The sequence below is a fragment of the Zalophus californianus genome, chromosome X, assembly GCF_009762305.2.
Source record: "Zalophus californianus isolate mZalCal1 chromosome X, mZalCal1.pri.v2, whole genome shotgun sequence".
NCBI lineage: Eukaryota > Metazoa > Chordata > Mammalia > Carnivora > Otariidae > Zalophus > Zalophus californianus.
Genome location: NC_045612.1, coordinates 16,446,215 through 16,589,988, shown reverse-complemented (window position 1 = coordinate 16,589,988; position 143,774 = coordinate 16,446,215). Strand labels below are relative to the sequence as shown.

Sequence of the window (143,774 nt, the reverse complement as noted above, 5' to 3'; positions counted from 1 at the left end):
CTGCAAGAACAGCTTGCTCCCCTGGCCCAAGGCTGGGAAAAGGGTGGCCTAACAATAGGATATCGTTTGTGTTTTGTTTTGTTTTGTTTTTAAGGATTTTATTTATTTATTTGAGAGAGAGAGAGACAGAGAGAGAGAGAGCACACAAATGGAGGGGGCAGGGGGAAGAAGACTCTCCATTGAGCGGGGAGCCTGATGCGGGGCTCCATCCCAGGATGCCAAGATCGTGACCTGAGCCAAAGGCAGATGCTTCACCAACTGAGCCACCCAGCCACCCCCATGGGACACCTTTTGGACAATACCCACCTTACTCTTCGCAGTTTCAGCAGGGTGGGTGGGGAGCCGACCTTCAATCCCCCCACCACGACCCCCTCCTGACAACAGGCAGGACTAGGCTTCCGTTTTCCCACCCACCGTCAACCACCAATTCTATATTCAGCAACTATATCCTTCAGGAATGAGGCGAGCCGAGGACAGTCTCAGACGAAGGAAATTTAAGAGAATCGGTTGCCAGCAGACCTACCCTTAAAGGATGGCTACAGGGAGTCCCCTAAAATCAGAAAAGGAAATGATAAGGCAAGGAGGATGGCACTCCACGCAGGAAGACAGACGGATGGAGGGAGAAAACGTAGCTATAAACAGAATAGAATCACCATCACCTTGTGAGTTTTTAAGGTCCTGTTTTACGGTTAAAGCAAAAGCTATAACATCATCTGATGTGGATTCAGTGTACATAGAGGAAATAGCTAAGCTATTTCTATTTAAGGGCGAGGAGGATAAAGGGACCTAAATGGAAGTAAATTTTTTCTACGTCACTCCATGGGTGTGAGTGCTGATACCAGTAAACTGTGATAGGTACACAGGTATATTGCATTGAAAAACTATAAAATAAATACTAAAACTATAAAATAAAGAAAACAAAATGATACAAAGATATACAGAGAGATATACTAAAAAAACACTATAAATAAATAAAAATGGGATTCCTAAAACATGCTCAAGTATCCTACAGGAAGACAAGAGAAAGAGGAATGAGAAACAAAATGAACAAACAGAAAACAGTAAAATGACAGACTTAAGCTCTAACATATTAGTAATTACTTTAAATGTAACTGGCGTAAGAAGGATAAAAGGTATTAGCAGAGGGCGCCTGGGTGGCTCAGTTGGTTAAGTGACTGCCTTCGGCTCAGGTCATGATCCTGGAGTCCCGGGATCGGGTCCCGCATCGGGCTCCCTGCTCGGCGGGGAGTCTGCTTCTCCCTCTGACCCTCTTCCCTCTTGTGTGCTCTGTCTCTCATTCTCTCTCTCTCAAATAAATAAAATCTTTAAAAAAAAATAAAAATAAAAAAAGGTATTAGCAGAGTAGTTTTTTTTCTTACAAACATCACCTAACTCTATGCTGTCTACAAGAACGTCACTTCAAATTTTACATTAAAAATTTATTCACTTTTAACTATAGTTTTATGCTTCTTATACAAAAAATTATGTTTCCAAATAAATTACAAAATAAAATTACTTAATTTTATGATGAACATAAACTTGAGTGAACTTGGAAGCAAAAGAGCCTGGAATTGTCCAGGATTGTTCAGGCCACTGAAGTTTAATGGCTCCATCATAGAAAACTTAATTTAACAATATCCCTGACCAATAATTAATTTTCAGGTGGTTCTAGGACACTTAAGGTGATGGGAGCCTCATTACTTCTCAGGGCTATCCATTTCTTAATGTTGGCCAAGAAGTTTCAGCTGTTTGGCCTAAATTCTAAACCATGGAAGAGAGATAGCAAGAGCGAGAACAAACAGGGAGGAGAGAGAGAAGCAGACTGTCCCTGACATCTGTGATTTTTAAAAAAGATTTTATTTATTTTATTTGAGAGAGAAAGAGAGAAGAAGCAGGGGAAGAGGCAGAAGCCTCTGAGCCTCCTGAGCCACCCAGGAACCCCAAATTTCAAGTATTTAAAAGAGCTGTCACATCTCCTTTATAAGTCTTTGTTCTCCAAACTATGAACATTTCTTTCAATCGTTCATCACAAGACATGGATCCAGTTCTTTTATCACCCACACTGGCTTCCTCTGGAGACATGGCAGAGTAATGCTCTTCTTAAAATCATAAAATAAATCTAAAAATATTTAAGAGAGTTGAAAGCATACAGAGCTCGATTTCTGATCACAATGGGATCAAACTAGAAATTAATAGCAGAAAATTAATCAGAAAATATGCAAACATGGGGCGCCTGGGTGGCTCAGTTGGTTAAGCAATGGCCTTCAGCTCAGGTCATGATCCCAGGGTCCTGGGATCAAGTCCCACATCGGGCTCCTTGCTCAGCAGGGAGCCTGCTTCTCCCTCTCCCACTGCCCCTGCTTATGTTCCCTCTCATGCTGTCTCTCTCTCTCTGTCAATTAAATAAATAAATAAAATCTTTAAAAAAAAAAAAAAAAAAAAAAAAGAAAATATGCAAACATGTGGAAAATAAACAACACACTTCTAATGAATTCTACAAAATTTCTACATAGTAACCATAAGCATGTAGAAACTGAAATTAAAAAAGTATCATTTATAATTGCTTCAAAGAAAAGGAATACTTAGGAATATATTTATTAAACATGTATAGGATCGAATGCAGAAAACTACAAATTTTGATGAAAGGAATCAAAGATCTAAATAAATAAAGAGACACACTGTGTTCATGGATTGGAAGACTCAAAACAAAAATGATGTCAATTCTCCCTGTAAGTGGTCTGTAAGTTTAACACTATTTCTAGCGTAGGTTAGGTTTTCTAAACACATAAACGTATACGGACAAAAACAAGCCCTAGAATTGTTAAAGAAATGTCGAAAAAGAAAAAGAATGTGGGAAGAATCACTCCACCTGATATTAACACAAACTAGATAGCGACAGTAATCCAGACAGTATGGTATTAAAGAAAGGGTAGACACATAAGCCAGTGTACCAGAGTATGGTGCAATCCACGGAAATATGCTCAACTGATTTTTGACAAAGACGGGAAAGAAATTCAATGAAGGAAGAATAGTCTTCCTGACAAACTGTGCTCTAGCAATTGGACATTCTTGTTTAATATCGAACCTAGACCTCAACCTCCAAACCTTACACAAAAATTAACTCAAAATGGGGGCGCCTGGTTGGGCTCAGTCGGTTAAGCGTCTGCCTTTGGCAGGACCCCGGGATCATGACATGGAGCCCCGCATCGGGGTCCCTGCTGGGCGGGAGGCCTGCTTCTCTCTCTCCCACTCCCCCTGCTTGTGTTGCCTCTCTCGCTGTCTCTGTCAAATAAATAAATAAAATCTTTAAAAAAATTAACTCCATATGGACCACAGATTTAAATGTGAAATAAAACTTTAAAATTTTAAAAAGAAAACATAGGAGAAAATCACTGAGACCTAAAGCCTGGTAAAAAAATGTTCTTACATCTGATCCCAAACCACAATGCATAAATCAATTGGACCTCATCAAAATTTAAAAATTTAGCCCCAAGAAAGCAGAATGAAAAGACAACCTGCAGACTGGGAGGAAAATATTTGCAAACCATGTGTTTGACAAAGGACTCGTATGTAGAATATATAAAGAACTCACAAAACTTAATAATAAAAAACAAATGGCTCAATTAGAAAATGACAAAAGACATCTCACTGAAGAGGAAATACAGATGGAAAATAAGCACATGAAGAGATTTTTGCCATCATTAGCCATTAGGGAAATACAGATTAAAGCCACAATGAAAGATCGCTCCATCAGAATGTCAAAAGTAAAAAAACAATGATAACACCCAGTGCTGACGAGGACACAGAGAAACTGGATATATTCATAAATTGCTGATGGCAATGTAAAATGTTACAGACACTCCGGAAAAACAGTTTGGCAGAGTCACAAAACTAAACATGTCCCTACCATACAACCCAGCAATTGAATTTTGGAGCATTTATCCAGATAAAAAATTTTGTTCACAAACCTATAAACAAATACTCATGGTAGCTTTATTCCTAATGGCAAAAACTGGAAACAACCCCGATGGCCTTCATGGGTGAATGACACACAAACTATGAGTAACCATACCAAAGAACACTACTTGGCAATAAAAAAAGAAAAAAAAAAAGAACTATAGGGGCGTCTGGGTGGCTCAGTTGGTTGAGCACCGGACTCTTGGTTTTGGCTCAGATCACGATTTCATGGGTTGTGAGATGGAGCCCACAGAGGGGCTTTGCACTCAGCTGAGAGTCTGCCTGAGATTCTCTCCCTCTGCCCCTCTCTCTGTGCATGCTCTCTCTCTCTCCCTCCCTCTCAAATCAATCAATCAATCAATCAATCAATCAATCCTGTAACTATAGCTTTTTATTAAAAAGAAGAAATGAACTATATGTTATATATATACTGTATCTCCGCTGTGGAGAGATACAAGAGAGATAGATGTGTCAATATCCTGATTTTATCAGATCTGATAAAGGTGCATAGAACTAAACCCACATGCACACACTCCAACAAGTAAATTGGGGGAAATCTGAACAAGAGAGATAGATGTGTCAATATCCTGATTTTGATACTGTACCAGTTTTGAGAGATGTTATGACTGTGTGAAACTAGGTAAAAATACATGGGATCTCTCTGTACTTTGTTTTACAACCGCATGTAAGTCTATGATTATCTCAAAATAAAACTAAAAATTCAATTGCATTTCTATATACTAACAATGAACATGTGGAAACCAAAATTAAACACATAGTACCACTTATAGTCACTCCAAATAAAATGAAATAGATATGACTCTAACAAAATATGTACAGGTGGCTGAGTGAGTATGAAGAGGTAGCACAAAGGAGTTCTTTTGTGCTAAAGGAATATTTTTGTATCTTGATTGTAGTGGTGATTACAGGAATCCCGACATGGGATGCAATGGCTAGAGTGATACACACACACACATTAATGCAGGTTAGGAAAATGGTGAAAGCTGAATGAGGCCTATAGTCTACTTAAAAGTAAGGTACCAATGTAAATTTCCTGGTTTTGATATTATACTGCAACTAAAGAAATTGTAACCACTGAGGAAGCTGGGTGAAGGCACAAGGTTCTTTTGTACTATTTTTGCAATTTCCTGTGAGTCTATAATTATTTCAAAATAAAATGTTAAAAATAAATGAGATGAGGCCAAGGAAGGGTTTCAGAAATGATTAGAGGAAACAAGCGATGCAAATGAATGAGGCTGGATCCAGTCTGGAACAAAGGGTTTCTGTGTGGCTTAAGCCCGTATTTCTGTGGCCCCTTCTTTTTCAAATGATTAATTTTTTCATGGCATTACACAAATGTAGATATACAAATGGAAATACATATATAGAGAGTAAAAAGTGCATCTTCCTTCCTACTGCCTTAACCAGATGTAAACAATGTTGAGTAATTTGATATATCTGCCCTGGCATTTTTTATGCATTCACACACATGCATGGTTATATTGTGGATAAAGTCATGATGCCACACAATAACATAATGTTTATGAAATTCTCTTTTTTGGGGCACCTGAGTGGCTCAGTCGGTTAAGTATCCAACTGTTGATTTTGGCTCAGATTATGATCTCAGGGTTCAGGGACCCAGCCCCTCAGCAGGGAGTCTGCTTCTCCTTCTCCCTCTGCTCCTCCCCTGCTCATGCTCTCTGTCTCTCTCTAAAATAAATAAATAAATCTTTTTAAAAAAAGAAATTTTTTTTTTCCCCATGACCATGTAGGTGTGACAATTGCTCAACCAGGGTATATAACTCTGCTGAGTTCCTCCGTTATAGAGATACCACACGTTTCAAGCGCGGTGGTGAACAGGCATTTTAGAGAGCCTAAATACTCAGGCCAGCCCTCCTTGTGAAAACAGGGATGAGGTCATGGTGAATCTACTTCTTGCAGACAGCTTTTAAGAAGTCATGACTATAATGAAGCTTGATCATTTCAATCATCTTGAAAACGTGGTCAAGTTTGGGTTGGATTTGGTTTGGAATAAAGATAAGATGAAACCACGAAAGGGCTTTTAAGCCCACCAGCAAGGAAAACAGCCATGAACAAGGGCAAATGAAAACCTGAGAAGACCTTGTGCAGTATCCAGGGCAAAGATACACTTAAGAGGAGTACTTAGAAATCACTATGGGGTGAAAGGTTAAGACAATGCGGGTAACGGGGCAATTCACCAATAAAGAAATACACATGACCAGCAAATATACCAAAAAGAAAAAAAAAACGCGCCTGTGCGTTTGGTGAAACTCTACAGGGCTGCCGAGTTAGCAGAGAAATGCGAATTAAAGAAAGGTACAGTGGGTCGCCTGGCCGGGTTTTCTGTGGAGACTGTGGGGAAGGGAGATAAGGTAAACAGACGGAGCCTTCCCGGTAGGCCGTCTGCACGGAATCCGGAGAGCGGTCCAGACACTCGGGCCGCCCGCTCCGCTCAAGGACACGCCCCCAAAGCGATCCCTGGGGATACCGCCTTCCAATCCCTTCTTCCCTCGGGCTCTGCCCTTGGGCGCCCCGGAGGAGGCGGGGCTTGCTGGCGAGGCGGTCCCGTGGGCGGTCCCGTGTCGGCGGGGCCGCTCCGTGGCGCCCGGGAGGGGGCGTGGCCACACTCGGGGCGGGGTTACGCTAGCGGCGGCCGCCCCGGCAGCCGGCGAGGGGCGGAGCTCTCCATAGGCTGCTCCGGAGGGGCGGGGGCGGTGGCGGTGGCGGCGGCCGCGGAGGCTGCGTCCCCGGCCCGGCCAGGGAAGGGGTGACCGGGGGCGGGGCGGGGCGGAGGGCACCGGCGGCCGGCGGGTCGCCTCAAGCCTCGCGTCCACCTGCCCGGCCGCTCGCGCTCCCCTGGGTCGGCGGGGCCTGCGCCGGCCCGCGCCCATGGCGGCGTCGGCGGCTCTGTCGGCGGCGGCGGCGGCGGCGGCCCTGTCGGGCCTGGTGGTGCGGCTGTCGCGCTCGGCGGCGGCCCGCGGCTCGTACGGCGCCTTCTGCAAGGGGCTCACGCGCACGCTGATCACCTTCTTCGACCTGGCCTGGCGGCTGCGCATGAACTTCCCCTACTTCTACGTGGTGGCCTCGGTGATGCTCAACGTCCGCCTGCAGGTGCGGATCGAGTGAGCGGGCGCCGCCGCAGCCCCGGCCGGAGGGTCCCGCGCGCCGGGCCGCGACGGGCAGGGTCGTCGGCATGGAGGACGGCCGGCGGGACGCGGCGGGGGCAGGAGGCGGGGCGGCCCGGGCCTCCGGGCCCTAGACCTGCGCGGGAGGACGCCGGCCACCCGGCCGCCGAGTCACCCGGCCCGGCCCCGGCCACGAGCCGCCCGCCCGCGGCGCGCCCGGTGACCTATTGCACGGAAACTCTGCCAACGGGCCCTTTCCGTGGGGCTCGAGAAGAAAGAAAAAAGAAAAAAACCCGATTCGAGTGCGGCCGACCTGTTGCCTCACGTCAGCCAGAGCCCGGGAAGCCGCAAGGAAAAATTCCGCAGCAGGGACTTGACTGGCCCGGGTCCGCAAGGTAAGAGGCCGGAGGCTGGACCTGCGTGCGGGCTGGCGGCGGCGCTTGCCAGGACATCTCGGTGACAGGGGGAACTGTGGACGGGACCCCTGGCGGGCTGGCGGCGGCGCTTGCCAGGACATCTCGGTGACAGGGGGAACTGTGGACGGGACCCCTGGAAGCCAGCCCCTGAGCTGCCCAGGCGGGGGGCCGCAGGCGCCCCAGACTCCCCGGTCCTCATTCCCAGACGGGGGTGAGGGGCGGCGGCGGCCCGGGCATCTCGGAGGGTCAGCCGGTCCCCGCCCCGCTTTCCCCAGAGGCCCTGGTGCTGCCACCTGAACCCCAGGGAGTGGAGGGGAATGGGCTGGCGGAGGCGCCGGGGAAGGCTCTAGAAGGAAAAGATGCTGCCACCCTTCACCCCTTTGGGGGGCCAGACAGGGAGGGTGGTTGTGTTCTTGGCCAAAGCCCTGGTCGGGCCCCTCCTAAGCCCTCGGGCCCCTCCTAAGCCCTCAGGCCCCTGGGCTCTGGGCAGCTCCCTCCCGGCCCGTGGCAGAACTGCCTCCCGCCCTGTGTCGGGGGCCGCGGGACTGCTCTGGACCTGCTCCGGCTGTGCCCACTGCCCCCCTCCGGCTCTGGGGGCGCCCTCTGGCGCTGGGCGCTTGGACGTTTGGAGACCCCGGGGAGGGGGAAGGCCGCTCGGCCCTGTCCCTGCCCCGCACAGTCTCGCTGTTGCGCCATCGCAGCCACCCTCCCTCCGGACCCTACGTCTGCCCTGCCGGTGCCACTGAATGTCGCCTGCGGCAGCCCCTGTGCATCCAGAGGAGCCGGGGAAATGGGGATCTCCTGGAGCCCAGGGCAGCTCTCAGGCTGGGGTGGGGAGAGCGGGTGGAGAAGCGGCTTGCGAGGAGGCAGCCCTTGGGCAAAGGGGCCCCACTCTCCGTGGGGAGGCCACTGTGAAGTCCCCATCTCTTTCTGTCTTTCAGGAACCGGAGTTTGTAGGTGGTGACCCACCCCTTCCGTGGCCTTGTCAAGAGACTCAAATCCGTGCCCAGGGGCCGCCCCTGGCCCGGGGGCTGCCTGGGGAGCAGCTGGGCAAAGGGCCTGGCCGAGGAGGAGAGAAAGGACCTTCCAGGCAGAGGCCCCGAGGGCTGGGGTAGCCAGTGGTCCCCTTCTGGCATGGGGAAGGACGCCACCCTGTCACCTCAGCTCTGCATCTCCTAGCAACACTTTGAGGGCCTTCTGTTCTCCCCACCTGGTGTTTGGAAAAGCTGGCTCCAGGACAGGGAGAGATGTGTCCTTGTCCTACAGATAAGAAGGGGTGGGGCTGAATCTGAGAAAACCTGGCACAGGTGGGGTGGGGAAGGGGAGCTCAAGGCCCCCCCTGGGGGATCTAGGAGGAGGAGGAGGAGAGAGAGAGAGAGAGAGAGAGAGGAGAGAGAGAGAGAGGAGAGAGAGAGAGAGGGAGGTGCAGGGTAGGGAACGTGGGGAACTGGCTTTTCTTGGAGTGGTGTGGGAGGTCACAGGGAAGACTGTGAGCACTGAGATGGACACAGGAGAGAGTCCTAGAACGCCTTGCGGAGTGGAGGTCTTTACCCACAGAGCCTGGCCTCCCCTGCCGCCCCACCCCAGGCTGGACCAAGGGCTCCTCGGCAGTTGAGTGGCACGAGCCTCTCAGTTTGGGTGGCGGGGTGGGGGTGGGGTGGTGGCGTGGCTGCTGGGGACAAGACGGACCCAGGAGGGTGAAGGCATAAACCTGGGACGGGGCTGGGACCCATGCACGACCCCATCTGTCGGTCCCCGGGCTTGCCCCCCGCCCCGGCCCCGAGCCCAGGATCCCACAGGAGAACCTCCTCTGCATGGGCTTGAATCGGCCCTGGAGGCCCAGGTGTGCGGCTGCCTGGCGCACCAGGATGGCCAGGCGTGGTTCCCGAGGGGGGCCAGGAAGGACCCCGGTCCCACAGCCGCTCTGTCACTGGTTGCTCTCGGCTCCCAGGCTCTGAATTCCTGGGACTGAAAACCCAAGCAGGCTGGCCAGCCTCAGGGACACGGTGGCCCAGTGTCATACCTCCTGCCCTCCTCAGCCACCACGCTGGAGGCCGAGTCCTGAGTGAAGAGTTCTGCCCGCCTCACCCCGGGGACCGAGGCCAGATGAGGCCGCATGTGTCCCCTGCAGCTTCCCACAGACAGGGTGTGATGGCTTCCTGCCTTGTGCCAAGTGTCCTGGGATCCCCGGTCCCGGTGGCGCCTCCTGTACCCCAACCCTTTCCACCCAGGACCACTTCTGGGAGCCTGCCAGCCTGCCGACTCCATCCACAGATGTCCGGGGACAGCGTGTGAGAGCCACGCGGGGCCTCCTTGGGGCTGATCCACAGATGTGCCCCTTGCAAGGCCCCGTCTCACCCTCGGGGTGACCTGCTCCCCAGCTGCGGCCTTGTGGCTCAGCTGGAGCTGCCTGGGGCCTGTGACACCTCTTGCCCACAGGGAGAGGGGTGGGGGGAGCCTCAGGGCCCTGGCCCGAGACCCCTGCCCTGCGGGGCACCCCAGCCGGTGCCTGCCCTGCCCCGGGGGCCCGGAAGTCTCCGCACAGCCCCCGAGGGACTGGGCAGGGGCTGCCCTTCTTCGGCCTGTGGTCCTGCCACTGCTTTTCTGACCGGTTTGGCCTTGAGTAGTTAGCGAGCTTCTCCCCACCCCCCACCTTCCCTCTGCCCGCACTGGGCCCTGGCTGCCTGACAGGCTCTCGATGCACTTTATTTAATTTGCAGTCTGTTTTCCAGGCAGCAGAGCTTCTACAGAATCTGAGACACGGGCTGGAGATGACTGTCACTTTCCCGTGTGTGATTAACTGTACTGGTCAGCACCGGCTGCTCAGAGAAATGGTCTCGTTCCTGGTGTTGTCAAATCTTGTCACTCTAAGTTAAAAAAACAAACCCTCCCTGAGTTCAATAAAGTAAAAGAAAACTGGAGGCCTCCTCTTCTGGTGTGGCGCCTTAGAGGAGGGGGCCGGCGGTGAAGTCACCTGGGAGGGCCGCGGAGGGCTGCAGGGGTGGAGGCCTGCGGGGCCAGGGCCCCTGGAGAAGAAGGCGGCGGCACGGGCCTGGCCAGAGAGGTGGCAATTTGTCCCATTCACAACCTTTATTTGGACGACCTGATACCTGGGTCTTCTCTATTGAGGGTGGGCTGTGTGTGGGGGGGCGGTGAAAGAGGCTCCCCGCACATCATTTTGGGTCACCTGGAGGCCCGTCTGCAACAGCAGGTGGCGAGGTCGCCCTTGCTTCCCCGCCAGCCAGGTGGGCACCCAGTTTTAGAAGAGAGAAAACCATGGGGGCAGGAAGCCTGCTGCCCTTCCCCCACCCCAGACCCGAACTGTCCCTTCAGAGCCCCAGCCTAGTGACTCCCCGCAGAAGCCTGGCCATGGGCTCCAAGGGCTGTAGGGCTGAGGGCGGGCAGGCAGGCAGAGGGGGGGTGGAGGGCACCTGGGGACCTCAGTGGCTGGGGTAGAAGAAGAAAGGCCCACAGTCCGCTGGGAGGAGGCTCCTGAGGATGCAGGGTCATGGTCCCCCTGAGGAGCACAGCCTGGGGTAAGGGCCTTGGGTGTGCTCCACCCACTGGGAACTTCCAGGGGTCAAAGCACCCTGACAAGACAGACCCTTCGGGCACCTGCCACCACAGAGGGATGGACCCCCGTCCCTGCCAGCACCCTGAGCTTCCCTCTGCTTTGTCCAGATGGTCCCGTTCAGTCCCTGTTGGTCCCAAACCCAGCCCAGGGATCACGCAGCCTGGTGCCACCAAGAGGGGAGGGGTGAGACCGGAGCTCGGGGCCCCAGGCACGTTGGGGAGGGAGGACCACCCTTCCGTGCCACCGAGGAAGGCAGGCAGCTTCTGCTCTGGCTCAGGGCGGCCTCCTGAGCCCAGCTCTTCCACGGACCACCGTGTGGCCCCAGGCCGGCCACGGGCACTCTCGTGTCGCCAGGAGGGAGCCTTCAGTGTGGCCCGTGTCCTCCTACCAGCGACAGACCCAGGACTTGGCCACTTGGCTTCAGATACACGCGTGTTTGGGAAACGCAGTCAAATGCACCCTCAAATCAGGGAGATCCAGCAAACGGGAGCTCAGGGAGGAATCGGGGGGCGCTGCTGGGGAAACGCAGGGGAGGGGAAGCCCCCCACCCCCCCAGGGTTCTCTGCCGGCATTGTCACCACTGCGGTGGGTGAGGAGAATTTGGGGCTTAGCTGGATGCAGACCCAGCTGTGGGGGACTTGGGAACACGGCCTCCCATGCCCACGAGATGGAGCCACCCTTGCAGCCTGGAGCAGGGGTGGGGGAGCCCCTCTGGAGAGGATCCTTGCGCGGGAGACAGAGGGACGGAGACACCCCTGGCAGGGCACCGAGCTGCCTCAGGCAGTCCCCCTCTGCAGAGTCCACCTTCCTCTGGAAGACGGCCACAGCCCTGGTCCCAAGGCTGAGCAAGGTCCCGAAGTCACCACCACCTGGGTGGCCCACCACACAAAACAAAGCAAAGGGCCTGCCTGTCTCATCCTTGGCCTCGTGGATGCTCTGTGGTCACAGCAGCCTCTCAGGGCCCGCACCTCCCGCTTCTGTGCCTCGGCCCCGTACCCTCCGAGGATCGTTGCTGCCATCGCAGCAGCCGGCAGGAGCCCCAGGCCCAGGACCTCCGAGCGCGGGCCATGTAGGGCCCGCCCCTGCCACCTTCGAGCCAACGGGGAGGCAGTGGATAGGCTCGTGCGGCCCCGAAGAGGTGGAGGCAAGGAGGTCCGGTCTCCTCCCACCGTGGGCGAGATAGCCAATATGGTGGCCATAGAGCAATGGGCCGGGGCGGGTGCCCCCGTGTGTGCTTTAGGGGGACAGCAGGCTCCTCGGTGAGGTCCTTGGGAAGATAAGAGCCTGTCGTGGACGGCTTTTGAGCAAGGTTCCAGCCCTAGAACATGCTGGCGGCTCCTCGCCCCCAACAATGCCATTCTCTTTTCTCTGCCTCAGGGACCACAGCCTGGGTGAGGGCTAAGTGGGGAGACCAGGTAGGGCCTGGTCAGAACACCCCAGAGATACATACCAGCAGCAAGTGGGATTTCTCTCTGGAATGCAACGTTGGTTTCACATCTTGAAGTCAATGTTTTACTCCATATTAACATAAGCAGGGGGAAACCTGACCATTACAGTAGGTGCGGGAGAGAGATTTGACAAAATCCAACACCCGTCCATGATAAACATTTTCAACAAAATTGGTATATGGAAAGGAATTTTCTCAACTTAATAAGGAGTGTCTACATAACCTTATAGTGTGCATAACACTCAATGGTGAAAGAATGAAGATTTTCTCTGCACATCGGGAACAATGCAGGATGTGCACTTTTGCCCTTTCTATTAGAGGAGATCCTCGACTGTGGAATAAGCTCCTCATCCCCCCAAATAAAAACATTCTGATTGGAAAGGCAGAACTAAAACTATCTTTATTCACCGATGATCCTATATGGAGAAAATCCCAAGAAATACACATAGACAAAAAGGCACTAGACCTATAAGTATATCTGGCACAGGCCACAGGACACAAGATCAATATTAAAATAGCAACTGCATTTCTATGTACTAGCAACAAAAATTCAAAAATGAAATAAAATAATTTGAAAAACACTGCTGGGAAGGTTTAAAGAAGCTCTGGATAGAGGGGCGCCTGGGTGGCTCAGTTGGTTTAGCGGCAGGCTCTTGATTTCGGCTCGGATCATGATCTCAGGGTCCCGGGATGAGCCCTGCGTGGGAGTCTGCGCTCAGCAGGGAGTCTGCTTGAGGACTCTCTCTCTCCCTCTGCCTCTGCCCCTCCCCCTGCTCGTGCTCACTTGGTCTCTCTCTCTCGATTATATAAATATATATATATTTAAAAAGAGGGTATAGATAGAGACATTTCATGGTTTGGAAGACTGAATGTTGTCAAGATGGCAATCTTCCCCAAGTTTATCTGGAGATTGAACACAAAGTCTATCCAAATCTCAGCTTAGTCTCCTGTCGAAATTGACGAGCTGATCCCAAAATGTATGTGGAAATGTAGATGACTTTAAATATCTAAAACATTTTGAAAAAGAAAAACAAAGTTGAGGATTTACCATACCTATCTCAAAACTTAGTATAAACCACGGTAATGAAGACAGTGTGGTATTGGTGCGAAGATAAGTGTATAAAGCAGTGGAACGGACCGAGAGATTATAAACAAATCCCTACATATATGATCGATTGATTTTTATTGTGCCACAATACACAGAACATGACATTTACCATTTTAACCACTTAAGGGTTACAATGCAGTGGCATGGAAGACATTCACGATATTGTGCAACTGTCTCCAGTATCAAGTTCCAGATCATTTTCTTTACCTCAAAGTGGAAACACCATACCCATTAAGCTCTCGCTCCCCATTCCTTCCCTACCCCTACCCCTGGCAACCAAAAATGTGCTTTCTGTCTCTATGCCTCTTCTGGATGTTTCATAAAAACGGAATCATACAATATGTGACCTTTCATGTCCGGTTTCTTTAGTTTAGCAAAAGGTTTTGGAGGTTCGGAGAGATTGTTGCCTGTGTCAGTACTTTGTTCCTTGTTGGGTGAATTCTATTCCATCATCTGGATAGACGACTTTTGTTCAGCCATTCACACGTTGATGGACATTTGGGTGGTTTCTACCTTTTGGATCTTATGAATAGTGCTGCTACGGTAAACATTCATGAACAAGTTTTGTTTGAACACCTGCTTTCAAGTTTTGGGACCCATATCTAGGAGTGGAATTCCTGGGTCCCATGGTTATCCTCTGTTTAACATACTGAGGACGCGCCAACACTGTTCCACACGGAGGCCGCACCAGTATCTTTCGCACTAGTGATGTATGATGCCCCTGACTTTTCCACATTCTCTCCGATACGTGTTATCTGCCTGTTTTTTTTTAAAGATTTTATTTATTTATTTGAGAGAGAGAGAAACAGCATGAAAGGGGAAAGGGTCAGAGGGAGAAGCAGGCTCCCCGCTGAGCCGGGAGCCCGATGTGGGACTCGATCTCGGGACTCCAGGATCATGACCTGAGCCGAAGGCAGTCGCTTAACCAACTGAGCCACCCAGGCGCCCTATCTGCCTGTTTTTAAATGATGGTCCTCCTAGTGGGTGTGAAGTAGCGTCTCAGTGGAATTTTAATTTGCATTTCCCTAATGACTAAGGATGTTGAGCCTCTTTCCATTTGCTTGTTGGCCATTTGTAGGCCTTTGTAGAAAGAGCCGTACTTGGGGATACGTTTGACCAAAGATGTGCAAGACCCGCACCGTGAAAACCTCAAAAGAAATTAAAGAACAAATGTAAACGCGCAGCTATAGCACGCTCATAGATTTGAAGACTCGGTATTGCTATGGGTCAACTCCACAAAACCGACCTATGGATTCAGTGCACTCCCAATAAGCTCACAGCAGGACTTCTTAAGGAGATTACCAAGGTGATTCCAACGCTTACACATAAATGCAGGAGGCTGAGGACAGCCCAACACTTTTGAAAATGAACCGAGTTTCAGGACTTGGACGACCTAGTTTCAGGACTTACAGCCATCATCCGGGCCTTGTGCTCTTGCAGAAAGATAGAGATCAATGGACAGAACGGAGGGTTCAGAATATACTCAGAACTACACGGAGGATGGACTTTGGACAGAAGCGTCAAGGCAATCCAGTAGAGAAAGGATAATATTTTCAAGAAATAGTCCTGGGAAAAAAAAAGAAAGAAAGAAACAGTACTGGAAACATCGGAAAAGCATGCCCATAAAAATGCAACCTGACCCCAAGCTCACATCATATACAAAAATTAACTCAAAACCATGACATACCTGTCAGAGACGAAACCACATTCTATGCCCCTGCGGGGACTGCAGTTCTCTGCTCAGGGGCTCGGCGGGCTTCTCCCCGATGTCAGATTTGAGAAAAAGTCAGACCCTGTCACAGCGAAACGGCTAACGCAGATGCCCTGCACGCTCACCTTGACACCCACACCCCCCACCACCTTTTTGTGCCCCAAGACCTCCTTCCCTCCCCCTTATCAAAAACTGCCCTGCGGGGCCGACTGGCCCTCCAGCTGAAGGCCCGAGCTACGCCCCCGCCGGCCTTTCTGGTGTAGTTCAAGGGATTTGCCAGCAGGTGGCGCTGCTCCCACAGCCCAGGCCAGGCTGGGGCGGAGCAAAGAGCCTTCCATCCAGCTTGGACGGAACTAGCTTCCTGTAAAGGGGTCGACCACGAGGATCAGACATTCAGGTTTTCGAGGTACCCGAGGTGCAAGATCTTGAGCAAAGAAGACCCGTGAACGGATGATGTGCTTCGGCTGACACGCATGCTCCAACCGTGATGCTCAAACACAGCGGGGGGAAGCGGGGCGCCCCCGTGTCCCCGGGGTCTGTTCCGAACAGCATTAGCACCGGGACATGGTCAGTCCCTTCTTGGATCGAGGCGCCGTGCGGTTGCAGCAGGCTTGGGGGGGGGGCGGGAAGCAGCTGGGTTGGAACCCTGGCTGTTCGGGCTAGGAGTGGGTGCCAGGCCCCTCATCCTTGCTGTCTGCCCTTCACTTTCTTCGTGTGCACAGGGATTTAGTAATTCCGAGGTCCCGCGAGCAGTCGGGGAAGCCACGCACGTCTAGGACTGGACGCTGAGCCCGGAGCCCGACACGTGGCAGCCGCCGGTAAAGGAGGACTCGTCTTTATTGGCTACGAGCCTTCCTTCGTAGCTCATCATTCAGGCTGCTCGTCTCCCCGACGGCGCCAAAAGGCAGCCCCGTGTCAGTGTCAAGGCCACGGACTTTGTCGATGGGTCCAGCAGCCGCACCACTCCCCAGGGGCCGTGGGAATAGCCCCGGGCCTCCCTGAGTCCCAGCTTCGTGGCCGCTACAAGCGACATGTGCCGCACGCCCCCGGCAGGCTGTCCCGGGGACCAGACGCCGCCGCGCTGCGGGACTGCCGGGCACCGAGCAAGGGCCGCGTACGTCACAGCTGCCGGGGCGGCCTGCATCCCGGGAGCACCGTCCACCGCGCGCCGGGCCCCGGAGACGACTCCTTCCCTCGGCCGTGTCCGCGCCTTGTCCGGTCCCTCTCCTCCGCCAGGGCTCGGGGGCCGCGGGGCGGGGGTGGGGCGGGGCGCGGCAGGGATGGAAAAGGAGGGAAAGGAGAACCTGAAACGGAGGGGGTTCCATCCGTCCGCGTGTGTCCAGCTTCGAAAAAGACAGCCGCCTGTGACTCCGAGGGCTGGCCTGCAGCTCCGGGCCGCAGGGACGTCCCCGACGCTCCCGGGTCTCCTCTGTGCCCGGCTTTGCTGGAATCGGCGTGCGTCCTCGCGTGCCTCGCCGTGTGGCCCCCAGTAGCCACAGCAGCAAGCCTCTTGGTGCTGTCTGTCTGTCTGTCTCGCCAGCGCCCCTGGGAGACCCGAAGCACAAGAGCCTGGCCACATCCCTGCCCCGACTCTGTTCATTCCTGTGACTTCGCCTGCCGGGGAGAAGCACGCCTTGTCCTGCATCGCAGTTTCTGGTCCCTGCTTCCTGAGAGCTCCCCGCGCAGGGCCCACTTACTCCCCACTTGTGTGTCCGGACCCACCAGGCGCTCGAGTTGGCCTTGTTTGTAGTGGGAAGAATTGGGAATCCCAGCGTTTCGGAAACCAAGGATAATCTTTATGTTTCTTTGCTGTTGCTTTTCATTTGGTTTGGTTTGGTTTGATCATCATCACTAATAATATTTATTGGACACTGAAGAGGGACAAGGCCCTGAAGGCAAATGCTTAACCCACTGAGCCACCCAGCCCTTTTGTTTTTAATTTTGAAAGCTTTTTTTCTTCCATCTTTTTTTAAAATAAATATTTATTTATGGGTGCCTGGGTGGCTCAGTTGGGTAAGCAACTGCCTTCGGCTCAGGTCATGATCCTGGAGTTCCGGGATCGAGTCCCGCATCGGACTCCCTGCTCAGCGAGGAGCCTGCTTCTCCCTCTGACCCTCTTCCCTCTCGTGCTCTCTATCTCTCATTCTCTCTCTCTCAAATAAATAAATAAAATCTTTAAAAAAAAGATTTAAAAAGAATAAAATAAATATTTATTTATTTATTTTAGGGAGAGAGAGAGAGAGAGAGAGACAAAGAGCGAGCAAGAGCATATGAGTGGGGGGAGGGGCAGAGAGAGACTCTCAAGCTGACTCCCCGTGGAGCGTCGTGCCCAACTTGGGGCTCCATCTCACAGCCCAAGATCGTTACCTGAGCCGAAATCAAGAGTCCAATGCTTAACCAACTGAGCCACCCAGGCACCCCCTCCCCTCAATCTTTCAAATCTGGCTTTAAGCAAAGCAATGGAGTAAATGCGGTTAAAATTATGCCAGAGAGATGGTCAGAAAGCATAGAGGGGAGGAAATGGGGCAGGCAAGGAAAGGCATTTTACAGGCATCTCCTAGAGCATTTTCTGAGTCCAAGTTGCCCTCATGTCTTGCCTGGGGACAGCGACAGCCTCCAACCTGGAAGCCTGCTTGCTTCTACGCTTGCCCCTCTCTCCTATATGCAGCGGCAAGGCTGAGTTTTTTAAAACAGAAAGCAGTAATGAGCATTGGGTATTATATAAGACTGATGAATCATTGCCCTCTACCTCTGAAACCAATAATACATTATATGTTAATTAGTTGAATCAAACAAACAAAACAAAAAACCAGAAAGCACGTTTCTTCCCTTGCCTTCAGCCCTAGGATTTGGCACTTAGACCACGCAGCAGGTCCCTTCCTTCTGCTCTTCTCTTGTGCGCTGCCGGTGACCCTCCCATTTGTGCCTTGGGAGGAGCTGTCCCTTTTGGAGGGAGAAGCTCACCCTGATCATCTCATGGGTCCTCCCTCTTGACATTTGGACTTCCACCTAACATGACATCTCAAAGAGGTGTTGCTGACCACCCTGTGCCCCGCCTGCTTCTTGGTTGTCTCTCAACAAGAGAATGTTTACCCCAGGAGGGCAGTGTCTTTGTCTGTCCTGCCTCCCTCTTATTCCCAACACTTTAAAACAGTGCCTGGCACGTAACCAGTGACTGATAAATATTGGTTTAATGATGATCAAGATAATCCCACTGGGGTTTCTTCCCCTTTTCCTTAAGCATATACAGTGATTCTTCACCTGGTTTTGTGCTACTTCCTGGTGCCTTTAAGCTTGATGGAAAGGGGAACCAGATATGGATTCCTGTCCTTGAGGAACGGTGGTTAAGTGCTTCAGTGATTCTAAACTTCAGCTCCACTCAAGCCTACTTACCTCCTGGGCTGTGAGTTTGGATAATAAATGGGAACGCTCTTATGAACTGTGGAGCCCTGTCCTAGACCACAAGAGTGGACTGATGAGGAAAAGGAAGCCCAGAAAAACTAGGTGGTAGTAAGTGAACCGAGATTTGTCCACCACACCAAGCTGTAAAGCACAAATCCTAAACAATATGTAAGTGAATTCATTTTAAGCAGGTAAAAGACCAATTCAACGGGCGCCTGGGTGGCTCAGTTGGTGAGACGTCTGGCTTCGGCTCAGGTCCTGATCCCAGGGTCCTGGGATAGAGCCCCGCATCGGGCTCCCTGCTCAGCGGGGAGTCTGCTTCTCCCTCGCCCTCTGCCCCCGCCCCCCTCCCCGTGCTCTCTCTCGCATTCTCTCTCTCTCAAATACATAAAAAGCTTTTTTAAAAAAATTTAAAAAATCATACCAATTAGACACTTTCAGAAGAGGGAATAGATGTTGGACAACAGTAGGAAACTTCGTTTTAATGCTTTTTTTTCTTTTCAAAAATTTTCTCATCTATTTCTCAAAATGTTTGGCCTTGAGGATTTTACATAAGCTCATAGCACCCTTGTCGACATGGTTTTCAGACCACACCACATGCACTGCCTTTCAACATACAATGGTATTGCTCAGAATCTTTTGTCTTCTGCTTTTTTTTCTAACCTGGGAAAGAATTTTCTGAAATTCTAGTCAGATAATTACCCCAATTATGTGAAAGCTCAATAGTAACTACAGAATCATATTATAATGTAGTGCAAATGTCTTGACTCTTCTAGGCTTTGGGGGCTTTTCATAGAGAGAGCACAGTGTTCCAGCATTATAAGCTCTGGAGTTAGGTGCCCTAGGTTGGAATTCCAACCCTCACTTACTAATAGTGATGCTGCCCAATTACTCAACTACTTGGGACTCATTGAAATGAGTACCCCATTTAATGGCGTGCCTGGCTGTCTCAGTCAGTGGAGCATGGGACTCTTGATCTCGGGGTTGTGAGTTGGAGCCCCACATTGGGGGTTAGATTGTACTTAAATTTAAAAAGAATCTTTTTTAAAAAGAAATAAATGAGTCCCCCATTTAAAAATATGGAGCTAATTGGGGCGCCTGGGTGGCTCAGTGGGTTAAGCATCTGCCTTCGGTTCAGGTCATGATCTCAGGGTCCTGGGATCGAGCCCCTCATTGGGCTCCCTGCTCGGCAGGGACCCTGCTTCTCCCTCTCCCTCTGCTGCTCCCCCTGCTCATGCTCACTCTCTCTCTCTATCTCAAATAAATAAATAAAATCTTTAAAAAAATAAAAAAATTAAACATAGAGCTAATAAAAATCTATCTTACAAAGTTGTCAGGAGGAGTCAGTGAAAATCATCTATGTGCAATACCTTATGCATGGTAAATGTTCAGTATTGTGCTGCTTCTTAGAATCTTAGATCAAGGGGTGCCTGGGTGGCTCAGTTAGTTAAGCATCTGCCTTTGGCTCAGGTCATGATCCTGGAGTCCTGGGATCGAGCCCCACATCAGGCTCCCTGCTCGTGCTCTCTCTCTCTCTGTCTCTGTCAAATAAATAAATAAAATCTTTAAAAAAAGAATCTTAGATCAATAAAATGTTGAATACTTTTTCAGATACATTCTATATTTATCATTCAGTAGTTCAAACATCTGACTTATTAGAAGCATGAAAAAAACAAAGGCACAACCAGTTTTCACTGCACAATAATGTGAAAGTGTACTTAAAAGTTTTTGAAGGACATTCTCCCACATATGTGAAAAATCAATTTTACCATGAAATCTGAATTATATGAAGTTGAAAACCTGAAAAAAAAGACTATCCCCAATGACCACTCATTTGTTTAACTTGCCATTATATTCCATTTGAGTCAGAATTATCTTTATTTCAAAATGCCATTTTCATTATATAAAAATAAAAAAATCCAGCAAAACCAGAAATATGGATATATTTTCCTGGGCTTTCAGATTTGTTGATTTTTATTTACAATCTCTCTCTCTCTCCTTTTTTTTTTTTTAGAGAGAGAGAGAATGTGCACACGTGCACAAGCAGGGTGAGGGGAGGAGGGGCAGAGAGAGAGGGAAAGGGAGAATCTTTCAAGCAGACTCCCAGCTCAGCACGGAGCCCAACGTGGGGCTCCATCTCATGACCCTGAGATCATGACCTGAGTTGAAAGCAAGAGTCAGATGCTCAACTGAGGCGCCCCTGCAATCTCTTTTTCAGTACAACTTACAACCTCACCTCCATTTCCAGTCTCATTATACAAGTGTTAAGTGGCTGAAAGATCTGCAATAAATACATTTTTTAAGATGGCAAAGTTGAGAGTTGTAAGTTTCATTCAACAGGTTCTATGAGAGTGGAGGTAAGCCTCTGGAAAACAAAAGAAAGTAAGACACAGTAATTGGAAGTTTTTATCTGAAGTTCTTTCAATGATCTTTGTCCATTGCTTCATAGTTAAAGATGCACATGAACTCAATATTATTGAAATTTCCCTTTTTGTCAATAGTCTCTGTACAGCTCACGCACTTCCTTGTCTGGAATCCAATCTCCCGTTGTTGTCAGCAGCTCTCTCAGATAATGTTCCTGAGTCGTGACTTTTGCTTCTTCATGAAAGCAAGCAAAAGAATTTCTGATGACATCTTCTGGATCTGTGCCATTCAACTTCTCACCAGACATCATGAGGGGCAAGGTGAAATTTACAGGCCCTACGGTGTCCTTCACTGTGGCACTGAGATATGTATCAGTTGGATTCATCCCTAGAGAAGTGAGCACAACATGCATGTTATCCTTGTCGATGAAAGAATCTCTGTTCTGATCAGTCATGTTGAAGACCTCTTTGAATTCCTAAATCTGTGGCTGGTCAAACATGGCAAACACATTGGATGTTGTGTTCTCAGTCTTTGCGTTTTTGCTTGGTGGCTGTCTCATTTTCTGGAGACGTGTCCTTTAGCAGCTACAGTTCATGTTGTCTAAACTCAGTCTCATTATAGCATAAATGAGGATCCAGTCAGCCATCATCATGGAAGTTGTTTCATTCTGGCCCCCAGACGCCAGACTGGGGCTGCCCTGTGCCCTGGTTTTTAGAGTTCCTGTCAGCCGGATGTGGAGCAAGATTGACAAAATGGCGGTACTCGTTGAGGCTGGGTAGTGGGTACACCCGAGTTTGTTAGACTTCTCTTTTGAATTTGGTGTGTGTTTGGAAATTCCCATAATTGGGGCACCTGGGTGGCTCAGTCGATTGAGCATCTGCCTTCAGCTCAGGTCATGATCCTGGGGTCCTGGGATCGAGCCCTGCCTCAGGCTCTGTGCTCAGCAGGGAGTCTGCTTCTCCCTCTCTCTCTGCCCTGCCTCCTCGTGCTCTCTCTCTCTCAAATGAATAAATAAAATGTTAAAAAAAAAGAAAATTTCCATAATAAAAGTAGGTTCAAATATCCCTTACCTCAAGGGCTATAATCCAGTGGTTTTCAAGTTCTTTTAAAAAATAAACAAAAGGACCCCCCCTTTTTTCAAATAAGATCTTAGGTGGAACCCTAATATGTAAAACACATCAAAGGCAAGCTGCTCTGGCTGAAGCTTGGGGGGTTGGCCCCTAGAGTTTTGCCTCTGGCCTTCCACCCGCACCAGCCCATGAGCCACCCGCACTGGGCAGTCCTCTAGGCTTGCTCACTGCTCAAGTGTGCTTTGGGGACCAGTAGCAACAGCATCACCTGGGAGCTTGTGACTCTGAGGCCCCCACATTCGAATTTGAAAAGCATAGCTCTGTGGTTAACTGGAGGCTCCAGGAGTTCCACAAGTCAGTTTCCTGGTTTTACAAATGACCTAAAGCAGGCTCACGGTGACAGGCACAGAGCCAGACAATGGGGAGCAGAAGGGAGGGCCCAGGTGGGGGGCCACGTTGCCTGACCTTCAGCCCAGGCGGTTCTGCACTGCTCTTGTCCATTGTGCCCTGAGGCAGGTTTCTCCTCTGGTCCCAGAGGCCAGGCTCATGCTTTGTTTCTGTGACCAAGCCCCCGCCTTCTGCCTGGTGCTACTAACAGGGCCCCTGTCCCATGTCCTCGCATCTACATCTATGACTTCCTTACCTAGTACCAAGTTCCTCCAGAACTGGGGTCAAAAAGGTCCCCACTGCTCCCCCCCTCCCAACACTTTCCTCACCCCAGTTCTTGCTAAAAACTGTCTTTGAAGAGTCGGGCATCCTCATGGGAAAAATCCTAGGAGGGCAGACATTTGGCATCAGGGTGTCCCCAGGCGGGTTGGAGTTCGAGACTAGGGTTCCAGGTTCTGGCAGATTCTGGGATGAACAATGTGGAGACTGCTGTCCACTTCCTTGGCCGTGCGATCAATTGCTTCTGCCTCCGCCAAAGCTGTCTGTCTGTCAGGCAGGGTCCCTGCCACCGACAACAGACATTTCAGCCCCGTTTTACTAAAGACCATTTTAAACCATAATGGATACACCAGAATATTCTTAAACAGAAAGCTTGAGATTTTTGATTCCTGATCCCACAAGCACTCCCACGAGGCTGGGAATGCTTCATGTAGCCCTTGTCTTGGGCCACACCGGCCTGGGTAAAACCAGGAGTAGGGGTTCCTGGCGGTTGTGGTGTGTCCTGACCCAGGACTGCGGGACTGGATCCCTTTGTAAAGTCCTGGTACCCTGGGGCCAGCGACAGCCCGGCGCTATATATTCAATCGGACTCTCCATACACACCTGAAATGCAACAGTCTGCCAGGAGATGGGGGTGAGGAGGGAAGGATACAAAGCCCAGACCTTCTTCCTTCCTCCTGGGCTTGGTCTGAGTCCCCTCAGGACTCTTAGAAGCCATGGAGCAGAAAGGGCAGGAATGAGATGTGTGGGAATGGAGCAGGGAGGAGCCCACGACCTCTTGAAATGAAGCGTTTGGGGGCATGATTTGCTGGAGATGAATGACTTATGTTAAGAAGCTGTTACGAACATTTCCAAACTCAAGTCCATGCACCTCTCCAACTGTGGAAGTAAGAAAGAGGGCTGGCAAGGTCTGAACGTTCATGGGGTTCTTTCCATACCTTTCACGGCCAAGATGAGAGGTCTCACGTGCAGCATCCCCAAATGCAAGATGCACACCTTTGCCGCGGTCCTTCTGCTTGTGTGATTAGATGGCTTTATTAGTAGCCACCTAAGGCTGTTGATCAGCAGAAGCCTTCATCTGTCCAGTGAGGTTTTAAGAATTTGAGATAAGTCTCGGGATCTCAGGTGTTCCTGTTTGAGAGCAGAGTGTGTCTGGGGACAGGGACCGCTTAGAGTTGTCTGTGTCAGGTTATTGGAATAACACGAAGTAGCTGCTGAGTGAAGCTGACAAACAATGATCTCTTGACTGGAGTAATTTCTCCAGGCCTCTGTAAATTATGTGGGGCTATTAGTACCCTGGGGGGCATAATAAGCGTGACTTTGAAAAAACAATTCTTTCCTTGCCACCTGGCCACCTCCCAAGAACGACCAAGAATGAAAGACTTCCAGTTTCCATGGGTCCTAGAAGATATTTGTGCAAACTAGCTCCATTATTACAAAGCCCCCTTCAATATTCTGGATTAAGGACATCGGTTCTGAATTGGGGCCTTGACGGGAGAAGGGGCGGGTCAAGGATGAAAAGGGCAAAGGGCAGGAGTCTGGGAACAGGTTAGCTGGGTCCTCTGCTTTGGGTCTAAACCAGGCTGCGATTTTCATTTGCAGCTCAGGATCTTTTTGCAAAGCTCACTGGTTGTTACCAGAACCCTTTTCCTTGTGGGTTTAGGACATTCTTGCTAGCTGTTAGCTGGGAGTCACTCTCAGCCTCTAGAGGCTGTCCGTAGTTCCTTGCCAAGTGGCCTCCATATTTTCGAACAATTGAGAAATACAAAAGGCTTGTATAACAGTGAGAGGAAGTCTGGAATAGCAGCATGAGGACCTTCATAAACTGGCTCCTCCAGAAAAGCAATGAACACACTGGCAGAAATGGTCAAAGTCAACGTGTTCAGAACTCTGGATGTTCACCCAAGGCTTGCAACAACCCAAGGAGCTTTTATTCGAGAAAAAGTGCTGAATCACAGTAAGCACAGAGGGTTTGTGGCTTTTTAACTTGGACTATTCTTAGCCCCTTCTGCCCAGCTTCACGGGAGTCTTCAAATCCAGCCTCGTAATCTCTGTAGCTATAAAAACCATGCATCTAAAACATAAGCCTAAAAAAAAAAAAAAAAAAAGCCAAAATGGAAAGCAGTCCAAATATCCTTCCGTTAATAGTGATGATCTGAATGGGGAGTGAGATTTGAGTGACTTTTGCTTTTCACTTTATAACATTTCTATACGATTAAATTGTTAGTATTAGTTTTTTTTTTATTAAGTAAACTCTACCCCAACGTGTGGCTTGAACTCACAACCCCGAGATCAAGAGTTGCATGCTCTACTGATTGAGCTAGCCAGGTGCCCCACAAGAGTGTTATTTGAAAAATAAATAGTACAACTAAAGATCAAATGGGGGAGGAGTTCCTGAAAATGGTCTAGTGATTAAGGGATGGTAGATAGAAATTGCACAGAACTATTTATGACTGTTTCTAGTTTAAGACCTCTGTAAAACAGGGGCGCCTGGGTGGCTCAGTCGTTAAGTGTCTGCCTTCGGCTCAGGTCATGATCCCAGGGTCCTGGGATCGAGCCCCACATCAGGCTCCCTGTACCACGGGAAGCCTGCTTCTCCCTCTCCCACTCCCCCTGCTTGTGTTCCCTCTCTCGCTGTCTCTCTCTCTGTCAAACAAATAAATAAAATCTTTAAAAAAAAAACCTCTGTAAAACACTGATGTTCCTTTTATTTGACATGCCATCTTTTACATTTCATTTTAGTGAAATCCAAAAAACGTGTCTATGAGCTTTTATAGACTCACAATTTGACCTTTGGTTCCTGACTCTACTTTCCCTATAAGGTTCTTTTTTTTTATTATGTTATGTTAGTCACCATACAGTACATCATTAGTTTTTGATGTAGTGTTCCGTGACTCATTTGTGTATAACACCCAGTGCTCCATGCAGTACGTGCCCTCCTTAATACCCATCACCGGGCTAACCCATCCCTCCACCCCCCTCCCCTCTAGAACCTCAATTTGTTTCTCGGAGTCCATAGTCTCTCACGGTTCATCTCTCCCTCCGATTTCCCCCCCTTCATTTTCCCTTCCTTCTCCTAATGTCCTCCATGCTGTTCCTTATGTTCCACAAATAAGTGAAACCACATGATAATTGACTTTCTCTGCTTGACTTATTTCACTTAGCATCATCTCTTCCAGTCCCATCCATGTGGATGGGAAAAGTGGGTATTCATCCTTTCCGATGGATGGCTGAGTCATATTCCATTGTATATATGGACCACATCTTCTTTATCCATTCAGCTGTTGAAGGGCGTCTCGGCTATTTCCACAGTTTGGCTCTTGTGGACATTGCTGCTCTGAACATTGGGGTGCATGTGGCCCTTCTTGTCACTACATCTGTGTCTTTGGGGTTAATACCCAGGAGTTTAGTTGCTGGGTCATAGGGTAGTTCTATTTTTAATTTTCTGAGGCACCTCCACACTGTTTTCCAAAGTGGCTGTACCAACTTGCACTCCCACCAACAGTGTAAGAGGGGTCCCTATAAGGTTCTAAGTTTGTCAGGTGTAAATTCTCTTCCCATGATGGTTTTCAGGGACATAACCGTAGCAAGTGGAGATACACTGGGGCACGGAGTTTATCACGCGGGCTGGCTCTACGACTCTTTGCAAAAATACCTGTGAGTTAACTCGTCTTTAATCCTAACAGCTAACCAGAAGCTTCTGGTTAACAGTTTAACCAGAAGCCATTATAAGCAGATTTTTGAGCCCACTGTTATAGGCCAATCTGGAGCCGGAAACTACTTTTGACGGTGCAGAATAATGCATCCTAGGCCCAAGAGGTACATTAAACAGGAAGGCTTTAGGTAGCCACCTGCTGTGATAACATCCCCGCAATTATTTAGAAGGCCATCTGTGTGAATGAGCTGAGGAAAAAACCTGCCATGAATAAAATTCCCCACCTCCCACTCCAGACACAACAATTATTCATGTTTTGTTTGAGACCAGGAAGTAACCTGCAGGGTTCAAATTCTCCCATAATTATTGGAAAGTATTTCTGCTTAAGACCAGGAAGTAACCACTGTGATCAAATCCCCCACAATTATCTGTTGACCATGGATAGGATTCAGATCGTCTTTGATGGCCCTAAACTTGTAGGTACAATTTTGTGCTAATGGGAATTGGGAGAGGGTCCACTGCTTTCATCAGTTTCCTGAAGTGGCTTGTGGCCAAAAGAAATATAAAATCCACTGATCTAAGGGTTTGCTGGATTGAAACTAGGAAGTATCAGACCGATGAAAGGCATTCCTTTTCCCCCACCTCCCCCTGAGATTCTTCAAAGACAGCTCCGAGTTCTGGGGTAATCCCTGTACCTGCAGTTTTTTGGACACTATATCCAGGCAGAGGATGTGCGGGGGCCAAGGGCAGGCCGCCCCAAAATGTTCCACTTTGGCTCTTGATCATTTTAAAAATAAAAGTTACTGAAGAGACAGCCTGTGTGAGAAGGACACTCAGACCCTACTCTGTCCCCTTGAAAGCAGAAACTAAATCTCCCATGAGAAAGGTGCCATTCCTGGACCAGGAGGCAAAGAGACATCCCTGTCGCCAGAGGTGGGAAATTCAGAGCAGAGAAGACTGTAGAAAACAACCCTTGTTACTTTGTACTAATGTACAACCCTGGCCCAAATTCTGTTTAGAATTCCTTCCTAACTGAAGCTCCCAAAGTTAAGTTTTCTTTGCCCTGCCAGTGCCTCCTGGATTTATCGTCTCTTTGTCTAAAAAGGATAAAAACTGCCCACCTTGGTCATTTCTTTAGGTCTCAATTTCATTACTGGGCCTCTGTGCACGTGTAATAAAATTTTTGTTTTTGTCTCCTGTTAATCTCTCTCATGTTGATTTAATTCTTTTTTTAATGACTTATTTATGTATTTGTCAGAGAGAGAGAGAGAGCGCACAAGCAGGGTTAAGTGACAGGCAGAGGGAGAAGCCGACTCCCCGCTGAGCAAGGAGCCCGATGCAGGACTCGATCCCAGGACACTGGGATCATGACCTGAGCCCAAGGAAGACGCTTCATCCACTGAGCCACCCAGGCGCCCCTGTCAATTTAATTCTTAGTTCAGCTGGAAGACCTTGGAGGGTAAAGGAAGGATTTTTCCTTCCCTATAGATGGAGCACTGAGGGGAGAGCTGGAAGGAGGAAAATATGATGAGACAGAAGGGTGCTTCCAAGCTCCTGACCTGGAAGAGGTCTTCAGGGAGAAGGATCTGTCCCAGCTTTGAGAGTAACCCCAGTCTTAGGCTGTGGAGCCTAGAGGAGAGGGCAGCTGGATGCTTCTGGATGTGTGGCCCAGGCAGTGAATAACTGCTATGTTAGGAACCATCGTAGATCCTGTTGCTATTGGATTCAGGGGAATTGCCCCTGGAGCCGGCCAAGATAGGACCAAGGACCAGGGCTGAGGGAGAGAAGCTGCCCAGCCTGGAGTGAAATGGGCTGGAACAAGGCAAAAGCATAACATACAAGGAGAACTGACTGGCATCCCAAGTTCATGGCTCACTGCGTGCACTTGGCCCTTAGCCTTCTGAGATCCCATTTCCTTCTCTGCAGACTGTGAGTTTGGGACTAATGACACTCCCAAGCACACATCTTTTAGAGTTTCAGGTTTAAAACCTTTGTTTATACAAAAGTGTGACTTAGGAGCTAATTTGTGCCAAATAAGATGCAACTAAGCTGATTATCTATATAGTGTATCTACCTGGGGCCCTGAGATGCCTCATGCCATGCCACGGTAGAGTAGATTTTGATGTCTCGGGTGCCATCTCGGACCATTCCGATTGAATGAAATGCTCGAGAGGAAAGGGCTGGAAGTGGCATGATGCTCAGGGCTGCAGCCAGAAAATCGCCACCCTATGAGGAGAAATAAATAAATGCATTAATTCTTCTGGTGGAGGCAGCAGAATTGAGCTGAAGGAAACTGGGAGAAGATCCTTTTTGGGGGTACAACTTTATCACATGAATCAGAAAAACCTTTGGGAGACAATTTTTAAAAAAAATTTATTTATTTATTTGAGAGAGAGAGAGAGTGCACAGGGAGAGGAACAGAGGGAGAGAAACTTCAAGCAGATTCTCTGCTGAGCGCAGAGCCCAACTAGGAGGCTTGATCTCAGGACTCTGAGATCATGACCTGAGCTGAAAACAAGAGTCATATGCTCAACTGACTGAGCCCACCCAAGGGCCCCTTGGGAGACAATTCTTTGTTAGTCTACGTAGAGGATCATCACCATAGAGGCTCACCTATACTTTCAAAGCTGAAGGATGTATTCGTGGAGCATTAAACTTCAGAAGTGGTTGATGACATATCCAGGAAGAGTCTCCCATCTTCTCGTAGGAATGCCAATTGCTTGAACCCTCTTGGGAAGCAGTTTTCAAATGTTTAGCAAGAGCCATGAAACTGTTTGCAACCTCTGACCTAACAATTTCCATTTTGGAGACTCTATCCTAAGGAAATGACCCAAATGATTGAAAATTCATCATGCACAGATTGTCATCCCAGTGTCACCGATCTTATCAGAATGTGGAAAAATGATGCACAAAGTATGCAAAACAACTGATGTACTGTAGTCCAACCCCTCCCCACTTCCCTAGCCCCCGCCAGGTGCCCAGCATCCACACATGCTCTTCTTTCTGTTCGTTTACGTGCAAAAACTCTCCCTGTGTCACGATCACATGCACTGTGACAAAGGCACTCACCCCCTTCTCAAAGGAGACAACGCAAAATCTCATCCTTGTTTTATATCAAGCTTCAAGTGCAATACTTCTGGGTGATGGTCTTTGCTTTTGTTCATTTCTGGATATGGCACTTTGTAATTCATAATTTCACCTGCAGTTGAAGGAGAACATGTCCCACTCCCAACAGTCTGATACAAGATGAGAGTTAGATAACAGAATACCTGTAATACCATGTCCATTTAGAAAAGGAAGGGGAGAAGGGCGCCTGCGTGGCACAGTCGGTTAAGTGTCCGGCTCTTGATTTCTGCTCAGGTCATGATCTCAGGGTCCTGGGATCGAGTCCCACATTAGGCTCCATGCTCAGCAGGGAGTCTGCTTGTCCCTCTTCCTCTGTTCCTCCCCCAACTTGTGGTCTCCCCCTCTCTCTAAAAGAAATAAATAAATTTAAAAAAAAAAGAAAAGGAAGGGGAGACATCACCCATGGTGGTCCCCGAAGTGTCGTATATGTCACATTCTGCTGGAGAGGAGAAAAGAGGGGCTCCCCATACTAATGAAAGAGTGAGTTGCTTGGGCCACATTTCTGCTGCCCCTAGTTTCAGCTCTCTGGGAAGATAAACCTTGTCCCTCCTTGTCCTGTCCACATCTGAGGAAGGCACAGGGAAGGAGTCCCCTTGTGGGGGTATGGCAGCCTCCTTCCTGGTGGTAGGCCAGGTATATGGTGCGGTAAGCAGTCAGGTCCTTGATTGCGAGGCTGGAAGTTTCTCCAGCAAGATGACCCCTTTGTCGGCTTGGGGTCATCTTGGGGATCTCTTTGCTTCTGGTCAATTCTATAGACTAATGATCAAAGAGGACAGTTACCAACCAGTAGATTTCAAGGTGGGTGCATTTTCAGTCCTTGTTGCTAAGTCCAATCCTCTGGCTCCGAACTTAATGAGCTTCCTTGGTTTCTGCTTTAGAATAATTCAAAACAATAACCTGAGATGAAGAGGGTTTGTGGGGATAATTGGTATTTTTCCCAGGCAGGGAATGTCCAGCCTGAGGTGCTTAGAAAAGGCTGGGAGGAGCCAAGCCTCCTCTTAGGTTTCTGCTTTAACTGGTCCTACCAGTTATCTGCCCACCTTGGGGCAGATAACTGGGCTTTGTCCACTTTACACAGTTGTCTGATTCAGCCATCTCGGAATATAGGCTGCAGGGGTCCTATTAGGAAAGCTGTATTTTCTTCTCTGCCTGCTTTCAGATGGATCAGCTTCACCATCCAAAATTTGTTTCTTCCTCGTAGAACCTTTTTGAATGCAACAAGGAGCAACCAAAAGAACACCTCTATCTCAATTCTTTTATGAAGCCCCATAAGGCCCTAGCCCTGCTGGGCACACAGTTTGCAAAAAAGGACCACTTTGAAGCCATATAACCAGGTTCACAAGACAGAGAGTTTTTCTCTGCCCCCCACCCTCTGACCTTGCTTTAGTCAATTCCACATTATTCAGACTGGCCCTTACCGGACCCCACTTCTAGGAACCGATTTCTGTATAGGATTCTTCCAGTGGTCTATGACCGAAGAATCAAATCATTGTGTTCTTGTGATAAGTTCAACTGAATGGGTGTCAAGTAACGTTGGATTGTGAGGTGGGGGTGGAGGAGTGAAAATTTTCCATACTTCGATTTTAGTTTTTCAGGTCTCTGCCAGGACTTATGCCCCAAATATTTAGGCAGTGTGAAAGTGTCAGTGCCTTTCAGCTGATGACCCCCAGGAACACACCTGTAGTTGAACAAGTTGGGTTTGTTACTCATCACCGGTGAGGAAAAATGAACACCACGGGGGAAACCACGCAGTCTCTCAGTAACAGAAGTGTGATGGGGTTCCTCCAAGAAGTGTGATGGGGTTCCTCCAAGTAGGTAAGACTAAAGGGTAAGGGGGGGCAGAAATTGAGCAAGAAAGTAATAGAAGGATTGGATTCTATCCAGGCAGTCCAGCCTAGATAAGAAGTCATGTCACAGAAAGATAATTTTGAGGGCACAGGGAAGGAGGACAGTGGTCAACAGCGTTCATTACTAGGGAGATGAGCAGAAAGAAAAGGCCTGAATTTTGTCAAAAACCAATATCGATTGAGTAATAGGGGTAGAAGCCAGATCGCAGCAGTTGAGGAGTGGATAGGAGAACAAGATTTGGAGAAAACAAATACAGACAATTCATTTGAGAAGTATGACCACGAAGGAAGAAGAAAGGACAATAGCCAGAGAGGGCCAGAGTCAAGATGTTGATTAGGTTGGTGTTGTTTTAAAGAGAAAGACTTGGGTTTGTTTAAATGCTGGTGGGAAACATTAAAGGGTGGAGAAGAGATTGAAAATAGAGGGTAAAGGGGTGGAAATGGAAGAGAGGAGTCATGAGAGAATTCAATCAGTCAGTCAACAAGTGCTTGAGGGGCTGCCATATTCCCCACCTTACATAGGTCCTGGAAACGCAGTGGTAATCAAGACTCAGAGCACAGGTGGACAGTCTGGGCTCAGATGGAGCAACGCGTCTTCCACTGTGACAAGGAGAGAGGAGACAAGAATGGCTGCTGAAGTGGGTGAGTTTTTAGTGGCGGGAAGGTGGAGAGCTGAAGGGCTTCTTGCCTAACAATGTCCGTTTTCCCTGAAGAGTAGGAAGCAGAGTCCTTTTGCTACAACCGAGGGTTAAAAGTGGCAAAGGTTTCAATTAGTTCTTGTGGGGCATGGAAAAACGTGATGGTTAATTTTATGTTTCAACTTGGCTGTGCCACTGTACCAGGATATTTGGTCAAACACTCGTCTAAGTGTTGCTGTGAAGGTTGCTTTTTTTTCAGATGAGATTTAATGTTTAAATCAGTGGACTTTGAGTAAAGGAGATTACCCTCCATAATATGGGTGAGCCTTATCACTCAAAGGCCTTGAGAGCGAAAGACTGAGGTTCCCTGAGGAACAGGGAATTCTGCCAACAGACTGCCTTCGAACTCAAGTTGCAACATCAAATTTTCCCTGGGTCTCCAGCCTGCTGCACGACCCTGTCAAATTCCAGCTTGTCAGCCCCCACAGTCATGTGAGTCAATTCCTTACAATCGCTCTTTCTCAGTAGATGGATAGATAGATAGATTGTAGAGATATATCCTATTGGTTATGTTTCTCTGGAGAACTCTGACAGAACCTACAGAGAGAGATTGAATCTGCTGACTTGGGTTACAGAGAAGGATTGCTGGATGGCATCAAGGACTGAGTTGAGGTCGGAGACCATGAATTTGTAGTCCATCCATCCACGTGGTTGCAGGATTTTCTCTTGAGTGCTCAGCAGCCCTAGATAAGGAGGCAGAAAGAAGGCAGAGGTATTTGGATTGATCTGGATTTGGAGTTTTGGAAAAATGGCATGGAAATACAAGGGGGGGGTAGGATAGGGAGTTATCCATTGATGTACCACACATTTAGTCTAGGTTGGAAAAGAACTGAAGACAGAAATGGGTTACTTGAGTAGGAGAACATGCAAGAATCGGGGACTGAAATCTGGTGAGATTAAAAAAACCAAACCAACCAGGGGACGCCTGGGTGGCTCAGTCGTTAAGCATCTGCCTTCGGCTCAGGTCATGATCCCAGGGTCCTGGGATTGAGCCCCGCATCGGGCTCCCTGCTCAGCGGGAAGCCTGCTTCTCCCTCTCCCTCTCCCACTCCCTCTGCTTGTGTTCCCTCTCTCTATCTGTCAGATAAATAAATAAAATCTTAAAAAAACAAAAACCAACCAACCAACCAACCAACCAACAAACCAAAACAACAACAAACAGTGTGTTATGGGTTGAATTGTGTCCCCTCCAAAAAAGAGATGAAGTCCTAATCTCCAGGGCTTTAGAATCTGAACTTGTTTGGAACTAGGATCTTTTACAGAGGTAATCCAGTTCAAACAAGGTCATTAGTGTGGACTCTAATCCAACAGCACTTTATGTGTTCTTATAAAATAGGGAAATTTGACACAGAGACAGACGCAGGAAGAATGCCATGTGAAGCCAGAGGATTGGAGTGATGCACCTATAATCCGAGCAACACCAATGATTGCTGGCAACCTACTGGAAGCTACTAAGAGGCAAGGAAGGAATCCCTTAGAGATTTCAGAGGGAGCACGACCCAGCTAACACTTTAATTTCAGACTTCTAGCTTCCAGAACTGTGAGGCAATAAATTCCTGTTATTTTAAGCCACCCAGTTAGTGGTGCTTATTACAGAAGCCCTAGGAAACTAACACTACGTATGTGGAGAGTAAGGGGGTCAAACAGCCTGAAGGATAGGAGTTGATTAAAGAGTAGATTCTAATTGGGTCCAGACCCCTGAAGCAGTTAGTTAATCTTGAGGGGGTGTACAGAATAATCAGCTCCCCCGGCGTTTCTGAAAGACCCAGACTTGTAGGGGCTGATGCTGAGTAACTAGGGGGCTTCATTGGAACCACTGGACTCTTTCCTATGTCATCCCAAGTCTCACTGGTGGTCCCAGGGCACCCCAGAGCAAACCAGGGGTTCAGAATGTAGGACCTCCCCAAGGAAACCATTTTGAGATCAAATGAGCACTGCATTGCTTTCACCAAACATTGCTACGAGGCCATTTTGTGTGAAGCTGTAATGGCAAACAGACTTGTGGTTCACCATAGGGTGACTTCCTTTGGCCGTCACTAGGCAACAAATCAGGATAGATCCATCTGTAGCCAATTACATGCTCTCCAGAACAACACACTTTCTTTAGGAAGCAAACCTAAAAGTCCTAGATTACCAAGACCACAGCAGAAATCCTTTACTTTGCTAAAAACACTTTGACCTTTTGGAATTGCTTCAAAATGAAGTCAAAATGTCATGCTGTGCATTGGGTTCTAAGTTGTAGTTAAGACAGTCATTATTGTTTGAGAATTGTCTGGTTTTGTTTTATAAAGCTAAGGTGGCAGGTGACCCATTTCATTGACCTACTTTCAGTTTAAATAGAAAGTGTCAACTAAAACCCACCTCATGTCAGTTGCAGGGATCTGTCTTTCAATATCGATGTATTAAGGAAAAATATTACTTCTGGTTTCCTCATAATTTACAAGGAATTCCTATTGGACATTGGCTCCAAAAATGACTAGGACACAGGTCCTGGCCTCAATGGTAAGTGCTACAACCTAGTTGGGGAGATAGTACGTGCAGATAGAAAGGTAATAATATAAAGTAGCATGGGGGAATATTTCACTTAAACCTCACAACAATCCTATGAGGGAGGCACTATTATTGTGGCCATTTTACAGATGAGAAAATCAAGGCACAGACAGGTTAAGTAAATTGCCCAAGACAATATAGCTATAGAATGGTACCTTCCGGTACTTGAGTTCAGGTAGTTTGGTTTCAGAGCCCATACTCTTAAGACAACACTTGAATAAAAATGAGTGATTCTTTGAATGGCAGCCCAGATATTCCAAGTGTTGAGCTAGAACAATTGGGAGAGAAAAGCCGTTTGAACATAATTTCACATTCTAGTCCCTAGTTAATAATATGGATAGCTTTTTCAAAGTACACTAGGTTATCATAGATGGTCAACCAATACCTATCAATTATAAAAATACTCCAGACACAGGTGAGTGTGGGGAAGGCTCTTGGTCATGCATACCTCAGTGGGGACTCTTCTCCTCTCTGGCTTCTCGCCTTCATCATTTCCTCTGACTCCACTGTGATGGTCTGCCATCTGGCCAGATGAGAAAATATAATGACTAATAAAGGACATACAACCTTACATTTGCATTTAAAGAACAATAGCTCTTATGTTATAAACATTATTGTGTATCAGCCTGTTTGTGTCTATGGTATCGATCTTCATCAAAAACCTAAGGGTCTCCCTACTCCTCCACCATCTTAACTCCTGCAAAGCCTATGGAATTAGTATTATTATTACTCTGTTTGGCAGCTGAGGAAACTGAGGTGCATATTTTTTAAAGATTTATTTTTTTACTTCAGAGAGAGGGGGAGGAGCAGAGGGAGGGGAGAGAGAGAATCTCCACCAGACTTCCGGCTAAGCGCAGAGCCCCATGGGGGGGGGGGCTTGATCTCACCACCCTGAGATCATGAGCTGAGCTGAAATTGAGAGTCAGATGGTTAATGGACTGAGCTGCCCAGGTGCCCTGAAAGTGAGGTGCATATTGGTTAAAGGGCACACGGCTAACGAGTGGTGGTGGGGACCAGGTCTGACCGACTGTGTTCTGTTTTCTTTTCCTTTTTTAAGATTTTATATATATATATATATATATATATATATATATATATATTTTAGAGAGAGAGAGCGAGTGGGGGGGCAGAAGGAGAGGGAGAGAATCTTAAGCAGGCTCCATGCCCAGTGCAGAGTCCAACGTGGCGCTCGATCCCACGACCCTGAGATCATGACCTGAGCTGAAATCAAGAGTCAGACGCTTAACCGACTGAACCATCTAGGGGTCCCTATGGTCTGTCCTCTTAAACTCTGTACCTTAATGAGTTCCATGCAATATTGAATGAGAAAATTATGTCTGCGTGTCAACTGACTATGCTATTTAATATTCCTATTAATAATATTCCTATTATATGTCCATTCTGAATAATACCTCTTCTCAGCTTATTTGGAATGTCACTGCTCTAGGATTCCCCATTATTACTGTATTCAGAGAAACCAGAATTTCTCTATTTCTATACTGTAAGGCAAACTTCTCTAATTTGAGCTAACTCATTAAATTCACCCACTCTTCCTATTTAGGGGTGCCCATATGTCCGTGTATGCATGTATGTGTCTTGAATGCATGCACCCGTGTGAGTGTGTATTAAGCAATAATTCAGCTCAGGGGATCTATTCAATGAAGGACCCTAGCTATAATAGCCTTGCATTTCTAGATGCTTTTGCTGCGAGAGAGCTATTACACACACACACATACACACAGACACACACACACGTGTGTGACTTGGGTTGGGTCAAGTCAGCAAAATCATCCCTACCTTAGGGCCAATGGGGGGAGGTGGTTCTGGGAGCCCCATGTGCTGGAACTCATGTATGGGGCATGCTGAGGGAGAGAATAAGTCCCTGAAGTAGAAAAAGAAAAGTTACTGGAGGGTCATAAACTGAGACTGGAAAGTGGTGAGGGGCCAGCTTCCCGGGACGCCACTCAATCACCTTGCTCTGTGACACCTTTTCTCATGAAAGCTACCCTGATGTGCATTTTACCTTGATTTGTTCTGGATTTAAAACATAGACTGCAATGATCAGAGAAGGCATTGTGAAGTGGTTTTCCCAGGCTCCTGTGAATGATGACTTAAAACGTTCTATCCACTATCTATTCTTCTCGAGGTTCACCACCACCAACCAACCTAGTTCAGGCTGTCATTTTCTCCCGCCCAAATGACCACTCACTGGCCTGGGTAACCACAGTGACTCCCACATTCAGTCTATCCCACAGACCGGTTACCACAGTAATGGTCCTTCAACATCACACATGACATTCACTCCCCTGGCCTGAACTTCTTAGTGCCTCCCCGGATTTCCAATAGCGGAAAGTGTAAACTTATCTGTTAGCCTATCAAGACCCTCCCCCATCAGTCCTCACCCCAGCCACCCCCATGCCCTTATTTCCTGCAGCTCCAAACATACTTCTACTCTGGTCAGGCCTGTCCCACCTGTGCCCCATGAACCTAGCAGGCTCATTCATTCACGGATTATCCTAGTACGATGAAATACTGTATTTGTTTCATTCAAAAATGTATTGCAGGCCTACTCTGTGCCAGGATCTTGATGAGGTCCTAGATTCTAAAAGTGAGCAAGACAGTCCCTTGCCACGGGGAGGAGGTGACCGACAGATGAAAAGGCAAGCACAATAAGTAATATGGTGAAGGAGGCCCAGGGAACCGCGGGAGCCCAGGAGAGAGGCACCTAACCCAGACTCGGGGCAGCAGGGAAGGATTCAAGCCCTGAGACACGAAGGATGAGTAAGAGCGAGGCAGGCCAGGAGCTGGAGAGGACAAGTGACATCCCCAGTCCAAAGAGCAGCATTGACAAAGGCCTGGAGAGAGACCTGACCTGTGCACGGACCTGCCCGTAGTTCAGTCCGGCCGGAGGGTTGAGAGCGGGGAGGTGAGAGTGTCATGGGAACACACCGGGGAAGCAGGGAATCAAAGACAGCAGAGACCGAGGGGTCTGAATACAGTGCAGGCATTTTGCATTGCGCATGCGCCACGCACCGTCCGGGGCACAGAAGAGGCGCTCACGAGTGGTTCTTCCTTGACGCTTCTGTCTCTCCACCTGCTAGGCCATCTAACAGATTCATTTTGGCCGAGGGATAATGTATTAGTCATGCTGCAGTAACAACGCCAAGCTCTCAGTGGCTGACCACAATAGCATTTAATTTCTTGCTCTCACAAATTCTGCTGCAAGCCCAGGTGACGCGCCGGGGGCAGCTTTCCTCCATGTGGTGACTCAGTGACCGCTGCCGCTCTGATTTTGTGGCACCCACACCTCCATATGTGCTTCCACAATCACTGTGGGAGGGTGGAGAGAAAGTGCAGGGTCTCGCACAGCCAGTTCTGTGCCCTAGGCGTGAAATCCGTTGCTTCATTTCATAATTCATTGGCCAGAATGAGTCACCTGGCCCTCCCAGCAGCCATGGGGCATGGAGAAGTGGACTCCTCCGATGTGCTGGGAAGAAGACCAGTTAGACTAACACCAGCTGGGTGAGGGCTCGACTTCTCCTAAGCAGATACTACTTGTGAGTATTGTGTGCTAAGCGGGTTTGTGAGTTATTGTGTCCAGAGAGCCAAGTACTCAAAGGTTTGGGCTTTAATGGTGTTGTTACAGTTGTTGTTTTTCCTGACTGGAAATTATTCCATCATCTGTTCTTGGGTTTGAGCCAACAGTGCTAAATCATCTGGCAAAATGATTACACTGCTTGAGGCACAGTATTAGCGATGCTCTTGTCCCCATTTGGAAAATGTGATTGGTATGTGGTGTAAAGGAAATAAGATGAATGGCTAAGTTGCAGACCCAGGACAGACCTGCTATGCTCTCTAGGTTGTTGTTACCTGATAAAGCTTTTCTTCCTCTGTGTCTTCTGATGGCTGATTGGGCTATTTCCTTGGATTGGGCTAGTGTGCACCCTGAGTCACACCTATTACCCATTTAGATCTCTATTTCCTACCTACAAACGCTATGAGGTAATATATACCAGACATATGTCTCTGTGCGTGTTCCCAGAGTGGGCATCTGACATGCCAGGGCCTGAGAAATGGCACTACGAACTTTCTGAAGACGTTTGCAGGTTATACAGAAGAACAATAGAGGCCAGTTAACTTCCTCAATTGTGGTGTTTCTTAATTCACCCTAAATAGGGATGTTTAGCATATATTGAGTATTGGAACAATAAGATATCTTTTTTTTGTCCATCGTAGTAGGAAAGGTTTAAAACTTTGGTAGTATTGAGGAGGATGTGGACAAACCAGCACCCTCCGGCTGAAAGTGAAAAGTGGTAGGACATTTTCAAAAGGCAATTGGACAGATAAAAGATAACTTTTCAGACCCAAATGAGCCAACATTTCCAGTGCTAAAAATCGAGCACAAATGTGGTAATAAAAAATTTGCCATTAGCTTGCAACGATTTATGTGCGAGGATGTTTACTGCCATGTTGTTTGTAATCGGAAACCTGGAAACAACCTAAGTGTCTATTCACACAAGAACGGAGAAAATATACAATGGCGCATTACTTTTACTTTTATTTTTTTTAAGATTTATTTATTTATTTGAGGGGGGAGGGGCAGAGAGAGAGGGAGAGAGAGAATCTCAAGTAGGCCCCACACCCAGTGCGGAGCCCGACATGGGCCTCGATCTCACAGCCCTGAGGTCATGACCTGAGCTGAAATCAAGAGCCAGGTGCTTAACCAACTGAACCACCCAGGTGCCAAATGGGGCACTATTTTTAAAAAAAAATAGATAGATCTACATGGTATGGGAAAATGTCCATGCTATATAAATCAGTGAAGAGAGAAAGCTTCAAAATGGCATGAACAGTTTGTTTAAAAACTATTTTTCCTTAATAAGTGCTATTACGCAGACAAGAAAAAAAATGTGCGGAGGAATAGATACCAACTTCACAGTAGTTATCTCTCAAGGGCTGGGACTATGAGACACTTTCACTTTCTAAAACACTCACATAGTTCCATAACGTTAGAAAATTCTGGAATCAGGAAATGGCATTAATTATCTTTTTCTAATTTAAAAAAGGATGTAAAACCTTCCTCCAAGAAAACCTATAATAAAATTCTCTGAATAAACCCCGACTTTCTGAGCAAATCCTGGTTTGCTCCATAGCTCAGGGAATAGATTTGACAGCTCTTAACTTGACCAGCCAAGTGTAACAGAGTGCAGCTTAGCAAACGGCTCTGAGCAATTAAAGTTGCAGAATAATTCCCAGCCACCAGAGTTTCTGATGGAGCCCTGGCCTTTGCACTGTCGTCTTTGATCTGCTCTCAGGACCTACTGTTCTAAGTGCTTAGCGCTTTGGGATGAGAGCACAGTGCTCATCAGACCACACGCTTTAAAACTTTCCATGGCTACCAGTTACATACAGAATAAATCCAAATCATTTAGAATGGCATTAAAGGCCCTGTGCTATTTCCCAACCGTCGAGCCTAACCTAGTCAAAGGGCTTATATAGCAAATGTTTAAGAGTTCAGGCTTTGAATCTTTAGCCAGATCTAGGATTGAATTTTCTGCTTCATCTCCATTTCAAGAAACCCTAAGCTATTTATTTGCCTTTCAAAGCCGAGTTCACCTGTCCTTCCCCATACCCACAGCCCTTCCAGACCCCTCTTGGAAAGCATCAAACTGTCCTTCCCTGAAACTCCTGCCTGGCTGTGTCTATACTGCCTCGACGGCACCCACGCTTTCTTACAAAGTAGTTGTTTTTATGACCTCCCTAATAAGACATGAGCTCATGAAGTTCCGAACCCCCCAGAGTGTCCAGCACATTGCTTACGCCTGCCAGGCTGACAGTAAATATTTGAATATTTGTGGAATTGAATGAATGAACAAATAAATCGATTTCCCTCTTAGCCAGCGCCCCACTAATTTACATAAGTCACCAGCTCCTCATCAGAGCCTAAAATCCTTAAATAAAAGAAAATAAAATCCTCCTTGCAAGGGTTTAAGATAATTTCGCGGAGTTGAAAGTGCCGAACTCAGAGTCAGGTAACCTGGCCTTGTAACCCCAGATCCTCCACTAACTAGACATGTGACTTTCAATTTCCTTCGCTTTCTGGATGAACAGCAGGATGGGATGATTTCCAGAATTGGACATTCCATGATTTTCCTAGTCTGCAAACTTAAAGATAACTATAGCTATGAGATCCTTGGATTGTGGCCACCATCGTTTCTCATCTATTCTAGAATATACTTACAATCACAATAGGGACAGAGGCATTTCCTCAGAAATTCTCTCCAAATGCTCTTTCCTTGTTTGGACATAATGGGATACACCGGGGCCCCACCATGCCAATTCTCTGGCTGGTGTTGACTTGAATGAGGAAACCGGGTAGTGCTCCTTAGAAGTGGGAGGAAGAGGAGGGTGAGGGGAGGAAATTAGGTTCAAGAACCGTGGGATCAGCGAAAGCCTGTAACAGTGGGAAGGAACTCTGTTGTGCTTATTTTGCAACCTCTGTTTTTCTTCTGTATAAATGTGTTTAAAAAGGTCTGTTCTGGGGGAAAGGCGGAGTTATTTTTATAATTACTATTATAATTCAGCTGTTTAGAAAATTTTAAAACTGGGGCGCCTGGGTGGCTCAGTTGGTTAAGCTGCTGACTCGATTTTGGCTCAGGTCATGATCTCAGGGTCCTGGAACTGAGCCCCAAGTTGGGCTCCGTGCTCAGTGAGGAGTCTGTTTCAGGATTCTCTCGCTCCCTCTGCCCCTCCCCCTGCTAGCTCTTTCTCTCTTTCTCTCAGATCAATAAATAAAACTTAAGGGCGCCTGGGTGGCTCAGTTGGTTAGGCGACTGCCTCCGGCTCAGATCCTGATCCTGGAGTCCCGGGATCGAGTCCCACATCGGGCTCCCTGCTCGGCGGGGAGTCTGCTTCGCCCTCTGACCCTCCCCCCTCTCATGCGCTCTCTCTCTCTCATTCTCTCTCTCTCAAATAAATAAATAAAATCTTAAAAAAATAAAAATAAAACTTAAAAAAAAGTAAAACCACAGTTCTGTATTTATCCATAAAACACAGTCCCTGCCTTCCCGGGTGGGGAGTAGACAGCTGAAGCCAGAGAACCAAATCCTGCAGCCGAAGTTTAGAGGCCAAGGCGGGTGCAGATAGGCATAAGGACAAAAGAAATTCTTATCACTTAGGCCAGGTTTTAAAAGCAAGAAAGTTCAGGACGCCTGGGTGGTTCAGTCAGAGTTAAGTGTCCGGCTCTTGAGTTCGGCTCAGGTCATGATCTCAGGGTCGTGAGATGGAGCCCCACGTCGGGCTCCGTGCTGGGCGTGGAGCCTGCTTGAGATTCTCCCTCTCCCTCTGTCTCTCCCCCTTCCCTCTCTAAAAAAAAAAAAAAAAAAAAAAAAAAGGCAAGAAGAGAGAAAGTGCTGCTGAGTTACTTAGAAGAAAAAAGATGTACCTAATTAGTGTTTTATTTTTTTAAAGATTTTATTTATTTATTTGACAGAGAGAGAGAGACAGCGAGAGAGGGAACACAAGCAGGGGGAGCAGGAGAGGGAGAAGCAAGCTTCCCGCCGAGCAGGGGGCCCGATGGGGGCTCAATCCCAGGACCCTGGGACCATGACCTGAGCCGAAGGCAGACCCTTCACCGACTGAGCCACCCAGGTGCCCCTATAATAATTTTTTTTTTTGATAAAAAGTTGAACTTTCTGTAGAAGTCTGGTTCTAGCTCCAAGGGAAAAATCTTTTCCCTTTCCCTGTTAGTGGCAGAGGGTACAAATTACAAGAGCAAAGATGAAATTTGGAGAGGGAAACTAACAGGTGGAAAAAAATGCTTCCTATGAGGAACAACTACTTTAACTTTAGGTGAGCCAATGATATTAATGCATCGAAAGAAATATAGAAGACAGCGTGAGAGAAAGATTCTATCTGTGCACGTGCAGCATAGTCTAAGGGAGAGACAAACTGAATCCTTTATAATATTAAGTGGAGTAAACCAGATTCCAACCTCTATACACAATATGATCCATTGTCTTTTTTATGGAGGTATAATTGACAAAGCATTATATTAGTTTCAGTGTACCATTGTTTTTAATTGTAGTGCATACACAGAGAAATGAACAGCAGGGGTGTCTGGCTGGCTCAGTCAGAAGGGCATGCGGCTCTTGATCTCGGGGTCTTGAGTTCGGGCCCCACATTGGGTGTAGAGATGACTTAAAGAAATAAACGTGAAATAAAAGAAAAACAAATGGCAGAAAATACACAAAATATGGTCGTAGTGGTTATGATGGAATTCTAGGCAGTAAGAAATTTTCATTTTCTTTATAATTTTCTGTATCTTCTCACTTCTCTGCGGAACTTGCAAAACTTTTACAATGTAAAACATAAAATTAATGCCAAGGCCTGTTACGTGAACAGGGAAAAAGACAGGTGTGGCGAAAATTCTCTGGATCCTTGAAGCCCATCTTGCTGGCCAACCCCACAGATTCCCGAGGGTGGGATATAATCCCAGAGATGCCCCAGGAAAGGGCCTGCTTAGGACCGAGTCTCCAAGTAGTTAGATATCCTGGTAAACTGGCCTGCACGAGTGAGGTTTAGGGACACCTCTTGCCCCTTGAGCTTCAAGGAATTTAGGCTGGAGGTAGGGCTGCCTTTGTCTCCTTGGCTCACTCTGGTTTCCTCCCTGGCTGAGGTCAAGGGTGCCTGCTTGTAACAGGAGGTGACCCTGGTCTGTCTTTGCCAGAACAGCCACATGAGACGCAGGGGTTAAGGGAGAATGGACAGAACTTGCATCACCCTGAGGAGCTGGCTTCTGTCCTCTTCTAACCAAAATCCCTTTACTGTTTCCAGAAAAAGCTCCCACCCCTAGTAGGGAAAGGGAAGGGCAGAAGCAGGCGCTGTCACACTTTGGTGACCCCGCCCCCCCAGTACACCCCTAGCCACACACTCTCACACACACACACACACACACACCCCTGAAACGAAGCGTTCAGCAACAATACCTTATAATCGGGGCCGGCTTCCTAGGCACATGACTCATACAGCAGCGCAGGGCTCCGGGCTCAGGAGGGCCCCCACACTTTGGTTTAATGTTCTGCTGTTGCTGTCTTGACATTCTTAATAATTTTATTTTTGAGCTTGGGTTTTGCAAGCGCAGCCGGGCGGAACAGTGGCGCCCGCCCGCGAGCAGATGAGATTCGGGTAGTATGCGTGTCTCCTGCCGTTTCTTGCTGCCCATTTGCATAGAGTGTCGCTGATGCCCCGAGAGCACAGAAGGCTGGAGGTAGGGCTGCCTTTTTCTCCTTGGGCCCATAGAAGTGGGGGAGGGAGGGAGCCCAGCAAGATGGGGGGGCAGGGCGAGGCCAGTGTGTCCCATCTACAACTGAGTGAGGTGGGGGGTGTGGTGGGGGAGTGCTGGTGGTGACAACCCAGAGGCCACGCTTTCCTTTCGAAGCGGAGCTTGTTTCCAGCGCAGAAAGAAGGCAGTAGAATTCTGGGAACCTGAGGACCAAGGAACCCTAGCACATCCTGGTGGGTTGCTTTCCTGCATTAGCGGACCCCTTACGCTGAAAATAATGACACAGAAGGCAAACCTGCCCTTTCCCTTTCCTCCGTCCTTACTCACCAATAAGCTAAAGGTAGAGACAGTTGGTGGAATGCACGTGTATCAAGAAAGGAAATAACATTTTGTCCTTGTGACGAGAATAGCAAATCATGATGTTGTACACCTGAAATGAATACCATGTTCTATGTCAGCTATACCTCAATAACGAAAAACCAATAACTAAAAATTTAGAACATGAGATCAAAACAGTTGAATTAGTTTCATGCAGTACGCTCACTGTTCTGGTAAGAACGTATGAGCTACAAAATATGGTTTGTGTAATTTTGGTGATCCTGCATGTTGGTTAAATGTTTCTACATTTGCCTTTTATTTGGTATTTTTTTTAAAGATTTTATTTATTTATTTGACAGAATGAGAGAGAGAGAGAGAGAGAGAGAGAGAGAGAGCACAAGCAAGGGGAGGGGCAAGCAGAGGGAGAGGGAGAAGCAGGCTCCCTGCGGAGCAGGGAGCCCAAGGCGGGGCTCGATCCCAGGACCCTGGGATCATGACCTGAGCCGAAGGCAGTTGCTTAATTGACTGAACTACCCAGGCGCCCCCTTACATTTGCATTTTAAACGGCATTGCAAAGCATAAAAAGGTCTAGTGAAATTCAAATAGATAATTTATCAAATAGATAAATAGCAAATAAAAAAAAAGGCCGTGACAAGTCAAGCCAGACACTGCAGAAGAAAGGAAAAACTTTATATCTGAGTGCCTTTAATAACACCGTTTTCCTGCTTTGTAATGAAGGAGCCCCACATTTTCCATATTCTGTAGCCAGTCTTGCCTATAATGTGGGGGTGACCCTACGATGCTTTCTGCTCTGGTCTTCTCTATTTGTTCTTAAATGCTGCTCATCATCCACTAAATTGATTTCATGACCCCAAAAGCATTGTGATGGGCAGTTGGAAGAACACTGCCCTAGAGGTTAGAGCGCCTGGTTACCATTCCCCCAAACATTTTCCTCCTAAGCTAAAGCAAAGGGCTTAACAGCCAGGCCTGGGGTCAATCAGAGGTGTTATTGCCCCCCCCCCCCCAGGGGGGAGGCTGATGATCTGAGGTATCAGAAAAGTCCTGCCAGCACCTTCACAAGACTGCTTGATTGATTATTGCCATGGCTTCTAGAACCAATGAAATGGGTAATTTGGTCCCTCAAGGCCTTATACTTATGTCTCTTTGATCTTACCCCAGAAGTCTCTGCAATCCATCAAAGTAATGCTTCAGTTCAGTTTACCCCAAAGCTATTCCAGGTACTAGGTCAAGAAGTCACCCCCAATTATATTTGCCACCTAAAATCATTCACGACTCTGTTATCTCAATAAGGTCATTAGACAGGGTTACACGATGTGTGCCAGAGGAAACTACATTTCTAGTTTATAAACAACTAACACGCTGGAGGTTCGAAGCATATGCATGGGAGTCGATTAGACGCAGACACTAATCCCAGTTCTGCCCCTCTCTTGGACATGTGGCGATCTTTCTGAGTTTTGATGACCTCATCCGTAAAATGGGAATATTGATACTTACCTCGTAGTGTTGATGTGAGGAGTAAATTAGTTAATGTGTGGGAAGTGCCTACTAGCACTTAGTAAACGATAGCTCTTGGCAATTGTATTTCCAACAGAGAGATGTCAGTAAAGTTATTGAAGTTCCTTACATAACTTTCATCTTGAATTGTTCAGTCCAGCCTAAAGGGCCTTTCTGGGGTACCTGTTCTGTGGTTCTCAATGGTGGGGGAGTGACTTGACCCCACCAGGCAATTTTTGGCAATGTCTGGAGACATCTTTGGTTGTCACACTGTGGGGGAGGTGTTCCTGACATCTAGTGGGTAGAGGCCCGGGATGCTGGTAAACACCTCACTATGCACAGTCCGCCCGCCCCTCCCCACCCCAACACATGACAAGTCATGACCCAATGCAAAACGTCAGTAGAGCCAAGGTTGAGAAACCCTGCCCTGGCTGAAGCCTGGACCATCTATAAGACCATCTATAGCATCTATGGGAGAGTGTATAGCTCCTTCAACACGTCCAAAATTGGATCACTCCAACCTCTTATCTTCCAGAGTTCCCAGAGCTATCAGAACACATGGAACCTGGTGCAGTATCAAAGAAAAATATCCATAATTATTTGAAAAAGTTATTAAAATGCTCATCTTCTTTCCAACTACATGTCTCTATGAGTCCTGATTCTCTTTGCATACTGTAACCAAAACAACATATGGCAACCGATTGAACACAGAAGCCGATATGAGAATCTAGCCGTCTTTTATTATCCCAGACCCTAGAGTTTCAGAAATGCAAAACAATGCCATTTTTCCTCACGAATTCTTTTTGTTTTGGAAAGCGTAAGGTTTTTAAAAAATTCACCACCTATCTGGATAGCTATCACATCTGTGAATCTTCTTCCTGAGAGGAAAGAGATCCTAAATAAGAATCTAGGTGACTTTTATTGTCTACTTTCTAGGGATAGACACAATCCAAGTGAAAATACGTGGATTCCTGGAAAACATGTCCCTGAAGTGGAAATAAAAACAGAAGCACATTCCCGTGGACAAGGTTGGAAGACTGTAAATAACGTACGAATGGATGGAAATCTGAGCTAGAGAATGGTGAGATGAACAAGAGAAAAGTGAATCGAAGCCGCACCTTACTTTGTAACGAAACTCTAATGAAACTCAGAGCGACAGTTAGCCCCTGGGAAACTATTCAAATGTCCATTAACAGGAGGATGGAGAAACAGCTCGGGATGTATTCTTGCAATGGAATGCTACTCAGTTGTGGAAAGGAATGGTCTGCTGTTACACACAACACAATCTCAACAATGTTATGATGAGTGAAAAAAGCCAGGCACCTAAGAATATGTACAGTATGATTCCATTTATAGAAAGCTAAAGAACAGGCAAAACCAGTGGGTGGTGATATAATTCAGAACAGTGGGTGCTTATGAGAGGGTAGGCATTGACTGGCAAAAGGCACAGGGGGACTCTCTGGGATTATGTGGGTAACAGCAACGTGGCTGTGTACATTTCTCAAAGATCATAAAACTGGGCAGGCAGGATCTTTGCCTTTAATTGAATTAAATTCTACCTCAATGAAAAAAATAAATTCACGAACCAATGGCTCAGTCGTGTTTCGAAAGAATCTGTTTGTCACTGATCTCTCCTAAGATGCTTTTCTTTCCAACTGCAATGGTTGGAGCAAGGCTGTCACCACCTGTGGTCTGTTCTTCTGTATCTTGTGTATCTGAGACAATTCCCCCTCCCAGAGTATGTCTAACCTTATGTGTATGTGGCACTGCGTCCTAACACGGAGCTTCATGCGACGTCTCTCTTGCGGAGTACGGAGAGGGCCAGCATGGGGAAAAAGACTCCTTTCTCCAGCAAAAACATCCTAACCATCTACTTCTCCCCACCTCCACTACTCCACCCAGAGCATGCTGGGAACCTCCCATGTGGACTCCCCGCTTCCAGTCCTGCCCTGCTACAATCCTTTGCCTGCACAGCAGCTGCATCAACCAGATCATACCATTCCCCTGCTCGAACCTTCCAATGGCTTCCCACCATATTCCGGAAGACACCTGAGCTCTTCCCTCTCTCCGACAAAGCCCCGCATGAACTGTTCCTGCCTTCCTCATCAGCCACTCTGCCACTTACTGTGGTGTTCTGCCCGCCCCCCCCCCCGCGTCCCCCCCCCCCCCCGCCCCCGGCCGCGGCTTACTTTCAGTTCAAAAGCACCAAGTTCTTTCCTGACTCCAGACAATCAGCCAAGGCCATTTCTTCTGCCTGGAAAGCTCATCTCGGTCCCTCTCCAACGGACTAACTCACACATTTCGCAAATTTGCTCCAATGCAGCTCTCGCAGAGAGGTCTTTTCTGATTCCCCAGTCTGTTTGACTCTCCTGTTACTCATTCTTAGAGCACAGCATCTTCTTTGCTTTCCTGGAACTTCCAGTGATTTATAGTTACATATTTACTAGTGTAGCCATATGTTTATTGCATATATTTCCTACTAGAATGTTGTTCCTCCAGAGTCCAGTGCTTACTCACCAATAAATATTTGGTGAATGAATGAATGTTCCCATCCTGCTAATAACCATCTTGAAAGAGTCTTCTGCTGGAGTACTTTGGAGGTTGCTGGGAAGACTGGCCTAATGAGAAAGACAAGGGAGCAATCGTAGAAGTTTTCTGCACGGAATAGAAAGAGCAATAGTGCAACAGTGAAGGGCATCTGTTGTTTCAATGACTGCCCCAGGTGATTCGGAGGCCGATGGTCCCAAAGTGAGACTCATACTTAGTTGATGCTACAAATACTTAACTAGCACCGGGTGCTAGGGAGACCACTGAGAACAAGATAGATAGCCCCTGCATCCACGGAGTTCACGTTCTACTGCAGCGAATGACTGCTTAATATGCATAATACAACGTCAAGGCTATGGAGGTAGTCCAGGGCTCGGCTCTTCAGACTCCGTCTCCACCCCGGCCATTAGCAACCTAGCAAGGGCTGAGAAGTCCCACCCCGGCCTGATCACGTTGCTTTTTCTCTGCTGTCTCCTTATGTTAGACTACATCCTGACCAGGTCACTGCTTTTCCTGTTTTCACTGTTTCCCAGCCATGGCTGCTCAGTGGGATTGTTTAGGGAGCCTTTAAAAATACTGATACGCTGGGCTCCCCTCCCCCAGATACTCAGTTTTAATTGTTCTGGTGTGTGGTCAGGACAGGCAGATATTTTCAGTTCCCAAGGTGATTCTAATGTGTAGCCAAGGTTGCAATACTGCATTAGAAAGAATACTGCAAGACACAATAAGGGTGGACGTCTGTGATTTTTTTTAAAGATTTTATTTATTTTTTTTGAGAGAGAGAGAGAGGAGGAGAGAAGGAGGAGCAGAGGGAGAGGGAGAAGCCGACTCCCCGCTCAGTGGAGACCCCCAGGCGGGGCTCGATCCCAGGACCCTGAGATCAGGACCTGAGCCAAAGGCAGATGCTTAACCGACTGAGCCACCCACGTGCCCTGACATCTGTGATTTTTTTTTTAAGATTTTACTTATTTTATTTGAGAGAGAGAGAGAGAGAGAGGACACAGCAGGGGGAGTGGGAGAGGGAGAAGCAGACTCCCCGCTGAGCAGGGAGCCTGATGTGGGGCTTGATCCCAAGACCCTGGGATGGAGAGGGAGAAACAGACTCCCTGCTGAGCAGGAGCCAGATGCGGGGCTCGATCGCGGGACCCTAGGATCATGACTTGAGCCAAAGGCAGACACTTAACCATCTAAGCCACCCAGGCGCCCCCAGACAGTTTCCAAGTGTTTAAAAGTGTTCCTGTTAGCTTTCTGTTCCTAATTTCTAGTTTGGGCCCATTGTGGTCAGAGAACAAACTGTGTGCTTTCAGTTCTTTTAAATTTGCTGAGGTTTTCTGTATGGCCCAGAGTCTGGTCTATCTTGGTATCACGTTGTCGCAGGGGCCTGAAAAGAACGTGCATTTTTCTGTCGTTGGATGGAATATGCTATAAATTTTGATTAGATCCTTTGGCGATGGTTTGGTTCTTCTCTATCTTTGCTGATTTTCTGCCTGGTTGTTCTATCAATTATTGAGGAAGAAGTGTTGCAGTTTCCACTAAAATTGTGGATCTGTTTTTCCTTTCAGTTCTATCAGGTTTTGCTTCACGAACTTCTCAGCCCTGCCATTTGGTGCATACACATTAGGGTTCTTAGCAGATTGGCCCTTTTATCATTATGTAATGCTCCTCTGTGCCTGATACTTCTCTCTGTTTTGTAGTTCCTGCCTTCCTGTAGGTTATTTGAACATTTTTTTTAGAATCCCATTTTGAGGTATGTGTAGTGTTTTGTCGTGTATCTTTCGGTACAGGTTTGCAGTGGCCGTCCTGATGTTGGGTGAGTGTAGAGAACATAATTTAGAAAACTCAAAAGATGACAAATTTTCTAAACCGTGTTTGAGAGTTGAAGCAAAAAAGAAAACCCTACTTTGACCTGGTTGTCAATTACCTAGGGCAATTATATTATAAATGGGGGAAGGTCCAGGGACGCAACGTTTCCGGCTGGGGCGGCTCCTCACTGGTGCTATGTAGGGACGGTAGTTCTGGCTCCTCATTTGGTCTCCACTGAGATCTGCTCGGCTGGGAGAGGTTGGAATGCTTCCTGACTGCTCCTTACGTGGCCTTCGCTGATGTTTGGGAAGTGTGATGTTTGGGAAGTGTGGGTGGTGTGGGGTGCGTAGTGGTGAAATCCTGACTCTTCACTAGGCCTTTTCCACTCCACCCTAGCCAGGGGATGAGGCTGCTCTGTGACAGCTTCTTGAAGGTGGGGTCTAGGTCTTACCCCAGGAATTCAGTGGCATGGCTGGGTTGAGGCCACAGTACTTTCCCTGGGGTTTGGCTGGAGTAGAGTGGTTACTATCTAAAAGATTTCTGTCTTGCTAGGCTGCTCCTCTCCTTGGCCTTGGGCTAGAGAGAGCTTGAGGATTTTCTGTCTGTGCCTTTTGGCATTTGGGGTTGCCAGGTTCTCCAGCATCCAGGGCAGACAGAACTCACCACTGTTGAGTTCCTTGCATCCCGAGTTTTCTCCTCCACCTGTCTTTTCCTTCCCACGTTTCAGTGTCTTCTTGGGTTTGTTTTATAAGTAACGTCCAGACTTTTTAGCTGTACTTTGTGGGAGGAATAGGGGAAAACACATCTACTCGATCTTTCTGGAAATGGAAGTCTGCAGATACATTCTGAAATTCAGAATTTGGGGGATTTGAAGATGGCAGCTTCAGGGACTGCATTTAAGACCACTCCCTTAGGGATAACTACTCAGTGACTCTCAACTCTGGCTTCTCATTGGGCTCACCTGATGAGCTCAATTAAAAAAAAAGAAGTCCAGCCACCACCTATCCCCCACCCCTCAGATACTTTTCTTCCACGGGTCTGAGGTGAAACCTGGAAATCTGATAGTTTTGAAGGCTCCCCAGACCTTACTCATCATAGTCCAAAAGTGGAAATAACCCATACATGCCTCACCTGAAGAATGGATCATCAAAATGTGTTATACCCATACGATGGAACAACATTCAGCCATGGAAAGGAATGAAGTACCGGTCCATGCCACAACATAGGTGTAAAGTGAAAGAAGTCAGATACAAAGGGCCACCCACATATTATGATTCCGTTTCTATGTAATGTCCGAAATAGGCAAATCCATAGAGCCAGAACTTAAATTACTGGTTGTCAGGGCTGGTGGGATGGGGAAGACAAGGGGAGTGGCTGCTAATGGCCCCGGGGTTTCCTTTTGGGGCTGAGAAAATGTTCTGGAATTAGACAGTGGTGATGGTTGCTGGATTTTGTGAATGTGCTAAACACCACTGAATTGCACTCTTTTTTGTTCTTGTTGTTGTTGTTGTTGTTGTTTTTTTTGTGGTTTTTTTTTTTGCACTCTTTAAAAGGATGCATTTTATGGTATGTGAATTCTATCTCAATTAAAACAAATTCCTCCTACATGATACCCTGTATATTCCAACACCTGGAGCAGTGCCTGGAACAATGTCTCACATGAAGTTACAAACGTGGACAGGAGTCACAGAAATTTGTAAACGTCTAAGTACAGCATTTGTGTTTATTTCTGTAGGTCACAAATGTAGTGTCCTAAATTTATCTGATTAGAAGACTCACCTGAGAGCATGTTAAAAATATAGGGTCCTAGGGGCATCTGGTTGGCTCAGTGGGTGGAGCATGAGACTTGATCTCAGGGTTGTGAGTTCGAGTCCCATGTTGCATGTAGAGATTACTCTAAAAAATGTATAAAAAATTTAAAAAATATGTAGAGTTCCAGACCCCTTTGGTGAGGATTTCTGGGTTTTAATCAGATTCAGGTCTGGGGTGGTGCCTGAATATCTGTTCTTTTAATAAGACCTGGAGTGATTTTGATGTTCAGTAAGGTTGGCAAACACCATCTCTCTCTCTCTTTTTTAAATAAAGCTTCCTTTTTTATTAAAATTTTTTAAATTGAAGTACAGTTGACACAGAACATTTTATTAGTCCCGGGTGTACAACATAGTGATTTGACAAGTCTATACATTATGCTGTGCTCACTACAATGAACAAAACACCATCTTAAGTGAAGGGGAGCCACTGAAGGTTTATTCTCTTTTAATTGAGAATTGTTATTTTCTGAAATGTCTCATTGTTTCAATAGCTTATTAGAATAAAGTTAATTTAATCAGAATTTTGATTTACCACACGTTTGCCAAAGAGCTATTCAGTGCCCTTATATGTGAGCTATGTTAAACAATGGGAAATGGGCTGTGTATTTTTAAAGCCCATTTGATGCTGAGTCTAATTATGTCTCTGTAGTTGGTTCCCACAGTTAGCAGATGTGAATTGATGTCAACTGTAGATTTCTAACTGCTTGCTCATTGTTTCCCTGTCTTGTTCCTTTTTCCTTTTATCCATGCATAGCACATTTCTAACATTTACATCATTTATGCAGTGTTTCTCAAAATGGAAAATATCTTTCCTGACAATATTAAACACAAGGTTTTTTCACTATAAGGGGGAAAAAAAAAAGTTCTCCAGACTTACCTGCTTCCCAGAAAGAACTTCTGTTAATGCCATTTATATATACTTCCAGACATTTTGTGCATATATACAAAAATGGAATTATACTATACCTCTGTCTTTTTCACTTTGGTGAACATCTTCTCATGACAGTGCTTTCGAGAGCTACCTTGTCCATATTAATGGCTATATGGTGCAAAAATTAGACACGATTAATAGTACCCTGTTTGGGATAGAGTGTTATGTGGGTGAAAGTTGGTAGCAAAATGTAGAAACGACCAAATGTTTTTCAATAGAGAAATGGTTAAATAAATGATGGTGTAATATACTGTGTAACTCTTAAAATGAATGTAACTCTTAGAATGAAGTACATCTGCACGTGCTGTCACGAAAGATAACCAGGAAGCAATGCTAGGTAAAAAAGCAAAATTGAAAAAAAAAAAAAGCAAAATTACAGAACATAATGTGTGCTGTGATCCTAGTTTTGTAAAAAAAAAAATGTTTCTTAAACATATCTATTGTATATGTGTGTATAACATGTGCCTCTGTGTGTGTATATATTTTTATATACCTAGAATACCTAGAATACACACATATCTCGAATACACACTTGCACCCCTAGAAAAATGTCTGGAATATAACAGCAAATGTTTACAGTAATTTCCTTTGGTGAGTGAGATGTTCACTTTTTTTGTATTGTATTGTAACAAATCTGAATTTATTACAATGAACAAGCAAAGTGTAATTTCTAAAAGTATATATATATATATATTCAGAATATATGTCCATTTGGATTATATAAATTGCAGCTTGAACTGTATAATTCCATCTGGAAGCTGTGCTTTTGTGAAAGTTGGCAGTTTTTGAGGAGTTTGAACATGATTCAGGCTGGACTTTAGTTTAATCTGGAGAGACAGGCACCAAGGGAAAGGACAGACGGCAGAGACACCCTAGAAAGGAAAATCTATAGGACCTAATGATTAATTGTATGCAAATGGAGAGCTCAGTTACTGAAAGAACCTGGGGATACCAATTGCTTGGGTAGGGAAGCTAGAGGAGGAATTTTTAAAATTGTATTTTATTTTCTTTTATTTTATTTTAAGTAAGCTCCACACCCAATGTGGGGCTTAAGCTCAGAACCCTGAGATTAAGAGTCACACCCTCTACCGACTGAGTCAGCCAGGCGCCCCACTAGAGGAGTAATTTTGAAGGGAAAATTGTAACTTCAGAGTCTAGACAGATGTCAGTTATCTGTTGCAGCAAAGTAAGTTCCTCCAAAATTTAATGACTTAAAATAACAATAATCACGTATCACCTGTATGGTTTCTGTGGGTGGGGAATTCAGACTGGGCACAGTAAGGAAAACTTGTTTCTGCCCCATGATGTCTGCACCCTCAGCTGGAAGATCCAGAAGCCGGGAGCTGGAATCATCTGATGGTTTTCTCACTCACGAGTCTGAAGATCGATGCTGGTGTCAGCTGGGGCCTAGCTGGGACTGTCTGCCAGAATGTCAACGTGTGGCCTCTTTGTGTGGGCTGGCTTCCTCACAACATGGTGACTGAGTTCCAAAAATGAGCATCCTGACAGAACGCGAGAGAGTGTGCGTGCGTGAGAGAGGTCCAGGTGGAAGCCATATTGCCTTTATGACCTTGCCTTGGACATCTCCCAGCACTGCTTCCACTGCATGCCGTTGGCCAGTGTAGTCACAAGCCCACATCCCCGGATTCAAGGGGCAGGAAGCATAGACCTCATCTCCAGTGGGAAGAATGTTAGCCACATTGCAAGAGCACGTGGGTGGGATCCATAGGTATGGCCATCTTTGGAAAATACAATCTCTCACGCCTCCGTCATACCTTAAGGTGAATTAGACATTAATGTCTCAGTGGATTATCACTTTTAGAGAGATCTGTATTTAACTAAGAACCCCGGTAGTTCCCCATGCCTTGACTTAAATGAATAAGTCACTAAATGTGGGGAGGCTACGTCATTAAAGGTGGGGGGAGGCATGATTTGAGGAAGAGTGCTTTGGTCTAATATAAAAGACTTACTATAAAAATAAAAAAGACTCATAGGTCTTGAACACGGCACACAAGGTTCTCTGTGACCTGGCCCTTGCCTAATTCTTGGGTTTGGTCTTCCAATTATTCCTAGATTCACAGCTTAAATACAAATTATGCCAAATTTCTAGAAGTTCATCAAACATACTATCTTGGGTTGGGTTCCCCAGAAGCAGAGCCTGAGTGAGACAAGGATCTGGGTGCTTGTAATTTACTGACGGAGAGCTCTAAGGAAGAAGGGAAAGGGGGAAGCACCATGGGGCGGGGAATGAAGCTAAGCAAGGATATGGTCTCATTTGGAGTCTGGCTCTGGCCAGATCCCAGATCACTATGAAGTGTGAATGATACCACAAGGTGATCCCACTCTGAGGCAAGGGGACTGTGTTCGTCAGTCATTGGCTGCAGGTTGGAGGAGGGGAGGCAGGCAGGCTGCCCACGTGGCATGGTGCCTAACCTCCGGGCCTAGGTGGCTCTCACCCCTCAGGGCAATTTTCCAGAGAAGGGAGAGAGGCTGTGAGCCTTTAGCAGCCCACATTCACAGCAGCTGTGGGATGGGAGCACTGGTTACGTCAAGGGCCATCATGCACATTAATCTGTTTCAAGACCTCAGACCCTTTATCCTGGAACACAACTGCCTCTTTTCTTCATCACTGATATCACCTCCTCCAGGAGGCTTTCCCTGATAACTAGCTGGCTACACCCTACCCTTCCATGCTCACATAGAATCCTACGCGACTCTCCCCGTAGCTCAGCATTTACCACGTTGTACTGAAAGTATCTGCTTATATAACCAGCCTCCCCCATGGAGTAGACACTCACCAAGGCAGGAACCATGTCCTGTTCATCCTTTGCCCCAGGCAGTTAGCAGAGTGCTTGGCGGAGCCGGCCTAAATAAATATGTGGTGAATTGAACACCAGGTAAGTGACTTCTTAAGGTGGTAGCACAAGGCCAGCCAGGTCTGCTGTCAAGAGCTCTTCCATCCCCAGTAGTAGGAGGGAAAATGGGAAATCTAGTTAACGCATTTGTGACAAATTAAGTGGTTAATGACAAACAAACTAGCTGTAGGGCTTCTCCCTACACCTAAGTACAAATACTGTCCTACTATTGTTGCATTTTAAAGAATATGTTCTAACATGGTTTAAATGTTGTCTATCTAAAAAAAAAAAAAAAATAGTGGGGGCGCCTGGGTGGCTCAGTCAGCGAAGCGTCTGCCTTCAGCCCAGGCCATGATCCCAGGGTCCGGGGATCGAGCCCCGTGTTGGGCTCCCTGCTCAGCGAGGGGAGTCTGCTTCTCCTTCTCCCTCTGCCCCTTCCCCCGCTCATGCTCTCTCTCTCTCTCTCTCTCTCTCACTCTCTCTCAAATAAGTAAATAAAATCTTTAAAAAAATAAAATTTAAATAATAGTGTTAAGATGAGGAGGGGAAAATGATGAAATCTCTGCTTTAGCAGGCAAATAAGTAGTTTTTTAAAGTGGGTATGGCTTGGTGTAAGCTGGTGAAGAATTTGTCACAGCCCTAATCCTCCCCAGAGGTCCAAAAGGGAAACTGAAGGTATGTCAGTACTATTGGCTCCTCAGAGGCAAAGGGCCTGAATGGAGGGATAAGGAGGGAGATGAACCTGAGTAATGTCTACAAGGTAAAAGCTTCCTGGGACTCAAAGGCCTGGTGGATGTGGAGGGGGGCAGAGGCAGAAGGCTCCAGGTTGCTGGAGGCAGGAGAGGCCGGGGCCGGTTTCCCTGCTGTTGTGCTTGGGGTCCCTGTGTATGTGGTGTGCAACCCGGGAGCACCACAGAGTGAGGATGCTCCTGCTTTGTGAGGTTCCATACTCTGGGGGAAGGGGGCGGTGGCCTCAGGGCTGTGAGGTGGAAGGAGGGGAGCACCATAGACGATCTCAGGACCTCAGCCCAGAGGCTCCTATGCCCTGACTGGTGACAGGAAGTTCCCCAAGTGGCAGAACCCGCTGGGGAGCTTGTCTGGGGGCTGCCCTGGGCCAAATTTCATCACCGGCTATTTTTACTTTTAGCTTCCGCCACCTCTCAGAGTAACCGGGTCTATAAATGTCTGTCCAACTTGCTGTGTCTGAGCCCAGGGCAGAAGGGAGCCGCTGACAAGGATTGTGCTAGGCCCCTGTGCCCAGCAATCCACTGCCCTCGATTGGCGGAGGCCTGGATCCCAGCCGCCCCAAGCTTACCTCACCAGCCCTCCTGCCATCAGGTTTCACAAAGAAGGTTCCCTGGGCCCGGGTAAATCAACAGGCGTCAGGAGGCAGATCACGGCCAAGCCAGGTCCCACACGACCTCATAGGATGGGTTACCGCAGGCCAGTCTTTGGGGGATGAGAGGCCAGTCTCCAGGCCGGTGGTGCTGTCCTGGGGGCGGGGGGACCGCTCACGCCCTGCTCTCTCCGGCCCCTCTGCACCCTGCTGGGGAGCTGATTCCTGCTGGGCTGCTTCTCATCCGTGTCTGGGCTCTCCAGCCCTCTGCTCATACCCTCTCATCCCGCTATTGTTCCTGCGGAGTGGGGAAGGAGCGCTTGGGCTCTGGGCTCGGGCTGCGGACCAGCTGAGGGACTGTGGTTTCCTCCCCCGGCATGATGGGATGAATAGGTCTCACCTCGCAAGGCTGCTGCCCTGAGTGAGGTGTGCAAAGCACCAAGAACCAAGCACCTTGCCAGCCCCGCACTTAGTGCTTAAGAAATGAAGCACCCACAACTCTGATGTATTTCCCCCTGAGTCTGCCAGAGTGGGGCAGTGTCTCCTCCCTCGGAGGCTTATTTTTATACTTGCCTAGGCCAGCTTGCCTCCTACTTATACTCGGGTGTCCCTCCTTTATTTTCTCCACAGTGTTTGTCTCATGCACTAGGTATTTACTTGTTTATTTATTCTCCATTCCTGAGGGCAGGGATTTGGGCCTTTCTTGTCCACTGATGTCTGTCTAGCTCCTGGAACAATACCCGGTGCATAGTAGATGTTTAATAAACATTTGTTGGCTGAGCCACCCCCAAATATGCATCTCTTCTTTCATACCCAGTCTCAGTGTGCGGCCCCACAGTTGCCCTGAACTGCTCTGCTCAAGCCAGAATACTGGTCCTCCTTGGTTCCTTTCTCTTCCTCACACCCACGTTCAGTCAAGGAATAAGACCTGATTATCCTACCACCTAAGGGTCCCTGGCACCCGTGTGCTTCCCCTCATCCCCTTGTTAGCATGACAACCTGACCCAGCGAGAAGAAAGAGAGAGACGCCTAGTTTGTCTCCTGGATTCCATGTTTGCCCTCATCCAACCCATCCCGCAAGCTGCAGACGGAACGATAGTACCCAAACACAATCCTTCAGTGGTGCCTCACTGCTCCCAGAGTGGAAGTCCAGCTCCCCCGGCAGGGCCTACCAGGCCCCACACGGCCTGACGCCCGTTCACTTCTGCCAAGCTCATTTCCAGCCACCTCTGTCCCCAGCCTGCTCCCCCGCCCTCCCTCCCCTTTAACACAGAATTTCCGTTTCTTTTTGTTTCTTTCTACTGGGTCTCTTTCAATGTCTCTCGCCATCTTGCCCACCTCACCATTCCCTGAGGAGAACGCTCTCCCTCGTCCGCTTGCACCGTGTCTCACCTCCACCGGTGTTTCACCTCCACCGGCCCTCCTCCAGGCTACTTTGTTTCTTGTGTGTCAGCTTCAGAGTCATCTCCTCAGGAAACCTTCTGTGTGTGTCCCCCTGACCTCTCCACGCCCCCTAGAGCGTATGCTCCTTCCCGTGGACCCATGACACCACGCTTTGCCCCTCTCCCAGCACTCCATAGACACCGCACCTACTCTTTTGATCATTTTCCCCAGTAGGATGTCATCTGCATGGGCAGGGACTCCACCTGTTCTTGCTTTGGTTTAACACTTACCTAGAACTTACTCTGTGCTAAGCCCTTCTCGAAACTCTTTACAAATATTCATTCATTTGCTCCTCATAACAGTCGTATGAGGCACGACTCTTACTACCATTCTCCAGACAACGAAGGTGAGGCAGAGAGAGGTCAAGTAGCTTGCGCAGGGTCACGGAGCTAGCCAACGGCAGAGCTGGGATTTGAACCCTCAAATCCAAGCTCTGAACCCCTGCAATAGACCGTTTCCCTTGTTCACCAAGGGATTCTCGTTGCCTGCCATATAGCAGATGGGGCCAGGAAATATTTGGAAAAAAGAAAGAATGCATGAACCTCAACAGGAGAAATAGCCAAGTCTTCTGCGGGGCAGCGGGGGGAGGGAAAAGAGGTAGTCGCAGACTGAGACAGCGAGTGAGTTTAAGAGTTTGAGGAGTTGAAAGCAAGTTGTCCAGGGGGTAAGGAAGACGCCAAGAGAAGTGGCAGGTGACGAAAGAAACGCTGGCCTGGGAGGGGGAGCTCAGAAAGGCAGGTGACAGATAGCTCCGCAGTCGACAAAGGAAAATATAGAACAGACTGTTGGATCTGGCCAGGAGCTGGCCCCTGGGGACCTCGGGGCAGTTTCCAAAGAGTGCCGGGGAGAGAAAGCAGACTGCATGGGCCAGCCAAGGAGGGAGTGGGAGCGGGGGTAGCCCGGCAGATCTTAGTCCCCTCTGAGCCATGACCGGTAGGACTCAGGAACGGGGAGTAATTGGGTTAAGTAAGGTCTTTTTTGTCAAGATGCCAAGGTGATTAGGGCCCGCTTAAAGGCCAAAGGTAACAAATCTTTGGAGAGCGAGAAGTCAGACCGGCTGTCCCCAAAACAAAGGTGGACTGCACTGCACCATGGCCAATGCCAGGAAATATAAACATGGGACAAAGCATGCTAACTTTTGATGTGAAGGGAGTGAAGGCCAGGAAAGCAGTGCTTGGGAGGAACTTTTATCCCGAGAGCTGTCTGGTAACCCCAGACATGAGGTAGAAAGATCTGGAACAGGGGGAGTATGGTGAGGCATTAAAATGAATTGATTTAGAGGCTTCCGGTGAACGAAAAGCAGATAAAGGGCAGAGACATGAAGAGGAAAGAGGAAACTATTTTCAAGAGCTAGCGAGTTCAAAAAGCATGAGAAAACAGAAAGAAGACAGGACAGTTAGTGCAGGTCATAGAGCTGCCATGAACAAAGCATCCTGTTACGTGGCTAGAGGCCTGGCAGTGAAAATGGGCCTGAGACTGGAAAGCAGGCAGGGAGAGGGTTTGGCTGAGGAAGGCAAATAGTGAGCAGTGGCCCAAAGCAGCGTCACTGCAGAAGGAAGCCTGAGTAGAACCATGGGGAAGCAGCAGGGTTTTTGGTTGGTTGGTTGGTTGGTTGGTTGGTTGGTTGGTTGGTTGGTTGGTTTGCGGGGCAGGGTGGGGATCATCAGCTCAAGGGCTTGGCCCGAAGGGGCCCCCTGGTGCCCAAACCCAGGGAGCTGCCCTGTTTCGGTGGAGGGTGGCAGGCAGGGGCCAATAAGGCAGGCTCAAGAAGACAACGAAAGAAGGGACAGCCAATAATTTCTTTCAACAACCGTTTGCTGAGCCTGTACTCTGTACCAGGCATTGGTTATAGGCTCTGCCTGCTCTCCAGGACTTGACATCCCAGAAGGAGGCAAAGCCAAGGCACAAATTAACCTATAACCTGAGGGGGCTGATGGTCCGGAGCAGAAAAAGATGGAGAAAGGGCCCTTGGGGGCGGGGGTTACTGTTGATGTGTGCCAAAGAAATGTGATAAAGGGGTCTACGCAGGCTCAAGCATGACAAGCCGTTTACTTTCCTCCAGGAAGTGAGGAAGAGAGGTTTTACGCTGAGGGCTGGGGGTTTGGTTTGATCTGGATAAGCCAATAAATCCACTAGATGGTTATTTTTTTATATGTATATCTTGTCATTTTTGTATTTTATAATGAGACACAGATAGTTTTCAGATTCTATATTTACATCATTTCAATTCCATTTGCCCTTATGCTGAGAAAGATCAATCACGGGCCCTGGTAGGGGGAAAAGAAACCATGAAAAGGCATTTACCTGCACAGGGAGCATATCCTAAGGACGGTCCTGTGGGGCCTGCATGCCCTCAACCTCGGGAGCACTGCCTGACCGGAAGCACGTGTGCTTCCCCAATACTGGTAAAGCATTTCTGGAAACTGTTTCAACAGTATTCACATGGGAGGGATTGTTTTGAATAGTTTGTATGTCATTTAAAAATTTTATTTATTTATTTATTATTACGTTCAATTAACCAGCATATAGTACATCATGAGTTTTTGATGTAGTGTTCCACGATTCATCAGCTGCATACAACACCCAGCGCCCGTCACATCACGTGCCCTCCTTAGTACCCACCACCCGGCTACCCCATCCCCCCACCCCCACTTTGTATGTCATTTTGTAACATAATCTCTTGCCTGACTGTAAAAGTAGGGCACACTCATTGTAGAGAAGTTGGGGGGAAAGCATAAAGATTTTTTTGTGTCATCTCAAAATGCCATCGGTGCACTGGGGCATAGATCTATCTGTTTATCTAACTACCTATCATCTATGATATAATATAATATATTATAAAAATATACATGTTTATAATTAAATATATTTATTACTATAGATAAATGTTTTTGTGTAGATAGAAATGCATAAATAAGGAGTGTGACAATGCCTCAATTCGGAAATGATATTTATATATTATATCAATATATTATAAAATATATTAAAATGTACAATATAAAATATATTATATATCTGATATAAACTCCTAATGGGAAATCTTTTTTAATTTTTAAAATTTTTTAAATTTTTTTCCTTTTTTTAAAATTTAAATTCAATTAGCCCACATATAGTACATCATTAGTTTCAGATGTAGTGTTCAGTGGTTCATCAGCTGCATACAACACCCAGTGCTCATCATATCACATGCCCTCCTTAATGCCCATCCCCCAGTTACCCCATCCCCCCACCCACCTCTCCTTCCACGACCCTCTGTTTTCCAGGGTGGAGAGTCTCTCATGGTTTGTCTCCCTCTCTGATTTCTTCCCATTCAGTTTTCCCTCCCTTCCCCTATGATCCTCTGCACTATTTCTTATATTCCACATATGAGTGAAACCATATAATTGTCTTTCTCTGATTTACTTATTTCACTTAGCATAATACCCTCCAGTTCCATCCACGTCGATGTAAATGGTGGGCATTCATCATTTTTTTTATTTTTATTTTTTATTTATTCATTTGAGAAAGAGAGACACAGCGCGAGAGAGAACACAAGCAGGGGGAGTGGGAGAGGGAGAAGCAGGCTTCCCGCGGAGCAGGGAGCCTGATGTGGGGCTCGATCCCAGGACCCTGGGATCATGACCTGAGCTGAAGGCAGACGCGCAACGACTGAGCCACCCAGGTGCCCCTATTCGTCCTTTCTGATGGCTGAGTAATAGTCCATTGTATATATGAACGACATCTTCTCTATCCGTTCATCTGTTGATGGACATCTGGGATCCTTCCACAGTTTGGCTACTGTGGACTTTGCTGCTCTGAACACTGGGGTGCAGGTGCCCCTTCTTTTCACTACATCTGTGTCTTTGGGGTAAACATCCAGTAGTGCAATTGCTGGGTCACAGGGTAGCTCTATTTTTGATTTCTTGAGGAACCTCCATACTGTTTTCTCATACTGTTGCATTCCCACCAACAGCGTAAGAGGGTTCCCCTTTCTCCACATCCTCGCCAACATTTGTTGTTTCCTGTCTTGTTAATTGTAGCCATTCTAACTGGTGTAAGGTGGTATCATAAATAAGGAGTATGATCTCCCTCAGTTCACAAATGATATTTATATATCAACATATTATAAAATATATTAAAATGTATAATATAAAATATATTATATATCTGATATAAACTCCTAATAGGAAATATTTTTAAAAGACTTATTTATTTATTTTAGAGAGAGAGAGAATGCATGTGTGTGAGTCGGGGGAGGGGCAGTGGGAGAGGGAAAGAGAGAATCTCGAGCAGACTCTCCACTGAGTGCACACTATACCTTCCAACCCAGAATCCCTCCCTCCTGCCTCTATGCCCCATCCGTGAAACCTTCTGAACTTCTAGACTACTGGACCATTGCTTCTGTTGCGCTTTTTATTTGCATCGCTTGTTTGTCCCTGGTTCAAATACTGCCATGTGGCCTCTTCTGAAATCTTATTTTTCTGAAAATGTTGTTGAACGTATATGTAGGTATATGCATACATGTGCATACATATATATATATACACACACATACATATTACAAAGAACATATGAAATTGTAAGCTCATTGACGTTCAAGGATTCCACGTTGCTTATAGCATACTGCTGGGAATCACACTTCCATATTTAAAAGTTGTGTTACATGAAGTTGTCAGCCAAGCGTGGTTGGCCCCCTCCTGAGCCTCTCCATAGAGCCAGACCTGAGAATATTTCTTTTTTTAAAGAATTTATTTATTTATTTGACAGAGAGAGAGAGATCCAGAGAGCAGAAGCGGTGGGTCGGGGCGGGGGGGGGGGAGGTGATGGCAGAAGGAGAAGGAGAAGCAGGCTCCCCTCCTGGCTGAGCAGGGAGCCCATTCCAGGGCTCAATCCCAGGACCCTGGGATCATGACCTGAGCCAAAGGTAGACACTTAACCATCTGAGCCACCCAGGTGCCCCTATTTTATTTTTAAAAAGATTTTATTTATTTATTTGAGAGAGAGTGAGCGCACAAGCAGGGGGGAGAGGCAGAGGGAGAGGGAGAAGCAGACTCCCCACTGAGCAGGTTGCCCAATGCGGGGGGCTGGATCCCAGGCTGAGATCATGACCTGAGCCGAAGGCCGATGCTTAACCGACTGAGCCACCCAGCCGCCCCCTCCCCTTTTTAAAGAGAGAATATTTCTCATTGTTGCCCTAATTCCATCAAGCTGCACTTTCCCTTACTGAAAATCGAATTTAATGCCATCTACCGTAATTCTTTCAAAGATTAAATAAAGCTAACGTGGGTGCCTGGCACTTTATAGGTGCTCAATAAACGTGAGCTGAATCAGAATCTAGGTTGGCAAACCTCCCATGTGTAAAGGCTGTGCAGACGCAACCATGGGTGGAATTATCCCTGGCAGGCCAATACTTAAAAAGCTCAATGAAACTGAAGAAATTTGTGCATTCAAAAGGCCGGTTTAGGTAACTGTGTTTAAGCTTTAGTTTTCTTTCTGAGTGGATATATGTGGAATGCAAGGCCAGCAACCGCCTTACAAATACTCATCAAGAGTGGGGAGGCATCGAAAGGAATGCGAGTAGGTCTTGCCAGGAAAGAAGTTTGCTGCTTCTGAAATGTTTTGGTCTTAGCCAGTGGCAGGATTGATCGATTGCAGTTAGCAGAGCGTCTTCTGTGCAGCCTGTCCAAGCATCTGCTTCTGTAGGGCTGCGCAACTGTTGCTCAAATTCACTCTCCCTTTCGAATCATCATCTCTGAAGAGACAGCGAAAATCCCTTTAAACCACCCGAAGTATCCTAACAGCTTTCAAGTCCCTTAAAGGAGGGTCCTTAACATTTCCCCTTACCCCCTGCCTGGGTTCAAACTTCAACTCCCAGGGTTCGCCCAAGTCCCTCCCCTTGCCCTGTCATCTAATGAATATGCAAATACCACATAATTGGCAGCCAATGGCGTGGGTTCTGGTCACATGGTGCCCGTGGTAGGTGAGCGGACAGAAGTTGTGTGTCGGTGAACAGAGACAGCTCTCAGTCTGGGGCGAGCGCTTGAGTGAGCGTGGACGGATGCTTGGGCAGTAGTCCCTGCGGCGGCGGCGGCGGCGGCAGTAGTGGTGGCAGGGGAGGGGAAGGGGGAGGGCCCCGAGGGCTACACACGCTCACACTTTCAAGTTCCCTTGGAGGGAGAGGAGGTGGGGCTGCAGAAAGAGGAGGCCAGGAGCAGTTCCATCCGTCCCGTCCCGTCTCCCCCTTTTCTTCTTGCTCCCTGCACCTTGGCTCTGCGAGAGTTGAGGGTTCGGGTGATAGTCCGCGGCAGTGAGGGCAAGAGGGTCAGGAGAGTGGGCAGCGGAGCCAGGGGTGCGGGGGAAGATGCCCATCCTGCTGTTCCTCATAGACACGTCCGCCTCTATGAACCAGCGCACTGACTTGGGCACCTCCTATTTGGACATTGCCAAAGGCGCTGTGGAGTTATTCTTGAAGGTAAAGGGAGGGGAGGGGAGAGCTGGGGAGAACTCCCGAGGGATGGGGGTGGTGGTGGATCTAGGTGCTTCTGTAACGTCCGTATCGCCCCCTCCTCCCTCCTTCCCTTCGCGGCCCCCTCCGTCATCCCTCGTCACGCAGCTGCGCGCCCGGGACCCGGCCAGCCGCGGAGACAGGTACATGCTGGTTACCTACGACGAAGCCCCGTACTGCATCAAGGTAAAGGGGCCCTCGAGGGCGTAGGCGGGCGGGAAGTGGGAGCCAGGCGCCCGCGGCTGCCGCCCCCTGCCCCCGCCCGAGGCGGTGCTGCGGTGCCCGGCGGGGCGCGCGGGCCGGGCGGGGGCGCGCGGACGGCTTGGCGGAGCGGCGGCGGCGCCCGCGGCCGGGGCCGGGGGGACGAGGGAGGGGCGGCCGCGGGGCAAACGGCTGGGTGGGTGGGGGGGGGGGCCGCCGAGCCGGTGGCGGCGCCGACCGCAGCGGCCTCGGAACATGGCGGACATTTTGCTTTTGTATGAGCCAGAGAGGGAGACTGAGGGCGCTGCTGAGATGGAAGGGAGGGAGGGGAGGGAGGGGAAGGGAAGGAGGGCCCGAGACCCGGAGGGAGGCCGTGGGGTGGGCCCGCCCCCTCGGGGTGCACCGGGCGCGGCGGCGGCGGCGGCGGCGGCGGCGGCGGCCGAGGGGCCGGGCGGGCCGAGCGACTCCGCCCAGAGGTGCTGCCCGCCGGGCGCGCGGGCTCTCCGGGCGCCGGCTCCTCCTCCTGCCCTGCCTCCTCCCCCTCCCCCTCCCCCCCCCCCCCCGCCAGCGCCTCCCGCTTTTCCTCCCGCTGCCCTCCCCTTCCTGCTGAGAGCGTGGCAGAGCCAGCCGCCGGCCCTCGGAGAGGAGACGGAGCCTGTGCACGACTGTGGTCTCTACCCCACCCCTCCCGATGGCAGATCTGCCCGCGGAGCGAGCCTCCCCAGCCTCAGACCCGGAGAAACTTCTCATTTCTCCCCCCCGGGATCGGTCCGCTCCAGCCCGCTCGCAGGCACCTCCGCTACTGTTAGTGTTTCATTGCCGACTCCGGCGAAGCCGCGACGGGCTGGGGCGGGGACGTGCTGATTGGAACTCACACGGGGCCCGAGCTTTTTAGGGACCTGGCCTACCTATTTACATCCTAAATTAGGTTGCTGTTAGCCACGTAGGGATTTGTCCCGGGAGAAGAAAGGAAGGGGGAGGACTCGACTGCGCGTGGCTGCAGTAGCCAAATTCGATGATTTGATCCACAGCATTCTGACCTACAGGCGAAAAGGAGGGAGGATTTAACCTCCGTGGGGGTAGTTAATTTATGTTCCGAATGGTGAGGAGATAAAGAACTTCCTTGCCTGCAGTGGCCCGATAAACTAGAACGCAGACTATTAAATCAACCTGCATGAGAGTCCTGCTTGCATGTTGAAATTTCAGAAATGTATTATTACCATAATCCTTGACGTCTTTTGCTAGACGCCTTCTTTTTCTCAGAATCATCTTAATAGTGCTGGGGAGCAGCAGTCTGGATGTGTTGTGATCCGTTTTCAGGCGAGGGAAGTGTTTAAAAGAATGGAACCTACCAAAACCGCATAGTTGGCCAGAGAGTGTGTGCCTTCAGAAATAAAACCAAAGGGAGACTTTAATCTTGTAACTTGGAGCTTGGGTTAGCAGTTCGATTGGTGGGTTCCCCTCCAAACTGTTCTGGATTGGAGGTTTTGTTTTTAGTTTTCGATTTATCTATATTAAAAACTGCAGCGAGTAGACAGCTTTCAAAATGCCATAAGCTTTTAAAAAATGTCAGTTTCCCAAAAGGGTGTGACCATTTTTTTTTCCACATAGAAAAGCAGATGTTTTGTACATCCTAAGTCTGAAAGTCTACACCCTTTGAGTACTCATGCAGATAAGAACCCACCATCTGTAGTGTGGCCATTGGAAATTCTCCTTAATTTGAAGTAGTAAAAAGGATAAGCCACAAAGCAGTGTGGCTTTTTTTTTTTCTTGAAAGGACAACTTATTTAACATTTTTGATCTAGAAGCATTTCATGGCAATATTTACAGAATCTTTGGAAAGGAAAAAGAAAGTCTCCCCCCCTACCCCTTAACAACCATCATGCATCTTAACCACCTATACATACTACTTTGTGTTCCTGCTTTTCCCCACCTATTTTGTCCCATGAATTATTCCGGGTTGCCACATAGTCTTCATACTTAAAATTTTTAGTGGCTGCGTAACTTATCCATGGTATTTTGGAGGCTCCAGATAGTTCTGGGAACAGAGGGGAAAGTTGGATCTTGTTTTTAGTGGAAACTTCATCTGTTAGCTCATTTTATCCTGCCATGTTATAGATCACATTTTTTCCCCCTTAAGGGGAAAAAAAAAAAGCGTCCTTCCAAGTTGAATTTGATCCTTGTTTTCTGCCGTAGGTCAGGTACAGGAAGGCACTTTGGGTAATGCTTTTAATTACCGATCGTTAGTTGCCTTCTTATTTAGGCTTGATGCTTTTCCAGGGTTCGCTCAGGTTTTTCATTTCATCTCACATGATAACTCCATGTGCTAGAACATGGCTCATGGTTAATGATCTTAATGATGTTTCTGTCATGTTGCTGTGTGTACCTGAATCACTAATGATACGCATCTTTGGTAGCATTTTCTTTTTCTGAGTCTCCTCAGCTACTCCCTCCTTGCCTTCCCCCCAACCCTCCCCGCAGCATGTGGTAACTATTTGTTCCTTGGCTTTTAGGATCTAGGCATTTGGGAAGGCCTGACATTTTAGAACATCTGGTGATTTTTTCTTAAAATTTTAGTTGAGTCTTTCATTAGCTAATAGCTGGGAGCCAGAAACGTCTGTTTTCCGTCACATGGATTATCAAAAAGGTCTTTCTTTGATTGTCAGCGGGCATCTTAGTTCCTACTCGAAACTTCACGCTTTGTTAAGAGCCTGGGTCCCTTCAGCCAAGTGATGTTACATATAGGGCTTTATTGGTAGCTTATTTTCTGCAGAATACTGTGCACTGTTATTTCTCAGTTGCTCTACAGTTGGAGGGCCATTGTTTATCTCTTCTCAAAATAACTGCTTATTTCTTGGTTATATACAGCTCCAAACACTGCAGAGAGAATTTTTTTTTTATGCATTTGGTTGGGAGGTTTTTTTTCTAATAGGCGTGGAACTATTCCCAGTATATCCACTTACAGGCTCTGACAATAAATCTTGTGAAAAGTTACAGTGACTGGAATTTTTCTCTAATGTATACTGTTAGAGTACATGAATATAGTGTTTCACCTAGGACTTAGTAACTTCTTACTGTATATCCCCTAGGAATGACTATGTGCTCTTTTAAAATTAGTCATACCTGTTACTTGCAGTCGGCTTGGCAGGGATGGAATGAGGTTTGATTTGGGGACCGTATAAAAAGCATATGGAATGCAAGCATTTTGTGCGACATCTGTTTCAAGCATTACTTTGTTAGACAGGTTTTATACACGGGGTCACAAGTGTTAACACTACTTTTATAAAATGTAGCTTTAGTGTACACAGCTAGGATGAAACCCTGTTTAATATTTTATTATTTTTTAAAGATTTTATTTATTTATTTATTAGAGAGAAAGAGAGAAACAGCATGAGAAGGGGAGAGGGTCAGAGGGAGAAGCAGGCTCCTTGCTGAGCCGGAAGCCCGATGCTGGACTCGATCCCAGGACTGCAGGATCATGACCTGAGCCGAAGGCAGTCGCTTAACCAACTGAGCCACCCAGGCACCCCCTGTTTAATATTTTAAATTTCTAGTGTAACCATATAAGACTAATACAGGGTTTTTAAAAAGTGGGACTTGTTTTGCTTACTGGTTCTTAATAGTTTGGCTGAGGTTCTGCAGTCTTGTATGTTTTGTTTTGCTATGAATCATAATTTCCTTTTATTCAGTGAACAGCTGAGGTAAGCTTGTCGCTGCTACTAGTTCTGAGCAAGTTGAAGGCTCCGAGAAGAAAGTGAGCCATGAGACTGGGGGATATAATAAATATTCAAAATAGTTTGATGTTTGAAGCTACTTTCTTAAAATGATTTCTTTTTTATTGAAGGAAGTGCTTTTTTAACATAAAACGGAGTGACTTTTCTAAAAATAGCTGAAACACATTTATAAATAGTGGGCAGAAGTTGTTTTGTTTTTTTTGTTTTTTTGTTTTTTTTTTTTATAAATAGGAAGAGATGTTTCAAAGAAATATCCCAAGTCTGTAATTTGAAAACACAGAGCACTTGAAAAAGTGAAATTTTCCCTTGAGTGTTGCCTTTTCACATCCTGTAGCTAGTTTTGTTCACTGGTATCTGCATGCCCGAGTCAACATGTGTCAGCAAAGGCAGCAGTTTGGCTTACAGATTTAGGAAGTAAACTTAATGCTCTTTAAATGATCTGTGTTCCAAACATGTATTGGTATTTTAACTAAGGTACCACTTTTTCCTATGCCCCAGGGAATAGGTGATGGGCCTTATTTGGACAAAAAGGTGACTTAGAGGGGAGCCTTTCACTGTGGTTGGAAGCTAAGGAAGTGCTTTTGGGTGAACCGGTAGCAACGGGGGCCTGTGAGAGCACCCTGAGACAAGAAGGTGCACTCGAATCTCAAAATGCCGCAAAGGGGGTGCATTGACTTCTATGATGAACTGTGTCTCCCCTGACCTTGCTTCCTTTTCAGCTTTCATTGGCCATTGGAAGCATGCAATGATAGGCATTTTGAAATAAGAAAAGGGGAGAGGAACCATTCACACAATGAAAAGGCAACCTACTGAATAGGGAGAAAATACTTGCAAATCATATATCGGGATAAGGCGTTAATGTCCAACATCTATAAAGAACTCATCCAACTCAATAGCACAAAACCAATCATCTGACTTAAAAATGGGCAGAGGAGGGGCACCTGGGTGGCTCAGTCAGTTAAGCGTCTGCTTTTGTCTCAGGCCATGATCCCAGGGTCCCGCATGGGGCTCCTCGCTCAGCGGTGGCCTGCTTCTCCCTCTCCCTCTGCCACTCCCCCTGCTTGTGCTCTCTCGCGCTCTCTCTGTGTCAAATTAATAAATAAAATCCCTAAAAAATGGGGATCTGAATTGACTTATCTCCAAAGAAGACATCCAGATGGCCAACAGGTACATGAAAAGATGCTCGACATCCTTCAGCATTGGGGAAATGCATATCAAAACCGCAATGAGGTATCACCTCACATGTGTTAATTAATGACTGTTATCAAAAAGACAAGAGATAACAAGTGTTGGCCGGGATGTGGAGAAGAGGGAACCTTGTGTGCTGTGGGTGGTAATGCAAACTGGTACAGCCACTCTGGAAGACAATATGGAGGTTCCTCAGAGAACTAAAAATAGAAATACCCTCCGACCCACTCCCTGGGTATTTTTCTGAAGATAATAAAAACAATGACTCAAAAGACACCTGCACTCCCCAACCCCCTAGGTTTATTGCAGTGTTATTTACAATAGCTAAGTATGGAAGAAACATAAGTGTCCATCGATGGATGAATGGATAGATCTTGCCATTTGCAAAACATGGATTTATGCTCAGTGAAATAAGTCAGGCAGAGAAAGACAAGTACCATGTGATCTCACTTATGTGCGGAAGCCAAAACAAAAACAAAACCCAAGCTCATAGATACAGGAAACAGATCAGTGGTTGTCAGAGGCAGGAGTTGGGAGGTGGGCAAAATGGGTGAAAGGGTCAAAAGTTACAGACTTCCAGTTATAAAATAAAGAAGTCATGGGGATGTAATGTATGGCATGGTGATTATAGTTAATAATAGTGTATTGCATATTTGAAAGTTGCTAAGAGAGTAACTCTTAAAAAGTTCTTATCATAAGAAAAAAATAATCTTGTAACTGTGTATGGTGATGGGTGTTAACCAGACTTATTGTGGTGATCATTTTGTAGTATATACAAATATGAAATCAACATGTTGTATTCCTGAAACTAATATAATGATTTATCAGTTATACATACACATAGGTACGAAGTAAATGCTTACAGACTTTTGTCCAACCGACGAATTAAATATAGCTTACTGGAAAGAATTTTCTTGTCTTTTTTAAAAGATTTAATTAATTTATTTATTTGAGAGAGAGAGTGTGCGAGCACATGCTGGGGTGGGAGGGCAGAGGAAGAAGCAGACTCCCCACCGAGCCGGGAGCCCTATAGGGGCTTAATCCCAGGACCCCGAGATCATGACCTGAGCTGAAGGCTGACACTTAACCCACTTGAGCCACCCAGGCGCCCCTGGAAAGAATTTTCTGAGTGAGGTACTCTGAGTGGTAACACTTTTCCTTTATACGAGGAATTAGAACTTTAGTGAAAGCTTATCCAGAAAACCCTTCATCACTCAAGTGTATGCCACCCTATCTGTCCTTTTGTTGGTGGTTGTGTTTTGCAGTGAACAAAATTCCATGTTAAAAAAAAAGAAAAAAGCAAGCAAAGTTTTCGGTAGAAGATTCGGCACAAACTGGCGGATGACAGGGGAGTGCTGACGGAATTACGGAGGCCAGTCTGTTCCTATCCCAAACCTCTCCTCCTCCGTCCGTTCGTTCTTCCCTGCTTCTCCCTTGCTCCACCCCTCAGCACTCCTCACCTGCACCCCTGCTGCGGCGGTCGCTCAGCTGCTCTCCCTACTTCCACTCTTGATCCCCACCGATTCCTCCCCCTCCTTGCCACTAAATTGGTCATCCTCAAAATAAAACAAAGTAAAATAAAGTCACCCCCCTGCTAAAATCCTTCAGTGGCTCCCCAGTACACTTCGGAGTAGAATCCAGACTCCTCCAAGGGCTCCGTCATCTGGTTTACCTTCCCAGCTTGTGTCGTCTCTTGGACCTTAGGCTGCAGCCACAGTGAGAAAGTAGGCTGTCTTCCCTAGACTCACTATGCCTCTTGTTGATCCCTCTGCCTGGGACACACTTGGCCTGACATTCTGTATGTTCTTGGTCTTCATTCCATATTCTCCAAAGTCATCCTGCCCCTGTGCCCCACCTCTGCTCCAAAGGGCATAACAACTCCCACTGTGATCCTGCAACACTGTCCGGACCTCAACTCTAGCAGTCAGCACGTCATATGGTGATTCTGAGTGCTCATGTGAGCTTTTTAAGGCCCCATATTTGAACTTCTCTCTACCTGTGCCCCGGGCACCTCAGGGAGTGCCTAGATTTTAGCAGGTGCTCAATAAATGGGAGAAAAAGATCTTAAGCAGCATGAAATGTGACAGCTACCCAGTCCTGCTCCGGTTTCTGCCACTCTTCCTTCAGAGGGTGATCGCTATTAACGGATTGACGTGTTTAATCTTGATGGCAGCTAGCGTTTTCGCTGAGGTTCAGGTTTATAATTTGGGAGAATTGTGTCTTTGACAAGACCAATGTATGTGCGTCCGCTTTCTTTTGTTGGTTGAAGTATAACTTATCTGCTGAGATACATCCATCTTAAGGACCTGACGCCGTTTTACAAACCTTTCTGCGTTCGTGTAACCACCGCCCCAGGCCCAGCTACAGAACATTTCCGTCACTGCAGAAAATGCTTCTTGCTTCTTCCTGCAATCCCTTCCTCCCCTGCAGGTAACCGTTGGTCTGACTTTTATCACCACGGTGGTGATAGGATCAAAATGGTGTTTACAGAAGAAAAATCTGACAGTGAATTGCCGCCACAACCGTCTAGGGGCCTACGATCTAGGCCTGAAAGACCTGGCCCAGGGGGGAGACCAGAAGGGTAAAGGTCATGGTCCTAGTCATCAAGGGTCATGAGAATGGTCCTTGGAAAAAAGGTGACTGGAGAATGTGGATGAAGGTATGGGATGTGTCAAGAACAGTGGACCCTTAACCAACAGATTGGAGGTGAGGGAGGGGGGTGGGCAAGGTACAAACAGAATGCAGGTTCTCCAGTCAGGATTGTAACTAGCTGTGACTGGATCACAAAAGGGCTTTGAAACCTCCAAGCCAGAGTGTGTACATTTTTCCTGGGATGAAGAGCTAGGAGACGGAGTTGAAGAGAAATGGGGCTAGACTTGTCTGTACGCTTGTTAGGTGATTATTCCCACTAGTGGAGGATGAGGTGGGCTGGGGAGAGGGACAAAGGAAAGGTGGGAGGGGCACCAGAAGATGCGCTTGAAATCGCCGAGTTTTGCATCAGTGCTGACCACCTGAGAGCTCTTGGCCTTGAGGCTGGGCTTGGGGTGGGAGGGATGGCAGAAAGGCAGGGCACATGGGAGGAAAGGGCAACTCCTGTCCTCCTCAGGTTGCCTGTGCTTCAGGAAGATAATTAGAACTGCTTGTGAGACAGGGCTCTTAGTTTCACAGAGTGGTCAAACATGGCGTCCAGTTCCCTTTTGCCGAGAGAGCATAAATGAGAGATCCAGGCGGTCCCTTTGTGTGTGTATTGGAAGGTCGGAACTCGCTATCTCCTGGATACAATGTTCTAAATGGTGATTAGGTTCCCAGACCTTCCTCCCCAGGAAAGCCTTTTTAACCCTTAGTGTCGCTTAGCCCAGAACTATTGTGTTTGTCATTGTTTCTATGGGGAAATGGATTTGGGTTTCCAGGGTGATTTGTTAAAAACACATCCTTCCCCTCTTCCTCACAACTCCTGGTGACTAGTGAGTGGTCCCAGGGAGGGGTAGGGGCACTCTAAGGGCTCCAGTAAGGAGGGTGAAGGGCTGAGGTGGCAGTGAGGGTAGTCATAGCTCTTCAAATACACCATTCATGTTTTATTTTTTTAAAATCTTTTTAATTCATTTATTATACACACACATTACACCCATATATGTATTTTAGAGAGGGAGAGAGAGGGAGGGGAGGAACAGAGCGGGAGGGAGAGAGAGAATCTTAAGCAGTCTTCATGCCCAACAGGGGCTCCATCTCACGACCCTGCGATCCTGATCTGAGCCCAAATCGAGAGTTGCACACTTAACCGACTGAGCCACCCAGGCGCCCCTCCATTCATGTTTTAGATCGGCCATATTTACACCATTCAGTACAGCACCTGCTGGGCACACGTGGTGATCGAGCACTTGAAAGGCAGCTAGTCTGAATCAAGATGTGCTGTAGGTGTAAATTAAACACTTGATTTTGAAGACTCAGTACAAAAATATATAAAGTATCAACAATTTTTGGGTTGATTACAAGCTTAAGCAATCATACTCTTCGTATATTGGGTTAAGTAAAATATACTATCACTTTCACCTATTTCTATTTTTTAAAATGTGGCTACTTAAAAATATAAAATGACATATGTGGCTTGCACTATATTTCTGTTAGACAGCAGTGTTAATTTATATTCTTTCTTAAGATATTTATGACGTTCATGTCCTAGAAACTATTTGCTAAGGATGCTCTTTTCCCTTGAAGTTCTGTTTAAAATTAACACCATAATGGACTCATTTATGCATGAAAGGTTATCATACAGTTCAGAGTTGATGGGTCGATAACCCTCGGCCCTGGGGCAAAATATGAAAGCATCCCATTCTTGTTTGAATTGAAAGCCAGTTTGGTCGCTTAGACTTTTGGATGCAGTTGGTGATCCAACTGGTTGGGTTAAAAGTGTTTTCCTAGGCCAAGTACAATAGAATATATGTGTGAACTCCTAATGTAACTCCAGGAATGCAGAATTCTGTTTGTAATATGTGCTCGCCAGTGGCCCTAAATGTTGCATGCTTTTAGTGTTATTAGAAATATGGGACATAGCCCTGATTTGATTTATAGAGCTTCTTGGCCCAAGAATCCTTAGGAACAGCATTCATCAAGAAAAGTAGGATAAAGGATAAATTCTCTAGCTTGGCATAGTATAAAACCTAAGAAACAAAGGGGGGTTTGTATCCCTGCTCTTATTGAAGGCGTTCTCGATGTTTCCTAGCAGAGCCCTTGTCTTATATCATGGGGTGTCATCAGTAGCATTAAAAGGAGGGGGGATGTCCAGGTCCACAGGATAGGAGAGCCCCCGTGATTATTCCTCTCTCTAACCTTGGTCCTCCTAATGGGGGTTATGGAAGTGAAGTGACTACGTTATCTTGTTGCCACTGGAAGGATTCCCACTTAAGGAAGAAATAGCAACGTTCAATCCTGAGTCTGGACGAAAGTGCAGATGTACTGCTGAAGGGCACGTATTTTATAGACCTAGTTTTGGGATCTCCTAAAACCCACTGTGTTGTCATCGAAAGCGTTATCTGGCTTTTACAGATATGATTGGCCTTATAACTACTTTCTTATAATTGTGAACACTAATACAGTCGCTTTCTAATAATAGCAGCTGACGTTTATTGAGTAATGCCTGTGTACAGGGCAATTTGCCAGTGAATATAAAGCACTTATTTCATTTATCTTCCCAACCAGGCTAACTCAGAGAAACCGGGGCCCAGAGGTTACTTATAACACAGCCGAATAGTAACCCGGGTCTGTCTCTACTCCAGAGCCTTCACTAAATGAGCCACTTCACTTTTCCTATCAGTCATGGGAGAGCATTCCTTTTAATAACTTCTCACTGGTATTTTCCCATTCTGATATGCGTCCTGGAGCCATGTTTTTTAGACAGAATTATCATGCTCTTATTTATAGTTGTTCTTGATATAGCAGTGCTTGGTATTAGAGCAAAGCACTCAGTGAATGAAAGTTATTACTGCCTGGGTTACTAGTTTTATTTTATTTTTCTGACTATTTCTAGGTGAATATCACGGTGCATTCGTTTGTGAAATGATTTGGCGTTTGATGTCCCCCGGTTCTGCCCCTACCCAGGGCGGTGTGTGGAGGTGGTAGAGATTGAGATGGTAGCTGTATGTTGGGGGTGGAGCTTGAGGGCCGGTCCTCCGGTCCTCCAGGGCTGAGTCCGCCCTATAGGAAGAGTGGGAGGCTTGAAAAAGCAACAGGGTAGTCTTTGCTTAGCTAGTGGCTTCCAGAATCTGATCTGCCACTTTCACGTTATGAATCTCCTGATACATGTCTTTCTCCTAAGGAAAAGAACGATGTTCAAGATACACCACAGTAACCATTTCGTTTCTTCTAATCCATAACCTGTGGGGAGGCAGAGTGGTTTTGTAAAAGGCTGGAAGGCTCCAGAAGCACCTTTGCAGTGTATTATGCATTGGCCTGTGCCTTACCTAATGCTACCTTCTTTATTCCCTCCACATCACCCAGTCTCCCCAGGCCCCTGACCCCTGCCATAACCAGGTCACTTGTATTTCTTCCTGCTTAGTTAGGTTGGGAGAGGTGGATTTCAGAGAAGGGAAGAAATGGAGATGCTCCCCCCCCCCCCGCCGCCCCCAGCCACTGGGGTCTTAACTGGAGAAAAGGTGTATGAAGACTTTCGTGATGTCGGGAGGAAAAGTGGAGTGCCATTTCTTAAACCATGTTTGCCTGATTATACTTGTCATTAATGGCATTTGCTCTCTCATTATCTATATCCTGACCTGTAGGTTGAACAGTTCAGTAAACTTAGTACCAAGAGACAAACTCTGGACTTGAATGCTAATGAACAAAAGACTGAAAGCATTTGTGTTTGTGCAAGTAAGGAACAGTACTAGTGAGAAAAGTAAATATGATTTCTCAAGGTCTTAGGATTCACTATATAGCTACTTGGGCCAATTTACTCATGTTTATTCTCTTTGCCCTTGACTACGTTTGGAACTGTTAATACTCCTTCCTTCCAGAAACTGACTGCCTCCTCTATATTCTTTCCCTGTCTTCCAAATCTGCTCTCTTGGTCAATGTATCTGACCTCATTCATGGTTTCCAATATTCCTTCCACACGGATGCCTCTCCATCTTCAGCTTCTTACTTAGCTGACTGCAGGACATCTCCACTTGGCTGTCTCTCCTGCCCTTAGCTCATGGTAGGCACATCAGGAAGACCCTGTGGCCCCGAACCTATCCCCTCTTCCATATTCCCCAGCTTTTGGTCAACCAGGGTTGAAAGCCAGGCATTAATTCAACTTTGACCCTGTCCTTCCATTTCTTCTAAGACCTGTCCATCATCCCTTTGAAATGTCTCTTACATATGTTCCTTCAATTCAATTTCCGGCTGCCATCACTTGAGGCTGGGGCCCGACCTTTTGAGCTTTGACCACTATAACAGCCTTCGACTTGGTCTCCCCCAGTGCCTCCCAAATTCCTACGCTTCCCACACTGACCGCTAACTTTCTAAAAAAGCTGGTTTCATCATATTCACTTCCTTCCCCCGCCCAGGCCTTCAAAGACTCCCCAGGCCTATGGGTGCCATCCTGGGCCCTCTGGGATCTGCTCCGTGCGTGTGTATAAAACGTATTCCCCATCATTTCCCCACAGGAGCCCCGCGCTTCAGCCAGACCTGTCTCTTCCACCCCCTGAGCTGGGTCTCCCCATTCCTAATGCCAGCCCTTAGAGCATCAGTTAACCAAAGGAAGGGGAGATACAGAGCCCAGATAGCTGGAGGCTGGTGGGGGGGGGGGGAGGAGAGAAAGTGAACTGGCAGCATTCCAATAAGGGTGTGACTTGAGGGGGAGGGTGTGACAGAAGGTGCTTTATTATAATGATGAGAAGTTGCAAAAGGAAGAAGGAGGAGGGTGGAGTATGACCTTTGGAGGTTGATTAGCCTGAACTAGACCAAGATGTGATTTAAATCGGCCTGCAGTTGCCTGGAGGCACGGCTGTGTCCTCAGGAGCCCCGCTTCTCTTTGCATTTGTCTGTGCCCAAAGGGAGCCTGCATAACTAGACAGGAGACAACAGGATTCCGGGGGAGACTATCTAGGCTTTAATACAGCCACGGCATTGGAAAGTGGGGGTCCCTCCTGGTGTATTTCTTGTAGGAGTAAGCTGAAGATGGGCAGGGCGGAGCTCTCCCATTTTTCTTAAAAGCTCACACGTCTGTGTCGACACTGTGATCTCCACCTCATGGTGACGTTTCTGAGCTGTGTGTTAGAAGTCTGGTTAAGTCTAGGTCCTTTGACAAAAATCAGTTTCTAGAAAGTGGTCATGGTACATCCTGTCTGGTAGGTCACCCCACATACTGTCACATACCTGTGGCAAGGGGTGTCACTTTAGCACGTAGCCACAGTCTGCCGCTGATTAGATAGATACATGACCCTGGGCAAGTCACTTTCCTTTTATAGGGTCAATTTTCTTATCTGTAAAACGAAGGGATTAGACTAGATTAATTCCACTGTTCTTTCCGGAAAAAGTACGGGACAGACCGTATAACGGAAAGGCACGCAGGGGAATAATTGAGGCATGGAATTCATTAAATTTTAGAAAAATGGGGGCGCCTGGGTGGCTCAGTCGGTTAAGCGTCTGCCTTCGGCTCAGGTCATGATCCCGGGTTCCTGGGATCGAGCCCCACATCGGGCTCCCTGCTCGGCGGGAAGCCTGCTTCTCCCTCTCCCTCTCCCCCTGCTTGTGTTCCCTCTCTCGCTGTGTCTCTCTCTCTGTCAAATAAATAAAATCTTTTAAAAAAAGTCTATTAAAAAAAAGTCTAGGGGGCCCTGGGTGACTCTTAGTTTTGGCTCAGGTTGTGATCTCTGCGTCTGCGCTCTGTGCTCAGCAGGGAGTCTGCTTCTCCCTCTCACTCTGCTCCCCCGCAGCCCCCCTCCCCGTTCGTGCGCTGTCTCTCTCTCTCTCTCTCTCTCTCTCTCTCTCTCAAATAAATAAATAAATAATCTTTTAAAAAATTAGTCTGGAGGGAAGAGATGCTCTTTAATCTTTGGAAAGTCATGAGCGGCCATTCTATGGTCTCCTCTGTTCAATTCTTTCTGCAGTATTTGGGTGGCTTAGTCTCATTTCTGTCCTTGTGTTTTTCCAAGGCCACCTTTGTTAATTTTTATTTTGTGTATGTGTTCATAAAAATGTCTCCTATCAGAACCCAAAGTCTCAACAGTTGAACACGTGATCTGCACGGTGGCTTTTTTTTTTTTTCTGATAATAGGTCAATAGCTATAGTTGAAATGGTCTGAGAGTGAGAGGGGTTGCATTTAACACTGTATCTGATGGAATTTGGCAAATTCTTTGCTACTCTAAGTATTTTTCCTTTAGTAACAGTGCAACTGATTCTCAGAGAAAAGTTTCTAAAGTTCGGTTTCTATGTGTTAGCATCCTCTGGTGAAGGTCAAATTTCTTTTGATCTTACCATGCTTTCAAGTGAGAGGTGTGCTACTTCATAATTTCATCCTGATTCTCTGGGGTAAGAATTGAAAACTCATAAATGCATTTTGCAGATATTTTAAACTAATCTTTAGGATCACAGTCCTATCCACTAAAAAAAAAAAATCCTAAAATCCTGCCCATTAAAACAAAACAAAACAAAACAAAAAAACCTCATACTAGGTATTCTAAAGAGACTGGTGATACAATTTTGTGTCAGTAGAATCAAACTGAATCATTTCTTTCCCCAGTTTACTTAAAAATAAGTGCTCATGGTGGCACCTGGGTGGCTCAGTGGGTTAAATGTCTGACTTTGGCTTAGGTCATGATTTCGGGGTCCTGGGATCAAGCCCCACATCGGGCTCTGTGCTCAGTGGGGAGTCTGCTTGAGGATTCGCTCTCTCCCTCTCCCTCTGCCCCTCCCCCTGCACGTACTCTCTCTCTCAAATAAATACATAAAATCTTAAAAAAATAGACACTCACGAGGGCCTTTCCTGCAGGCCACACGCTGTCAGATACATTTCTGCAATGTACTAGGGGGGGGGACAATTTCTTAAGAACCTTTTTTTTTTTTTAAGATTTTATTTATGTAGAGGACTCAAGTAAGCTAGAATTCTTGTGTGTGGTCTTGACTGGTAGTATTTCCTGAAGCGCGTGGATGGAAATTAATTGGTGGACTGAAACACAGAATGGTAGCAGTCAGAGTTCTGAGGGAGAGAACTGATTTAATCAAATAAATGCACTTCGAGCCTTTTAGCAAGTTCAGGACACTAAGTGCCCCTGGGGAAGTGACTTTGACAACAAGGAATCCAAGATAACCGGATATTCGTAAAACCAGTAATCTTAAAAGAAAAAGCTGTATTACTAACACAGAATGATAGACCACCTCTTTTGAACCTGAAAGTGTATCAGGACCTCGAGTCCCCCCAAAGTGCAATCAGTCCAAATCGCTAGAGTTTTGAGGGGGGAAAAATGTCAGAGTCAGAAAATATAATACCAGAAGAGAGTTTTAAAGGAGATACAAGAGGCAAGACAGTTCCATTCCTTTAATGATATGGTGGCTTCCTAATGTGTAGTTCACCATTTTAACAAGCTCCTTTCTAAGTGTGAGGTCTGTAAATAAAATTTCAAGAGAAGTTTGAATGTTTTAAGGTGATTCAGCTATCACAGTGGTCTGTTTACGTAGGAGGGCAAGAAAACCTTGTCTTATATCTCTCAGAATTAGAGTCTGTTTTCGTTGTGAGAAGAAAACTCCAGAAGTTTTAAAGTTTTAATTCGCACAGATATTCCATATAAGGCTAAGGGCAAAGACCAAGGGAAAAGTCATCCGTCTCCTCGGGAGACGGAGTTGATTGGAAAAGCAGGGCTTCCTACTCTTCATGTCATTCTGTCTCGCTGGTCAGTTTACCAACGCAAGAACGGTATGTGGTGACAAAGTTGATAGAACGTCAGATGGGAGAAGAAAGTAAGTTGCTCGAAAAATGCGGTGGAAATTGATTTAGTCTGATCGTCTAAGTTGCTGCAGAACCAGTTTGCCCCCAGCTTGCGGAGAGCAGATGGAAAAAAAAGGAAAATAGTTTATCTTTCAACAGGAGAAATGGTGGCCCTGCTAAATTTAAACTCCTTGGCTTTAACTTGCGACATCTGGGAAAATACTCAAATCTGTTAATCATCTGGTTTGTAACCACCTCGAAGAAGAGCCCGTGGTCCAGGATAGCCCTCTATCTGGGATTATGAAGGGCAAATATTACCAGGCTGATTTCATTTCCTTTAATAAAAGATTTAAAAAAAAGAAAGTCTTGTCAAGGAGAGGGAAGCAGTGTGTATTGTCTCTCCTTGAATCCCAGGGAGGCCTTTTTATTCATCATGAAGGGCTTACTAACGAGTTCTGAAGACTTGGGCTGAGTGGAACTATTATTTTTCAGGGGAGTGTCCAGATAGGCTTGTGACAAGCTCTATTTTTGCTCTTTGAGAAGATTCTCTGCGATTCCCTTTCAGTAGCTATCACCCTAGAGAACTGGAATTATTCACTTATTTCTTGATTTAGAAGTATTCCATTTACATAGTTTTTAAGGGGGCACTTCTCTTGTGGAAGGTGAGCTGTAGCTGCCCTAAGTCTGTTTTTCGGTTACCTAAGAGGGCGAGATTCACAGCCTGTTCCTTAAGTTTGCACGTGAGACTAAGCCTAACAAGGTCATTTATATTTTGGAAAAGGATTACAAGTGCCCTTTAGAGATGGAGCAAGGCTTTTCTCAAAGGGCTCTAGCGCCACTCCCACATCCCCTTCAAGGACAGTTGATCTGCTTTTATCTCTGTGACTTGTTTACACTTCCTGGCACGATTTCGACGGAGGAAAGGGTTCTCCTATTTTAAAAAAGAAAAATAAATAAAAATCAATGAATCGGAGAAATGGTCTGGCCAAAATGGGATGAAGCTCAGGAAGGAGAAGTGTTAGGATGGTGAGATTTGGGGGGCGCCACTAAATAGCACCCCCTCCTTTCCCTCCTCCATTGAAACCAGTGACGAAATAAGACACAGGAGTCCTAAGTAATGGCTGTCTTCCTGACAAAGGCTAGACTGGAGGACACAGCCTAGGTGCGTGTTCCGCAAAAGCTCCCAAATTGTTCACACGTTGCTAGACCTCCCCTATAGAGCCTACCCGTAAGCAACATATGTCAGAACATACCAGAAAATTAGAGTTTCAGCAACAGGCCTACAGGGAGCATGCCAGTTTCCTGTTGCCACACCCAGCAGTCAGATAAGAAGATGGAAGTAAGGCCGCAGAGGAGAGTAGAAAGTATTTCTTTTAGGCTTTGCCCTTCCAGGGAAAGGAGCGCAGATTCTCTCCTTTCCGTGGTGATCCGAGGGGCAACAGATAGCTAGTGGCTAGTCAGTAGAGCTGGGATAGAACCCAAGGCACTGATAGACTGAAAGGCCCATACTTTTTCTGTTGGTATTCAAAGACGTGTTCAGTTGACTCTACAAATTTCAACCAGGCCTGAATTAACATGTTTATTAAGATGTGAGGTGTTCTCTTTCTGTAAGTCAGATTTATATAACGGTATGGAATTAGAAGATAGGAAATCTCCAAGGGACCTTAGCGGTGGTGTTTCAGCCTTTTCATTGCTTAAATGAGGCAACAGCCCCAGTAAGGGGTAACCGACTTCCTCTGGACCAGTTGCTTCGCTAGTGAGTTACGGCCAGGATAGACCAGGGTTTTCCAAGTCCTGGGTCACTGCTCTGCACACCCGACTGGTGTGCATTTAGACATCGGGGAAAGTAGGCTTCAGTGAAATGAGATTTGGAAGTTTCATTAAATGTTTGAACTTTTAAGCTACTCAAACAAGGCTTGTCTATGAGGTGAATATGTGGGATAGGTAGAAGGTTCTCTAGTACAGTGGTTTAAATTGGCGGGCTCTAAGCTTAGGCTACCTGGGTTCAAATCCTGGCTGTGTCATTTGCTAGTTGTTCGACCTGGACGAGTTTCTGTCTTCCTTTCTATAAAATGGAAATAAGAGCAGCACCTACTTGATGGGGCGGTGGCGGTGCCTGGACGAGGAGGGTACTGTGCTTAGCGTAAGTGGGGTCCTGACACGTCGGCCCAGACATGCATTACCTCACATTATTATTCAGCACCGTCATCATCGTCGTCAGCATCATCATTTGACTTCTGGGAGACTTTTTAAAACTTGACCTGGGAAGACCGTAAACTCTTAATTTAGGATTTCACTCCTCCTAGGTTACTCCTTTGTCCCAAACCTCTGTTCCTTCGGTGTCCCAGGCTAGAAGTTTTGTCATCATCTTTTGCTCTGTCTCCTTTAGGCCCATGCATGGTCTGTCTGTCACCAGGTCCTACCTTGTTGGGTTGAAGTGTTTCTCAGTTAACCCCTTCCTCTTCATTCCCATCCTAATTCAGGCCCTAATTCCCTCAGGCCTGGATTACTAATTCAAGCCTCCTGGTTTCTTTTTCCTGACCACAGCTTCTCCTGCTTAAGTCTTACTTCTTCCTGGTTTAGGAAAACAAAAGAGGGATGGTAATACCATGCCTGTTTTATAGGGTTGTCCTACACAAATGTGAAATGGGAAAGTGCTTAGTAAGCTGCAAAGCTCCATAAGAATGTATGGAACTCATCATCATGAGTCAAGATTTTACAGACATGAGAGTAGGGTACCTTTGGAGTAAGTTGAAAGAAAAGACTGTATTAAGAAGGTAAATGGGGTGGGAGGGCGTCTGGCTGGCTCAGTTGGGGGAGCGTGCGACTCTTGATCTCGGGGTTGTGAGTTCGAGCCCGACGCTGGATGTAGAGATGACTTAGAAATAAAATCTTTAAAAAAAAAAAAAGAAGGTAAATGGGCTGTCCTGAATTCATTTATTAAAAAAGTCAACTCCGAGCAATGAAGAGTATAATGAGAATGAGAATGAAGAATATAAACATCTACTTTCTGCCACTAGCTCTTTATAATTATCTTTTGGGAAGAAATTTGTCTCATGAACAAGGTTCTCTAAATATTGAGATTAATCCATAGGCTTTTCCCCCCTCAGCGTTGTGAGGAATGCATTTAGGGACATTCGGTTTTCTCTTGAAGGAGCTAGACTGCTCCGAAGACGTTTATTGCTTTGGGGTAGTACATGTGGCCGCCAGACTTTGTAGTACCGAGGTGGGAGTAGCATCCAAATTTCTTGTACTGTTCCATTCACCGCAAAGAATTGGAATTGACCTAAAAACAATGCCGGTGACTCAGGTGCAGAAACGATTTGTAAAATGCTTTCAAAATTCATAGTATAAGGGGAAACTGAAAGGGCAATTATTCTGACAGATTGATTAGTAAGATGATGAACAATCAGGACACATTATTTTAAATATGGATGAGGTACAGGGTGCTTGCTTACGTGGTACTCATGTCTTATCTCAGCCCTTCCCCAAATCAAGTAGTCAGCTAATTTTTCTTTGCTCATGCCCTGAACTACTTTGTGGCTCCCGGGAGTTCAGTGCTCACTATAGTGAAGTAACTCTGAAAAAGAAGTCAACTTTATAAAGTGGCTTGTGGGTGAACGACGGTCCATTCTCAGGTTTGCCCAGGCCACAAAGCTCAACTTAATGGACGACCTTTCTCCCTCACCCAGCCCTTCTAATTAGCTCCTAAGAACTTCTGACTCCGCCTCTGAAACACTTTGTTCATTGGCAGCCTCCTCTCCCTCCCCGCCACTCTTGCTCAGGCTTTCATCACTCTTCCCATAAGCTATTGCAACAGTTTCCAAACCAGTTTCCCTGCCTCGAGCTTCAGCCTCCCCTCCACCCCCCAATTTATTCTCCAGCTCCCCAGCGGAATGATCTTGCTAAAATCCAGATCTGATCATGCCCCTCCCCTAATTAAAAACCTCAAGTCATTCCCAGAGCCAACAGATAAAATCCAAACTACCGAGCACAACGTACAAAGCACCATACAGTGAGGGCCCCACTTACTGGCCTCGCCTCCCGCCATGTACCCAGAGCAATGATAATCAAATTACTTGCGGTTCCCCACGAAGCCCTAGCCTTCTATGGACGCTCGTTCTCTTTCTTGGTGCGCCCCTCCACTCCCACCATCAGGGCGGGATGCCCCGCGCTCTTCCGCACATGCCCCGTGTTCGGTGAGAAGCCCTCCCCGACTTTCTGGCCACTTGTCCCTTCAGCCTGTAGAACTGCATTTCTCATTCCTCTGTGGCAGGAGCTCCTTGAGGACTGAGCCCTTTCCATATCCCCGGCGTGTAACGTTGGCCCGTGCAAATGTGTTGACTGAAGGAAGGACTTGCTCTGTCCCTCCCAATGGCGGACCTTTCCCTTTGGCCACAAGGAAGAAGGCTTATTTTTGAACTCAGTGTGATTTGTAACCTGCTGGGGATGTTTCTAGGTATTTGGTGAGGACAGTTTCCACCACAAGCCTTCCTTTTAAGTAAAGCTGAGTTTGTCTAATCCAGCAAGATTTTCTGGGGGCCACAAGGAATTGTTCTCATGCTCTACTTTGCCTGGGCGCTAGAAGTCATACCCACAGTGTGGCCAAAGGAGCATGTGGAAAGGTTTCACCTTTAGATCCTTCGCTCTATAGGATATGTTAGGAGTCTTTTTAAAGGACAACTAAGCACATCTTTAATTTCACAGAATCCCAGACTATTGGACTGGACTGGATCTTAACCAGGTTCTGGACTGTTCAGTGGAAGGGGGCGCCATTCTCACGGATTCCAACAGGAATGACCTCTCCCTTGGGTTGTGTTTTGCGCAGCCTCACACAGTATCCCTGCTTGCTTAACCCTCTTCATTTGCAGAGCATACAATTTAGGTCCTCAGAGCCAACAGGTTCGCTCCAGGTCACGCAGACTCTGGCCCCCTCCCGCCCCGTCTGTCTCCCACTCATCCTGACCCAAACTGCTTCTGGAGACTGGGAAACTAGCGAAGATAGTGTTTGCTATGGTTGCGTGGATAATGGACAGGATGCCTTCGGCTAAACATGACATTTAAATGCTTTATCGCTTATTATTTGCTTTTGCTTCCACATCCAGTTGTACTGGCCCAGTTGGCATGACTTCAGCATTCAGCATCTCACACTGCTGCCCTCGGGGCTGCCGAGACCCAGGTGGCCATTCCTCCCACCAAGTTGCCAAGCTGTGTGCTGTTTGCTCTCTCCCTGGCTGGCCTTCTCTGTGACCCGCTTTTAGCTGCCAAGTCTTCTTTTGGCTTCTCTTCTTTGCATTTGGTGCTGCTTTGTTTTTGTGGCCGTGACTGACCAGTCACCATGATCTTTTCTTTCTCTTCTACACACCATTCAATCACAGCATGTTGGCTGCTGGCCTTGGGTCTCTGGTTCTTGGCCGCTGTCCATAGCTGCTGGGGGTGCCTAGGGGGTGCTGCTTCTTTGCCAGAACTTTTTAGATTTCTTTCTCCCCCCTTTCCTGGATTTGGGGCTTTCTGAATGTTTGAAGATGCCAGAAGGGTTGTCTCCAAATAGTTGTGGCTCTATTCCTAGAATTCCCCCTTGACTCTTATTTAAAGTGAAAATATTGTTTGGGTGGAAGAATCTTGGTTAGAAAAGTTCAAGTAGATCAGACAGTCAAGAACAAGTTGTCTCTATCAAGGACAGTGCATTTAAAAATAGTCCTTCCTCTCTTCCTCACTTCATGCTCATCATCCATGTCAAAGTAAGGTAAATACTGAGGTGTTTGGGTAGGTACGATTGGACCTGAACAGAAGATTGGACTTCTTGAGCCAGAGCCTTCCAGCCATAATGGACGAATGCACTGTTTGCATCTTTGCTGTTGGTCATTAATGCTGACAGATCTTTCTGAAACTGATTGCTTGCTTTATTTATTTTTTTAAAGATTTATTTATTTATTTATTTGAGAGAATGAGAATGAGAGAGAGAGAGAGTACATGAGAGGGGGGAGGGTCAGAGGGAGAAGCAGACTCCCCGCTGAGCAGGGAGCCCGATGCGGGACTCGATCCCGGGACTCCAGGATCATGACCTGGGCCGAAGGCAGTCGCTTAACCAACTGAGCCACCCAGGCGCCCCACTGATTGCTTGCTTTAGTTCCACTTGGTCAGTCAAGACATAGAATAGAATTAGATCAAGGAACTATTAATTTGTTAGAGGTTAGTGGTTGCTTGCACTTTATATATTGTTCATTGTATAATCGGGAATTTCTCTGTAAATGTTTGGTTTTCAGGCTGGTTGGAAGGAAAATCACGCAACATTCATGAGTGAACTAAAAAATCTTCAGGCTTCTGGACTGACTACTCTTGGTCAGGCTCTAAGATCCTCATTTGATTTGTTAAATCTCAATAGATTAATATCTGGAATAGACAATTATGGACAGGTAAAAAAAACTTTGAGTGAGTACAGCTAATTTATTTTGGTGACTTGGGGTAAGAGTTTAAAATTGGGCGTGGTTACCGAGTTTTCTGCTACTTTTCACAACTGCCAAAAGGAAGTCCGTATCTTTTAAATACCTGCTTTAAAAAAGAGCCCTCTTTTGGGGTGGGGGGGTCCTTGTATGTGGCTTGATCATAAAATATGTAGTGAAAATTGCCTCCCCATCAGATCATCAGCTATCTGAGAATGGAATGACTAAATTGCTGAGAAATATTGGAACGAGGCCTTTATAAGAGAAATTTTCAGTGTCCTGAACTCCCTCATCTCTCCCAATTCAATGGAAAAGCTCTAGAATAAGAGAAAGGCAAGACAGCATCTGGTGCTCCTGTTGTCCTTACTCTAGAAAACTCTGCGCACAATAACCAGAGTCACTGTCCCGGCTCCAGAGCATAAGTCACTACTGTCCCCCAATCTGTGCCAGGATTTTGACTCAGGTGAACGGATTCACGGGTGTGGATGCTGCTTCCCTTATACTGTCTTTAAGATCTTTTTTTTATGATTGCTTGGAAAGCAGAGGGAGAGGAGTATTTGGATGTTACAGTTTGGGGAGCTCCTGAATGATATGAATTCCTCAGTTTATTCTGAATGTTACCTCAGCAGGGATCCTTATTTTGATTCCCACCCGCTTCAGTCCCTAATCTTTGCCTTACTTATCCAGGCAAATTTTATCACACACTTGAGAGATCCCTGGCAAGGCAAATGTAAAAAAAAAAAAAAAAAAAAAAAAAAAAAAAAAAAAAAAGTTTAAATACGATTTTATTACTTTACATGGCTCTAATACTTTTTAAATGTATTTTAGGGGAGAAATCCATTTTTTTTAGAACCATCTATTTTAATTACCATCACAGATGGAAACAAGTTAACAAGTACTGCTGGTGTTCAAGAAGAGGTGAGATTTCATTTTTTTTTTTAAGTTTCACTTAAATGGCAGAGAACATGCCGCTATTTCTGTGGGAGGCCCGCGTTGCCAGTTAAGAATAAGTTTGATCAAACCTTCCATCTTCACGAGCCCTGAAAGATTGTTGAGTCCATGAAAGAAAAGTGACCCTGTTAACTTTTTCTTCACTGTTGCACGGGTTGTTATGATGAAACTTCTCAACTTTTGCCTTATCAGCTTCATCTCCCTTTGAATTCTCCTCTGCCCGGAAGTGAACTAACCAAAGAACCTTTTCGTTGGGATCAAAGGTTATTTGCCCTGGTGTTGCGTTTGCCTGGATTGGCTTCTACGGAACCAGAGCAACTAGGCAGTGTACCGACTGATGAGTCCGCCATCACTCAGATGTGTGAAGTCACAGGAGGTATTGGCAATATCTCATATTTCTAAAGGAAGAATCCAGAGCAGCAGGGTATGGTTCCTCTTAAGCGCCATATTCTGTCTTGTCCTGCTTTCCTCCCGAATCTTTTAGCTCTGCTGCTGCTTCTCATCATGAGTGTGAGGTTTGCTGCCAACGTAGTTATGATCCGTTCGAGATATATTTTAGGATTTCAAATGCTTATATTGTTAAGTCGCATTTTATTTGATCAAACTCACACTGTTTGTTCTTCCTTCTGGTATAGGTCGCTCCTACTGTGTTAGAACACAAAGGATGTTGAATCAGTGTCTAGAATCTCTAGTTCAGAAAATTCAGAGCGGTGTCGTTATTAACTTTGAAAAAACGGGACCAGATCCACTTCCTGTTGGAGAAGGTACAGTAGATGACTTTTTTCCTTTTACCCTGGAGAATGATCGGAGATGGGGAAGATATTAAACTCATAACAGATACGGTCTTTACTGTCTACACGCATTCATGGGGTTACACACATCCGTCCAAACAGTTGCCATTCATTCATTGCCTGGGTGGTCAAATTCTAACAACTTTAATTCAATGTCAAATCCTCTTACGAAAATTCTTCCTTTCCCCTACCCTTTTCATATCCCCTGGTCCCAGTCTGGTGATACACTGCATTATTCACCTCTCAATTCACAAAATAGCTAGAGAATCACTTCGGAGTGCCACGTAATTAGTAACCTGGTTTTGGTCTTGTGAGCCCCAAATGTGCCAAGCAATCTTTAGGAAATCCGTGTTTGTCACCACATGTCAGCAAGAGATTGTGAATATTTGTCCAGAAACTGCTTAATGTCCTCTAAGATCCTACACCGGGATTTTCCCGCCCACTTTTTAACTGCTGAAACTTTTCTCTTCAAGTGACATTTTACAGAAAGTTCAACATCGCAAAACAGTTGAGCACAGACGTACTGTTGTATAGGGGAAGGGTCTTCTCCCTCATGTCATCCCCGCCCCGCAAGCCTCCCTGGGAGCACTCTGCAAGGCTGCTTTTCCTCGTTCCTGGGCGCTCACACACATCACTACCCATGGTGCTTGTCTCACCTGATCCATACGTTGGCATTGCGTGGCCACAATCAGTGGGGGCTGCTCAGAAAGACGCATGCTTCTGTCTGAAGCCATGGATCCTGTGGTTCCTGACCTTTTTGATGTTTAGTTCCCAGAAACCTTTAAGAAGCTGTTGGAAACGTAGAGACCTCTCTCCCTAGAATAATGGACATAGGCCACACAAATACAGTTTGGTATTTAATTCTAGGGTTTCTTGGACGCCACTTTTAAGAACACCCACCACAGAAGACTGAGGCCTCACAGCCTGTTTGAAATTCATTAAATTAATTGAGGAAGGACATGTTCTCTTGCTAATGATTGACAGTTCCATCCATACTTCTGTGTTCATTATCTTAATGTGAACTGGGAACTGTCCTATGGAAAGCCTATTGGATTTGGTGTCCTGTAAATAGCTAAGATTTTCTTTCTAGCTCCATTTCCCCTTTGCCCAGGGTTCTTAGCCTTCGAGATTCTGAAGAAAGCTAAGAACTCTCTCCGCAGAAAGATGCACATCCCCAGAATTGTGAGCTCAACTTCAGGGGGTCTCTTGGTCCCCTGAAGCTATTACACGTATTCCCTAGAGATCCATGGACCCTAGTAAATCTCCTGGCATAAAGTAATTACTTGTTTAAAGTGACACTTAAATAAGTAAATCAAATGACCTGTAATTTAAGAAATATGACTCAAATCATTAAAACGTCTCTTTTACAAATATAGACTATTGAATCATTGCATTAAAGTTATATAACTCTGCCTTGCCCTCTTTTGGTGGGCAAATTAAATATGCTAGTTTAAACAATTCAGATATATTCGGGATACATCCTTCAGCATTATACAATGCCCAGCTTCCGTGGAATTTTAACGGTGGCTGGGGAAACTATCATGAATTTGTCAATAATAAACTCGATGCATTTGCTTTATGTTCCCTCCCCCAACTATATATGTAGATTGTATTGTCAACATTCCTTCTATCTTTGAGTGAATCTGGATTGTTTTTATTTTGCCTTTGTGGTCATTGGGTCTGTTTAGTAAAGAATACTTTTTTCCCCCCCCATCTAACTGGGAATAGAAAGAAAATCTAAATGGAATTTATGACCTATTTTGTCAGATCCCCAAAATGTAAAAACTATACCAAGGGATGAGCCATTTCATTTACCTAATTTGAAAAAATAACTCTAGTGGTTTGGTGGGGGTAATTTATGTGTCCAAATTCAGAAAATTGAGCACTAATTTTATAATAGTTTTCCATATAACTTGGTGTTCGGGGCATAGTTAAGGATGGGAGTGGGGTGTTGGATTAGAGGGATGGGTTAGATGAAAAATGCTAGAGAGAACATTCAGAAATCCTGATAGAGTCTTTTGTTTCTCTCATTTTTTCACGAATTATCATTTTGGCTTGTTTTATACTTTGCTTGGAGCTGAAAATTTTGTGCAAGAAGATCAGCAGCTGTAAAAAGAAATTGATGCCTTAGTATCTGTCTTTGTTTACCTTTTAGATGGACTTATGGATTCATCCAGGCCAGGCAATTCATTTGCTGCTCAACCATGGCATAGTTGTCATAAGCTCATTTATGTACGACCTAACTCTAAGACTGGTGTTCCTGTTGGACATTGGCCAATTCCGGAATCTTTTTGGCCAGATCAGAATTTACCTTCACTAGTAAGTGTCATAAAACAAAAAGGTAAACATCATTCCAGATTTTCAGTTTGCTGATTACAGTGACCCTTGTAAAATGGCTTTGAGGCTTTTTTTTTTAAGATTTTATTTATTTATTTATTAGAGAGAGAGAGAGAGAAACAACATGAGAGGGGAGAGGGCCAGAGGGAGAAGCAGGCTCCCCGCTGAGCCCGGAGCCCGATGTGGGACTGGAGCCCGATGTGGGACTCGATCCCAGGCTTTTAAGCCATACCTTTTCTCTCTGGCTGGAAGTCTAAGCTTGTACCTAAAAACAAGAGAGGACTTCCTTGCCCTTCTGGCATTCTTTCTTTTAGTTGCCTTTTGCTACTTGAACTGCCCACTTTGGATGTTAAAGCGTTGTTATTTTTGACGGCGTCGCAATCTGTGGCTTGGTTTTTATTTCCCAGCAGCTGACTTGATTGACACGGGAAACGCCACATCCAAAGAGCACTAACGTTGTTTGTCGTGTACATCCTCAGGAAATGAAAACTTAGCTTGCACCTTGCCTAGGTTCTAGAAACACATTCAAAACAGAAGCTCTTCTGCTTCCTCCTGGGGAGTCATTAGACATGTAGTGGAACTTTGTGGACCTGCTTTTCATCTTTTTGTAATCCATGGACTTGCGTTCCTTGGCAGTGTACCTTTCGGTGATGGATAATTAAGCAATATTTGAAAAATGATCTCTAAGCGAGGACTTTTCTTTTTGTTCACTGCATTTGGGAGAAGAGGGTTTGATATTGTGGTTGTTCCTAGTACCAGATGAATCAGCTTTTTGGGGGGGAGAGGGGTGTCTGCTAATGAGGGAAAGCATATGGAACCCACTCTCCCTTCATCTTCCTCCCGCAAGCCTCTGCACAAAGGCCAGAGTGAGCCTTCTGGTGTGGGGGGAGGGGCACAAAATGATCACTACGCCTTCAGTTCAGCACCTTCCTGGGTCAGCCAATCTACATTCTGTGTGCGTTTTAGAAATTTCTGACATGAACTGTATTTTCTTCTGGATTACTCTTTCTAGGCTCCTTTTCCCAGGAGATGCCATGAGAATATAGGACTGAAGAGCCACTTCCGCCCCTGCTGTGGGGGAGGGTATATCTCCTCCGCCTTCCCTCAGGGCTCCAAGGTGACACACTGAGCAGATCTCAGTGCCCAGTTGCTCTTAGCTCCAAACCCCAGAGTGAATGTTTTAGTTACGAATTTATGTCATTATTGCTAGTGACAGGGCTTCGCTTGTGTCTTTATGGCGTTTTAAAAATCGGTTTAAATCGAAGAAGCCAGAAATATTTCTCAGGTTTAATTAAAATGAAAATCAGGAGGGGTGCCTGGATGTCCCAGTCAATTTAGCGACTGACTCTTGATTTCAGCTCAGGTCGTGATCTCAGGGTCGTGGGATCGAGCCCCGTGTGGGGCTCCACACAGCGCAGAGTCTGCTAGTCCCTCTCCATCTGCCTCTCCTCCCCATGCTTGCACGCTCTCTCTCCCTCTCTCTCTCTTTCTCAAATAAGTAAAAATATTAAAAAAAGGAAAAACTGGGATGAAAGAAATTCCAGCTAACTCACACCTCACCCCCGTTACCATCCCCTCAGCTTTAAAAGCACATTTGATGGCTGTTTTCCTCAGCTCCTCAAACATCTTGTAGGTGTGTACATCACAAAGGCAAAGGAGTATGTTTTTCCCCTTTATAAGGGAAACGGAGATGTTTTGTCATATTTCTATTAGCCTGAGAGATCTCTCGGCAAGAAGAGGGCATACCACGTCTCACCCTTGTCCCTGGGATTTGTCCTATCTCCTCATCTCTTCAGCTCTACCAGTCCGCTCTGGTCCCCCAGGCACATAGGCCTTTGCAGCCCGCCCAGAGCATCCTCGGCTCTAACAGTCCTGAGGCAAGCTTGCAGGTGTGAGAAATTTCCACTGGTCCTGGGTGTCGTAACTGGCTCATTTGTGGTACTTGGCCTTGCCCTTTCCATGGCTTTACAGTTTTTCTGCTTGCTTATTAGTGGCTCTAGCCCTGTCATTAGCTCATCTGACAGCTTCATGGATTTCTTCTTCGCTAGCAGCATCTGGACTATCTGTAACCCCATCGTACAAAGGAATGAAGGGCAGGTCATGCTTGGAGGTTGCAAAGTGGATCTGAAAATCAGGGTTCATTCTATGGATCATTAGTGACTTCCTAACCGTATTCAAAGCACCTGTCATCTTTACTTCACTGAAATTGTAGTTATGAGTGTTCTAGTTCACCTTTCCTCCTCCCAATGCCAAGTAGATGGTAGAGCTAAAGAATCCCCGTGCCTTCCCCAGATGGACGCTGTTGGCAATGCCCTCTTTTTCAAAGCACTGGTGTATATCTCAGCGATGGTTTCACAAAACACGGAAGGGGTTGTGGATTTGTCAGAAACGTAAGTTCGCTTTGATAACGGACTGTGTCTTCCCCTCTTGTCTTTTAGCCTCCACGAACATCTCATCCTGTTGTGAGGTTCTCCTGCGTAGATTGTGAGCCAATGGTAATAGACAAACTTCCTTTTGACAAATATGAACTTGAACCTTCACCCTTAACTCAGTACATCCTGGAACGAAAGTCTCCCCATACCTGCTGGCAGGTACTTACCCTTACCTGTTGGCCAAATGTCTGTAACCACTCTGGGATCTGGGAATTCTTTGAAGAAGTTTCAAAGGTGGCTTCTGCAGCTGAAGCTTCGTGTGAACTTGACAGATTGGAAGTACAAGATCAGTTTTTTTTAACGTTTTTCTTTAAATTCCAGGTAGTTAACGGTACAGTGTAATATTAGTTTCAGGTGTACAAGATATTTTTGACACAAAAAAACCCCATAAGCCCTGAAACCACTTTTTGTGTTACTGTCATGTAGTCAGACTTCTCTTCCTGTACAAAGCACATCAGTGTGTGTAACATGGATTTTACTTGGATGCGGCAAATGCACGTTACCGGCTCTTCCAAACATTATACTTCAGCCAGAAGGGCTTGCTGATTTATTAATAGACTCACCTTTGGATATTAGTTTGTAAAAATCCAGACATGGCAGTCACACAGCCCTTTTATTTGGATATAATAAGGAAAGTCCTACGCTGAAAGTATGTTTGTTCTATTTCTAAACGCAGCACCATATAGCAATCAGTAATTGTTAGGTTCTATTTACGCAAGAAACACTTTTAGACTGCCATCTGTTTCATCCTAAAATGTGAGATTATTGCTACTAGTTGTCTTTAAGCTACTTAAATTCTCCAAAGATGCTAAAACTGGGTAGGAGAAAAGAAACACACTTGAAGCAAGAATGTAAAAGTGTAAGAAACAGAACAATCTCATAAATATAATATTGAGTGGAAGACGCCAGCCATCAAAGATCCCATATCCTATGATTCTATTTTATCTACGCTCGAAAAGAGGCAAAGCGGGCTGACTCTGTCAGAAGTCGGGTTGGTAGTTTCTCTTGGGGGTGCAGAGCAGTGACCAGCAAGGGACGTGAAAGGGTTTCTCTCTGGTTGTGTTCTATTTCTTGATTTGGGTGCTGATGACACGTGTGCTTTCACTTTGTGAGCATTCATTGAGCTATATACCTATGACTCATGCACTTCTCTGAATGTATGTTTATGTTAACAATACAATGCCCCGGAAATGTGCTAGGAATGTAGAGATACGGATGATAGAATGTTAGCTCAAAACCATGATAGGAGGTTGACTTCATGGATTGACACAAATTTTGCACAAGCAAATACAATCACAAATCATACCTATTCCCTAAAAAGAAGCCCTCTTTTCTGTATAGCACATTTCTTGTAAAGCTTCTCCAAAGGCACATAAGACATCCTGCCCTTGCTTCCTGCACCACCCCTCAAATAGGCCATATGCCTATCTCCTGTACCTTATGTGACTTTGGTTTAGTTTGAAGGCAAGGAATTAGTGGGAGTGAAAAGGAATAAGATGAACCAGGAGCCAGGAAATTTGGCTAAATCATAATGGAGTCTGGATTCCAACCCTACGTCTGCCACCAGTAATGTGGTCCTGGGCCAGACACTTACTTTCTCTAGACAAGATGGTCTCTAATGATCCCTTTGAATCCCCTCCCCCCCAATTCTATGAATCTGCAGGTGATAAGGAATTTGGAAAAACTCAGGGGGCTTATGAGAGGGAAGGGAGGGAGGGAGGGAAGAAAGAGAGAAAGGGAGAGAGGAACAAAAAACAGTGTTTCACCTCTCGTGGGCCTCCTAGGCCTGACCCCCAATGGCTGTGTGTAACATTTTTAATCCTTTATGATGATTTCCCCCCTCATCTGTTCTACATACTTAGGAAATAGGGGGAAATGCACTATGTGTTACTACATTTCTTTGTTTCTATTAAGGTTCAAATTATGACATGAAATCTAGTAGATGAGTCCTGTTTTATGGCACCAGCACGACTCATTGTTTTGTGGGGTCACGAAAGACACAGGGAAGATTTATTCTTAGCCATGACTAAATATAGCAAGAGTTTAGTCAACTGGTAGGTGATATGGCTGGTACCAGGAATTAGCAAGGTGAATGGATTCTGTTCACCATCACGGTTTGACTTTTGCCTTCAATGATCCTGCTGAAGGACTTCGGGAAAGGCAAAGGTCTAGGTCCCTAAAAGTATATACCTGTGCCCTAACTTGGGCCAAAGAGGAAACAGGGAACAGAGAGGAAAAAGTGGTACCCAGAGGACATCAGCCCGGCATATCAAGTGTACGGGACCTGACCATATAATATATATTGAATATATATATATTCAATTCGTGATGAATCACGAATCATCAGCGAGGAATAAGATGGTAGTCACATGGAATAAAGATTAATGTTTCGATCGTTACTGAATGTTTGTTCTACCAGCATCATTTAGAAGAGAAAATGCCTTCCAGATTGAACCAAAGCATCTCCTTGCTGCCTCCAAATAATTAGCACCGGTGTCCGGCTCAAAATAGGCCACTCGATATGTATTTACCCGATGAAAAATGCTCCATTTTTCTCAAGTCCCCACTCTGGTCACCACTTGTTCTTTTGAGAAGTCTGTTTGTTTTTCATGGCTGGTATCACTTAGTGGTATTTCAGCCTCGTTTGCCATTGTGCTAACCAAGTAAATATTTGGGTATTGTTGATGTAGCCCGTGGTCTCCGAATGGTGACCGCATAGTCCGGTTTCAGTTCTTAATATAATGTATAAAGAAATGCAGTCAGAACGTTCTTATTTAGTATGGCCTATTTGGACATGACCCCAGGCTAAGGGCGCTATTGCCATTTTTACATTATAGTTAAGCTGTGCCTTAGATGTCATTCTGGAATGTTGCTGGGAGTTTGGTTTCACATAAAATCCTCATTGTCATAACTGTGTCTGATCTCATGTTCTTAGGTATTTGTTACTAGCAGTGGAAAATACAATGAACTTGGCTATCCATTTGGTTATTTAAAAGCCAGTACGACTTTAACTTGTGTAAACCTCTTTGTGATGCCGTACAACTACCCAGTTTTACTCCCTCTTTTAGGTAAGTAAAGTATATGCCACTTCATCGTCTTTAAAATGCAACAGAAATGAAAAATAGGAGAACGGCTAAGCATTTTAAATGTAGTCAAAGAATAATTGATACCGGGATATAGAAAAGGATAAACACCGGTTTGGAAGGATAGAATTTGCACACTGTTTTCTGTTCTGTTCGTTTTGTTACTTTTGTTTTGTTTTGTTTTGTTTTTGTTTCTGTTTTTGTTTTTGTTTTTGCATCAGACCGAAAAGACACTTAGCCTCTGGTGTGGCTCCTGTCGCATTTTAGGCTGCGAGTACCAGTGCTGACGTTCCCCACCACACCCCCGCCCCCCGCCCCCAGTTTCAAGTGACTTGGCTTTTCCGTTGACTAATTTGGGACCAAAAATTCCATTGATCGGGGTTAATGCTCCAAGAATCTGATGGTTTTCTCCAGAAAATAGGGCTTCTTGCGGGGTATTGGCTCCCACTCGTTCCCCCATAAAGGAATCTTAAATGCTCCGGAGGCATCTGTGTTAGGCAAGTTAAGTCGTAGAAGCTGTCGTTTCCATGGTAAAATTCTACAAGGAGCGACTCCAGAAGCTGCTACTGAGATATCACTGAAAATGTGTGTAGAGATTTTTTTTTTCCTCGTTGAAAGAGCCGCATCTGTTTGGAGCAATATAGTCGTACCATGTGGTGTAGGTATCCTTTTAGTTGTAAAGTTGGGATCATTTTTATTCGATGGAGTTTCTTAATTTCTGCAAAAAGTTTCAACCTTTGAGTTTTCATCTAGTCATTAAAAGCGTAAGATTTTTAGTGCTATAGTGTTTGTACTACATGTACTGAAAAAACAATTCTTTCAAATGTTGCAAGTTAAGCAGGTTAAGAATGGGTCATTATAAATGGATTAGCATGATTATTTTGTATATAGTCTACCGACTTTATTTCTTAGTCCACTCTAAAAATGTCCTCTCAAAGGTGATTGTCATTGACATAAAATATAGGTTATGTCTTTGAGATTAATAAGGGTACCAATAGAAAGTACCTATATTTTGTGGATTTGTTTAAATTATTTATAAATTCAAATAAATTTATTAGTTAATGATTTCTTTTCTTAAAAAATGTTTTTACATGGGGATAGCTGACACACAATGTTACATTAGTTTCAGGTGTACAACATAGTGACTGGACAAGTCTATACCTTACGCTGTGCTCCCCGCAAGGGTGGCTGCCCTCTGTCCCCATAACAGCACCGTTGCAATACCATTTGCGACGTTCCCCATGCTGTGCCTTCCATCCCCGTGGCGTGTTCATTCCATAACTGGAAGCCTGTACCTCCCACGCCCCTTCACCCATTTCACCCACCCCTCCCACCCCCCTCCCCTCTGGCAGCCATCAGCTTGTTCTCTGGATTTATAGGTCTGATTATGCTTTCTGTTTGTTTATTCATTTGTTTTGTGTTTTTAGATTCCACATATGAGTGAAATCATATGGTTTTTCTGTTTCTCGGTCCGACCTATTTCACTTAGCATGGTAGCATCCATGTCACAAATGGCACGATCTCACCCTTTGTGACTTCAGTTTTCCCAACTATAAAGTGAAAGATTAGATAATCTCCACTTTGACTGTTAATGGTATTATGTTTCTATTTTTTAAGACGACCTTTTATTTTCAGATAACTAGATTCGCATGCAGTTGTAAGGAATAACACTGGTGCAGCCACTGGGGAAGACAGCATAGAGATTCCTCAAAAAGTTAAAAATAGGAAAAAAAAGTTAAAAATAGAACTACCCTATGATCCGGTAATTGCACTACTGGATATTTACCCAAAGACTACAAGAATGCTAATTCAGAGGGATCCATGCACCCTTATGTTTATGGCAGCATTATTTACAATGGCCAAGATATGGAAGTAGCCCAAGTATCCATGGATAGGTGGATGGATAAAGAAGAGGTGGTGTGTGTACACAATGGGATATTACTCAGCCATCAAAAATGAAACCTTGCCCTTTGCAACTACATGGATAGACCTAGAGAGTATAATGCTAAGCGAAATAAGTCAGAGAAAGGCAAATACCATATGATTTCACACCTATGTGGAATTTAAGAAACAAAACAAATGAGCAAAAGGAAAAAAAGACAGAGAGGCAAACTAAGAAACAGACTCTTAACCATAGAGAACGCACTGCTGGTCACCAGAGGGGAGGAGCAGGCGGATGGGGGAAAGAGGGGATGGGCAGTAAGGAGTCCGCTTGTGATGAACACGGGGTGTGTATGCAAGTGTTGAATCACTACATTCTAATACCTGAAACGAATATAACACTGTATGTTCACTAACTGGAATTAAAATAAAAACTTGAAATTAAAAAAAAAAAAGAAATAGGGGCGCCTGGGTGGCTCAGTCGTTAAGCGTCTGCCTTCGGCTCAGGTCGTGATCCCAGGGTCCTGGGATCGAGCCCCGCATCGGGCTCCCTGCTCCGCGGGAAGCCTGCTTCTCCCTCTCCCACTCCCCCTGCTTGTGTTCCCTCTCTCGCTGTGTCTCTCTCTGTCAAACAAATAAAATCTTTAAAGAAAGAAAGAAAGAAAGAACGAGAGAGAGGTGACACCAAAAGCACAGGCAACAGAAGCAGAAATAAACACATGGGGCTCCATCAAACTTAAAAACTTTTGTGCAGCTAAGGCCATACTTAGAGTGAAAAAGCAAGCTACGGAACGGGGAAAGATTTTCAAATCTTGGATCTGGTCATTTTGGCGGTGTGTGTGTGGGTGTGTGTGTGTGTGTGTGTGTGTGTGTGTCTGTTTTCTGTTATTCAGATTGGGTGATTTCTCCTGTTCTCTTTTCCAGTTTACTGATTATTTCCTCTGTCCCCTCCATTGTGCTTTTGAGCCCATCCGTTGAGCTTTTTATTTTGGTTAGTGTATTTTTCAGTTCTAAGATTTCCATTGGGTTCTTCTTTATATCTTCTGCTTTTTCCTTTCTCTTTCTTTGATGAGGCTTTCTGTTTTCTCATTTGTGTCACGCCAGTTTATAATTGCTTGTCGAAAGCTTTTTTATGCTGGCTTCTTTTACATCTTTATTGGATATTTTTAAAGTCTCTGTCATTTTGGTGTTGGCATCTCTTGATGGTCTTTTGAATGTGTTGTGAGATCTTTCTCGTTCTTGGTACGATGAAGGATTTTCAGTTGACTCCTGTGCCTTTTCAGCATTATGTTATGAGTCTCGATCTTATTTAAGCCTTCTGGTTCAGCTTCCTCTCTCACTCCTGGCAGAGATTGCAAGGTACTGCCTCGTTAGTGCCAGGAGGGGGTAGAAGTCCAGGTTCCCCACTTGGCCTCTGTTGACATTCAAAGGGAGGGGCTCCTCGTTACTGCTCTGGGGGTGCGGTGGGGGTTCTGGATCCTCACTACTCCTCCGCACGTGGTCTCCATTGCCACCGCAGGGGTTGAGGTGACCTTATTACTGCGGGGCAGTGGAAAAGTTCTATAGAACTATTAGGAGCTGAATTCTAGCATCTCATCTTTGGTCTAAACTCAGCTTGCCTTCCAAATTATTATGTGAAAGTGCCCCTAACCAGGGTAGCTGCTCTCCCAGTAGAAATTGAGATGTACTGCTCTTCGCAATAGTGAGACCCGCCCTCTAAGCCTGGGCTTTGCTGGTCTTGCGGGTAATAGAAGTCAGATGTGGACATGGCATAAAGATTAAGAGGAAGCATCCAGTCCTTCCTTTGTGCACCTGCTGTGCCTGAGTAGCCACGTGATGCCCACTCTCACACTCCCCAGTACTAGGTAAGGTCAACTCCCAGTACTGTCTGCTTGGTCACCCGTCAGTCTGCCTCTTCCCCAAATGCCAAGTTCCCCTTCTCCTCTGTCACAGGAAGTACATGTGCCACATCTGTCCCTGGTCCTCCTTAACCTCTGACACCAAGGATCCAACCCTGCCTAGAGCCATCACCATCCCTCTGCAAACATCCCAAACCAGAAACCCCAGAGGCATCGTTGATCCCTCCCCCTTCCCCCATGCCACGCATCCATTTGAGGGTCAGTCTGTCCTTGACTCAGTTCCCATTCTGCCCCTTGCCTTTAAATATCCATTTCCAGGCTTTTCTGTAACCTGTGTCTTCCCAGGGAGCACAGGGGTTTTCACACCCTTAGAGGCTGGAGGTCCTTGTGCCCCCGAGTCCCAAACTTAGGTTTTGTGTTGAGTTCTGAAATAGACCCTCTCAACATTTCCACCATTACTTCGCTTTCTGGGTTGTGTAGCCCCACGGTGTTAAGAGTGTGGACTGTAGAGCGGCGCCTGGGTGGCTCTGTCAGTTAAGTGTCCAACTCATGATTTCGGCTCAGGTCATGATCTCAGGGTCATGGGATCCAGCCCCGTGTCAGGCTCCTGGCTCAGTGGGGAGTCTGCTTGGGATTCTCTCTCTCCCACTCTCCCTCTGTCCCTTTCCCCTCTCTCAAATAAATAAACAAATAAATCTTAAAAAAGAAGAGTATGGACTGTAGAGCGTAGCTGCCCTCATATGGATCCTGGCTCTGCCGTTTGCTAGCTTTTTGACCTTGGATAAGATACATAGCCTCTCTGTGCCTTACTTACTTCATCTGTGAAATGGGCGTAATAATAGTATGTATTGCAAAGGCATTTAGTTGGGATTAAATGAATTAATGCAGGTAAATTGCAAATAGCAACTGCTCGATAATGCTATTAGCGTTATCATTACTATTGCCATTATTGATATCTATGTTATTTTCATAGCTCTTGAAGGCACTGGTATTCCATATGAAGGACGTTATATAAAGATATAGGACGGTTTTGCAATTTGTTGGGCAGGGCATTTAGTAAAAAGGCAAGTTAAGTCACATACACTTCCTAATGCCCAGAAACATCACTGTATTACTGCATAATATGATAATTGTCCATAAAGGTCACCCTTGGTTTTTTTTTTCTTTATTGATTCAAGATTTCCATCAAAAGTAGTTAACAGAGGTTTAATTATTTAAGCACTAAAACTTACCTGGAATGGATAAGTGAGGCTTAATTGGATCAATGAGCCATCATGAGAATCATGTCAGTAGGGTGGGAACCAGAATATCACAGTTGGCAAGAAGATTATCTCTCAATAAGATCTTTTTTTTTCTATCGAGCGCCAGTAACTACAGAAATTAAGACATTTGTAGCAACTTTTTTTCTCAGCTATACCACATTCAGTTCACCTGTTTTTTTAAGAGCATTTATTTATTTATTTATTTTAGAGAGACAGAGAGTGTGGGGGGAGAGGGAGAGAGAAATCCAAGCAGACTCCCCACTGAGCACTGAGCACTGAGCACAGAGCCCTACATGGGGCTCGATCTCACGACCCTGAGATCATGACCCTGAGATCACAACCTGAGCCAAAACCAAACGTCAGATGCTCAACTGACTGTGCCACGCAGGTGCCCCCGTTTGTTTGTTTGTTTTATTTTATTTTATTTTTTTAATTTTTTATTGTTATGTTAATCACCATATATTACATAATTTGTTTTGGTGTAGTGTTCCATGATTCATTGTTTGTGCATAACACCCAGTGCTCCATGCAGAATGTGCCCTCCTCAATACCCATCACCAGGCTAACCCATCCCCCCACCCTCCTCCCCTCCAGAAACCTCAGTTTGTTTTTCAGAGTCCATCGTCTCTCCTGGTTCGTCTCCCCCTCTGACTTACTCCCCTTCATTCTTCCTCTCCTGCTATCTTCTTCTTTTTCTTTTTTCTTAAAATATGTTGCGTTATTTGTTTCAGAAGTACAGATCTGTGATTCAACAGTCTTTGTTTGTTTGTTTTAATTAAGAGCTGGGATTTGTGTAAAAAATAAAATTCGGTTCCATGTTAAGACCAGTGTTCCAATCAGGAGAACAAAAAGAAACGGAGGCACAAGAAGGCACAGTGGTTTCTCCAAGCTCACTCTGCTAAGTGTGTGGCTGAGCCTGGAACTCAAGCCCACCTCTTCCCCCCCTCCCCAACGTTTTTTGCAGCAGGAAGTGGGGAGAAATGAATGGAAGGGAAAATGTTAGTAGGTTTTGAGGTGTGGGTAGTATCACTCTACTCTCCTACACTCTGATCTCTTTGTCTTTCAAGCGTTGACTAGCTGAATGTTTATGACATCTTCGCTGCCCCATCCTAATACAACCTAACGCCGTGGAAATCATTTCCTGCCCCGCGGAGAATGTGACTCAAGCGGCCTTACCCCAGTAGCTCTCTACCCTTAATCTAGACTATGGAACATTCCCTTTCTTCCTCCCCCGTTTCAAAAACTCCGACAAGAAATAATTAGACTAAATTAGACTAATTGGTGGAATCATTGCAATCGGCATTGTTTGAAATTCTAAGACTATTCTTGACTCTCATTATCTAATCTATTTATATCTAAATGTCTCCCCAGTCTTGTGGTATTTTCAATTTGTCAGTTTCCAAAAATCTGCTTAATTCCCAACAGACTCCACATAAAGACCCAAGTATAACAGCATATTTCCACCGTCTCTCGTTCCTTTCTGTCAAGATATGAATGGTCTTTAAAGGACCTGCATGTTACAATGAGCCAGAAATCTCTTCAGATCTGTTTTTCTTTGTTCTTTCTACCCTGCACCAAAAGAACAAAAGACCCACATTTTATGACTTTGTAAATTCATTTAAATTAGTTTCGGCAGGGGTGAATAATTTATTATAGCAGTAAAAGGAAGAAAATGTGTAGTTGCTTTTCTTAACTAAAGTAATTCAGCATTTCAAAGAATAGGCCTATTTGTAGAGAAATTATGCATATGGCATAGGGATGCTTTTGTCCTTGGAAGTAAAGCATTTGGATTTTTTTGGATAAGAGCCAATGAAACCTGAAGAAACAAAATAGAAGATGAATTTAAAATATCTCGGGCATTTGTATTAAGTGTGGCAGGTTCCCGTTGATGTCTGGTGATACCAACTTTGAATTAATATATAAAAAATATTTTTTCATACCCTCGGAAGGAAATAATGACTTGGTTTGGCAATTTTCCTGTAGTGTCTATACGCGTTTAGGTTCTGAAAACAATTAAATTTAAGTTTGAAGAAGGTAGAGGGGCTGTCCGCTTATTTAAGGACAGACAGTATCTTTAGGGGTGTTAACGCACATGGTATTCAAGAAACATATTTAGTTGTACAGAGTTGCGAACTTCAACCTGACATCTCCCTAGCTTATACGAGTGCCATGACCTGATTGTTAACTAATATTTGACAGACCCAACGTTTGGCTCGAAATGCCTGACACTGAAATGGAGGAAACGGAAGAGGGCAGGGAATGGGACTAAACAAAGTATCGGCTGATGAAGGCGAATCCAAAGCATAATTTAGAGCTTGCTGTCATCGCCTGGAAGTTAGAGGCTTCGCTTTTGTTCTCATATACTTTGTAAAGTCTCTTCGCAACACCCTCCATTTATTTATGTATTAATTATTGACATATAATTGACATATAACGTTAGTTTCCCGTGCGCAATGTTAATGAGTCAGCATTTGTACATGTTGTGAAAAGAACACCGCGAACACTAGTTCACATCCGTCACGACGCGTGATCACAAATTTCTTGCGATGAGAAATGTTAAGATCTACTGTCTTAGCAGCTTGCAAATATGCAATACAGTATCATTAACTAGAGTCACCATGCCGTACATGACATCCCCCAGGACTTAATTTATTTTGTACCTGGAAGTTTGTACCATTTGATCACTTTCAGCCATTTTGCCTACCCCCTATGCCCCCACCCTGCCTCTGGCTGCCACTGATCTGTTCTCTGTCTCTGTGATTCTCGGGTTTTGTCCTTGTTGTTGCCTTAACACCCTCCATTCAAATGAAAGAAATATTCCATCGACTAGTGACCATGGAGTCCCCCTCAGGTGAAAATTAGTACAGTCATGTTACCAATATGTAACGGGTCAGAAAGATACTTCACGTGTGGATCGGAGTCAGGGCTTAAATATTACATTTTATGTAGCTTCACAGATGGCAGAGGAATATCTAACCTGAGAATTGTTTTTTCTAGAAAAATACTCCATATAATTTTGGTAAATAGTACCAAAAAAGACAATCAGATCAATGAGAGGTTCATCTAATGTGATTGAAAGTTGAGCTGTCTAGGAAATGATATAACAGACGCGGGTTGCTTGATTTAGATCTTGGAATTTAGGACTGGAATCACGTAATACTTTGTTTGGTTTTTCTCTTACAGATGACTTGTTTAAAGTTCACAAGCTTAAGCCAAATCTGAAGTGGCGACAGGCTTTTGACAGCTACTTAAAAACTCTGCCTCCGTACTACTTATTAGTATGTATTTATGTGTATATATGCATTAGCTGTATCAATGATGATTCTTGTCACCAGAAATGTCAGTGAACCAAACACTGGACCCTTGAAATAAGCTCGATATTTTTATTGCTAAATATTTGTGTCGCCACTGTCTTCTCAAATTATGTGTAAGAGAATTGTTTATTTTATTGCCTTTAACTGCCATGGTTATTTTTTAAAACAACACGTCTATCTATGTTTCTCTTATTAAAGTAACCTTATGAAAGTGGAATTTGGGGATTTAAGAAAAATAGGTCTGGACTCATGTATGATACCAACTTCCCTTTTTAACTCTAGAAATTTTCAATATGGGGTTTCCCTCTGAAAAACAACTCTGAAGGCCATATATTGACGTACTGCCTGGTAAATGTGTCCAAGACACAGCACGAAGCAGGGGCACTGGTTGGGGGAGGGGAATCCAAAAAGAACAAAAAGCTACTTGGCCTCCTTTGGGTTTCTGCAATTTGGGGGAAAACAGTCATGATGATTTTGAACTGGTCGTATAATCGAAATCAAGATGATCGAAATCATTTCAGAGGCAGATGTGGCAAACTTTCGGCCAAGTTTCTAGAGGTGAAAAGGCAGAATCTTAAAGGGTACCAATGGTGTCACTGGGAGGAGAAATTGGGGTGTGTTAGTATTTACCATGGCAGGAACGGGGTGCACGATAAAATGCAATATGAAATGATTTTATGATTTGGGAATTAAGCCTGAAAGCAATTTACCTGTTTGAATTTGCTGTTTCTTGCTCTTCTTCTCCCACTCTCTTCTGATTTTGTTACTTTCTGCTCCTTACTCCTCTGCTATATTCATTGCCACTTTTTAATGTTCCATGTTTGGTTTTATGTGCAGCACCTTGACTTCTAAGAAATGAATCATGTCCCTTTGCCCCTTATAACTGAACTTTGAGTATTTTAAGATTTATTCTATTCTTACTGTTGTGTATTTTGTTTCCTTATAGCCATTAAAGAAAGCACTAAGGATGATGGGAGCTCCAAATCTGATATCAGATAATTTAGATTGTGGACTTAGTTACAGTGTTATCTCTTACCTTAAAAAACTCAGCCAACAGGTAGTATTGGTAAAAACAAACAAACAAAAATCCTTTGCCCTCAGAAGTGCATTTCCTTATTCTTTAGTGTAATTGTAATTTTTCAAATTAAATGTGTATCTATTTCTCCACTTTATGGATTAGTAATAATGTGATTCTCTATGGCTTCTAGCTTCACCATTAAACTGCAGTTAAGGGTCTGTCAGTGTCATTGGATGCTGTGCCATTTCTCCTTTTGCTCGCCAGTTTGTGCTACCCCACAAGCTGGTTGATATCTTGTGGCCTAAGAGGGGCAGAGGCTTAGCAAAATTATCTCATGGGTCACATTTTGTCTGTCCTCAACCTAGTTTCTTCTCAAGTCACACTGGGCTAGAGCACCCCCCCCCCCTTTTTTTAGGTCAGCACGCGGAGGCATGGTGTGGTGGTTCAACGTCTTGCCTGACATTCGTGTTTAGGCAATACATATCCAGATGCCTTTTCTTGGAGACGGGGAGATGAGACCAGTGTTCCTCATTGCTGGAGGGTGATAGGCCCCAAGGGGACCTGAAGAGTGGAGTTCAACCTCCTCTCCTCTTGCCCTCCATCTGTTCCTTTAGACCCCCACCTCATTTACCATTATTCACCTTGTCCCTTGCCTGCCCCTCTATTAGTACCTCATCCTCCACTCACCCCTACTTATCATACTTCTCACCTCTACCTAGCCCATTCTTGCAGGATGGAAATATTTGAGAGCTACTGAGTTAGAGCTTTACTGCCATACAAATGTGTTATGTTATATGACCAATTGATGCAGCCTTTTTACTTTCTTCTTCTGCACAAGGGTATTCCCAGGTAGGGAGCAGTACTAGCATTTGCAGTGGCCGTCAGGCTTTAAGTCAGATATGTTTGGAAGTTGGGATTGTAGGATACAGACAGGAGTAAGCCAAAGAGTGTCAGATGTCACTAAAGAACCAAAATGACTCCACAGTTGGGGACGCTGACACACCTTGCGAGGACCTGGCACAGACAGAAGGATGGTCTGGGGCTTACCAGCTCCTACCTGACCAGCGCGCTCATAGATGCAAAAGAAAGTAAAGGCAAACCTAGATTTCTGGTCTACCGACTGTCCCCACGACCCCCTTTCCTCTAATAGATTTTTGTTGTTAATGTTTTGTTTTGGTTATTTATTGATTGATTGACCTGTTGATTTATATATATTTTTTATTTGATGTCTACCTTAGGCCTTTAAGGCTGTGTCAGCAGGGTATGGCCACACGGAAGAATAGTGAGCCGAGTTGAAACTCATGCAAGTTCTGGGACCTTCTGGGACATGTTGTTTGTGTAGTTTTTCAAATGAGATTTCAGAACCATTTCTGGAAACAGGCCCTTCATTTGCTCTTCTCCCTTATTTCATGACTTAATTTTTTTGCAAAAGATAATAAATGTACTTAATTCCAATCATAGTGAGAATTAGCGAATATCTCCGACCTAATCATAAGAAACTCAAAATTCTTTTGGGCTTACTGGGCATTGGTGGGATTCCTTCTTTTAGAGAAAAAGAAAAGATTATTACTAATTTATAATCACTCCAATTACTAATTTAATTACTAATTTAATAGCTATGTCGCCAGTGTTCCTTGAACCATCTCAGATGTATGTAAATCACAAAATGTGCCCAGTACACTGTCAAGCAATATTTATCAATGTGGTTTAGCAGTGTCTAGTAAGAGGATTTTTTTTTTTGTAAGTTAGCTAGTAACTTACTGAGTACACATTACATATTATTTACGTGGTAATGTTTGTTAAATTAAGCATTACTTTTTGGGGGGTGGTCCGATATTAGAAATAAACAATATAATTTTTTCCAGATGTAATGCCAATCTATGTAATCTGAATTTTAGCACTAGTTTACGTTTGTAAACACAGAGTCTTAAACCTTTATGTCTGGGTCTGAAATAAATATGTTGACTTAGATAGATTCTACAGCAACAAAATGCGATTTTATATAAATGTCTATGAATGGAAGTCTTAGTCACAGTTTCCATTCTCTCCATGATTCAATCATAATTTTGACACTAGACGAGAGAAAAACAATGTAGTAAGTCGTTTACCTTTCTAGGCCCCCTCCCTGTTTGCTGTGCACAGGGAAATGTTTAATTATCAGTTTTTCTATGATTTACAATTGAAAAATTGTTCTGTGGGGTTCTTAAAGTATTACCTTTCTTAAGTAGTGAAAACAACCGTGATAATGTAGATCTTTTCTTAACATACTATGTACTTTCATTTTAGACCAAACTAGAGTCAGAACGAATACTAGCATCCGTGGGGAAGAAACCTCCCCAGGAAATTGGAATCAAAGTGAAAAACCATTCTGGAGGTGGCGTGTCCTTGACGCACAGTAAAAATTTTAGAAAACTATTGAAAGAAATCATAGGGGAAAGTGCACCAAGACTGACAGAATTGAATACCAAAGAATTTGCTGGCTTCCAGTTAGGGCTCTTAAACAAGGTAAACTGTGACATAAATTGTTTGTGTTTGTTTGAACTCGTCTGATAGGTTTATGTCATATTACTTTAATTGTGAAATGATTACGATCCTGTTTTGGACTTCATGGTTAGCCATATGGACCAGTCTAGGAATTGTCCTGCCTGCAGACGCCGATATGGAATTAAATGTACAAGATGTGTTCGGCGGGGAGGGGGTGGGTAATGTCTGGGAAGGCTAAAGCGGAGAGAGGACAGGAGTGGACAGGGAGAGCCTTCGGGCCATACTGCTCCTCTCGCACCTGTGAGAGCAGGGGACAACGAAGACGATCGGGTTTGAGGACTCTCGGGCAGCAGAGCATCTGTGAGAGAGTCTTGGCCAGCCCTGCCGGGACCCCTGGCCCCACGATTTCCCAGAGAGGAGGTCCACGTTGGGCAGAATGGGCTGGGCCAGCTGACGTACTTGGAAAAGGATATTCCCAGTGCTCTGAATACTTTGTGGGCATATTGGAATTCAGAAAAAGGCCATCGAAGGCAAACCGGCCACTGGCCGATTTCTACTCCAGTTAGTTATATTGACTGTCGTTCTCTTTACTGAGATTTTAAGAGAGTAAGAATGACACTTTCGATGTCAAAAGCCCCAGGAGTGACTGAAATTATTTCTTCCCTTTTGAATAGGATTTGAAACCTCAGACATATAGGAATGCTTATGATATTCCACGTAGAGGTCTTTTAGACCAGTTAACCAGAATGAGATCCAATTTGCTGAAGACACACAAGTTTATCGTGGGACAGGATGAAGGTAAATGAACAAAGCAGTACTTCTTGTTGATTAGGAGAACGGCAAGCCTGACTTCCGTGAAGGTGCTTACTGCATAATTGGTAGGTTATTTTGTCATATTTCAAGGCTTAGAATGCCCATTTTTGCTTAATCCCTACAGTCCCCAGCACAAGTTGCTTGTCCTCAGGTTTTAGGGGAGGTGTGCATTAATCGGCATATATCCTGCACTACCCATGCATGCTTCAGCTTTTGTAAGCCTCAAAACAGTCCCATGAGAGAGATACTGCCTTTTATGCCCATTTTATGGACGTGGAAACCGAGAGTGAGCAGTTTTTTCTTTTTTTGAAGTTTTTGTTTTAATTCCAGTCTAGTTCACATACAGTGTAATATTAGTTTCAGGTGTACAATTCAACACTTCCGTACAAAGACCGGGAGCTCATCACAAGTGCCCTCCCTCCCTGTCCTCTGTTTCACCCATTCCTCCCACCCCCTCTGCTCTGGTAACCATCAGTTTGTTCTCTCTATGGTTAAGAATCTGTTTCTCTCTCTCTCTCTCTCTCTCTCTCTCTCTCTCTCGCATTTTAATAGCTAGTCCAGTTTCTGGGAGTTGGAAAGTGGCAGGACCTAGGTCTGTCAGATTTCGGAAATTGCACAACCGCCTGCCATGATGAATTCAATCCAGAATTCCTCATTTATGCCTGATAGTGTCTAGGATAATTGGTGATGGTGTACAATTCCCCTTTACTCACTTTTGTTCATTTTAAAATGGGTCATTTGTCTGTTAAAATGAGCAAATCCTAGCTTGGCCCATCTCCTAAAATTATACACCAAGTTTTGTGGCAAGGAGGAAGCTTCTCTAAGGAAGAGAGCCTGTCGATTTAATCACATTCTCCCAAGAACATAAGGCCTACTAACCAAGGTTCTCCAGATGATAAGAGAGAACCATGGAGCCTAGGCTCTTTGAAATGCAGAACAAACATGGTGCCCCAAGGTGGGTGGTGGCGTACCAGATGTCAGCCCATTTTCAAACCTGGTTGGAAGCAGAAGGGAGTTGTGGTTGACCTCGTGATCTGAGCTTGTAGGCAGTAGTGATGGTACCCTGAGTTAATGAGTGGAATGAAGAGAGATGCCTTTGGATCTTAGAATTCAAGATTTTATGCCAAGGCCACATTGCTAAAGCCAACTGTGATCATGTCCTCCCAAAAGGGTGGCACACTGCAGCTGTAGACGATGTGTTTTTCTCCCTATGATTTACAGATTCCCTTCATAGTGTTCCAGTCGCACAAATGGGTAACTATCAGGAATATCTAAAGACATTGGCTTCTCCTCTTCGAGAGATTGATCCCGATCAACCAAAAAGACTGCATACTTTCGGCAATCCGTTCAAACAAGATAAGAAGGTAAGATGCTGACTTCCGGGGCTGCCTACGTGGGGATATCCTTGCTTATAATTCCTTTCTTCTGGGCACGATGAATATAAATCAGAGCTCCCTCTGTTTGTTTTAAAGATGAAATAGACTCTAGGGCTCTTTGTGAATGGAAAGGGGGAGTGTCCTGATGCACAGATGTGTTGCTTGAAGAAAATAGTAGGCCTTGATTGAGTACCAAGTAGGAGCTGGTGTTTTAAATGATCACATTTAATGCTTGCAGTGCAGATGAGTGTTCCCATCTGCCCTTTCATAAGAGATCAAGGCTCACAGTGGTCAAGTGGCATGCCCTGAATAACACGGCTGATAAGAGCCAGGATTTGAACCCACATCTTTCCAGCTCCAGAGTCTGTATCCATTCCCATGTCTACACACTAATTCCTCTAATATTGAGATCACCATTTATTTCCTGTTTCCATGACTCAGATCTCTAATGCTCTATCTAGACCGTGACGAAGTGTTCCTCTTGAAATAGGAAGTACTAGGTGATGTTGCTTTATTTGGACTGTCCTACTAGAGATCTAAATGTGGCGTGTGTGTGTGTGAGAGAGAGAGAGAGAGATGCTGACTTGACCATTTAAGGATGAGGACCCATGGGGATTATATCTGCACACACGGAGAAGACAATTGGTATTAAGGTGCAGACCACACAATAATCTCTCTCGTAACAAAACAAGACTGGAAGGTATCCCACTTCACCCCCATCCTCAGTTAATTGGGGTTTTTCTTAGTCTTTCTGTGCCTTGGTCTCCTCACTTGTAGCACTGGGGCTCTTTGTTACGCTTAACTAATAGAGCCCTGTGGAGTATTGAGTGAGTGCGTGTAATACTGTTTCGAACGTGACCTGATATATAGTAATGCGCAGTGAATGTGTTTTCACCTTTCTGTACTGCTTTGCTTTGGAAAGTGCCTTGGAAATGTCATTTATTATGATTTTATGAAAATACTTTCATATTCTTGGGTTATCCTTGGATGACAACAGCTTTTAGCTACCCTTCTACACTTATCCTTTACCCCCCAGAGTGAGAATGCCCCCACAGTGGACATATTTGAATCTCTGTGAGGTTGCTGTCGGGGGAATGACATTTTCTTTTTTTTTTTCCATCAGCCTGCTGTCCACCATCTACATGCAGCATTCTGTACGGTGATAATCAATATTTCCTAATGATGCGTTTAAAGCGCAAAAGCACACAAAAGGGAATTGTTGGTTCAGCATGGTTTGTCCTTCCTCAGAAAGGTCACTGTGGGTTTATTCCCACTTCGGTTCATGTGAGTTGCTCATTCCTCAAGCTTTCTGGGTAACCATGATTGCACCATGTCTGACCTTGGCGACCTGTTCTACTGGACCAGAGTGGCGCCATCTGAGCGAGGAGTCGGTGTGGGGCGTGGCAAATCTCGGGCCCGTGAGCAGGGCCTGTGTTGGTGGTGGTTTGCATGATCTTTATTGGAACACGTTCGTTGATGTCTTCTAGGGAATGATGATTGATGAAGCAGATGAGTTCGTAGCAGGGCCACAAAACAAAGTGAAGCGTCCCGGAGAAGCCAGCAGTCCTCTGTCACCTAAGAGAAGGCGGAGTATGTCCCTGCTGTTGGCGAAACCACAAACACCACCTACTGTAACTAACCACGTGGGCGGCAAGGGACCACCCTCAGCCTCGTGGTTACCATCTTATCCAAACCTCATAAAACCCACCCTTGTCCGTACAGGTATAGAGTAGTGGTTGTGATTTCCTTATGGCTCCTAGACGACTAAGACACTAAGCAACTTTAGTTTCCTTTGTACTCATTTCTTTTGTATTCACCTTTTGGTCGTTAAAGTAAACCCTTATTAAATCATCCATGGGGTAGGTGCAAAGGTGCCCCATGGGACGCGGAGGCCCTGCTTGTGGAGGTAGGAGCATGTTGCTGCATGAGTCAGAGCGAGGAAGCAGGTTCCCGGAGCAGCAGGAGCGAACGGGCTCAAGAAGAGCATGGCTGGGTCTGCGCTGGCCTCTGTGGCCTCATCTCCTCCGCCTGCTCTCGCCCAGTGCGGTCCGGCTCCGCCTCTCCCCTCCGCTGCCACGGGAGTCGTCAGGGTCCCCCCCATGTCTGCCGCATGTTGCCATTGCTCCTTCGTGTCATTTGACGCAGTTGTTCACTCCCTCCTCTGCGGAAGCAGTCACCACGAGCCCTGGTTTTCTTTGCCCTTTTATGGCAACCCCTCTTCATCCTCTTTTTGTGGTTTCTCCCCTTCTCTCCCACCTGTAAATAGTGTAGGGACCCAAAGTTCCATCCTGGCCCCTCTCCCCTCCCTAGGTGACCCCGTGCAGTCTTGGGCTTTCCAGGAGATGCACATGTCAACAACTCGGGTATTTACCCCTCTCGACTACAACTTGCTCCAAACGCCAGAATTAAATTTATCGATGGACATGGTCTCTCCACTGAGGTGTCCGATGGGCAGACAAAACTCATTCGGTTTCACGTGGTTCATTGGAAAGCCTCACCTCCACTCTCTCCAAAACAGCTCTCCCCGCAGCCGTCCCCAGTGCATGACGCTTACTCTTAGGTGACACCACCCGTTAGCATGAGGTCAGTGAGCCAGATCGGGAAGAGCAGGGCCTGATCCACTCTCAGGAGCAGTTGGGCATGGGCCCCTGCCCAGCCCTGGCACTATTATTTCCGCAGGGTTTCAGGTGAAAACCCTTGGAGTCACCATGATTTCTTTTAATTCTCTCACTTCCATCCCTTAGCAAGTCCAGGCAACCTGACACCCAATAGAATTCCTGTATCACCCCCTTTGTCTCCATCCCTCTAGTCTGTGCTGCCACCATCTGTCCCCAAGCTACTACAGCAGCTTCTCATCTGATTTCCCTGCTTCCCATTCTTGGCCCTGTCTAACCCATTCACTGTGCTGTGGCCGGAGTGGCCATGGCCACACAGAAACCAGATCGTGCCATGTCCATCTTGAAACCCGTCCTCAACTCCCCCGAGCACGTAGAACAGAGTCTGAGCTCCCGATGCTGGTCTCCAGGCCCGGCACCCCCTGACCCTGTCATGGTCTCCTACATGCGCCCTCACCGTGTCCTTCTTGCTCTCTCTGCGTCTGTCCTTGGCTCCACAGCCCCGGTTAGTCCCCCCCTGGGGCCCTGCACGGCCCTCCCGGCAGCTAGACCTCCTCCTCTGCGTGTGCACAGGCCACCTCCGTCTCCTGTTCCTGGCTCTGCCCAGGGCTCACCTCCTCAGGGGGCCCTGCCCGACCACGCCTCACGGAGGCTTCCCCTCCTGCTCTCGCTCACATCCCTGCTGACTTCCTTCCTTCCTAACACAAAGTCATACTGTTTCATTCCCTGTGCTCCTTGTCTCATTTGCACTTACTGTCTGCCTTCTCTGTGAGGATGTACGTTCCGTAACGGTAGGGATTGTTGCCGTCTGTCTCATTCCCTGCTGATCCCCCGGCTTTGGCTCGGTGCCTTGCCCAGAAGAGGCTGAGCATATGAAGTACAGGGATCAGACTTGGGAGTAAAAGGAAACCCACTTCTTTGTCACAGAAGGAATGATGAGAATCATATACAGACAAAGATTTTTGGTGATGGAGTCCATATAGAGCCTTGAGACCTAATGGCCACCTGTGTTTCCTCAGAACTTTTGAGGTAGAGAGGAGGGAGGTTGAAGGGGGCCCACGTGGTGTGGTGCCAAGCTCAGTGAAGCATGGTGTTTTATATGTCAATGACAGGAGTCATGACATCAAGTGAGACTTGCTGCTTTTCAGCTTGTAAAACACAGGCAGCCGCTAAATATGGACGCCAGGGATCCGAGAATGCTTATTCGTTGTACTGTCTGACTTGGTTTCCATATGTATTCAGAGCGCCATGAAGAGAAGAAAGTGGTTTTGTAGTATTATCTTCCTGAGCTCAATTGGAGGGGTCTCAGACTCCATCTGTACATCTTCTTGCTCTCTGAAACAAAGAATTTCCTCAGAACTGAGGAGCACCGTGATCTACCTGTGGGGTGGATAGAATGCACCTACCTCACAGCTCAACTTCTTAATTTGGTTTCCAGACGTTACTGTCATTCCTGAGGTCCATGAGGAGAAGATGGAAAATGGTCAGATCCCACCTGATGGCTTCTTGTCAAAATCTGCCCCACCAGAGCTTATGAATATGGCAGGAGATGGTATTCCACACAACCAATTGGATTCTCTGTCTGATGACTTCGCTAGTCTAAGGAAAGATGGCCTGATTCACAAACCTGGGACTAACGCACTTACAGGAGGAAGCAAAAACGGCAGTGTCTCTGTAGAGGATCGAAAAGTCTCAGTAACGTCGGCTTTGGGAACTGTACCGAACACTTTGCAAATAACTCCTGCCATGGCGCAAGGAATCAATGCGGATATAAAACATCAGTTAATGAAGGAAGTTCGGAAATTTGGACGGAGTAAGTAGTGAAAGAACACACGTTAGTAATATGACGGAAGGTCCTCATTCTCTGATTCAGGAAATGATTCATGCTATCTCTTGAGGTACATTTTTGGGAAGTATTGGGTTTTCACATCACTTAAAGTGATTCCTTTTGCTTTAACTAAAAGGACCCGATACGGAAGTCAGAATCCTGAAATTATTTTCACTGGGCTAAAAGGAAGGCGCTAGCAGGTGTGTTCCTTCTGGAGACTCTGGGGAGAATCTGTCTCCTTGCCCTTTCCAGCTTCCACCGGCTGCCTGCACTCCTTAGCTCCTGGCCCCTTCCTCCGTCTCCGAGCCGATCACGTTGGTACCTTCTCTCCTGCCTAGCCTCTTCTTCCGTCCTTACATCTTTTCTTTCTGACGCCAACTTTACGACCTCCCTCTTATTCGGGTGTTTGTGACTACGCTCATGCATAAACCTGAATACTCTCCCCATCTCAAGATCCTTAACTTAATCACATCTGCAAAGTCAAGTCCCTTCTGCCATATACGATAACGTATTCGTGGGTTCTGGGAATTAGGGCGCAGACAACTTTGGGGGTCGTGACTCAACCTACCCCATCTGTGCAGTGTTTACGAGAGTTTCCTTAGTAGCTAATTGGCAGATATTTTGATTTGAACGGTTAAAGTACAAATTATATCTAACTTTCCGCCCGTGAAGAATGACTCCCAAGGATGTGTAAAGATTGAATTTTATTTCCCACTCGTGTTTTTTTTTAAAAGAGTGAAGCTGTTTTCTTTTTTATATCTTCAGAGTATGAAAGGATTTTCATTTTGCTTGAAGAAGTGCAAGGGCCTCTTGCAGTCAAGAAACAATTTGTTGAATTTACCATCAAGGAAGCTGCAAGGTGGGTGTAAAGAGGAGACCTTCTTCCTTTTTTTTTTTTGGAAGCAGTAGGGCCCAATGCAGGACAGGGGGAGGAATGAGCTCCGCTTTGCTTTTCTCCAACTCTGGCCCTCACTCAGAGTGAAGGCTGTCTCCAGAGGCATTTAGATTGATAGTATCTGAGTCCAACTCATTCAACCCACTCTATGGAATCCTGTGGACTCAGCACAGTCTGAGGTGGGCTTGGGCCCTCCCTCAGTTGGCACTGTTAGCATCTGCTCAGCCCCGTCTTTACATGAGGATGCATTTTCGATTCCCACGGAGATCACCAGCCCAACTTTGTCCCCTGCACGGTGCCTTGCACATTGGAAGTGCTTTTAGTATCTTTCGGTTAATAAAATTTCTCTTTGTTTTTAGGTTTAAAAGACGAGTCTTAATCCAGTACCTTGAGAAGGTCCTAGAAAAAATAGACTCCCACCACCACCTCAACAATGTTAATCACATCAACAGCAGATCATTGTGTTAATGCAAAGACCAAGGAGAAAAAAGGGCAAGTTCTCCGTGCTGTAGGATGGAACAGGATATTGTTAAAGCTTCCTAGAATGTTTTAGCCAAGGGAATTGCCTTCCTGAGGCTAAGAAAAAGCCATGGAGCTTTTTTTTTTTTTTTTTTTTTTTTTAAATGAGTCTCTGGAAGTAAAAGGCTGGCTTTTGCCCTAAGAGTTTGTCCCTTGAAAGTATTAGTTTGTTGTTTCGTTGTTTCTTTTCCCAGTTGAGGAAGGTGATGTTAGTAACATCAGCAGGTTCAATTCAGTAAACACTGTCACCCCTACTAGATGTGATAAGGGTTTCCGCCGTGGAACTTTGTTGTTCTGGGCATTTCCAGAGTGACTAGGGGCCCCCTGTAACTGGAGCACTGCTCAGTGCCTTTACCAAGTCCTCCAGAAAGAATAGGTGTTCAGAAGCCAATTGGTCATCTTGTGCGTACCGAACAAAGTTTTCAACAATTCATAGTTGTGCCTTTTAAACCATGCAATATTCAGGACAGTTTGAATCAAAGAGTAAGAAAGCTGCTATTCGGGTAACTTATTTCTCTGTGGGAGGGGGCAGGGAGAGTCACAAACGATCTACCTCCAACTCTCTTCTATTTTGTCTAGAGACATTACTAAGTGCACCTGAGACTACCCCAGCCCTGACATTTGTTCTTGCATGTGACACCAGAAAGTCTTCAGGTGGACTTGGACATTCTGTGCTTTGGAAGCACTAAAAGAAAAAAATCATGTATATATTTCCTTTAATGTTTATACAAAGGTTTATATGGAGCAGTATTGTGATGTCTGTATTCATTTGCAAAAATTTAAGTGTACCAAGAGATTTTGAGTTTGCGTATATGAAATAAATCATTTTATGGATTTTCACAAGTTTGGTAATGCTAGAGAAGTTTCTAGTTTTTTTTTTTTTAAAGATTTTATTTATTTATTTAAAAGAGAGAGAGCACAAGCGGGGGGAGGGGCAGAGGGAGATGCATTCTCCCCACTGAGCAGGAGCCTGACTCGGGGCTCAATCCCAGGCCTCTGGGATCATGACCTGAGCCGAAGGCAGACGCTTAACTGACTGAGCCACCCAGGCGCCTCAAGAATTTTATCTTTCCTGTGATGCATTATTCCTTTCAGAAAACAGAGTACACATTGTTAAATGAAGATGTTAACACTAGGTTTTAAGCTAATGTTTAAATCCTCAACATTAAATTGAACCCAGAACTCAGTGATGTTGGGGAAAATGGCAGAGCAGGGTACTCTGGGGGGTCAGCCCCTCTCCAGACACACTGAAAAACCTGTCGGAATGAAGGACTCTGGAAGAAAGTCAAAGATGTACAGCAACCAGGCAAAACACTGAATCAGGAAAAAAGCCATCGAATCATGATAAGAGAGTTTTGGGGCATTTGAACATATTCTTGCCCACCCCCTCCCTGGTCTTGAGGATGGCAGCTTGCATTCTAAGTGAGGGTTCCTGATTCTGGAGGGAGGTGAGTGGACCTGAGTCCCAAGGAATTGTGTTTGTCTGTTTGAACCTGCCTGGGGGCTCCTGGAAGGACTGACACAAGGGGAGTGATTGCTTCTCTTTGGCCCACCTCCTGGAAGGAAACACTAGGGAATGAATTACCTTGGAGAATAAGGGCTTTGACATGCTCCCGTGTGTACTTGGGTATCTAGAAAACCATGTGCATGCCTGGGGCAGAGCTCAGAGTCAGAAAAGACCTGAGAAGCCCATAAGACTTCACCTCTGGTTAAGCTTTAGGCTCAGCACGATAGTGGGTATAACAACTAGTCAGAGGATCAGTAAGGAAATAGAGCACTTGAACAACACTGTAAATCACTTAGATCTAACAGATGCCTATAGAACACCCACCACCAACAGCAGAGTACATATTCTCAGGCGCTCACAAAGTACTCTTCAGGATTGTCCACATATTAAGCCATAAAACAAGTCTCGATGAATTTTAAAAGATTGAAATCATGCAAAGTATCTTTTTAAAAAAAAGATTTTATTTATTTGTTGAGAGAGTGAGTTTGTGCAAGTGGCGGGGAGGGAGCAGAGGGAGAGGGAGAGAGAATCTCATTCAGACACCCCACTTAGCAAGGAGCCAGACTCATGGCTCGATCCCATGAGCCAAAATCAAGAGTCGGACCCTTAACTGACTGAGCCACCCAGGCACCCCTACAAAGTATCCTTTTTGCCATAATGGAATCAAACTGGAAATCAATAACAGAAGTTGGATATTCACTTCATACCATATACAAAAATTAACTAAAAATAAATCAATAAGAGCTAAAGCCATAAAACTCTTAAAGGAAACTTTGGAGTTAACTTTCATGACCTTGGATTTGGCAATGGTTTCTTAAATATGGCACCAAAAGCACAAGCAATGAAAGAAAAATATAGATAATTTGACTTCATCAAAATTAAAAAGCTTCTGTGCATCAAAGGACTATCAAGAGAGTGAAAAGACAACCCATATATGGGAGTATTTTAAAATATTTGCAAAGCATACATCTAATATGGGTACAGTATCCATAATATAAAAAGAATTCAACTCAATAGCAAAGAGGCAGTCTAAGGAAAAATAGGCCAAAAATTCTTTGAAAAAATGTATCTCTAAAGAACATACACAAAAGGCCAACAAACACATGGAAAGATGCTCAACATCATTAGTCATTAGGGACATGCAAATCAAAACCACAATAAGATAAACAATTCACACCTACTAGGATGATCATAATCAAAAAGAAACAGAACAAGTGTTGAGGATGTAGAGAAACTGGAACCCTCATACACTGCTGGGAATAAAGTACTGACACATGCTACAACATGGCTGAACATTGAAAGCATTATGCTAAGTGAAAGAAGCCAAACAAAAGACAAGACAGGGCACATATATGTATGATTCCATTTATATGAAATATCAAGAACTGACCAATCCATAGAGACAGAAAGTAGATAACTGGCTCTAAGGGGCTGGGGAGAGGAGGAAATGGGGGATGACTGCTAGTGTAGCTTCCTTTTGGGATACTAAGAAAGTTCTAGAACCAGATAGTTCTGTGATGGTTGCACAACATCGTGAATGAACTTTATGCCATTGAATTGTACCTTTTAAAATGGTAGATTTTATGTGTAGTTTACAACAACAACAACAACAACAACAACAAAATGCTCCAGAGTAGTCCCGCTGCCATCTGATACCACTTGATGCCATATGGGGCAGAATGAGTGCCATCTCAGCCCTGCTCAAATTCCTGACACGCAAAATTATGAGATGTAATAATGTTTTATTTTAATTCCAGCATAATTAACATACAGTGTTATATTAGTTTCAGATGTACAATACAGTGATTTAACACTTCTGTACATGACTTAGTGTCCATCACAGTAAGTGTGGTCTTCATCCCCTTCACCTAATTCACCTGTCCTCCCTCCCACCTTCCTTCTGGCAACCACCAGTTTGTTCTCTAAATTTAAGAGTCCGTTGTTTTGTTTGTCTCTTTTTTGTTTTTCTTCATTTGTTTTGTTTCTTAAATTCCACATATGAGTGAAATCATATGGTATTTGTCTTTCTCTGACTGGCTTATTTCACTTACATTATACCGTCTAGCTCCATCCACGTCATTGCAAATGGCAAGATTTCATTCTTTTTATGGCTGAGTAATATTCCATCACATGTGCATGTGCGCACACACACACACACACACACACACCCCACATCTTCATCTTTATCCATTTATCGATGGACACTTGGGTTTCTTCCATATCTTGGCTATTTAAAAAATGCTGCAGTAAACATAGGAGTGCATATATCTTTTTATATTAGTGTTTTTGTTTTCTTTGGGTAAATACCTAGTAGTAGAATTAACGGATCATAATGGTAATTCTATTTTTGATTTTTTGAGAGAAGTAATAATGTTTTTTTTAAAAAATCATTGACTTCTGGTTTCTGGTCCTGCATGTAAAGAGCTTGGAATTCATCACTCCATCCCAATAAGTGAAAGGCTGAACAGACCGAAAAACCAACAACTCTTCTTGGATCTGTAAGTGAGGGGAGGACACAGGGCAGACCACTGCTCCCAAGATTGGAGAGACAGACAGGCAAATAACAGGGGGTCATGGTTTTTTGGAGCAGAGATTAATGATAGGAAACCACCATGAGAATGAGGGCCAGGGTAGAAAAACCTGAACTATAATCAACAAATTGTTGAATGCTTAGTGTGGACAAGTCTGAGAGTTAAAAACTCCAGTCTTTGATTGTCAAGATGTCAGTTCTTCCCAACTTGATCTATAGATTCAATGCAATCCTAGTCAAAATCCTAACAAGTTATCTTCTGGATACTGATAAACTGTTTCTAAGACTTATATGGAGAAGCAAAAGATCCAGAAGAGACAGCACAATATTGAAGGAAAAGAAGAAAGTTGGAGGACTGACCTTATCCAACTTCAAGACTTACTATGAAGCTGCAATGTGGTATTGGCAAAAGAACAGACAGATCAATGGAACATAATAGAGAGCTTGGAAATAGGCCCATAAAAAAATAGTCAACTGATCTTTGACAAAGGAGTAAAGGCAATACAGTGGAGCCAAGACAGTCTCTTCAACAAATGGTGCTGGACATCCACATACAAAAAAAAAAAAAAAAAAAAGAATTTGGACACAGATCCTTCACAAAAATTAACACAAAATGGATCATAGACCAAAATGTAAAATAGAAAACTATTAAACTAGAAGACCACATAGGAGAAAACCTAGAAGACTTTGGGTATGATGATGACTTTCTAGACACAGTACCAAAGGCACAATTAATGAAAGAAAAATTGACAATCTGGACCTCATTAAAATTAAAAGCTTCTTCTCCATGAAAGACAATGTCATGAGAATGGGAAGTCAAACCACAAACTGGGAGAAAAGATTTGCAAAAGACATATGTGATAAAGGACTTTTCTTGAAAATATTCAAAGAACTCTTAAAACAATAAGAAAACAATACAACCCAACTAAAAAACAAATGGTCCAGAGATAAGAGGCATCTCACCGGAGGTGATATACAGATAGCAAATAAGTATATGAAACGATGATCCATGTCCTATGTCATCAGGGAATTGCAAATTAAAACAGCAATGAGATACTGCTACACTCCTATTAGAATGGCCAAAATCCAGAACACTGACGACACCAAATGCTGACAAGGATGTGGAGCAACAGGAACTCTCATTCATTGCTTGTGGGAACACAAAATGGCATAGTCACTTTGGAAGACAGTTTGGCAGTTTCTTACAAAACTAAACACATTCTTGCCATACCATCTTGCAGTCACTCTCCTCGGTATTTACCCAAAGTAGTTTAAAGCTTATGGCCACACAAAAACCTGCACCTAAGTGTTTATTGCAGTTTTACTCTTAATTGCCAAAACTTGGAAGTGACCATTGTCCTTCAGTAGGTGAATGGATAAATAAGCTGGCACATCCAGACAATGGAATATCACTCAGTGTTAAAAAGAAATGAACTATCAAGCCATGAAAAGACATTGAGAAACCCTAAGCGCATATTAACAAGTGAAAGCAGCTGATGTGAAAAAGCCATCTACTGCACGATTCCAACTATCTGCCATTCTAGAAAAGGCGAAACTCTGGAGACAATAAAAATATAGTGGTTGCCAGAAGTTGGAGGGATTGAGGAGAAATGAATGGACCAGGCACAGAGGATTTTTAAAAAGACTTATTTATTTATTTTACATATAGAGAGCGAGCATGGGGGGAGGGGCAAAGGGAGAGGGAGAGAAAGAGTCCCAAGCAGACTCCACACTGAGCGGGGAGCCTGACGTGAGGCTCGATCTCATGACCCCGAGATCACGACTTGAGCCAAAGCCAAGCCTCAGATGCTTAACTGATTGAGCCACCCAGGCACCCTAGCACAGAGGATTTTTAAGGCAGTAAAAATACTCTGTCTGATACTATAATGGTGGATACATGTCATTATACATTTACCGAAACCTATAGAATGTGCCACACCAAGACTGAACCCTAATGTAAACTCTGGTTGATAATGATGCACAAATGTAGGCCCATTCCACATTCCCTTAACCCTCAGCAAAGCACCTTGCCTGGTGATGCTCCTTTCCCTGATGGGGTGACTCAAACTTTCTTTCCCGAGTTTCGTGGCCATTAGCAGTCCTGAGTCGATTAGCCTGGTGTAGTTTCCACTGACCGTAGTAAGTGGACGTGGGAGTATTGATGTGGGAGTATCTCTTGCATTGCACACATACACCTGCTTACCCCGCTTCTGACCAAGGGCCCCTGAATTAATCAAACCTCACACTTGACTTTGTTAAAGATCCAAAAACTCGTGTATGAAGGGGAGGCTTCTTAAGGAAGGACGCTTCTAAAAAGGTTTCTGTTATTATCTTTCTCCCATGCATACCCAAGGGGGCCTGAAACCCTTTACTAGTGTGACTGTCCATTGCGGACAAGAAATAATCAGATTTGTCCATGATTATAGGACCCCGGCACAGGACCCCGGCTCCAAATGGACACTAATGTCCTGGACACACAAAACGTCATTCTGGTCCTTTGGAACAACAGTGGGCTTACTTCTGGGCCTTAGTAGGATTGAATGCTTGGGCAGGGGACACCGAGTCCCCATGCTGCCTGAGCTGTCCATCCTAACCTGGGTGCTTTCCGACCCACCAAGTCACAGCCGTGGGTGTGCACAGAAGCACCCCTTTTCAAATGGAAGCGGTGTGTGCAAGATCAACCCATGCAGGTCCCGAAGACACAAGGGCTTTGCATGAGGAAGTGGCCCCAAACCCACGGCTCCAACTCCTGCTACCTAACTTCTTTCTCTGGCTTGGAAGAATTCTAAGATGTTCTCCATGACCTTCGCCCTCTGGTGTTCTCCCATCATGACGTTACAGGACAAAAGGGACTTTGCAGATGGAACTAAGATTGCTAATCATTTGACCTTTATAGTGGGATGAACGGAAACGCCCAAGCCACTCTCCTGAGCCTTTGAAGCAGAGTTTCCTCCAGCCCGCAGCGCCAGCGGCCGAGCTGGTTAGGAAGCATGAGAAGAATTTGATGTGTCATTGCTGACTTGGAGATGGACAGAGCCACAGGAAAAGGGCCTGAGAGTGGCCTCTAGAGGTGACACTGAGCCCTAGCCAACAGCCTGTGGGAAAGGCAGGATCTGTCTCATAGCACAAAGGACTTGAATCTGGCCAACCATCCCAATGAATCTGGAAGCGCATGCCACCCCAGAGCTTCCAGGCGAGAACCCAGCTTGGCTAAAATCTTGACTCCGGCCTTTTAAGCCCTGAAGCAGAGAACCAAGTCGAAACCATCCAGACTTCTGAGCTACAGGACTGTGAGAGAAGAAAGAACAAATATTGTTTCAAGCCTCTAAGTTTGGTAAAATTTTTGAAGCCGCTAAATTGGGGATAATTTGTCACACAAAATAAAAAATGAATAAATACCCTCTCTGAATGGGGATCCACATACGCTCATGTGGATTTCACTAAAACCAGTTGGCTAGAGAAGCAATACATGAAGCCTGGATTATAGATAGTTCTTCCTGATATGCAGGCCCTGCCTATACTAGTTTCCTTCCCCAACAAGAAGGGAAACAGTATAAATGATTTATAGTCGGATACACTGGAGTGATACTTAGTATAGTATGCAGCCTAGGGGCGCCTGGGTGGCTCAGTCGTTAAGCGTCTGCCTTCGGCTCAGGTCATGATCCCAGGGTCCTGGGATCGAGCCCCGCTTCGGGCTCCCTGCTCCGCGGGAAGCCTGCTGCTCCCTCTCCCACTCCCCCTGCTTGTGTTCCCGCTCTCGCTGTGTCTGTCTCTGTCAAATAAATAAATAAAATCTTAAAAAAATAATATGTAGCCTATACGAGGAGGCGCTTCTGGGTTGGTGGAGGAAGGGCCTGTGAAAATCTACTCCAGCCTACAAGCAATGAGAACACGGGCAAACCCTGTCTAGATAAATGCTTTCGGGACCGTGCACATTAACTCAAGCCTGGCAACAATGGAAGAACGCTCCGTGCAGAAGGACGGCTCCATCCCAGTAGGGACAGTGAGCTTTGGGCTGTTGTGACGAGCACTGTTCCCACCGCCCTCTCCTCGCCTCTGTGGTGGCCCTGAAACCAAGGACCTCACGGGCACAGTTGCTCTGAACACCAGCGACCAGTCAGCCACTGGAGGGGACTAAACTGATTGCAGCTCCCCACAACTCTCTCTTCCCAGACAGTTGTCACTATTTGACGTGCCTGGTGACTCCTTGAAAACCACCACTCCTGGGGCTCGTCTATCACTGAACAGTCTAGAGCTCCCTCTGTGGGCACAGCCTTGTTCACTATTTTAAGGTGCCAGGCAGGACCCCTGTAGGGAGTGTTGAATAGAAGGGACAACAGTAGGCAACCTTGTTTCTGATCTCACAAGCAATACTTCTAATTTTTCACCTAGGAATAATGTATGCTGTATTTCTGTAGATTTATTTTTATTGTTATTGTTTTGATTTCTGTAGATTTATATACCCTTCTTAACACATGCTTTTTAACTTTTTCTTCATGAATAGTTGTTGCTTTTTATCCCGTTTTTTTGCATTCTTGGGGATGATGTGACATTCCTCTTTTAGTGTGTTAATAAAGTGCCTGGTTATATTGCCTGTAAGTCCCAAATTCACTCTTGTCCTGCTCTGTGAAGTGTTCTGGGGCCTTTAAATTTTTCTTGTAGCTGTTGTTACTGAAGTTTTCCTCTAGAGGGCGCCAGAGTCAAGAGAAAAGTTTCACTTCCTGGTCCTGGGCAGCGGGCACAGCAGGCTCCTGGGGGGCATGAGGCTTCTCCTGCACCAGGCTCCCCACCGCACACAGCTTCTCGGGGACCAGGCTGCTGCAGGGCAGCGTGGCCAGCAACACCCCAAGTCCCGCAGCTTCCCTTACACCTCCCTGGGGCAGTAATAATAGATCAGAGTCTTCTGGTGAGACTTTGCCTTGTGTGCTCTATCTCAGCCCTGACAGGATACTTCCTGGGGGCTCCTTCTCCGCTCTGAGCAGGAAAGTCTTCCTTGTGGGACCTAAATCAATCCTTGGGGAAATTCCACCTTGAGTGCTTTAATTCGGCCAAGGAATGACCCGGGGGGGGGGGCGGGCGGTGGGCTTTTCTTTGAATGTTCTATCTCAACAATGGCGGGGTGAAGAATGTGGGGGGATAGACTGTCTTGGGTGCTGTAACAGATGACTGGGTGGCCTAAGAAGCAGCAGCGATTTATTTCTTACAGTTCTCAGGCTGGAAGTTCAAGACCAAGGTGCCAGCACGGACAGGTTCTGGTGAGGGACCTCTTCCGGGTCGCAGACGGCTGACTTCTTGTAGCCTCACGTGGCAGAAAGAGAGCCTCTTCTTATAAGGGCACTAATCCCACTCCCATAAAGGTGGAGCCCCCATAGTGTAATTACTATGGAAGTGGAGCCCTTATGATGCAATTACCTCTCAAAGATCCCAGCTGCAAATACCACCACACTGGGATTGGGATTTCATAGATGAATTTAGGGAGCCAGGCACAAACATTCAGCCCATTGCAGGTGCTCTCAGTTCTGGGGACAGTAGCTGTTCCTTGTATCCCCTCTTCCTTTATTTAGAGTTCTCCTTACCTCTTACCAGACAATCCCTTGTTACTCTATTTCCCCCCTGTTATAGTTAATAATGATTTGTATTAAACATTTACTGTTCAAATTACTCTGTGGTTTCTCTCTACCGATTTGATGCACTCTGAAACAGAGCTGGTGGTGTGTAACCAGATGGTCCCTGAGGCAGACCCTTCAGATGAGATTTTGCTGTTGGTTTGGTTGTGCCTTTGGGCTTGAGGGCAGTGCTCTGTTTCTTGCCAGTAGTAAATGGGATAAAAATAATCCATGGCGTACAGTGATGTCACAATTTGTCAGACTGTCACAATGGATGATTGTGATAAAGTGCCAACTGAGGCACAGGGGAACCAGTGTATCAATCTGGTTCCAGAAATGCATGAGAGTTCCAGTTATATCAAATTCTCACAAACATATGGTCATAGTCTCTCTTAAATTTTAGCCATTCTGGTGGGTGTTTAATGGCATCTCATTGTGGCTTTAATTTATGTTCCTCTGCAGATTAATGAGTTATACTTATTTATATGTTTAGTGACCATTTGGGGATGTTCTTATGAAGTAACTTTTCAGACATTTTGTCCATCTTTTTAGAGGTTGCCTTTTTCTTATCAATTTGTAGGAGTTTTGAACTCAAATCCTTTGTCGGATATATATATTATGAATATATAATTTATCTTCTGTGAGTCTCTGGTTTACTTTTTCACTCTCTTAATAGTGTCTTTTGATGAAAGGAGTTCTTAATGAAGTCCAATTAGTCAATTGTAGATTTATTTTTGTACCCTGTTTAAATATCTTTGCCTACCCCAAAGTCATGAAGATGATGTCCCAAGTTTTCTTCTAGATTTCTGATGCATCTGAAATAATTTTTGTGTATGGAATGTTGTAAAGATGAAGGTTCATTTTTCCCATATGGTTATCTAGTGGACTTATTAAAAGATTCTCAGGGCACCTGGATGGCTCAGTTGGTTAAGTGTCCAACTCTTGATTTTGGCTCAGGTCATGACCTCAGTGTCGTGAGTCTGAGCCCCTTGTTGGGCTCTGTGCTGGGCTTGGAAGCTGCTTAAGTTTCTCTCTGTTCCTCTCCCTCTGCTCCTCCCTCCCTGCTGCATGTATTCTCTCTCGCTCTTTAAAAAGAAAAAAAAAAGATTCTCATTTCCACACAGATATGCAGTTATATTTTTCTGTGAATTTGTCTATTTCCCCTATGTTTTCAAATTTAATAGAAACTTCACAGTATTTACCATCCCCTCTTAAAAATCTTTGCTGGATCCATAGTTATATTTCCCTCTTCATTCTTAGTATTATTTATTGGTAGATTATCTTTCTCTTGATCAACCTCATTAAAGGTTTGTCTGTGTTTTTGTTGTTTTCAAAGGACAAACTTTGGATTTTGTTGATTTTCTTTATTGCAGTTTCTTTTTCTATTTCATTAATTTCTGTTCTATTTCTTTCTAATTTCTTTGGGTTTATTCTACCCTTCTTCCAACTTCTAACATTGGACACAGATAACTGACTTTCAGGCTTTTTTTCCCTTTTTCCTTTTTATTTTTTTTAAAGATTTTATTTATTTGTTTGAGAGAAAGAGAGAGCACAAGCAGGGGGCAGGGCGGAGGGAGAGGGAGAAGCAGACTCCCCACTGAGCAGAGAGCTCTATGTGGGGCTCGATCCCAGAACCCTGAGATCGTGACCTGAGCTGAAGGCAGACGCTTAGCCAACTGAGCCACCCAGGTGCCCCATTTTTTCCCCTTTTTAACAAAAGAGCATAAGGAAGGCGATACCTTGGAGGTCCACATTCACTGCATCCAAAAAGTTTGTTATGTAGTATTTTCCTTATTCATTTCTATGTATTGGTTTTGAAGAGTGTTTAAAAACCTCTAAATATATTTTCCTTTTCCTCTTGACTTCTAATTTAATTTCATTTTGCTTAGAGAGTATGTGCTGTATGAAACTATGTATTTGAACATTGATGAGACTGTGGCCATTTTCCTTAGTATGCTTGAGAAGAATTTGTACTATGATTGTTGGCCATAAATCAAACTTGTTAATTGTATTGTTAACATTTACGCATTTACTCATCTTATGTCTGTTTGAACTAACAGTAATGTAGAGAATTGTGTTAAAAATCTTCCACAAGGAAGGTGAAATTTTCAATTTCCTTCCGTAGTTCTGCTTATTCTTGCTTTATATATTTTTGAGGCTGTTTTATTAGGTTCATGCAAATGGACAGTTGTTAAACATTTCGGGTGAAATAAAATCTGATTATTTTATAGTGACCTTTGCACCGCAGTAATGCATTTTTGGTCTCTTTTACTGATATTAATATAATTACCTCAGCTTTCTTTTGGTTGATATTTGCCTGGTATAAAAATATTTGCCTGGCATGTTTTTAATTTTTAATTTAGATTTTTGACAATATATTAAAACATGAATGAATGCTGTTGTGGATTTTTTTCTTTTCTGATCACAAAGCCTATTTGTAGTTGGCACTTATTTGCTTACATTTAGGTCTATGATCCACGTAGGGTAATTTTTTTTAAAGATTGTATTTATTTATTTGAGAGAGAGAAAGAGAGTGCAGAAGTTGCGGGGGGGAGGGTAAGAGGGAGAAGCAGGATCTCCACTGAGCCGGGAGCCTGACGAGGGGCCGATTCAAGACCCTGGGATCATGACCTGAGCCAAAGGCAGATGCTTAACCAACTAAGCCACCCAGGTGCCCCACTTGGGGTAATTTTTGTATATGGTGTGAGGAAGGGGTCTGACTTCATTCTTTTGCATGTGGATGTCCAGTTCTCCCAGCAACATTTGTTGATAAGACTATTTTTTTTCCCCATTGAATAGTCTTGGCATCCTTGTCAAACTTCAATTGACCATAGATTAGGGGTTTATTTCTGGACTCTCAGGTTTGTCCCTTTGGCCTACATGTCAGTCCTTATGCCAGTACCACAGTCTTGATTATTGTAGCTTTGTAGTAAGTTTTGAAATCTGGAAATGTTTTGATATTGCATGTAGTAGTCAGACCCGTTAACTACAAGGACATTGATCTGCTGAAAACAGACAAGATTTTGTTTAGGACATTTGTTGATTATGAAAATATCAGGTCTAGCTCACATATTTATTGCATGAGTAGGTTATTTTGTAATACTTTAATATTTAGAACACCCATTTTCACTGAAACCCTTCATCTACCTAGGTACACATTCATTTTTCTCAAGCTTAAGGGGAGGTGTGTGTTAATCATCACATACAGAGCTTCCTTTTTTAAAATTTAAATTCAATTAATCAACATATAATGTATTATTAGTTTCAGAGGTAGATAGAGGTCAGTGACTCATCAGTCTTTTATAACATCCAGTGCTCATTACATCACGTGCTCTCCTTAATGTCTATCACCCAGTGACCCCATTCCCCCCACCTCCCCCCCAGCAACCCTCAGTTTGTTTCCTATGCTTAAGAGTCTCTTATGGTTTGTTTCCTTCCGTGATTTCATCTTGTTTTATTTTTTCCTCTCTTCCCCTATGATTCTCTGTTTTGTTTCTTAAATTCCACATATGAGTGAGACCATATGATAATTGTCTTCCTCTGATTGACTTATTTCGCTTAGCATAATACCCTCCAGTTCCATCCATGTCATTGCAAATGGCAAGGTTTCATTTTTTGATGGCTGAATAGTATTCCAATGTATATATGTACCACATCTTCTTTATCCATTTATCTGTTTATGGACATCTGGGCTCTTTCCATTGTTTGGCTATTGTGGACATTGCTGCTGTAAACATTAGGGTGTAGGTGCCCTTTTGGATCACTACATTTGTATCTTTGGGGTAAATACCCAGTAGTGCAATTGCTGGGTTGTAGGATAGCTCTATTTTCAACTTTCTGAGGAACCTTCATACGGTTTTCCAGAGTGGTTGCACCAGCTTGCAATCCCACCAACACTGCAAGAGGGTTCCCCTTTCTGTGCATCCTTGCCAACATCTGTCATTTCCTGACTTGTTAATTTTAGCCATTCTGACTGGTGTGAGGTGGCATCTCATTGTTGTTTTGATTTGTATTTCCCTGATGCCAAGTGATGTTGGGCATTTTTTCATGTGTCTGTTGGCCATTTGTTTGTCTTCTTTGGTGAAATGTCTGTTCATGTCTTCAGCCCATTTCTTGATTGGATTACTTGTTCTTTGGATGTTGAGTTTGATAAGTTCTTTATAGATTTTGGATACTAGCCCTTTATCTGATAAGACATTTGCAAATATCTTCTCCCATTCTGTTGGTTGTTTCCTTTGGTTTTGTTGACTGTTTCCTTTGCTGTGCAAAAGCTTTTTATCTTGATGAAGTCCCAAAAGTTCATTTTTGCCTTTGTTTCCCTTCCCTTTGGAGACCTGTCTAGCAAGAAGTTGCTGTGGCCAAGGTCACAGAGGTTGCTGCCTATGTTCTCCTCTAGGATTTTGATGGATTCCTGCCTCACATTTAGGTCTTTCATCCATTTTGAGTCTATTTTTGTGTCTGGTGTAAGGAAATGGTCCAGTTTTTTTCTGTATGTGGCTGTCCAATTTTCCCAACAACCTTTTGTTGAAGAGACTTTTTTTTTTTCCCCCATTGGATCTTCTTTCTTGCTTTGTCAAAGATTAGTTGACCACAGAGTTGAGGGTCCATTTCTGGGTTCTCTATTTTGTTCCATTGATCTATGTGTCTGTTTTTGTGCCAGTACCACACTGTCTTGATGATTACAGCTTTGTAATAGAGCTTGAAGTCTGGAAATGTGATGTCGCCACCTTTGGTTTTCTTTTTCAACATTCCTTTGGCTATTTTGGTTCTTCTGGTTCCATACAAATTTTAGGATCATTGGTTCCAGGTCTGTGAAAAAAGTTGATGGTATTTTGATAGAGATTGCATTGAATATATACATTGCTCTAGGTAGCATAGACATTTTAACAATATTTATTCTTTCACTCCATAAGCATGGAACGTTTTTCCATTTCTTTGTGTCTTTCTCAATTTCTTTCATGAGTGTTCTATAGTTTTCTGAGTACAGACCATTTGCCTCTTTGGTTAGGGGTATTCCTAGCAGTTAGAGCCTCCATTTTTTATTGCATCTCATGAATAGCCTGTTTTATTTCAACTTGAATAGATTTTAGTTCTTTTATTTCTCCAGAAAGAGATTATTTAGTGTCTTCTATGCCTTTTTTAAGCCCAGCTAGTTACTTTATAATCGTTATTCTGAACTCTAGTTCTGACATCTTACTTATGTCCATACTGATTAGGTCCCTGGCAGTCAGCATTCTCTCTTGTTCTCTTTTTTGAGTTGAGTTTTTCCATCTTGTCATTCTGTCCAGGGAAAAATTGATGAACGAGAGAACAAAATACTAAAATGGCAACAACAACCCCAGGGAAATATACACTGAACAAATCAGAAGAGACCGGAAACCAAAAACAAAAATTAAAAATGAGAACGCAATCAGACAGGTGAACAGAACAGAGCAATACACTGGGTCCTGTGTGTATTTTGGTCTGTTTGTTAGAAAACTAGATCCCAAAATTGTAAAGAAAGAAAAACTTATATGTACAAAAATAAAATTAGATACAATGAAAGGATAGAATGTATCTATACAAATGAACATTAAAAGACAATGAAAAGAAGGAATATAAACAGACAGGTGAACAGAACAGAACAATCCACTATATCCTGAATATATTTTGGTTGGTTTGTTAGAAGAAACTACATCTCAAAATTGTAAAGAGAGAAAAACTTATATATATACAAAAACAAAATTAAATACATTGAAAGGATAGAATGTAACTGTAAAGATGAAAACTAAAAAAGACTTTAACAAAAAAAGTAAGAAAAAGAAAAAAAAGAGAATATGATCAGACAGGTGAAGAGAACAGAACCATACAGTAGATTCTGGGTGTATTTTCATCAGTTTGTTAGAAGAAAATGCATCCCAAAATTGTAAAGAAACACACACACACACACACACACACACACACACACACACACACAAAATTAAATATAATGAAAGGATAGAATGTAACTGTAAAAATGAAAAATCAAAAAGATTTAAAAAAAAGAGTTGATAAAATAAGAAATTATTTGTAAAAAGAAAGAGAAGAAAAATTGAAATTGAAAGACTAAAGAATTGTGGGGAAAAAAACCATGAATTCTATATGCTATATTCCCTTGGCCTTGGAGTTTTGCAGTTCTGTATGATCAGTAAACTTGATCTTGGCTGGATGTTCTTGCTGATATTCTGGGGAAGGGGCCTGTTGCACTGATTCTTAGCTGTCTTTGCCCTGGGTGGAATTGCACCGCCCATGCAAGGGGGCCAGGCTAAGCAAGCTGCTCTGGATTGCTCTCTGTGGCTTTTGTTTCCTGAAGGCTTTCCGCACAGCTTTAGAGGACGAGAGTGAAAATGACGGCCTCCCAGTCTCCGCCCCGGAACCAAGAACTCAGGACCCCACTCCTCAGTGCACCCTCAGTGAAAAGCAGTCAGTCACTCCTGTCTCCCCGGTCTCTGACCACATTCTGTGCTCACCTGGCCTGTGACTGAGCATTTCCATCTCAGGCACACGACCCTGTTTCAAGTCTCCAAGCCCTGTAGACTCCTGTGGTGCACACCAGAGCTTCTCCTCCTGGGGTGGGGGTGTGTCACCGGTTCTGCCACTTGTTGGGCCCCTGCTCGGAGAGCGGTCTCCCTACTGTGCTGTGGTTCTTGGTTTATGGCAACCCTGTGCTGAGAGCCCGCTCCTGGGCTCGCTGAGTGCAGCCAACTTCCCCATTCCGATGCCTGGGAACTCTGCCGCACTCAGGCACCCCTGGTCTTTCTGTGACGCCGAGGGTCCTGAGACCACACTGTCCCACCTAGGGTTCTGCCCCGCTTCATCACCTGAGTGCCTTTTAGGCAAGAATACCCCCAATTGGAGCAGACTTCTAAAAGTTCTGATTTTGTGCTTCTCTGGTATATTGCTTTCAGGTAGCTGGCTTACAGAGACTCCCTCCCTCCACGGTCTATCTTCCAATACATCACCTCAGATTCACTTCTCTGCATCTCCTACCTTTCAGAAAGTAGTTTCTTTTCTAATTTTAGAGTTGCAGCTATTCTTAGATCTCTGGTTGAATTCACAGGTGTTCAGAATGATTTGATAGCTATCTAGCTGAATTATTTGGACCAGATGAAACTAAGGTCTCCTACCCTCGCCATCTTGGACTATCTCCCATACAGTGCCCTCTTCATGCTTTTGCTCTTGTAATCCTTAAAACAGCTCCATGAGGTAGATACTCTTTTATGCTCATTTTATGGTAATAGTAGTTCCCCCAGGTTTAGCCAGTTGAAAAGTGGCAGAATCTAGATCTAGAAGTTTCCAGAGACTGCACACCCTAACACTACATCACACTGCCTACAGTTATGAGTTCAGCAGAGAATTCCTTACTTATATGAAAATAATGGATAGTATGCAGGATAATGTTTCTTTGCCCCATTTTGATGATTTTAAGTGGGATAATCTGTCCATTAAATTGAACATATCTTAGGCTGGATGCACCCCTGAAATTATACACCAAGTTTTGTTTGTAAAGCAACTCTCCTAGAAAGAAAGTCTGTAGGTTTAATGAAATTATTCAAAGCAGTTAAGGTCCTCAAGGCTCTCTGGACTATAAAACAATGTCATGGAACCTAGGCTCTTCCAAGTGGGGAAGAAATATGGTCTTTTAGTTGGGATGGTGGTATAAGGTTGATCAGCCCATTCTCTAACCTGGCTTGTGGCATAAGGGAGTTGTTCTGGACCTAGTGGTTTTAACCTATAGACAGTAGTGATGGTGGACTGATTAATGACTTAGATGAGGAGAGATGATTCTAGACTCTAGAATGTGATACAGATCCTAGATATGAGATTCTAAATTCTATTTAGTGCCATGGTGCACATCACTAACATAGTGTTTGGCCATGTTCTCCCTAGAGGATTGTACATTTGAGCTGTATAGCATCAATTTCTTCCCCGCTGACTTCCCACTTTCCTATCAGAGTGTTCTGCTTGCACAAATAGTTAATTATGAGAAACATCTGAAGACCATGGCTTCTCCCCCTCAAGAGACTGATCCACGACAATATGAAAGAGTTTATACTTTTGGCTATCTGCTTAAAAATGATAAGAAGGTAAGATAACTATGACAATTTCTGCTCAAATTGTGGTATTTTTGGTCTGTTTTCTTCTTCAAAGGATGAATGAAGGTCATATGCTCTACTTCTTTTTATTTAAAAGGTGAAATATGATACAAGTATTGTTCTGTGAACAGAAAGTGGGAGCCTCCTGATCTGAGAGTATGTTGGTGGGACAAAAATAATAGTTGTCATTTAAAACGGTTAATGCCCACAACTGTTCTGCAAAGTGTTCCCATCTGCCCTTTAATAAGAAGAAATCAAGGGCGCCTGGGTGGCTCAGTTGGTTAAGCGACTGCCTTTGGCTCAGGTCATGATCCTGGAGTCCCGGGATCGAGTCCCGCATGGGGCTCCCTGCTCAGCAGGGAGTCTGCTTCTCCCTCTGACCCTCCCCCCTCTCATGTACTCTCTCTCTCTCTCTCTCATTCTCATTCTCTCAAAATAAATAATAAATAAATCTTTAAGAAACAAGAAGAAGAAATCAAGGCTGACAGTGGTCAAATGCCTTGTCCTGAGTGACACAGCTGATAAGAGATAGAGTCAGGATTCGAGTCCACATCTTTCTGACTCCAGAGTTTATGTTCTTGCTGACCTCATCCTCCAGTAACCCCTTTGATGTTGAGATCATAGTCTACTTCCTCTGTTTCCATTATTCAAGTCATTAGTGCGCCACCCAGAAAATGGCTAAGTGTTCCTCTTGAAACTTGAAGTACTAGATGATGTTGCCATGATTGGATTGTCCTTATGGACATCTTAGTGTGAGATGTGTGTAGTGTCTGTGAGAGAGACATACTGACTTGACCAGTGAAGCATGAAGACGAAGAGAATTGTATCTGCTCTCATGGAAGAGATCATTGATAGAAAGGCACAGAACATGCTACCCTCTCTTCTGTAACAAAACGAGACTGACTTAGAGTTGTCCCACCTCACCCCAAATTCCTCAGTTAGTTGGACTTTTTCTTAATTGTCTGTGCCTTAGTTTCCTCATTTTTAACAACGGAGAGAGTAATCACACCTAACTCAGGGCTTGGTGGAGGATTGAGTTAATGTAAAACATTGAGAACAATATCTGGTGGAGACTAAATGCTCAATGAAAACATTTTCACCCATTCTGGATTCCTCTTTTATGGGAAATGCAAATGGTTTGGGGAAAAAATTTTTAATTTTTATTGTTATGTTAATCACCATACATTACATCATTAGTTTTGGATGTAGTGTTGCATGATTCATTGTTTGTGCATAACACCCAGTGCTCCACGCAGCACGTGCCCTCTTTAATACCCATCGCCAGGCTAACCCATCCCCCCACCCCTCCCCTCTAGAACCCTCAGTTTGTTTTTCAGAGTCCATCATCTCTCATGGTTCATCTCCCCCTCTGATTTACCCCCCTTCATTCTTCCCCTCCAGCTATCTTCTTCTTTTTTTTTCTTAACATATATTGCATTATTTGTTTCAGAGATGCAGATCTGTGATTCAACAGTCTTGCACAATTCACAGCACTCGCCATAGCACATACCCTCCCCAATGTCTATCACCCAGCCACCCCATCCCTCCCACCCCCCACCACTCCAGCAACACTCAGTTTGTTTCCTGAGATTAAGAATTCCTCATATCAGTGAGGTCATATGATACATGTCTTTCTCTGATTGACTTATTTCACTCAGCATATCACCCTCCAGTTCCATCCATGTCGTTGCAAATGGCAAGCTCTCATTCCTTTTGATGGCTGCATAATATTCCATTGTGTATATATACCACTTCTTCTTTATCCATTCATCTGTCGATGGACATCTTGGCTCTTTCCACAGTTTGGCTATTGTGGACATTGCTGCTATAAACATTGGGGTGCATGTACCCCTTTGGATCCCTACATTTGTATGTTTGGGGTAAATACCCAGTAGGGCAATTGCTGGATCGTATGGTAGCTCTATTTTCAACTTTTTGAGGAACATCCATACTGTTTTCCAGAGTGGTTGCACCAGCTTGCATTCCCACCAACAGTGTAGGAGGGTTCCCCTTTCTCTGCATCCCGGCCAACATCTGTCGTTCCCTGACTTGTTAATTTTAGCCATTCTGACTGGTGTGAGGTGGTATCTCATGGAGGTTTTGATTTGGATTTCCCTGATGCCGAGCGATGTTGAGCACTTTTTCATGTGTCTGTTGGCCATTTGGATGTCTTCTTTGGAAAAATGTCTGTTCATGTCTTCTGCCCATTTCTTGATTGGATCATTTTTTTCTTTGGGTGTTGAGTTTGATAAGTTCTTTATAGATTTTGGATACTAGCCCTTTATCTGATATGTCATTTGCAAATATTTTCTCCCATTCTGTCGGTTGTCTTTTGGTTTTGTGGACTATTTCTTTTGCTGTGCAAAAGCTTTTTATCTTGATGAAATCCCACTAGTTCATTTTTACCCTTGCTTCCCTTGCCTTTGGCGATGTTTCTAGGAAGAAGTTGCTGTGGCTGAGGTCGAAAAGGTTGCTGCCTGTGTTCTCCTTTAGCATTTTGATGGACTCCTGTCTCACATTTAGGTCTTTCAACCATTTGGAGTCTATTTTTGTGTGTGGTGTAAGGAAATGGTCCAGTTTCATTTTTCTGCATGTGGCTGTCCAATTTTCCCAACACCATTTGTTGAAGAGACTGTCTTTTTTCCATTGGACATTCTTTTCTGCCTTGTCAAAGATTAGTTGACCATAGAGTTGAGGGTCCATTTCTGGGCTCTTGATTCTGTTCCATTGATCTATGTGTCTGTTTTTGAGCCAGTACCATACTGTCTTGATGATGACAGCTTTGTAATAGAGCTGGAAGTCCGGAATTGTGATCCCGCCAGCTTTGCTTTTCTTTTTCAAGATTTCTCTGGCTATTCGGGGTCTTTTCTGGTTCCATACAAATTTTAGGATTATTTGCTCCATTTCTTTGAAAAAAGTGGGTGGTATTTTGATGGGGAGTGCATTGAATGTGTAGATTGCTCTAGGCAGCATTGACATCTTCACAATGTTTGTTCTTCCAATCCATGAGCATGGAACGTTTTTCCATTTCTTTGTGTCTTCCTCAATTTCTTTCATGAGTATTTTATAGTTTTTCTGAGTACAGATCCTTTGCCTCTTTGGTTAGATTTATTCCTAGGTATCTTATGGTTCTGGGTGCAATTGTAAATGGGATCGACTCCTTAATTTCTCTCTCTTCTGTCTTGTTGTTGGTGTATAGGAATGCCACTGATTTCTGTGCATTGATTTTATATCCTGCCACTTTACTGAATTCCTGTATGAGTTCTAGCACTTTTTGGGTGGAGTCTTTTGGGTTTTCCACATAAAGTATCATGTCATCCGCAAAGAGTGAGAGTTTGACTTCCTCTTTGCCGATTTGGATGCCTTTGATTTCTTTTTGTTGTCTGATTGCTGTGGCTAGGACTTCTAACACTATGTTGAATAGCAGTGGTGATAGTGGACATCCCTGCCGTGTTCCTGACCTCAGGGGGAAAGCTCTCAGTGTTTCCCCATTGAGAATAATATTCGCTGTGGGTTTTTCATAGATGGCTTTTATGATATTGAGGTATGTACCCTCTATCCCTATACTCTGAAGAGTTTTGATCAAGAAAGGATGCTGTACTTTGTCAAATGCTTTTTCTGCATCTATTGAGAGGATCATATGATTCTTGTTCTTTCTTTTGTTAATGTATTGTATCACGTTGATTGATTTGCGGATGTTGAACCAACCTTGCAGCCCAGGGATAAATCCCACTTGGTCATGGTGAATAATCCTTTTAATGTACTGTTGGATCCTATTGGCTAGTATTTTGGTGAGAATTTTTGCTTCCATGTTCATCAAGGATATTGGTCTGTAATTCTCCTTTTTGATGCGGTCTTTGTCTGGTTTTGGGATGAAGGTAATGCTGGCCTCATAAAATGAGTTTGGAAGTTTTCCTTCCATTTCTATTTTTTGGAACACTTTCAGGAGAATAGGTATTAATTCTTCTTTAAATGTTTGGTAGAATTCCCCTGGGAAGCCATCTGGCCCTGGGCTTTTGTTTGTTGGGAGATTTTTGATGACTGCTTCAATATCCTTAGTGGTTATAGGTCTGTTCAAGTTTTCTATTTCTTCCTGGTTCAATTTTGGTAGTTGATACATTTCTAGGAATGCATCCATTTCTTCCAGGTTATCTAATTTGCTGGCATAGAGTTGCTCATAATATGTTCTTATAATTGTTTGTATGTTTTGGTGTTGGTTGTGATCTCTCCTCTTTCATTCATGATTTTGTTGATTTGGGTCCTTTCTCTTTTCTTTTTGATCAGTCTGGCCAGGGGTTTATCAATCTTGTTAATTCTTTCAAAGAACCAGCTCCTAGTTTCGTTGATCTGTTCTACTGTTCTTTTGGTTTCTATTTCATGGATTTCTGCTCTGATCTTTATTATTTCTCTTCTCCTGCTGGGTTTAGGTTTTATTTGCTGTTTTTTTCTCTAGCTCCTTTAGGTGTAGGGTTAGGTTGTGTATTTGAGACCTTTCTTGTTTCTTGAGAAAGGCTTGTATTGCTATATACTTTCCTCTCAGGACTGCCTTTGCTGCATCCCAAAGATTTTGAACAGTTGTGTTTTCATTTTCATTGGTTTCCATGAATTTTTTTGATTCTTCTTTAATTTCCTGGTTGACCCATTCATTCTTTAGTAGGATGCTCTTTAGCCTACATGTATTTGAGTTCTTTCCGATTTTCCTCTCGTGATTGAGTTGTAGTTTCAAAGCACTGTGGTCTGAAAATATGCAGGGAATGATCCCAATCTTTTGGTACCAGTTGAGACCTGATTTGTGACCTAGGATGTGATCTATTCTGGAGAATGTTCCATGGGCACTAGAGAAGAATGTGTATTCTGTTGCTTTGGGATGGAATGTTCTGAATATGTCTGTGAAGTCCATTTGGTCCAGTGTGTCATTTAAAGTCTTTATTTCCTTGTTGATCTTTTGCTTAGATGATCTGTCCATTTCAGTCAGGGGGGTGTTAAAGTCCCCCACTATTATTGTATTTTTGTCAATGTGTTTTTTTGCTTTTGTTATTAATTGCCTTATATAATTGGCTGCTCCCATGTTAGGGGCATAGATATTTACAATTGTTAGATCTTCTTGGTGGATAGACACTTTAAGTAGGATATAGTGTCCTTCCTCATCTCTTATTACAGTTTTTGGTTTAAAATCTAATTTGTCTGATATAAGAATTGCCACCCCAGCTTTCTTTTGGTGTCCATTAGCATGGTAAATTGTTTTCCACCCCCTCACTTTCAATGTGGGGGTGTCTTTGGGTCTAAAATGAGTCTCTTGCAGACAGCATATCAATGGGTCTTGTTTTTTAATCCAATCTGATAGCCTGTGTCTTTTGATTTAGCCCATTTACATTCAGGGTAACTATTGAAAGATATGAATTTAGTGCCATTGTATTGCCTGGAAGGTGACTGTTACTGTATATTGTCTGTGTTCCTTTCTGGTCTATGCTGCTTTTAGGCTCTCTCTTTGCTTAGAGCACCCCTTTCGATATTTCTTGTAGGGCTGGTTTCATGTTTGCAAAATGCTTTAGTTTTTGTTTGTCTTGGAAGCTTTTTATGTCTCCTTCTGTTTTCAATGACAGCCTAGCTGGATATAGTATTGTTGGCTGCATATTTTTCTTGTTTAGTGCTCTGAATATATCATGCCAGTCCTTTCTGGCCTGCCAGGTCTCTGTGGATAGGTCTGTTGCCAACCTAATGTTTCTACCATTGTAGGTTACATGTCTCTTCTCCCGAGCTGCTTTCAAGATTTTCTCTTTGTCTCTGAGACTCGTAAGTTTTACTATTAGATGTCGGGGTGTTGACCTATTTTTATTGATTTTAAGGGGGGTCTCTGTGCCTCCTGGATTTTGATGCCTGTTTCCTTCCCCACATTAGGGAAGTTCTCTGCTATAATTTGCTCCAATATACCTTCTGCCCCTCTCTCTCTTTCTTCTTCTTCTGGGATCCCAATTATTCTAATGTTGTTTTGTCTTATGGTATCGCTTATCTCTCGAATTCTGCCCTCATGATCCAGTAGTTGTTTATCTCTCTTTTTCTCAGCTTCTTTATTTTCCATCATTTGGTTCTATATTGCTGATTCTCTCTTCTGCCTCATTTATCCTAGCAGTTAGTGCCCCCATTTTTGATTGCACCTCATTAATAGCCTTTTTGATTTCGACTTGGTTAGATTTTAGTTCTTTTATTTCTTCAGAGAGGGTTTCTCTAATAACTTCCATGCTTTTTTCAAGCCCAGCTAGTATCTTTAAAGTCATGATTCTGAACTCTAGGTCTGACATTGTACTAATGTCCATATTGAGTAGGTCCCTGGCAGACGGTACTACCTCTTGTTCTTTTTGTTGAGGTGATTTTTTTCGTCTTGTCATTTTGTCCAGAGGAGAATAGATGAATGAGAGAACAAAATGCTAACAGGTTAACAACCTCCCCAGAAAATATACTCTAAACAAATCAGAAAAGACCTGAAATCAGGGGAAAAGAAAGGGAAAGAAAGAAAAATGAAAGAGAAAAAAAAAAGAAAAAGATAAAAAGAAACAAAAACAGAACAAAACAAAAAAAACAGAATATGATCAAATATGATCAGTCTGGTATATATGTCAGTGCCACACACTAGATTTTGGGTGTATTTTGGTCTGTTAGAAGAAAGTGCCTCCTAAAATCTTAAAGAAAGAAAGACTTATATATGTACAAAATAAGGGTTGATACAATGAAGGGATGGAATATGAGTATAAAGATGAAAATTATAAAAAAATTTTAAAAAAGGAATTGATAAGAAGGTGTTTGAAAAAATAAAGAAGTGGATTTAAAAAAAGTAAAGAAAGAAAGAAAAAAAAAGGGGGGGAGAGAATGTGATCCAGCAGGAGATTGGAACAAAGCCATACACTAGAGATTTAGGGTGTACTTTGATATGTTAGAAGAAACTGTATCTCAAAATTTTAAAGAGAGAACAACATATATATATATGCCAAAAATAAGGGTAACTACTCTGAAGGTACTCTGAAGGGATAGAATATGACCCTAAAAATGAAAAATAAAAATGTTTTTTTTTAAAAAAAGGGATTGATAAGATGTTGGTTGAAAGAGGGAAAAAGAAAAATTAAAAAAAACAGTTAAAAAATTAACTTTGAAAGACTAATGAATCATGGTAAAAAAGCCATGAATTCTATGTGCAGTATTCCCCTAGTGCTGGAGTTCTCCTGTTCTCCTTGATCGGTAAACTTGGTCTTGGCTTGCTGGCTGTTCGTGCTGATCTTCTGGGGGAGGGGCCTGTTATCGCGGTTCCCAAGTGTCTTTGCCGGAGGCGGAATTGCCCCGCCCTTGTCGGTCCGGGCTAAGCAAGCTGCTCGGGTTTGCTCTCAGGAGCTTTTGTTCCCTGCAAGCTCTCGGCACAGCGTTGGAGGACGAGAGTGGAAATGGCGGCCTCCCAATCTCCACCAGGGAGGAGCTGAGAACTCGGGGCCCCGCTCCTCAGTTTGTCCCCAGATAAAAGCAGTCAGTCACTCCCGTGTCCCCGGTCTCTGGCCGCACTCCGTGCTCACCCAGCCTGTGACCGAGCATTTCCATCTCTGGCACCCGACCCCGTGTGGAGTCTCCAAACCCAGCAGGTCCCTGCAGTGCGTTCCCGCGCCGCTCCTCCCGGGGGAGGAAGGGGAGTCTCCCCGGCTCTGCCGCTTGTTGAGTCCCTGCTGGAGGAGCAGTGGCCCGACTGGGCCGCAGATCACAGTTTATGGCAACCCCAAGCTGAGAGCCCGCACCTCGGCTCCGTCTCTGCACCCGGCTTCCCCGCTCCGATACCTGGGAGCTCTGGCGCACTCAGGCACCCCCGGTCTTTCTGTGACCCCAAGGGTCTTGAGACCACACTGTCCCAGGAGGATTCCACCCCCCACTTAGCCACTGGAGCGACGTCCCTCAGCGGAGCCGACTTCTAAAAGGTCCGATTTTGTGCTCCGCGGCTCTAGCACTTGCCAGAAGCGGCCGACGGAGGCCCCCTCCCCCGCCGTCTATCCTCCCGAATATCGCCTCGGATTCACTTCTCCGCACGTCCTACCTTCCAGTAAGTGGTCGCTTCTCTGTTCAGAGAGTTGTTGCTACTCTCCTCTTCGATCTCCTGTTGAGTTTGTAGGTGTTCAGAATGGTTTGATCCCTATCCAGCTGAATTCCTGAGACCAGACGAAATCCAGGTCTCCTACTCCTCCGCCATCTTGCTCTGCCCCCTTGGGAAAATATTTTTATCTCAACTGTATTCAGGTAGGGCAGGGGCATATTGTCGGGTTATCCTTTGATGAAAAGTTAGTTAATGAATTAAAAAGTACTTAATGAATTACACCCTTGATTTCATGTTTGGTCCACCACCAACACTGAAAAGCATTCCCTACACCCATCCAGCTCCAAGGATGACAGATTTGATTCTCCATAAAGTTTGGGATGGGGAGATGTACATTTTCAATCGATTCTACCTCTTACCATCTACGTGTATCATTTAATGGAGTGTTAATCAGTGTTTGTTAATAGATTTAAAGCACAAAGGACAAAAAAAGGTATTTTCTTTTTTTCTCCCTAACAAAATGTGAAGCAACATGGTGTGTACTTCACCAAAGAGATAATCATGTGTGTCTCATTTTGATTGATGAGAGTCACTCATTCTCCAGCATTACTAGCAGCCATGGCTGTCCCATGTTTGGTTTTGGACCCACACCTTGTATTTTACCTTCTCCTTATTTCACTTAGGTTCAGTTAAAATTGGATTGCATTTTCTGAAAACACGGTGTGGGCTGGGTGAGTGTAAATCTTGGGTTGATGATTAAAACTTCTCTAACAATATAACCACACGGCTGTATGGGTATATGAAGAGTGCGATTTTCCAATGATTGGATTTTGTCTTTAATGGAATATGTTCACTGATGTTTTTCAGCAAACCAAGAATGATGAAGGAGATCAGTTTGCAGCAGGGCATCAAAAGCAAATGAAGCATCCTGGAAAGCCCAGCAGCCACTCATCAACTAAGAGAAGGCAGAGTACATCACTGTGGTTAAGCAAACGGGAGGGGAGTGTGGGAACCCCATCTTTAGGGCTCAGCCATGTCAGAGGAAGTTTATAGTTATGTTCTTGAGGGATGGACAGATATGAGCATGTTTGCAAGTGGGGGAGGCAAGTCTCTCTGTTAGGTCCAACCATTTGGAGTGGTATAAGAGTTAGAATAAGCAGTTCCTGAGGCAGAAGAAGATGATGGGCTCAACAACAGGATGGGTCTGCTCATGTTCTGCCTGTCTTCACATCGTGTTCATGCTCTAACCCAGTGCAGTCTGGCTTCTCCTCCCAATAGTCCAATGAAGCCATGAGGGTCAAGTTCACCAGTGGTGGCAACATGGGATATGTTTGTTTGCTTCCTGTTCTATGGAAAACTTCTTGGGTTTCCAGACACCACATTCTCCTAGATTCCTTATCCTCTGATGAGTGACTCATTTTCCTACTGCCCTTTCTCATTTTTCCTTCTTCTTTCCCAACTCTAATAT

At 45.1% G+C, this 143,774-nt stretch overlaps 2 protein-coding genes across 17 annotated transcripts; both read left to right on the top strand.

The window, feature by feature from the left end:
• Positions 1 to 6,680: 6,680 nt before the first annotated feature.
• LOC113930524 (small integral membrane protein 10-like protein 2A) lies at positions 6,681 to 10,440 on the top strand. Its single transcript, XM_027607634.2, has 2 exons — positions 6,681 to 7,498; positions 8,461 to 10,440. Exon 1 carries the CDS (start codon positions 6,868 to 6,870, stop codon positions 7,102 to 7,104), a length of 237 nt encoding a protein of 78 aa, XP_027463435.2. The 5' UTR covers positions 6,681 to 6,867; the 3' UTR covers positions 7,105 to 7,498; positions 8,461 to 10,440.
• A 27,754-nt stretch (positions 10,441 to 38,194) lies between these two features.
• LOC113930808 (integrator complex subunit 6-like) lies at positions 38,195 to 117,327 on the top strand. Of its 16 annotated transcripts, none has more exons than XM_035725606.1 (20): positions 38,278 to 38,294; positions 64,945 to 65,030; positions 65,172 to 65,249; positions 86,853 to 87,002; positions 87,858 to 87,947; positions 88,173 to 88,356; positions 88,616 to 88,744; positions 90,927 to 91,090; positions 93,547 to 93,699; positions 96,476 to 96,608; positions 104,809 to 104,903; positions 105,886 to 105,996; positions 108,244 to 108,462; positions 109,116 to 109,239; positions 110,476 to 110,618; positions 111,754 to 111,789; positions 112,118 to 112,352; positions 114,684 to 115,058; positions 115,839 to 115,932; positions 116,328 to 117,327. In XM_035725606.1, the coding sequence occupies exons 2-20, from the start codon at positions 64,959 to 64,961 to the stop codon at positions 116,434 to 116,436; spliced, it is 2,694 nt and encodes an 897-aa protein (XP_035581499.1). In that variant the 5' UTR covers positions 38,278 to 38,294; positions 64,945 to 64,958; the 3' UTR covers positions 116,437 to 117,327. The 16 variants fall into 16 exon arrangements, 13 of the variants coding, with proteins under 13 accessions (XP_035581505.1, XP_035581499.1, XP_035581498.1 ...); XM_035725605.1 differs by lacking the exon at positions 38,278 to 38,294 and adding an exon at positions 64,546 to 64,602; XM_035725611.1 differs by lacking the exon at positions 38,278 to 38,294 and adding an exon at positions 65,963 to 66,068 and having other exon boundaries at positions 64,972 to 65,030.
• The last annotated feature ends 26,447 nt before the right edge of the window (positions 117,328 to 143,774 follow it).

What these genes read in the sequence shown, in the direction of transcription:
- LOC113930524 (XM_027607634.2), top strand. Translation starts at nt 6,868, where the DNA reads ATGGCGGCGTCGGCGGCTCTGTCGGCGGCGGCGGCGGCGGCGGCCCTG.
- LOC113930808 (XM_035725603.1), top strand. Translation starts at nt 64,920, where the DNA reads ATGCCCATCCTGCTGTTCCTCATAGACACGTCCGCCTCTATGAACCAG. An exon ending in TCCACTTCCTGTTGGAGAAG is followed by an intron (nt 88,745 to 90,926) that starts GTACAGTAGATG and finishes TTTACCTTTTAG; the next exon opens with ATGGACTTATGGATTCATCC. An exon ending in TGCCTCCGTACTACTTATTA is followed by an intron (nt 104,904 to 105,885) that starts GTATGTATTTAT and finishes GTTTCCTTATAG; the next exon opens with CCATTAAAGAAAGCACTAAG.